We start from the raw sequence: 143,279 nt of genomic DNA, 5'->3' as shown, positions 1-143,279 counted from the left end.
GATCTGTCTCAGTTGTGCATCAGACTAACTGGACTAGAGATGAGAATTCAGACTGAACCTGCTCTCCAACAGCAAATGAAATCCTTCCTCCAGGTAAGTGCTTCCTGTAAAATACGTGTCAAACTCATTTCGCGGAGGGCCGAGTGTCTGTGGGTTTTTGCTCCTCCCTTGTACTTGATTGATTAATTAAGGTCACTAATTAGTAAAGAACTCCCCTCACTTGGTTGTCTAGGTCGTAATTGAAAGGATAAACCTAAAACCTGCAGACGCTAGGCCCTCCATGGAATGAGTTTGACACCCCTGTAAAATAATGAATAATATCTCAAAATAAGACCGCAGGACTGCCACTTCAATGTTTCAGAAAGGACCTTAAATTGCAAGTAAATTGATGGTAATTTGGACCAACAATCATAAATTGTGAAAGGTGATTTGCAAGACTTTTGTTGTGGTCTGTTGTCAGAGTGCTGAGGGGAGGCTGGAGGAGGCAGAGGTGGAGGTGGAGGCTCTACTGCAGGCCCAACAGGACCTGATGGACTTCTTCTGTGAGGATGATGTCACGTTCAAGCTGGAGGAGGCCTGCAGCATCTTTTACTCCTTCAACATTCGCTTTCAGAAAGCTGTAGAGGTCAGCACCTAAGCAGCATCTGTTGGTGTTTAACCATATTTTCACTTCTCCCATTGATATGAATGAATATTTGTTTGCTACAATAATGTGTGCTGGTTGGCAAGACCTCCATTGACACACTTTTATTTGCCCTAAATGATTCTGTTCATTCCAATTTGATAACTCTTCTGATTGTGTTTCAGGAGAATGCAAAGAGGGAGCTTCAGGAACAGAAGCGAGCAGAGAGGGAGAGGGAGAGGATGGAGAGGGACCGGAACAGGACGGTGAGACGTCGCTCCATAGCCACCTGTTCAGCCCTGGAGGTGGGACTCGGGGACACCCAGGAAGAAGACCTGGAGAGCACCCTGGAGAGGAGCCTCTACCACACCTGGCAGAGCCGGCACAACGTGCGAAGCCCAGACAGCCGACTACGTGCCATGAGTCCAACCTTACACAACTTACTGGAGAACATCAATGATGATGATACTACAGAATCATGTGACACACCACCACCAACCCTTGCCCACTCACCACCACCACCCCAGACAAAGCCTCAGCAGATTGTGTCTGCTCCCCCCTCTGACCCCACAAACAGTATGTCAGCCCAGCCTGCCCAGGAGACCACCCCTCCGGTAGACAGACCACAGTCACCTCTGGAGAGTGCCCATCTGCTGAGACGTGTAGCATCCAAAGTGGTGACCCAGCAGGGCAGTCTACAAGAAGTGTCTGCCCCAGACAAACAGCATGACACAGCCTCTGCCCAACTCACCACCAAGGGACAGTCACAGAAGCCTGGGGAATGGGAGCGTCTGTATCCATGCAAGGGAGACACAGTAGTGTGTCACACTCTTGTGACTGGCCTATGCTCCTATAAGAACCTGACCCCAACACAGCCCTGCGAGGAGCCCATGGAAGGATCCCACTGCTGCTTACGGTTGAGGGACAAGCAGGAGCAGGACAGAGCGGCATCACCCCAGATCCACAGAGCGGCAGCACCCCAGGTCCAGGGGGACAACGTGCAGGACAAAAAGGTGCGCACACCAGCTTCTGGGCTGCAGAGAACTATGCCCAGGAGTAGGGCTTCCACACCCTCCGCAAGCCCCACTTCCACCCTTTCCTCTACTGCCTCTGCCATCCCCACTCCCACAGCCTCGGCCATCCCCAAAATGCAAGGCAGGTCAGAGGCAGCCTCCACATGGTCCTCACGTCTCCCTCTCAGGAACTCAATGCGTTCCCCAACTCCAATCACCTCCAGAGATCATAATGAGGTCAGACCGGAAGGGATTGTTAGGGAAAAAATGCAATTTCTGAATGAGCAGACAAAAAAAAAGCATCCACTTCGTCGACTACTAGAAAAAGCCAAACCAAAGGAGAAAGAGAGAGAGAAGGAGAAGATAAAGAAGGAGGAAAGTGAGATGGAAAGGGAAAAGAAGAGGGAAAGGGACAAATTAAGGGAGCGTGAGAAGGAGAGGGAGGGAGTGAAAGAGGAGAGGGAAAGTGAGAAGGTAAAGCAGAAGGAAAAGGAGAAGGAGAATAAAAGAGCGAAAGAGATGGAGAAGGTCAAGGAGAAAGAGAAGGAGAAGGAGAGGAAGATGGCAAAGGAGAAGGAGCAGATGAAAACTAAGCAAAAGGGACGGGAGAAGGAAGTCAAAGTGGAGCCAGTGATGGAGTCAGCTCTGTGTGTGTCCAAGCCGCTGCGCCTGCACCCTGACTGTCATACCTCTCTGCCTCGCCGTGTCTTTCAGAGCTCTGTGACCACCAGTGCCAAGGTCATACGCTGTGCTGTCATTGCTGCTGTGGCTGTGAATAAGGACAGGAGCAGCCAGTCCACAGTCCCAAAGACTGCAGTTACAAAGCTACCTGGCCCCAGGTCAAAGCTCCCAACTCCACTATCCATGTGGAAGTGAGTCTGCCCACACCCACCCAGTCTGTGACCCAAACATACATTAAAAACCCTCAGATCTGATATGGAGAGATGCCAATAGGGAATCAAGAATAGTACCTTTATTTTTAATATCACACCTCATTGGCTTTAGCTAAGTAAATGATTTAGTACTGAAAATGTGATAAATATTATAAGGTAGGTAATAAAATAACTCAATGGGTCCTCTCAATTTACCTGGAATAACGAAAGTAGGCAAAGGAAAGGAAAAAGAATGTATGGATATGGTGGTATACAGGAAGTTGTACTTAGGGATATTCAACAAGATGCTTGAATATGGAGTGATAGCGAGAGAGTGGGCGAAGAGGGGATAAACAGAGAAGGATCTGGTCAGGAATAAGACCCACTTTTATGAGTTTTGAAGTTCTCCATATTTCAATTGAGAGATGGAGTGGTGCGGTGCTTGTAGGTGACTGCATCATTGAAGATGCATTGAGAGTTTATTTACATTTCTTACCATGCATTTCTGTGTCCCAACTGTACACAAAACAATAAAACCACAAAAATGTTATTTTGTCAGTGATCTTTCAGTTGTGTTTCAATTCAATTCAGTGTGGCTTTTGTTAAATAATTGTGACCAACTCACTCCTCCACTGTACACAGACTGTACTGTAGCAGCTAGCGACTACAACAACCAGAATAAAATACTATTTGGGCAAGAATCCCCGGATGAAATACTTCTGATACAACGACGAAAGGCGGGCGCCCCCATTATTTAAAAAAAACAAAAACAAATGTGCAATGCACTTTCCGAACTGTGAAATGCAGCAATACGCAACGAAGCGTCTCGCCTGCCGGAAAACCACACGAAGAAGAAGGAGAAGGAGACGGAGAAGGAGGAGGAGGAGGAGGAGGGCGCGAGTGCGAGTCAAGAAGCGGTGGGGCAATTTATCAAGATAACCTGACTTTCAGCTCAGTTAGCCAATGGGACATTTCAACATCCATACTAATTTCACTGTGAGTTGTTTTCTTAATTGAACCCGGTTAAAGATTATTTCCAAGAAGGTATTCGTGTTCTCGGCCAATTTTACAACCTAAATTGACGTTAGCTTGTAGCTATGGCTAGCTTGCGCTAACCCTAGCTAGCTAAAGTTCAAAGCTAGCTACGGAAACACAAGCGCGTGCTAAGTGGCTAACTAGATAGAACTTTGAGCCAACTAGCGTTAGCAATCGCCGTTTTCCTGGCGGATAACTAGCTAACTAAAACCCTGGGCTGTACTGCATGTACACACACGTTTTATTTTCATTCAATTATACTAGTATGTTTGTGTACTTAGCCAAGTAACTAGTTAGTGCAACTTTCTTCTAGTTAACGATAAATAAAGTTAGCTAGCTGTTAACGAGCTAAATAAGTCAGTTAGCTAACTTAGCAGAAGTTGCGAGCTAATGTTTTGCTATCAGTTTGCGTAATGCATTTCACGTTAGCTAAATTATTTATAATGTTGTTATATGTTTTGACTTGTGTATTGGTAAGCACTGTCTGCCTCTGTCTATCAAGGACCAAATTGAAAATAAGTGTTGCAAAACACGTTCATGTGTGTTATCCTCTGAAATCACTGACTACTCAATCTGTCTACTTTGAACAATTTATGATCAGCATTTCATGGTCATATTTCTCCCCTTTCCTGACTATCTCTCTCATTGCCCCGTGTTTCAGGCACCCTAGTCGCCAGTGTGGATGTGGGAAGCATGCAGACCATAAAGTGTGTGGTGGTGGGCGACGGTGCTGTTGGTAAGACTTGTCTTCTCATCTCCTACACGACAAACGCCTTCCCAGAGGAGTACATCCCCACCGTATTCGACAACTACAGTGCCCAGATAAGTGTGGACGGCCGCGCCATCAGCCTCAACCTGTGGGACACGGCAGGCCAGGAGGAGTACGACCGCCTGCGCACGCTCTCCTACCCCCAGACCAACGTCTTCATCATCTGCTTCTCCATCGGCAGCCCCTCCTCTCATGCCAATGTACGACATAAGTGGCACCCAGAGGTATCCCATCACTGCCCCGGAGTTCCAGTGCTGCTGGTGGGCACCAAGAAGGATCTGCGTGGAGATGCAGAGGCGGTGAAGAAGTTGAAGGAGCACGGCCTGGCCCCCACAAACCAACAGCAGGGCAACGCCTTAGCCAAGCAGATCGGCGCTGTCAAATACCTGGAGTGCTCAGCTCTGATGCAAGACGGTGTGAGGGAGGTGTTTGAAGAGGCCGTGCGAGCTGTGCTCTACCCCGTTACCAAGAAAAATGGCAAGAAGTGTGTTCTGTTATAACTATGTGCCTAGACTGTAGGGGGACTGGGGGAAGAGACTCACACGATTGGTGCTGCCATTTTGGCTCCCAATAGGCCTTCCACGTTCTAACCCTCACCACTGTTGGCTTTGCCTGGCTTCTATATTAATTGATTGTTTGTCAAGAGGTCCTCTCCACTAAGATGTGGTTTTAATTGATGCCACCAACCTTCCTATGGATTTTTTGTATCTCTGAAATCAAAACCACAGCGAAGATGCTAAGGGATTTCAATGGTGCCTTCTCAGCCACTTGCTGCCTTGTGTCCTCACCAGCTGCATGTTTAAGAAGATTACACATGATTTGACCCCTCTTTGCTTTTCTCCTTCATCAGGCCAGTCTTGTAATGTGTTGGACCTTTTCTGTTAACCTTGGCCTTGTTTTCATCTGATGTGATTCATAGGAATGTTGTGTGTGTCAATCAGTAGCCACTGTTAAACATTATGTTCATCCCTCTGTGCCATTACAGTAATAGTTGTAGTGTCCCACACCTTTGCTCTTATTGCAATAGGGTTGTCAATAAGAGAGACGGTTTGCCTCTAACATGGTTCATAAGCCAGGGTCGCAGGATATCTACCGAACTAGCCTTGCTGGAATGAGACAAGCAAGGGTGTATGTATGACACTGTTCTAATCAGTGTGCCTGTGTTCAGGGTGACAGTCTGTCTCCTATTGCTCTTTCACTTACTTGCACTCCTTCTCTCGCTTACTCTGTAAAACCATGAGCTTGCCATTCCACACAATGCTTTATTGTCAAAACAAAGTCCTGATTGTGTCAGAGTGAATACAGATTTGGGTGTCTGCTAAGTAAACAGATGTCCTAAAGATTAATCTTATATTTGTATCGCTGGTGGGACAAGTCAGGAAGCAATAATTTGATGAGTGATCACTGAGACCCCCCCCTCCCCAACCCCCTCCCCAAAAAGTCTAACTTCTCAGTCAATTGACCTGCTTATGAGTAATAATCTTTATTTTTTGTCTGAAGTCAAACAGAAACCACAAGTAGAATGTATTTTATGTTCTATTGTAACTGACATCTGTGCTGAATAATGCTACACATTAGGATGTCATAAAAAAAATCCTGTACCGTTTAGCGTTACTGCCCTCATTGAGGTACGTACATGTGTTGAAGGTACCACATATCAGCAGTAATGCTGCTCATTCATGGCTAACTGTTAACTTATCTAAGTGTAATGGCAAGTATGTATGTATAATACTGCAACAGGAGCTGCAATCCTAACAGTTACTTATGTTGCATGGGCATGCTAGTTGGAGAGTGGAAGGTATGGGCCTACATGTTTACCCAAACCACTCTAGCAGGATTGTTTTCAGTGCCTGGTGGTATTATTGGTATGAATGGTTCTGTCGTTTGCCTCGTCCCTTTGTGATGTCATATGGGACCTGTAATGAGTTGATGTGCAGCTTCTGTACTTAAGGGCCACAGGGTCAGCTGGTTTTTCCCATCTGACAGCAGCACTGAATTGAATTTGAAGTATTGCATTTTAGGTATAATTCATAGTAAATATGCTGACTGAACAATACATGTGGTGGAAACCTGCAGAGTCTGTAGCACTTGAGAAGTAAAGTTGCACTTCCTCTGTGTGGAAATCTTTGCCTTCTGAAACAGATGGAATGAATTCCCCCCCAACACTGACTGATAACAGATGGGTTCTGGTGGAATGTAATAGTTTTTTTAAACAGGTAACCTGCTATGACATGTACATCTAATTGCCAAAATAAAGGAAACACTTGAGTAAATGAGGAGTAAAAGTACAGTCGGGGTCAAAAGTTTTGAGAATGACACAAATACTAATTTTCACGAAGTCTACTGCCTCAGTTTTGATGATGGCAATTTGCATATACTCCAGAATGTCATGAAGAGTGATCAGATGAATTGCAATTAATTGCAAAGTCCCTCTTTGCCATGAAAATGAACTTAATCCCCCCCAAAAAACATTTCTACTGCATTTCAGCCCTGCCACAAAAGGACCAGCTGCCATCATGTCAGTGATTCTCTCGTTAACACAGGTGAGAGTGTTGACGAGGACAAGGCTGGAGATCACTCTGTCATGCTGATTGAGTTAGAATAACAGACTGGAAGCTTTGAAAGGAGGGTGGTGCTTGAAATCATTGTTCTTCCTCTGTTAACCATGGTTACCTGCAAGGAAACATGTGCCGTCATCATTGCTTTGCACAAAAAGGGCTTCACAGGCAAGGATATTGCTGCTAGTAAGATTGCACCTAAATCAACCATTTATCGGATCATCAAGAACTTCAAGGAGAGAGGTTAAATTGTTGTGAAGAAGGCGTCAGGGCTCCCAAGAAAGTCCAGCAAGCGCCAGGACCGTCTCCTAAAGTTGATTCAGCTGCGGGATCGGGGCACCACCAGTGCAGAGCTTGCTCAGGAATGGCAGCAGGCAGATGTGAGTGCATCTGCACGCACAGTGAGGCAAATACTTTTGGAGGATGTCCTGGTGTCAAGAAGGGCAGCAAAGAAGCCACTTCTCTCCAGGAAAAACATCAGGGACAGATTTATATTCTGCAAAAGGTACAGGGATTGGACTGCTGAGGACTGGGGTAAAGTCATTTTCTCTGATGAATCCCCTTTCCGATTGTTTGGGGCATCCGGAAAACACCTTGTCCGGAGAAGACAAGGTGAGCGCTACCATCAGTCCTGTATTATGCCAACAGTAAAGCATCCTGAGACCATTCATGTGTGGGGTTGCTTCTCAGCCAAGGGAGTGGGCTCACTCACAATTTTGCCTAATGAATAAAGAATGGTACCAACACATCCTCCGAGAGCAACTTCTCCCAACCATCCAAGAACAGTTTGGTGACGACCAATGCCTTTTCCAGCATGATGGAGCACCTTGCCATAAGGCAAAAGTGATAACTAAGTGGCTTGAGAAAAAACAAAACCTCAATGTTGGGTCCATGGCCAGGAAACTCCCCAGACCTTAATCCCATTGAGAACTTGTGGTCGATCCTCAAGAGGCGGGTGGATAAACAAAAACCCACAAATTCTGACAAACTCCAAGCATTGATTATGCAAGAATGGGCTGCCATCAGTCAGGATGTGGCCCAGAAGTTAATTGACAGCATGCCAGGGTGGATTGCAGAGGTCTTGAAAAAGAAGGGTCAACATTGCAAATATTGACTCTTTGCATAAACTTAACGTAATTGTCAATAAAAGCCTTTGACACTTATGGAATGCTTGTAATTATACTTCAGTATACCATAGTAACATCTGACAAAAATATCTCATAACACTGAAGCAGCGAACTTTGTGAAGACCAATACTTGTGTCATTCTCAAAACCTTTGACCACGACTGTATATTGAAAGCAGGCGCTTCCACACAGGTGTGGTTCCTGATTTAATTAATCAATAAACATCCCATCATGCTTTGGGTCATGTGTAAAAATGCCCAGTTGCCCATTATTTTGGCTACCAGGGCTAGAAGAAGAGATCTCTGTTACTTTGAAAGAGGGGTCTCAAAGGAGGAGAGGGGATTTAAAGGATGTGTGTGTGTCAGTCACCAGATCTCAACCCAATTAGAGATACTGGAGCGGTGCCTGAGACCGCATTTTCTACCACCATCAACGAAACACCAAATTATGGAATTTGTCATGGAAGAATGGTGTCCAATAGATTTCCAGACACTTGTATGAATTGAATTGAAGCTGTTCTGGCGACAGGTGGTGGCCCAACGCCCTATTTAGACACTTTATGTTGGTGTTTCCTTTATTTAGGCAGTTACCTGTATAACAGGTTATAAAGGTTAAATTAAGAAGTGCAATTTTGTTTTGTATTTTTTAAGTAGGCCTACATATTCCCTTATGTCTTTGGCGCTCAATGCCATTCTGTACTGCAGACTAAAGAGGCTTGGTTGTGGTATTTATGATCCAAAAGAGACATTTTGGCATTCATTTTATAGTCCATTTAATTCCAGATACAAGTGTCATGGTCTTTACCTTTATGTGTAAAGACTCAACTTGATTATATATTTTTGATTTAATCCTTTTTTACAATGAGAAGTCAATGTGTAGTTACAAAGAATCACATGCATTACCTTTACAAAGAATTACTTTGATAAGATGTTTACCCATTTTACATTTACATTTTAGTCATTTAGCAGACGCTCTTATCCAGAGCGACTTACATTTTCTTAAAATTATATAAGCTTAGTAATAAAAGGCAATGTAAAAGAGTGGGCACCAATTTCTTCAATCTATTGATGTGTTGTCAGAGCAGTTGCATCAAGGAAACATCACCTGGTAATAAAACTACTTGCATAGAAATAAAATAAAAAATTGCTCTCATACTTACAAATCACTGAAATGCTCGGTCCTGTATGGTACAGTGAACCCAAACCATAGATTTGGCATTACCCAGATTTGCCCTGCTGCACACAGCCATCGTTTGAATTGGTTGCTGTTTGTCTATCAGTGTACAGATTGACTTCATGAAAAGGCACATTCTAGCATTAGGTACTGCCAAAAACTCAAGTTTGGCCTTTTTAAAATCTATTTTACCTGAAAGGGATGACTTAGCATAGAAGTGCCTCAAATGAGTGTGCGGTTTTTTACTCAAGCACTGTGGAACTTGATTTGTGAGTTAATGTCATTTTAACTGCAACCAAACCCAATAAATACCAAATAAATGCAAATGTTTACATTTGTGTGTATTTCATCTTTGTTCTGTTGTATACAGTGTGTTCAGAAAGTTTTTTTTGTCACTGGCCTACACACAATACCCCATAATGTCAAAGTGGAATTATGTCTTTAGAAATGTGTACAAATTAATTAAAAATGAAAGGTTGAAATCTCTTGAGTCAATAAGTATTCTACCCCTTTGTTATGACAAGCCTAAATAAGTTCAGGAGTAAAGATTTGCTTAATAAGTTGAATAATAAATTGCACAGACTCACTCTGTGTGCAATAATAGTGTTTAACATGATTTTTGAATGACTACCTCATCTCTGTACCCCACACATACAATTATCTGTAAGATCCCTCAGTCGAGCAGTGAATTTCAAACACAGATTCAACCACAAAGACCAGGGAGGACCAGAAGGGCACCTATTGGTAGATGAATAAAAATGCTTACATTGCACAAAAAGCAGACATTGAATATCCCTTTAAGCATGGTGAAGTTATTAATGACACTTTGGATGGTATATCAATACACCCAGTCACTACAAAGATACAGGCGTACTTCCTAACTCAGATGCCGGAGAGGAAGGAAACCCCTCAGGGGTTTCACCATGAGGCCAATGGTGACTTTAAAACAGTTACAGAGTTTAATGGCTGTGATAGGAGAAAACTGAGGATGGATGAACAACATTGTAGTTGCTCCACAATACTAACCTAATTGACAGAGTGAAAAGAAGGAAGCCTGTACAGAAATATGCATCCTGTTGAAACAAGGCACTAAAGTAATACTGCAAAACATATGGCAAAGCAATTAACTTTTTGTCCTGAATACGAAGTGTTATGTTTGGGGCATATCCAATACAACACATTACTGAGTACCACTCTCCATATTTTCAAGCAAAGTGGTGGCTGCATCATGTAATGGGTATGCTTGTAATCGTTTTTTCAGGATAAAAAATAAATGGAATGGAGCTAAGCACAGGCAAAATCCTAGAGGAAAACCTGGTTCAGTCTGATTTCCACCAGACACAGAGATTAATTCACCTTTCAGCAGGACAATAGCCTAAAACACAAGGCCAAATCTAGAGTTGCTTACCAAGAAGGCAGTGAATGTTCCTGAGTGGCCGCATTACAGTTTTGACTTAAATCTACTTGAAAATCTATGGCCTGAAAATGGTTATCTAGCAATGATCAACAACCAATTTGACAGAGCTTGAAGAATTTTGAAAAGGAAAATGGGCAAATGTTGCACAATCCAGGTGTGGAAAGCTATTAGAGACGTACCAAGAAAGACTCACAGCTCTAATCGCTGCCAAAGGTGCTTCTACAAAGAATTGACTCAAGGGTGTGAATACTTATGTAAATGACATATTTCAATCAATCAATCAATTTTATTTTATATAGCCCTTCTTACATCAGCTAATATCTCGAAGTGCTGTACAGAAACCCAGCCTAAAACCCCAAACAGCTAGTAATGCAGGTGTAGAAGCACGGTGGCTAGGAAAAACTCCCTAGAAAGGCGATTTCTGTATTACATTGTCAATACATTTGGAAAAATTTGACAGAGCCAGCAAGGGGAAGTCACCATAAAAAGAAAAAAATAACACTTTCAATATAGTCTGTGACATTTTCAATATAGTCTGTGATTTTGTTTTACAGTTTGCTCAAAGCCCACAACAAAAGACAGAGAGAGCAACTGCAGCGCATTCTCATTGAACAATCTTACATCCTCCCTTGCTGCGCCACCACTGTACTGCAGGTAGCCTAGCGGTTAAGAGGTTGGGCCATTAACTGAAAGGTTGCTGGTCGAATCTCCTAGCTGACTAGGTGAAAACTATGTGGATGTGCACTTGAGCAAGGCACTTAACCCTAAGTGCTCCTGTAAGTCACTCTGGATAAGAGTGTTTGCTAAATGAAAAAAATGTACACAAACATCTCATTGTCACTTTACTTGGTGAGATGGGCATGGCTGACTGGGCTCTTGCCCTGGTGGTTGGCACACAGATGCTTAGTGGGAACAATAGGACAAATGTTGCAAGACACTGTCATAAAGGCAGTGACACCTCAAGCCAAGGATATTTGCTGTCTTTCTCAGACCAGTGAGCTTGGTTACTTCTTAAGGGCTAGGAGTCAGGTCAGGTCACATAAGGTAACAACTTGTTACATCAGGTAACAACAACACTAGTCTTGGTCACATCACGTATGTCAGTGTTCTACTGCACTTTTTTCACACAGTCAGTGGCTTGCATTGAACGGCCCTGTACAAAAATAATGAAATACACTATCCTGTAGGTGGCGACAAATCACGCGCCAAGGTGAAAACAACTGCTGGAGGACCATCCTTTATGGGGCGGAAATGAATTATACGCACGCGCATTGAACAATCTCACCAGTGTTGGTTGGTGTTGTCTGCATTGACTACATTTAAAAACAAATGAAACCATTACATTTTCTTTCGAAATAACGGTTCTGTGAATTACTTTAGACTACGTGCAAGTGTTCTCACCATTTTCCCGCGTGTTGATAATGGCGTAGTGAAAGGACATCGCATAGGGTGTTATGGCTAACGTTAGCTTGCTACGCTAGCTGCAGTTTGGGTCCGAGGATATTATCAAGCTGCCCTCAACCCGAGGCCAACTGGTCTTCCTAACTGAGTAAAGTAAAAGTAGCGCAAGGTAAGATTAAACCCTCAACAGACCTTTTTTTTGTTGCATGCATACAACTCCTGTCTGTCATTCCGTCCCATTTGTTGTGATCATGCATGCATGGATGTCATTGCCACCCCCTTTAACTGTTTTCCATCTCTCCTGACAAGTAAGGACTAAATAAACAATGTAAGAGAGAATCGACGAATCTCAGATTGATATGAATAATTGAAAAGTACATTTCTCTCTCAGGATGTCGGACTCAGACAGTGATGAAGACCAAGACCGCCCCTTCTCTCTCACTGGCTTCCTCTTCGGGAACATTAATGAAGATGGTCAGCTGGAGGGAGACAGCGTGCTGGACACTGTGAGTGACTATTTTGTAACAAGAGGAAAGCACTCTGCATAGTGTGCAAAAAAAAACACAACTGTTTTGAATGCATACACTAAAGCAGGAATGGGCAACGTAATGGGGGGGCACCAAAAATCAGAACTCATCATGAGGGGCAGCATTGGCTCACGGGTCTGCATACCCACACCCATACCCACATATGCAGTCAGAGCCGGCCCTAGTCTTTTGGGGACCCGGAGTAGAGATGTGACAAATAGAAAAAAATGATTAACTTTTAAACTGACATTTAAAAAAATCTGTTTTCGATTAAAAGGCTTTCAATCTTTTGATACAATTCCATGTGAATTCACAATGCAGCTGTGCTGCTGCCAGCAACGGTTTGGGTCTCACGGTGCATCCCTTTCAGATGGTTAAGCATTGCACCTGTACTACCATTACTGTACCTCAAATCCACCTCACAAAGTTTGTATTTCCTTCTCATTTATCTTGTCAAAGTATTGCCATACAGGACTTCACTACTGTCGCTTGCCTTTCTCTGCCATTTTTCAGACGGTTAACGACGATGACATAGTAGTGGAGAGTCGACTCCAAAATAATTGATTCCTCGACTCCAGGTGTTGACTCCCATTTCTTAGTGTCAAGATTCCAGTCCGCTAGGAATCGACTCCTAAGATTCAGTATTTTTGGAACGGAAGAGACCAGTGCTTGACTTGAGCAGGAGCTCATCGGAGCTGAGTACTGGTACCTCACATTTTCTACTGCTTTAGCTCACGTTCCTCTTATTTATTTAATCTTAGCCCAAAAGTATTGTGGAGCACCTGCATCTAAATGTAAACAGTACCGGCGCACAAAATGAGCACCTGCACCTATTTCAGTCCAAGGTAAGCACTGGAGGAGACTAATTAGTTGCCGTACTTCCGAGAACACAAACACTTGCATCTTTCATAGTGCGCTAGCGGGGGCTGAAGAGAGAGGGGAGGGGCACAGTATGGGCAGGTCGGCCACCAGGCATACAGTCAGAACCATGCACTAGGCCAATCTATTGGCAATCAATAGCTACAGTGGGGGAAAAAAGTATTTAGTCAGCCACCAATTGTGCAAGTTCTCCCACTTAAAAAGATGAGAGAGGCCTGTAATTTTCATCATAGGTACACGTCAACTATGACAGACAAATTGAGAATTTTTTTCTCCAGAAAATCACTTTGTAGGATTTTTTATGAATTTATTTGCAAATTATGGTGGAAAATAAGTATTTGGTCACCTACAAACAAGCAAGATTTCTGGCTCTCACAGACCTGTAACTTCTTCTTTAAGAGGCTCCTCTGTCCTCCACTCGTTACCTGTATTAATGGCACCTGTTTGAACTTGTTATCAGTATAAAAGACACCTGTCCACAACCTCAAACAGTCACACTCCAAACTCCACTATGGCCAAGACCAAAGAGCTGTCAAAGGACACCAGAAACAAAATTGTAGACCTGCACCAGGCTGGGAAGACTGAATCTGCAATAGGTAAGCAGCTTGGTTTGAAGAAATCAACTGTGGGAGCAATTATTAGGAAATGGAAGACATACAAGACCACTGATAATCTCCCTCGATCTGGGGCTCCACGCAAGATCTCACCCCGTGGGGTCAAAATGATCACAAGAACGGTGAGCAAAAATCCCAGAACCACACGGGGGGACCTAGTGAATGACCTGCAGAGAGCTGGGACCAAAGTAACAAAGCCTACCATCAGTAACACACTACGCCGCCAGGGACTCAAATCCTGCAGTGCCAGACGTGTCCCCCTGCTTAAGCCAGTACATGTCCAGGCCCGTCTGAAGTTTGCTAGAGTGCATTTGGATGATCCAGAAGAGGATTGAGAGAATGTCATATGGTCAGATGAAACCAAAATATAATTTTTTGGTAAAAACTCAACTCGTCTTGTTTGGAGGACAAAGAATGCTGAGTTGCATCCAAAGAACACCATACCTACTGTGAAGCATGGGGGTGGAAACATCATGCTTTGGGGCTGTTTTTCTGCAAAGGTACCAGGACGACTGATCCGTGTAAAGGAAAGAATGAATGGGGCCATGTATCGTGAGATTTTGAGTGAAAACCTCCTTCCATCAGCAAGGGCATTGAAGATGAAACGTGGCTGGGTCTTTCAGCATGACAATGATCCCAAACACACCGCCCGGGCAACGAAGGAGTGGCTTCGTAAGAAGCATTTCAAGGTCCTGGAGTGGCCTAGCCAGTCTCCAGATCTCAACCCCATAGAAAATCTTTGGAGGGAGTTGAAAGTCTGTGTTACCCAGCGACAGCCCCAAAACATCACTGCTCTAGAGGAGATCTGCATGGAGGAATGGGCCAAAATACCAGCAACAGTGTGTGAAAACCTTGTGAAGACTTACAGAAAAGTTTGACCTGTGTCATTGCCAACAAAGGGTATATAACAAAGTATTGAGAAACTTTTGTTATTGACCAAATACTTATTTTCCACCATAATTAGCAAATAAATTCATAAAAAAATTTTTTTCTCATTTTGTCTGTCATAGTTGACTTGTACCTATGATGAAAATAACAGGCCTCTCTCATCTTTTTAAGTGGGAGAACTTGCACAATTGGTGGCTGACTAAATACTTTTTTTCCCCACTGTATATCTCGCAATGGAATGCTGTATTTCGCAATTTCTTGGCTTGCAATGTCTTGCAACTTCAGTAAAGCAGGGCCTATCATCAATGAATAGGCTAGGATATTGAGATGAGCGAGATGCGACACTTCGCTCTCACACAGTCACACACAGTATCTGTGCATGTGCACGGGTTTGCTTCACACTGTTCACAGCTTGGTAGCCAGGGAATCAAAACAGCAGAGAAGTTGAGCGTCACGCTTCAAAGCTCTTAGTTGTTGCGGAAATTGACCCACTATGCGGTTTACTTTCTGCATCTACGAAAAATCTTTCTTAAAGTTAATCAATCAAATTTCAATCAAATTGATTTATAAAGCCCTTTTTATATCAGCAGATGTCACAAAGTGCTTATACAGAAACCCAGCCTAAAATCCCCATAGAGCAAGCAATGCAGATGTAAAAGCATGGTGGTTAGGGAAAAACTCCCTAGAAACGCAGGAACCTAGGAAGAAACCTAGAGAGGAACAAGCTCTAAGGGGTGGCCAGTCCTTCTGGCTGTGCCGGTTGGAGATTATAAGAGTACATGGCCATTAAGTACAGATCGTTCTTCAAGATGTTCAAACGTTCATAGATGACCAGCAGGGTCAAATAATAATCAGTGGTTGTAGAGGGTGCAACAGGTCAGCACCTCAGGAGTAAATTTCAGTTGGCTTTTCATAGCTGAGCATTCAGAGGTCGCGACAGCAGGTGCGGTAGAGAGGGAGGGAGAGAGAGAGAGGGTCGAAAACAGCATGTCCAGTGAACAGGCCAGGGTTCCATAGCCACAGGCAAAACAGCAGAAACTGGTTGAGCAGCACGACCAGGTGGACTGGGGACAGGGACAGCCAAGAGTCTTCAGGCTAGGTAGTCCTGAGTCATGGTCCTAGGGCTCAGGTCCTCTGGGAGGGGAGAGAGGGAAAGATCCCAATTTCGTAAAGAAAAAATATGTTCACACCCCTAGCCCTAAGCGACATTTGTGAGCAAACACATTTGAGCTTCCCCCCTCTTGACAGTGGAGAGAACAAATTGAAGTTTTAGAGTTAGTTTTTCATGCATTCTGCTAGTGTTGCACGGTATACCGAAACTTCTGTACTTTTTCGATACTAGAACATAAAAACGGTTCGGTACTCACATTTGTATTACTTTCTATACTGATATGATGAGTTTATCTGGTATCAAGTAATTCAGGATGCACGAAAATATTTAACACTTAGATGGAGAGTTGATACAATATGTATTTAATAGATATGGTACCGGGTTCGTATAACAAACGGCACATGCTTTACCTCTTGTCATCCGAACTCCTCAACAAAGAAAACCTTTCAGTTTATATAGCCCTTCAATCATTTCTTCAACAACTTCTGGTAACCATCAGTTGGCACTCCCCACTCTGATGGTATCACCTTGTACCCAAGTCAGTATATTCCATCTATCAATCATTCTAAGATAAACACGAGTAAGCTCCCTCGACATACTAGAATCCTTAGCATTCAGACTCTAACATATTTAACTTTGTTCCTACAACACTGTGAAAAGACGTCATATCATATACTTCTGTCAAAATGTGTCTCACATATCAACTCTATCAGCGCAGCCGATGTCCCCTTATAGCGCAAGACGCACACTGTGCCTGCTCCACTTACTCATTGCTAGCCTGCACTGGGAGTCTGGGATGCATCATGTTAGCTCCCCACTCATGCAGCACAGAAGTTAACACAGTTGAATAATGTAACACGGCATGTAAAAATGTCGAAACTGTTATTACTGTTTACAAAACAATGTCCATACAGATGAGAACACTTACCAATGCAACATGATACCGCCGGTAGCTTCCAGCTTTGTAGTTTAACTTTCCTTGCTAGCTTACAGCTGAAGCGAACATCAATTCACTACCCTAGTACTTTGTTTGTGATAATACAGTGAGGGAAAAAAGTATTTGATCCCCTGCTGATTTTGTACGTTTGCCCACTGACAAAGACATGATCAGTCTATAATTTTAATGGTAGGTTTATTTGAACAGTGAGAGACAGAATAACAACAAAAGAATCCAGAAAAACGCATGTCAAAAATGTTATAAATTGATTTGCATTTTAATGAGGGAAATAAGTATTTGACCCCTCTGCAAAACATGACTTAGTACTTGGTGGCAAAACCCTTGTTGGCAATCACAGAGGTCAGACGTTTCTTGTAGTTGGCCACCAGGTTTGCACACATCTCAGGAGGGATTTGTCCCACTCCTCTTTGCAGATCTTCTCCAAGTCATTAAGGTTTCGAGGCTGACGTTTGGCAACTCAAACCTTCAGCTCCCTCCACAGATTTTCTATGGAATTAAGGTCTGGAGACTGGCTAGGCCACTCCAGGACCTTAATGTACTTCTTCTTGAGCCAATCCTTTGTTGCCTTGACCGTGTGTTTTGGGTCATTGTCATGCGGAATACCCATCCACGACCCATTTTCAATGCCCTGGCTGAGGGAAGGAGGTTCTCACCCAAGATTTGACGGTACATGGCCCCGTCCATCGCCCCTTTGATGCGGTGAAGTTGTCCTGTCCCCTTAGCAGAAAAACACTCCCAAAGCATAATGTTTACACCTCCATGTTTGACGGTGGGGGTGGTGTTCTTGGGGTCATAGGCAGCATTCCTCCTTCTCCAAACACGGCGAATTGAGTTGATGCCAAAGAGCTCGATTTTGGTCTCATCTGACCACAACACTTTCACCCAGTTCTCCTCTGAATCATTCAGATGTTCATTGGCAAACTTCAGACGGGCCTGTGCTGTATATGTGCTTTCTTGAGCAGGGGGACCTTACAGGCGCTGCAGGATTTCATCCTTCACGGCGTAGTGTGTTACCAATTGTTTTCTTGGTGGCTATGGTCCCAGCTGCCTTGAGATCATTGACCAGATCCTCCCGTGTAGTTCTGGGCTGATTCCTCACCGTTCTCATGATCATTGCAACTCCACGAGGTGAGATCTTGCATGGAGCCCCAGGCCGAGGGAGATTGACAGTTATTTTGTGTTTCTTCCATTCGCGAATAATCGCACCAACTGTTGTCACCTTCTCACCAAGCTGCTTGGCGATGGTCTTGTAGCCCATTCCAGCCTTGTGTAGGTCTACAATCTTGTCCCTGACATCCTTGGAGAGCTCTTTGGTCTTGGCCATGGTGGAGAGTTTGGAATCTGATTGATTGATTGCTTCTGTGGACAGGTGTCTTTTATACAGGTAACAAGCTGAGATTAGGAGCAGTCCCTTTAACAGTGTGCTCCTAATCTCAGCTCGTTACCTGTATAAAAGACACCTGGGAGCCAGAAATCTTTCTGATTGAGAGGGGGTCAAATACTTATTTCCCCTCATTAAAATGCAAATCAATTTATAACATTTTTGACATGCGTTTTTCTGGATTTTGTTGTTGTTATTCTGTTTAAATAAACCTACCATTAAAATTATAGACTGATAATTTCTTTGTCAGTGGGCAAACATACAAAATCAGCAGGGGATCAAATACTTTTTTCCCTCACTGTATGCAAACCATAATGCAAAATATGCTGATTTCACAGCTGATTGCAACCAAAAACTTTATTCATTCACTTAATCTGTCTCTCTGTCACATCGTTCCATCAGCCAAAGGTTATCTATTTCCTCAACGAACAGTCAGTATTTGTGAATAGGGCTCTGACAGGTCGCACCCCTCTTGCCTCCTGAATGACATTACTGGTTAAAGAGACAGCGCATACTTTTATAAAATAAGCTTTCTATGCTAATGTTGTTGATCAGTACAATAAAATAAGTCCCACATGAAAGAGAAACAGATTGTTTGTCATCTGTATCCCCGTGAAATCAGCCAAAACAAGCTCAATAACTCAATGCATGCACACACTCCTATTGGATATGCATTCATCTGTATGGTGGATAGGCTAGGCTACATCTTGATTTACCCAGTTTATCAATACAGATTTACCATTCAAATAAATTATTACTATTATGTTATGAAGTTAGATTGGTAAAAATAAAGTCCAATTGATTGTATAATTGATTCATCAATGCATACATGGCTACATCGCAAACAGAGAGCGCAAGTGAAGAGGGAATTATGGCTCTAGGCAGAAGCTTTGCTTTGGCGTTTCTGATTTTATTCTACAATTCAAATATGGAGATTATCCCAAACTCCCGTTACACCTACACCGAATGTCGTGGATGGAAATCTTCGCTTTCATAGTGTGAACTTCAGCCATGAACAACTTTACCGGCACCTGATATCACCTTTCCTATGGGAACAGCTGAGCCGCGAGGGGAATGTACACAGGAAACGCTGCAGCGCAGCTGAGACTGGTGTCAACCCCAACAAGCTGCTTGTTACTTTCAGTCTGCTACTCTGTGGCGATGTACACCCCTGTCCTGGCCCAAACACCACAAAGCAAGCTAAACAACTATCCCCAAAATATTTATATTTTATTCAACTTTGTTCAATTGTATTCTTCATACTATAAAATAATTTAAAATAATGCCACGGAATTCTAAGCAAATCTTGTCTGCTAAATGTACTAGTGTAGCCCACAGCCATTTGGCATAGCCACATCAGGACCTAACATAAGGACAACTCAGAGTATGCTATTCTGTTCTTCTATCATGCTTCTTTAGACCTGTCTAAAATAAATAATGGATTTATTGTGAAGGTGTAGGCTATATTACATGGATTTATTCGACTTTCTAAAATGTAGATGTTTTAAAGGTCTGCATCAGTGGCTTGTAGGCTGTGTGTGGAAGCCAGGAGATGTTGAATGTGTTTATGTTAATTAACGGTCAATTACCGTGAGACCGACAGTTATTTGCTTGACAATCACCTGCTGACGAAATTTCATGACTGCCACAGCCCTAGCTCCGATGACACAAATTCGAATCAAATTGCGGTCAAGGAAATGGATCACTTCCGAGATCTTAGAACTCATGAGGAAAAGGGATTGCTACCTGGCCAAATTCAAAAGGACAAATCTACAACAAGATTATGATGCTTATATTAACTGTAGAAACCAGGCAAAATACAAAATGGATAAGGCCAAATCCCAACATTACATAGACGCTGTTAATGACAACTTACATCAGCCTCGTAAACTGTGGAACATTGGCTCAAAAACTCCCCAGAAGGTAAAATCCTGTAGTATTGACCTGGAAATTGATGATGTTTTATGCTATGACCAGGCAAAGGTTGCAAATTATTTTAACACATTTTTATCACTTTAGCCTCAAGAAGTTACCAACCTGCCCTGGACACTATGGCCAGTCTTTCATTAACAACTTTTACCATAGCAAACGTATCACAAATTATTTTTTGGAGCTGTGCATGGTAACAGAGGACAACGTTTCCAATCTACTATGCTTAATGAGCACAAACAAAGCAACTGGGCTGGATAACCTTCCTGCAAGATTAATAAATGATAGTGCTTGTGTCACTGCTAAAATGATAACGCATATTGTAAACCTTTCTATTAGTAGGGGTACATTTCCCAATGATCTCAAAACAGTCAGGGTGGTTCCGCTCCACAAGAAGAGCAGTAAAACAAATGTAGGAAACTACAGGCCTGTGTCGATCCTCAGCACCTTATCCAAAGTTGTTGAGAGATTCGTTTTTTAATCAACTTGAGGGATACCTGCTCAAGCACAAACTTCTTTATAAACTCCAATCTGGCTTTAGAACAGCTCATTCCACTGATACTTGCCTTATCCACCTTTTTGACCACATCAAGCAGGAAAGTGAGAAGGCGAACTATACAGGTATGGTCATGTTAGACTTGCAGAAAGCCTTTGACACTGGACCATGATATTCTCCTGATGAAACTGAAATGCATGGGTCTAAATGATGTAGCAGTGAATTGGTATAGGTCTTTTCTGACCAACAGAACACAAGCGTGTCATGTTGGTGATGTTCTGTCAGAGGCCAAAGAAATATCCTGTGGAGTACTGCAGGGATACATTTTAGGGCCTCCCTTATTTCCTATATACATCAATGATATGCCAGATACAGTAAAGTGCAAACTCCTGCTTTATGCTGATGACTCAGCCCTACTGGTATCAGGGAAGGATACAGTTTACATAGAGGAGACCTTGAGTAAGGAATTTCATCATTGGTTGACTGACAACAAATTGTCGCTACATTTGGGAAAAACTGAGTAGATTTTGTTTGGAACAAAACGTAGATTGCTTAGGGCTGACAAGATAAAGGAAAACTGTGCAGGCAAGGAGATTGAATCTAAAACAAGTAACTTATCTTGGTGTATGCTTAGATCAGTTCCTTTCTGGAGACCTGATTGCTGCTAAAATTATTTCTAAAATGGCGAACAAATTGAAATGTTTATATCGTAACACTAGATATTTTAACATCAAAGTTAAAAAAACTCCTTGTCTCAACCTTGATATAGTGTCATTTTAATTATGCCTGCTCTTCTTGGTATAGTGGGCTATCAAAACATCTGAAAAAGAGAATGCAGGCCATGCAAACTAATGTTATCAGGTATACAGTGCATTCGTAAAGTATTCAGACGCCTTGACTTTTTCCACATTTTGTTAAGTTACAGCCTTATTCTAAAATGGAGTAAATTACATTGCTATGAGACTCAAAATTGAGCTCAGGTGCATCCTGTTTCCATTGATCATCCTTGAGATGTTTCTACAACTTGATTGGAGTCCACCTGTGGTCAATTCAATTGATTGGACATGATTTGGAAAGGCACACACCTGTCTATATAAGGTCCCACAGTTGACAGTGCATGTCAGAGCAAAAACCAAGCCATGAGGTCAAAGGAATTGTCCGTTGAGCTCCGAGACAGGATTGTGTCGAGGCACAGATCTGGGGAAGGGTACCAAACAATGTCTGCAGCATTGAAGGTCCCCAAGAACACAGAGGCCTCCATCATTCTTAAATGGAAGAAGTTTGGAACCAACAAGACGCCTGGCCAAACTGAGCAATTGGGGGAGAAGGGCCTTGTTCAGGGAGGTGACCATGAACCCAATGGTCACTCTGACAGAGCTCCAGAGTTCCTCTGTGGAGATGGGAGAACCTTCCAGAAGGACAACCATCTCTGCAGCACTCCACCAATCAGGCCTTTATGGTAGAGTGGCCAGACGGAAGCCACTCCTCAGTAAAAGGCACATGACAGCCCGCTTGGAGTTTGCCAAAAGGCACCTAAAGACTCTCAGACCATAAGAAACTAGATTTTCTGGTCTGATGAAACCAAGATTGAACTCTTTGGCCTGAATGCCAAGAGTCACGTCTGGAGGAAACCTGGCACCATCCCTACGGGGAAGCATGAGTACAGGACATCACAAGGCTTCTTCTGACTGTTCTATCTGTCGTAGTCCATGTGGTGTCAAACGACATCAGGAGGGCTAGCTCGGAACATCTGAAAATGTATTTTGAAGAACTGATTTTAGCATTAAAAGACTCCAAAATACAGCCAATCAATTCAGGTCCAGTACATTCGTTTTGCCGCGGGTGTGAAAGATTCAGCAGGCTACTGGCATTACACATCTGGCTAAAAGATTACTGTAGCTCTGTTGGAATCACTTTTATAGATAACTTTGACACCTTCTGGTTGAGAGAATGCCAAGCGTGTGCAAAGCTGTCATCAAGGCAAAGGGTGGCTATTTGAAGAATCTCAAATATAAAATATATTTTGATTCGTTTAACACTTTTTTTGGTTACTACATGTTATTTCAAAGTTGTGATGTCTTCACTATTATTCTACAATGTAGAAAATAGTAAAAATAAAGAAAAACCCTTGAATGAGTAGGTGTTCCTAGGGGCGTTGGCAGACACAATGTAAGTAACTTAATTATGTCCCCCTAATTGGCCTGAAAACCTCTGTAGGATCAACAGCTATTGTATGCTAGTAGGAAGACCACTGTGTGCCGCTCACCCTGCACTATCAGCTACAATATAAATAACATGAGCTAGTCTACTTCTGATAAGCTTCCCAGTAAAGCATTAAAAACAATCAAGCAACCCAGAAAAGTGCTAAAAATAGCCCATATTAACATATGCAGCCTGAGAAACAAGGTTCATGAAGTCAATAACTTGCCTGTAACAGATGACATTCATATTCTGACTATCTCTGAAACTCACTTAGAAAATACCTTTGATACAGTGGTAGCGATACATGGTTATAACATCTACCGAAAAGACAGAAATGCCAACGGGGCGGTGTTGCGGTCTATATTCAGAACCACATTCCTGTAAAGCTTAGAGACGATCTCATGTTAAATACTGTTGAAGTAATATGGCTACAGGTTCATCTGCCTCACCTCAAGCCCATTCTTGTGGGAAGCTGCTATAGACCACAAAGTGCTAACAGTCAGTATCTGGATAATATGTGTGAAATGCTTGATAATGTATGTGATATCAACAGAGAAGTATATTTTCTGGGTGATTTAAATATTGACTGGCTCTCATCAAGCTGCCCACTCAAGAAAAAACGTCAATTGTAACCAGTGCCTACAACCTGGTTCAGGTTATCAGTCAACCTACCAGGGTAGTTAAAACAGCACAGGAATGAAATCTTCAACATGTATTGATCACATCTTTACTAATGCTTGCTTTAAAGCAGTATCCAAATCCATAGGATGTAGTGATCACAATATAGTAGCCATATCTAGGGAAACCAAAGTTCCAAAGGCTGGGCCTAATATAGTGTATAAGAGCTCATACAATAAGTTTAGTAGTGATTCATATGTTGATGATGTAAATAATATTTGCTGGTCTGTGGTGTGTAATGAGGAGCAACCAGATGCTGCACTTGACACATTTATGAAATTGCTTATTCCAGTTACTAATAAGCCCATTAAGAAAATGACTGTAAAAACGGTTAAATCCCCTTGGCTTGATGAGGAATTGGATAAATGTAATGGTTGAGATGGATGAGGTAAAAGGTATGGAAAATAAGTCTGGCAGCCAAACTGATTGGCAAACGTACTGCAAATGTAAGAAATCATGTGACTAAACTAAATAAAAAAATTTAAATAAACAATGGTATGAAACAAAGATAAATTATATAACGAATGATAGTAATAAGCTTTGGAGCACCTTAAATTACATTTTGGGAAAAAAGGCAAACTCGGCTCCATCATTCATTGAATCAGATGGCTCATTCATCACAAAACTCACTGAAATTGCCAACTACTTTAATGACTTTTTCATTGGCAAGATAAGCAAACTTAGGTATGACATGCCAGCAACAAATGCTGACACTACACATTCAAGTATATCTGACCAAATTATGAAATACAAGGTTTGTACTTTTGAATTATGTAAAGTCAGTGTGGAAGAGGTGAAAAAAGTATTGTTGTCTATCAACAATGACAAGCCACCGGGGTCTGACAATCTGGATGGAAAATTACTGAGGATAATAGCGGACGATATTGCCTCTCCTATTTGCCACATCTTCAATTTAAGCTACTAGAAAGTGTGTGCCCTCAGGCCTTTAGGGAAGCAAAAGTCGTTCTGCTACCCAATAATACACTGCTAAAAAAAATAAAGGGAACACTTAAACAACACAATGTACAGTGGGGAAAAAAAGTATTTAGTCAGCCACCAATTGTGCAAGTTCTCCCACTTAAAAAGATGAGAGAGGCCTGTAATTTTCATCATAGGTACACGTCAACTATGACAGACAAATTGAGGGAAAAAAATCCAGAAAATCACATTGTAGGATTTTTAATGAATTTATTTGCAAATTATGGTGGAAAATAAGTATTTGGTCACCTACAAACAAGTAAGATTTCTGGCTCTCACAGACCTGTAACTTCTTCTTTAAGAGGCTCCTCTGTCCTCCACTCGTTACCTGTATTAATGGCACCTGTTTGAACTTGTTATCAGTATAAAAGACACCTGTCCACAACCTCAAACAGTCACACTCCAAACTCCACTATGGCCAAGACCAAAGAGCTGTCAAAGGACACCAGAAACAAAATTGTAGACCTGCACCAGGCTGGGAAGACTGAATCTGCAATAGGTAAGCAGGTTGGTTTGAAGAAATCAACTGTGGGAGCAGTTATTAGGAAATGGAAGACATACAAGACCACTGATAATCTCCCTCGATCTGGGGCTCCACGCAAGATCTCACCCCGTGGGGTCAAAATGATCACAAGAACGATGAGCAAAAATCCCAGAACCACACGGGGGGACCTACTGAATGACCTGCAGAGAGCTGGGACCAAAGTAACAAAGCCTACCATCAGTAACACACTACGCCGCCAGGGACTCAAATCCTGCAGTGCCAGACGTGTCCCCCTGCTTAAGCCAGTACATGTCCAGGCCCGTCTGAAGTTTGCTAGAGTGCATTTGGATGATCCAGAAGAGGATTGGGAGAATGTCATATGGTCAGATGAAACCAAAATATAACTTTTTGGTAAAAACTCAACTCGTTGTGTTTGGAGGACAAAGAATGCTGAGTTGCATCCAAAGAACACCATACCTACTGTGAAGCATGGGGGTGGAAAAATCATGCTTTGGGGCTGTTTTTCTGCAAAGGGACCAGGACGACTGATCCGTGTAAAGGAAAGAATGAATGGGGCCATGTATCGTGAGATTTTGAGTGAAAACCTCCTTCCATCAGCAAGGGCATTGAAGATGAAACGTGGCTGGGTCTTTCAGCATGACAATGATCCCAAACATACAACCCGGGCAACGAAGGAGTGGCTTCGTAAGAAGCATTTCAAGGTCCTGGAGTGGCCTAGCCAGTCTCCAGATCTCAACCCCATAGAAAATCTTTGGAGGGAGTTGAAAGTCCGTGTTGCCCAGCGACAGCCCCAAAACATCACTGCTCTAGAGGAGATCTGCATAGAGGAATGGGCCAAAATACCAGCAACAGTGTGTGAAAACCTTGTGAAGACTTACAGAAAACTTTTGACCTGTGTCATTGCCAACAAAGGGTATATAACAAAGTATTGAGAAACTTTTGTTATTGACCAAATACTTATTTTCCACCATAATTTGCAAATCAATTCATAAAAAATCCTACAATGTGATTTTCAGGATTTTCTTTCCTCATTTTGTCTGTCATAGTTGACGTGTACCTATGATGAAAATTACAGGCCTCTCTCATCTTTTTAAGTGGGAGAACTTGCACAATTGGTGGCTGACTAAATACTTTTTTTCCCCCACTGTACATTTCATGCAATTCTACTCAATTTGCCATGGGGCGGAGAGAAAAATGTGCAGTTTTACATTGAATTTCCTGCAATTCTACACATTTTGCCTACAGTGGATTTTGCCCTGACTTATGCCATGTTAATATGATATCTGATTGTGAAAACAAAATCAATGAGGGCCCCCCGGTCGGTAATTCGACCATGATTACTATAAGTTTAGATAGATGGCTAGACTAACTTACCAATCTAAAAAGAAATGTACGACATGGGCTAATTAAGTGACTGTCAGTGACTGACATAAAAAGAGAAACTGCTGATGCACAACCAAATTTTTAAATTGCACCTTGTGTATTCTTCTATTCTAACGCTCAACAGTAAGTTGAGACCCCGACTGAGTTCCCCATCCCTGCGCAAAGTGTGCCTAACAACAGGACTGAGATGTCAATTTGCTGATTATAGGTTTACACTATATATACAAAAGTATGTGGACACCCGATCAAAATATCTGAAGGAAGTTTGTTCTGAAGTGTCTGTCCTATATCTGAGAGATACAGTATGTTGATCACTTGTCCACTGTCTTTGGTGCAATGTTACTTTTATAAACAGTCTTTATAAACACCTGGTATATTCCAATACACTTTGGCATATCAAATGCTGTGGTTGTTTGACAATGGTATTTCCCTCCACACCCCAGGAATCCAAAAAGCACCTGGCTGGCCTGGGCTCCCTGGGACTGGGCAACCTCATCACAGAGATCACTGCTAGTGAGGAAGATGATCCTGACGAGGACAGAGACACAGGTGGCACAGACGCAGAGGGTAAGAGGAAGGGCATGGAGTAAGGCTGTGGGTGGGGTAGTTCCTAGCCCTACAGAGCTCACTGTCATGTACAGTGCCTTCAGAAAGTAATCATACCCCTTGACTTATTCCACATTCTGTTGTGTTACAGCCTGAATTCAAAAAGGATTACATTGATTTTTCTCTCTCTCACCATCTACACACAATACCCCATAATGACAAAGTGAAAACCTGTTTTTAGAAATGTTGCTAATTTATTGAAAATTAAATACATAAATATCTAATTTACATAAGTATTTACACCCCTGAGTCAATACTTTGTAGAACCAACTTTGGCAGCAATTACAACTGTGAGCCTTTCTGTGTAAGTCTCTCTTAAGCGCTTTCCACACCTGGATTGTGCAACATTTGCCCATTTATTATTTCCAGAATTCTTCAAGCTCTGTCATTGGTTGTTGATCATTGCTGGATAAACATTTTCAGATCTTGCCATAGATTTTTAAGTACTTTTAAGTCAAAACTGTACCTCGGCCACTCACTGTCTTCTTTGTAAGCAACTGCAGTGTAGATTTGGCCTTCTGTTTTAGGTTATTGTCCTGCTGAAAGGTGAATTAATCTCCCAGTGTCTGGTGGAAAGCAGACTGAACCAGGTTTTCCTCTAGGATTCCGTTCCATTTCTATTTTATCCAATCCTTAACGATAACAAGCATACCCATAACATGATGCAGCCACCACTATGCTTGGAAATATGGAGAGTGGTACTCAGTAATGTGTTGTGTTGGATTTGCCTCGAACATAACTTTTTGTCCTGAATACAGTGTTAATTGCTTTGCCACATTTTTTGCAGTATTACTTTAGTTCCTTGTTGTACAGGCTTCCTTCTTTTCACTCTGTCAATTAGGTTAGTATTATGGAGTAACTACAATGTTGTTGATCCATCCTTAGTTTTCTCCTATCACAGCCATTCAAATCTGTAACTGTTTTAAAGTCACCATTGGCCTCATGGTGAAATCCCTGAGTGGTTTCCATCCTCTCCGGCAACTGAGTTAGGAAGTACGCCTGTATCTTTGTAGTGACTGGGTGTATTGATACACCATCAAAAGTGTAATTAATAACTTCACCATGCCCAAATGGGATATTCAATGTCATTCAAAAATCATGTTAAACACTATTATTGCACACAGAGTGAGTCCATGCAACCTATTATATTACTTGTTAAGCACATTTCTTACTCCTGAACCTTAGGCTTGGCATAACAAAGGATTTGAATACTTATTGACTTTCATTTTTACACAACAAAATGTGGAAAAAGTCTAGGAGTCTGAATATTTTCTGAAGGCACTGTGTACAGGATTACAGGTAATAACAGTAAGTACAGTTATTTTAACAGTAACCTTCTGTCTTAGGGCATTACATTGGAGAAGCGTTCAAGTTAGGTACGCAGCAAATTACTATCTCTTTTAGCAGCATGTGTGCCGTGTTGGAAGGTATCCATAATCGGTAAACGGTTCTGATTGAAACGTCATCGCTTGCATCGCCAAGCAGGTCCAGGAAATAATAAAATCAAAGTGTTAGATGCTACCAACCTCCTTCCATAATCAAAACCAAACAAGGATGTCAATGCTTGTGCGCACATGCTCCATTCTACTTCCTGTCTGCGGCAGCATGGTGCCCATATTGCGAGGCTGATTAGCTAGGACAAGCAGCTGTGAAACACAGACAGGTGTGCCCGCAAAGTGAGAGCACAACATGGAATCCATGTTTGGTTTTGATTTGGAAGAGGGAGGTGGCGTCTAGAAATAGGATTTCATTATTTCTTGGGCACTGCTCGGCAATGCAAACGACAACCTCCTAATCAGAACCGTCTACCGATTACGGATCTACATGTGAAAAGTGTCGCCAAACGGGCTCAGGCACGGGGTGGCAAATAACTTGCAAGGTGGGTATATGTTGCAAGACCAGACCGGAGTTCCACTTAGGTCAAAACTGGGCTAGGGTAGTTCCGTGGCTGGGAACTGTCATGTAACTGGCTCAACATGAACAGTCAATATGCTCCTTAGTTGTGTTTGTAAGTTGTATGTCTGTAAATGCTGTGATAAATGAGTGACGGTTTCATGTCCTGTTTCTTATGCAGGCTGGGTGAAGAACGATGCAGATGCAGTTGATTATTCTGACATCAACGAGGTGGCTGAAGATGAGACTAAGAAGTATCGTCAGGCCATGGGCAGCCTGCAGCCTACCAGGAGGACAGGTGCAGTAATACCCATGCAACTATTCACATACACTGCATATACAAAACATTAAGAACACCTGCTCTTACGTATGTATATACTATACACAGACCTCTAGGAGTGCTTGTATCCTAGTTTACCAGAACAGATCAATTAAGCTTATTTCATTTCCACCCTCGTCATCAGAGACTTTGCACAGCCGGTAACTGGACACTCTCTCTCTCTCTCTGTCTCTCTGTCTCAGATGATGAGGATGACTATGATGCAGATTGTGAGGATATTGATGCCAAGCTTATGCCCCCTCCACCTCCTCCAAGTCTCCCCACGCCTGGTGGCAAGAAAGACGACTCCTCTCCCACGGCTGCAAGTGGTAAGGATCGGATAAGGAAGGGCCAAAGGGTGGCGGTCAACTGTAATTTATTTTGTCTTTGATCAATCCAGTGCCGGTGAAAAGATACTTTGTACTTCTCCTGTACAAGTATAATTCTTCATAATCTGTTAAAAAGTAAACATGGATATTGATGTATTTAATGTAAAAAATACAGGCTAGTAAGTTAACACTCATCAAAGGGGCTCTAACCCCAGTGTATGCTATTGTGTTTGTCCACAGTCGGGGATGAAGGAGACGGGATCATCTTGCCCTCCATCATCGCTCCTTCCTCTCTGGTAGACAAAGTGGACTTCAGCAGTTCCTCAGACTCTGAGTCGGAGACAGACCGGCCCTCTACAGGCCCTGGGTCTGGGGGTCCTCCAGCCTGCCTCAGCCTGCCCCTGGCTGGCATCATGCAGAAGGATGCTGCCAAAGCCCTGCCTGGCGTCACACAGCTCTTCCCAGAGTTCAGGCCTGGAAGGGTGAGCTGTCCTTTTTGGTAACACTATATAGTACACCACATAACAGAGAGTTGTGATTGGATGATTAATACCTTTCAAAATGAATACCTATCCACTCCTCTGAACCCCTCCAGGTGCTGCGGTTCCTTCGACTGTTTGGCCCTGGGAAGAACATGCCGTCGGTGTGGCGGAGCGCACGGAGGAAGAGGAAGAGGAAGCACCGCGACCCTCAGCCAGGGACACCCCCACCAGAGGGCGCTGAGCCCATGGAGCAGCAGGGACCAGAGAAGAAGTCTGGCTGGGATTATGAGTACGCCCCACCTCCACCCCCAGAACAGTGCCTGTCTGACGACGAGGTCAGTGTGCAACAACCATGGTCTTAGTCAAAGATGTGTAGAACTGTGAAAACTTGTTTGAAATCCCTGTGAAACTGTGTGGTTATTTACCGGTACAGTTTTTCACAGCTAATTTATGAGAGCTTACTAGGTTAAGTAATATGATTCAGTGTCAATATAATTATTTATGGGATCTTTCTCCTTAGAAAAGGAAATGGACAAAAGTGATTACTCTAAAAGATAATCTTCAATAATTAATTCCTGGTCCCTCTTTGCTCCCCCCAGATCACCATGATGGCCCCAATAGAGTCCAAGTTCTCCCAGACCTCTGGAGACGGGGACAAGGTGGCAGAGTCCAGGCCCAAGGTGGCAGAGTGGCGCTACGGTCCGGCCCAGCTCTGGTACGACATGATGGGGGTCCCTGACGATGGCAGTGGCTTCTACTACGGCTTCAAACTGAAGGAGAAGGAGGACGATGAGCAGGAGAAACGGGAGAGGCCAGAACCACCACCACCTTTACAACTTCCCAAAGAGGTTAGCAACCCATACCCATACCCATAGGATTAGATCATGGGGTTCCTTAAAGGAGCATTCAGCAGTTGAAACAATAACAAAGCGCCCTCCCACCACTGTTTTGGTAAAAAGCTGAGGGATGGGGCTGGAGAAATGTAACCACTCTTGATAGTTTTAACCATGTTGTGAGGCTATACAGTGTTTGTTTACAAGCACATTACTCTGTTTACAAACATTGGAGTAAAACAATCGTATATGTTGGGTTCTGGTGGAGTACGACTGTTGAACTAAGCTAATGAGGCATTTAGAAGTTATATTCTTCAAGAATCAATTGGTGCATATCATTCATTTATAAGTCCAAAAATGGATGTAGCAACTGCAGATTGCCCCTTTTAAGAATCAATCACCCATTTTCTATCTACAACTCTAAGTTAGAAGAGAGCAGATTTTGCTGCGAAGAGACAGAATCATTACATCATTTGTTTTGGTGCTTTCCATATGTAGCTTGTTTTTGGTCGCAGGTTCAGGAATGGCTGATGAATTGCAACAATTGCCTGGAGCTAACTCTACAAATAGCAGTGCTGGGTGATTTTAAAAAGTCATAGTCAATCGATCAATAATGTAATAATACTCTAAGCAAATATATTTATCTTTCATTTACAATCTGTAGAAACTATGAGAATAGTAAGGTTCAGAACTTTTGTGAAACATCACAGTACAGTTGAAAAGTATATGGCAAATGGTTATCAAAACTGGATGGTGTTCAGAGATGGAGTGGAGCTGAAGGATGGGACTAAAAATAACAATAACTAATGTAAAATATATAAACCAGGCCTGCTATTCATAGCAGACTTTGAAAAGGCATTTGAAGTACGACTGGGGTTTATATATAAATGCCTGGTGCATTTCAATTTTGGAGAATCTCTTATAAAATGGGTTAAAATCATGTATAGTAACCCTAGGTGTAAAATAGTAAATAATGGCTATTTCTCTGAACGTTTTAAACTGTCAAGAGGAGTGAAACAAGGTTGTCCACTCTCGGCATATCTATTTATTATGGCCATCGAAATATTAGCTATTAAAATCAGATCCAACAATAATATCAAGGGATTAGAAATCCAGGGCTTAAAAACAAAGGTGTCATTGTACACTGATGATTCATGTTTACTTTTAAATCCACAACTTACATTTTACATTTTTACATTTTAGTCATTTAGCAGACGCTCTTATCCAGAGCGACTTACAGGAGCAATTAGGGTTAAGTGCCTTGCTTAAGGGCACATCGACAGATTTTTCACCTAGTCGGCTCGGGGATTAGAACCAGCGACCTTTCGGTTACTGGCACAACGCTCTTACCCACTAAGCTACCTCCCTCCACAGCCTCATAGAGGATCTAGATACATTTTCTAACCTCTCTGGATTACAACCAAATTATGATAAATGTACTATATTACATATTGGATCACTAAAAAATAAAATAAAATTACATGACCATGTAGTTTACCAATAAAATGGTCTGATGGTGATGTGGATATGCTCGGAATACATATCCCAAATAAAATAAATGATCTCACTCCAATACATTTTAATAGAAAGTTAGCAAAAATAGATAAGATCTTGCTAACATGGAAAGGTAAATACCTGTCAATTTGTGGAACAATCACCCTGATGAACTCTTTAGTATTATCCCAATTTACCTATTTGCTTATGGTCTTGCCTATGCCTAGCGAACAGTTTTAAAAATTATATGAGAAAAAAAGATTCAATTTTATTTGGAACGGCAAGCCAGACAAAATTAAACGGGCCTATTTATATAATATATACATTTATATATATTTATATAATATGAATTCGGAGGACAGAAATTCTTAAATATTAAAGCATTAGACCTATCACTAAAAGCTTCAGTCATACAAATGTTATACTTAAATCCGAACTGGTTCTCTAGCAAATTAGTAAGATTGTCTCACCCTATGTTCAAGAATGGCCTTTTTCCCTTTATTCAGATTACAACCTCTCACTTTCAGTTATTTGAAAAGGAAAGCATCTCCCATATATCACTATTTCTAAAACAAGCCATAGAAAGCTGGTTGCAATTTCAATTTAATCCTCCAGAAACGACAGAACAAATAATGCAACAAATATTGTGGTTAAACTCAAATATACAAATTGATTAAAAAGCATTATTTTTTGAAAAAATGTTTACAAAAGGTATAATCTTCGTAAATGATATCATAGGTAGGAAAACAAAATTACAACCAAATAATTGCAGCATTACCGCAAAAATGGAAGGGGGAAAAGTAAGGAACTTGTCTGTCGGCCTTGCATTAAAGAACATAATTGGTTAAAGAAAATTCTGATACATAAAAAATGTATACCAGTTTCATTTAAGGACCAAAGGATTGACAGCCATCCCATATAGATTGCAAAATAGTTGGGAAGAGATTTTTGACGTACTGATTCCATGGCATAGTGTTTATGAACTGATACGCAAAATGACCCCGATTTCAAAACGTAGAATTTTTCTATTTAAATTATTATATAAAAATGTTGCTACCAATAGAATGTTATTTATATGGGGGATACAATCTTCCCAGCTCTGCAGATTTTGCTGCGAAGAGACATAATCATTAGATCATTTGTTTTGGTTCTGTCCATTTGTAGCTTGTTTTTGGTCCAGGAATGGCTAAAGGATTGCAATATTTATCTGGAGCTAACCCTGCAGATAGCACTACTGGGTGATCTGAAAAGTCATAGTCAATCGATCAATAATATAATAATACTTTTAGCAAAAATGTTTACTTTCAATTTACAATCTGTAGAAACAATGAGAATAGAAGGGTTCAGAACTTTTGTAAAACATCACAGTACAGTTGAAAAATATATGGCAAATAGAAATCCAATATGGATGGTGTTAAGCGGTAGATGGGTGGTGTTGAATGGAGTTGAAGGATGGGACTAATAACAACAACTAATAACAACAAGATAACTAATGTAAAGCATACTGTGTCCATAATAAGTATATAGGTTGAGAGCTTTTGTGAAAGAGCACAGTTAGAAAGATATACAGTGGGGAAAAAAAGTATTTAGTCAGCCACCAATTGTGCAAGTTCTCCCACTTAAAAAGATGAGAGAGGCCTGTAATTTTCATCATAGGTACACGTCAACTATGACAGACAAAATGAAAATCCAGAAAATCACATTGTAGGATTTTTAATGAATTTATTTGCAAATTATGGTGGAAAATAAGTATTTGGTCAATAACAAAAGTTTCTCAATACTTTGTTATATACCCTTTGTTGGCAATGACACAGGTCAAACGTTTTCTGTAAGTCTTCACAAGGTTTTCACACACTTGCTGGTATTTTGGCCCATTCCTCCATGCAGATCTCCTCTAGAGCAGTGATGTTTTGGGGCTGTCGCTGGGCAACACGGACTTTCAACTCCCTCCAAAGATTTTCTATGGGGTTGAGATCTGGAGACTGGCTAGGCCACTCCAGGACCTTGAAATGCTTCTTACGAAGCCACTCCTTCGTTGCCCGGGCGGTGTGTTTGGGATCATTGTCATGTTGAAAGACCCAGCCACGTTTCATCTTCAATGCCCTTGCTGATGGAAGGAGGTTTTCACTCAGAATCTCACGATACATGGCCCCATTCATTCTTTCCTTTACACGGATCAGTCGTCCTGGTCCCTTTGCAGAAAAACAGCCCCAAAGCATGATTTTTCCACCCCCATGCTTCACAGTAGGTATGGTGTTCTTTGGATGCAACTCAGCATTCTTTGAGTTTTTACCAAAAAGTTATATTTTGGTTTCATCTGACCATATGACATTCTCCCAATCCTCTTCTGGATCATCCAAATGCACTCTAGCAAACTTCAGACAGGCCTGGACATGTACTGGCTTAAGCAGGGGGACACGTCTGGCACTGCAGGATTTGAGTGCCTGGCGGCGTAGTGTGTTACTGATGGTAGGCATTGTTACTTTGGTCCCAGCTCTCTGCAGGTCATTCACGAGGTCCCCCCGTGTGGTTCTGGGATTTTTGCTCACCGTTCTTGTGATCATTTTGACCCCACGGGGTAAGATCTTGCGTGGAGCCCCAGATCGACGGAGATTATCAGTGGTCTTGTATGTCTTCCATTTCCTAATAATTGCTCCCACAGTTGATTTCTTCAAACCAAGCTGCTTACCTATTGCAGATTCAGTCTTCCTAGCCTGGTGCAGGTCTACAATTTTGTTTCTGGTGTCCTTTGACAGCTCTTTGGTCTTGGCCATAGTGGAGTTTGGAGTGTGACTGTTTGAGGTTGTGGACAGGTGTCTTTTATACTGATAACAAGTTCAAACAGGTGCCATTAATACAGGTAACGAGTGGAGGACAGAGGAGCCTCTTAAAGAAGAAGTTACAGGCCTCTCTCATCTTTTTAAGTGGGAGAACTTGCACAATTGGTGGCTGACTAAATACTTTTCTTCCCCACTGTATGTATATATATACAGTGGGGAGAACAAGTATTTGATACACTGCCGATTTTGCAGGTTTTCCTACTTACAAAGCATGTAGAGGTCTGTAATTTTTTATCATAGGTACACTTCAGCTGTGAGAGACCAGAAAATCACATTGTATGATTTTTAAGTAATTAATTTGCATTTTATTGCATGACATAAGTATTTGATCACCTACCAACCAGTAAGAATTCCGGCTCTCACAGACCTGTTAGTTTTTCTTTAAGAAGCCCTCCTGTTCTCCACTCATTACCTGTATTAACTGCACCTGTTTGAACTCGTTACCTGTATAAAAGACACCTGTCCACACACTCAATCAAACAGACTCCAACCTCTCCACAATGGCCAAGACCAGAGAGCTGTGTAAGGACATCAGGGATAAAATTGTAGACCTGCACAAGGCTGGGATGGGCTACAGGACAATAGGCAAGCAGCTTGGTGAGAAGGCAACAACTGTTGGCGCAATTATTAGAAAATGGAAGAAGTTCAAGATGACGGTCAATCACCCTCGGTCTGGGGCTCCATGCAAGATCTCACCTCGTGGGGCATCAATGATCATGAGGAAGGTGAGGGATCAGCCTAGAACTACACGGCAGGACCTGGTCAATGACCTGAAGAGAGCTGGGACCACAGTCTCAAAGAAAACCATTAGTAACACACTACGCCTTCATGGATTAAAATCCTGCAGCGCACGCAAGGTCCCCCTGCTCAAGCCAGCGCATGTCCAGGCCCATCTGAAGTTTGCCAATGACCATCTGGATGATCCAGTGGAGGAATGGGAGAAGGTCATGTGGTCTGATGAGACAAAAATAGAGCTTTTTGGTCTAAACTCCACTCGCCGTGTTTGGAGGAAGAAGAAAGATGAGTACAACCCCAAGAACACCATCCCAACCGTGAAGCATGGAGGTGGAAACATCATTCTTTGGGGATGCTTTTCTGCAAAGGGGACAGGACGACTGCACCGTACTGAGGGGAGGATGGATGGGGCCATGTATCGCGAGATCTTGGCCAACAACCTCCTTCCCTCAGTAAGAGCATTGAAGATGGGTCGTGGCTGGGTCTTCCAGCATGACAACGACCCGAAACACACAGCCAGGGCAACTAAGGAGTGGCTCCGTAAGAAGCATCTCAAGGTCCTGGAGTGGCCTAGCCAGTCTCCAGACCTGAATCCAATAGAACATCTTTGGAGGGAGCTGAAAGTCCGTATTGCCCAGCGACAGCCCCGAAACCTAAAGGATCTGGAGAAGATCTGTATGGAGGAGTGGGCCAAAATCCCTGCTGCAGTGTGTGCAAACCTGGTCAAGACCTACAGGAAACGTATGATCTCTGTAATTGCAAACAAAGGTTTCTGTATCAAATATTAAGTTCTGCTTTTCTGATGTATCAAATACTTATGTCATGCAATAAAATGCAAATTAATTACTTAAAAATCATACAATGTGATTTTCTGGATTTTTGTTTTAGATTCCATCTCTCACAGTTGAAGTGTACCTATGATAAATATTACAGACCTCTATCTATATATATATATATATATATATATATATATATATATATATATATATATATATATATATATCCCAAAAAATATATGGGGTTTGGAAATGATGCAGACAATTACATTGATGGAAGCTGCAATATTAAAGCTGATCCCAAATTTTTTTTATAAATAATAAAAATGATTTAGAAGAGAACAGACAACATGTTTTAAAGACTTATTATGTTTTTTGTGTGTGTTTCTGTGTATTTTTCTGTCTAGGAGGGCAGTGGTGACGAAAAGGACGAACAGGCCCTGGAGAACGAGCTCTTTCTGATGGTCACCCAGCTTCAGTGGGAGGACGACATCATCTGGAATGGAGAGGATGTGAAACACAAGGGCACTAAGACCCAGCGGGCCAGTCTGGCAGGGTGGCTGCCTTCCAGCATGACCCGTAACGCCAATGCCTACAACGCACAGCAGGGTAAGAGACCCACCTGCTCCAGTAACAATTAACACAGACTGACCTGCATAATGGCGATTCCTACCTCATTGAAATCCTATCACCAAAGCATAAACCCCAAATGTCCAGGGGATTTAGGACAAAAGTGGCAAATATAAACTGTTATAATTGTTGTGTATTTGTCTGCTTTGGGTTACCTAGGTATTCATGATGTCTATCTACACTCTACAGGTCTGAGTAGGAGTAACTCTCAGCTGGTGCCCCCCACTCCTCCACCCATGCCCAAAGCCCCCTCCATCGGCTCTGGCTCCAAGAGGGACAAACACCACCACGACCATCATGGTACTATGAGGCTATTTTACCTGGCATCTGTTGTAGAGTGTAATTGACTTTTAGAATGATGAATAATGTGATATTACAACATATTCCTACTTATCTCCGTTAATTGACATTTTAAAAGTACCACTAAAGCAGGGTTCTCCAACAGGTCGATCTCGAGCTACCAGTAGCTCGCAGCCCACCTATGAGTAGCTCGCCAAACAATTCTGATAGTACATGCAATTTTCACGTGTTCCACCGCAAACTGTCATAAACAAATCTCACAAAGTATCAGACACCGCAAGCTCCCAGCAACTATCTAATCAACGTGACATTGATATTATCCCAAGGCCTGAACTCGTGGTTAGCCTTTATTGGCTTAAAAAGACAAACCTAACACAATATCTGCTAATTAATTTCCAGCAATATTGTCCCTGTCTGTGTGTGTGGTACGCACGTTTGTCTATCACTCCGTGTGTAGCCAGTTGATGTGTTAACCGTCTTATGGGTTGACAGAAATACTTTCCCCAAAACCTTCTCAATTAAATGTTAACTGCAAAGTAGGCTTACCTGGAAGAAGTATATTATCATGAGTAAGTATATACAGTGCATTCAGATCCCTTGACTTTTTCCACATTTTGTCACGTTACAGCCTTATTCTAAAATTGATTAAATTCATTTTTTCCCTCATCAATCTACACAGAATATCCCATAATGACAAAGCGAAAACAGATTTTTAGAAATGTATGCAAATGTATTAAAAATAAAAAACTGAAATACCTTATTTACATAAGTATTCAGACCCTTTGCTATGAGACTCGAAATTGAGCTCAGATGCATCCTGTTTTCATTGATAATCCTTAAGATGTTTCTACAACTTGATTGGAGTCACCTGTGGTAAATTCAATTGATTGGACATTATTTGGAAAGGCACACACCTGTTTAAATAAGGTCCCACATTTGACAGTGCATGTCAGAGCAAAAACTAAGCCATGAGGTCGAAGGAATTGTCCGTAGAGCTCCGAGACAGGATTGTGTCGAGGGAAGGTTTCTGGGAAAGGGTTCCAAAATTATTCTGCAGCATTGAAGGTCTCCAAGAACAGTGGCCTCCATCATTCTTAAATGGAAGAAGTTTGAGTGGCCAGAGGGAAGCCACTCCTCAGTAAAAGGCACATGACAGCCCGCTTTGAGTTTGCCAAAAGGCACTTAAAGGACTCTCAGACCATGAGAAACAAGATTCTCTGGTCTGATGAAACCAAGACTGAACTCTTTGGCCTGAATGCCAAGCGTCACGTCTGGAGGAAACCTGGCACCATCCCTACGGTGAAGCATGGTGGTGGCAGTATCATGCTGTGGGGATGTTTTTCTGCGGCAGGGACTGGGAGACTAGTCAGGGTTGAGGGAAAGATGAACGGAGCAAAGTATAGAGCGATCCTTGATGAAAACCTGATCCAGGGCGCTCAGGACCTCAGACTGGGGCGAAGGTTTACCTTCCATCAGGACAACGACCCTTAGCACATAGCCAAGACAACGCAGGAGTGGCTTCAGGACAAGCCTCTGAATGTCCTTGAGTGGCTCAGCCAGAGCCCGGACTTGAACCCGATCTAACATCTCTGTAGAGACCTAAAAATAGCTGTGCAGCGACGCTCCCCATCCAACCTGACAGAGCTTGAGAGGATCTGCAGAGAAGAATGGGAGAAGCCCCCCAAATACAAGCGTGCCAAGCTTGTAGCGTCATACCCAAGAAGACTCAAGGCTGTAATCGCTGCCAAAGGTGCATCAACAAAGTACTGAGTAAAGGGTCTGAAAACTTATGTAAATGTGATATTTCAGTTTTTATTTTATTTTAGAAATGTGCATACATTTCTGAAAACCTCTTCTTGCTTTGTCATTATGGGGTATTATGTGTAGATTGATGAGGGGGGAAAAAAACAATTTAATCCATTTTAGAATAAGGCTGTAACATAACAAAATGTGGAAAAAGTAAAGGGGTTTGAATACTTTCCGAATGCACTGTAATTTGTATATATACTGAAAAAATATATAAACGCAACATGTAAAGTGTTGGACCCATGTTTCATGAGCTGAAATAAAAGATCCCAGAAATGTTCCATTCGCACAAAAAGCTTATTTCTCTAAAATGTTGTGTACAAATTTGTTTACATCCCTGTGAGTGATACTTTATTATTTGCCAAGATAATCTATCCACCTGACAGGTGTTGCATTTCAAGAAGCGGATTAAACAGCATGATCATTAATTACACAGATGCACCTTGTGCTGGGGACAATAAAAGGCCACTAAGATGTGCAGTTGTGTCACACAACACAATGCCACAGATGTCTGAAGTTTTGAGGGAGCGTGCAATTGGCATACTGACTGCAGGAATGTCCACCAGATCTGTTGCCAGAGAATGTAATGTTAATTTCTCTACCATAAGCCGCCTCCAACGTCGTTTTAGAGAATTTGGCAGTACGTCCAACCGGCCTCACAACCGCAGACCACGTGTATGGCATTATTTGGGCGAGCAGTTTGCTGATGTCAACATTGTGAACAGAGTACCCCATGGTGCCGGTGGGGTTATGGTATGGGCAGGCATAAGCTACGGACAACGAACACAATTGCATTTTATCGATTGCAATTTGAACGCACAGAGATACCGTCATGCGATCCTGAGGCCTATTGTCATGCCATTCATCCTCCACCATCACCTCATGTTTCAGCATGATAATGCATGGCTCCATGTCGCAAGGATCTGTACACAATTCCTGGAAGCTGAAAATGTCCCTGTTCTTCCATGGCCTGCATACTCACCAGACATGTCACCCATTGAGCATGTTTGGGATGCTCTGGACCGACATGTACGACAGCGTGTTCCAGTTCCCGCCAATATCCAGCATCTTCGCACAGCCATTTGAAGAGGAGTGAGACAACAAAATCTTTGAAATTGTTGCATGTTGCGTTTTATATTTTCGTTCAGTATATTATTTCTTAGTTGCAAACTTTGCCATAAAATGAGCAGCAGCAATAGGCTACAGAACCATCGCTAGACTGGCACATTACATGGCACATTCCTCACTCGCTAGATGTGGAATTAAAGGGCCAGATGTACAATTAAAGGGGAATTACACACCAAAAACAATAATTCTTCAAGACCTAAAGAAAAAGGTATTTTGATGTGATTTAAACATTGATATGGACTCAGAACATTCAATTCAATTGTTTCTCTTTTAACAATTGTAATTTTGAGAGTGAAAAACAAAACGATTCTAAAACCAGGAGCAATCTAACTGAGAACATCATTTGGGAAAATATAAAACACATTTTGTAGGGGCCCCTTTAGTTTTTTATGAACCATTATTTAACCAGGGGAAGAGTTGCAGGGGAGAGGAGAAGATAATAATGTGCCTATTTGAAAGCTAGAAAACAATGAGTAGCTTGTGACAAGTAGCTCTCATGCTAGAAAAGGTTGGAGACCACTGCACTAAAGAGAGAGAGTAAATCTATCACTGCTGTTTTCCTATTGCTTTCCACAGCCTCTCATGAAGACGATGCCCCTTGGTTCTCCATCTTCCCCATTGACAATGAGGAACTGGTGTATGGGCGCTGGGAGGACAACATCATCTGGGATGACCAGGCCATGGATCGGATGCTCTCACCCCCTGTCCTCACCCTAGACCCCAACGATGAGAACATAATTTTAGGTACTGCCCCTTTCTTAGTGAACTGTGTGTACACTGTTTTTCAGTCAGTTTCAACAAGTTATGAAATATCTTGATGGTCTCTGTAACCTATTGAATGCTTTGATCTATCCACTAATCTCTAAACTTGGCCTCTTGCAGAAATCCCAGATGAGAAGGAGTCTGAGCATATGTCCCACTCCCCGTCTAAGGAGAACAAGAAGGAGTCAGCACTGAAGAAGAGTCGCATCCTGTTGGGGAAGACTGGGGTCATAAAGGATGAGCCTCAACAGGTACTACAGGACTGGACCAGGGAACATAACATAGATTTGCCATTCAACAGGGACTGCAGTCCCTGAACTAACCTGTTGTAACTCCATCTCGGTTTTGTCTGCTGCCTACAGAACATGTCCCAGCCTGAGGTGAAGGACCCATGGAACCTGTCCAATGATGAGTTCTATTACCCTAAGCAGCAAGGCCTGAGGGGCACCTTCGGTGGCAACATCATTCAGGTGGGCACTAGATTCTCTCCTGTGAGCTCTGTTCCTATACAGGTTGATTAGCAGTTAAAGAGGATAATGTTAAAGATGCACTATGCAGACATTGCTCTGCCATTTCCTGGTTGCTAAAATTCTAATAGTTTGTGACAAAACAAGCAGTCAATGTGTAGAGAATCATTGTACCATCTAAACCGCTGTGAAATATATTTTCCATAACCAAAAATTCTGTTTGAAGCTGGTGTACAAAACCGAAAGTAAAAGACGCAAAAACTAAACTTAGGAACGGGAAGCATAGAAATATCCCACATAGAACAGATCTACCGCTTTTACATTTACATTTTAGTCATTTAGCAGACGCTCTTATCCAGAGCGACTTACATCAGCAATTAGGGTTAAGTGCCTTGCTTAAGGGCACATCGACAGATTTTTCACCTAGTCGGCTCAGGGATTAGAACCAGCGACCTTTCGGTTACTGGCACAACGCTCTTACCCACTAAGCTACCTGCCGCCCTAGCTTTAAATGAGAATGAGAAATCTATAACTCACATTTCTATGTGAATTTGGTCGAGTCGCCCAAAAAGGTACATATTGTAGCTTTAACCCCCTAAGGTTGATGTCCACGCCCCTGCGGAAATCTAATTAGCATAATAATAAAAATATTTGCATTGGATGCGTCTCAATCCTATTGCGCTTATGTCGCACTTCCGCATCTGCGGTGAAAGGTAACAGCGCTAGAGCGGTGTTTATCAGACCATGAGACGTCACGAACGGTTTGGCCTACACAAGACTCATCTGAAGGTCCCCCAGTACCAGTTGAAAAAATTTATGGAAGTATATATGGAGACTGTTTAGTGCCAAAACTAAGGGGTTAAGTACATGTACAAAAAAGAGAGAGATATACAGTATCTCTCAGATATAGAACAGACACTTCAGAACAAACTTTTTAGATGTTGTTCCATTTTAGTGTTGTTCCATGTAGTGAATCTGTTATTCTGTGCGGTTGTATAGGCTAATAGCAGTAAGGCCGAATAATTTGTTCTATTTTTTAAATATACTTCAAGGGGTGTTACATTTCAAAATTAAATAGCAAAATGATCCTTGGTATGACCTTCTTAAAATAAGTCCATATAGCTTAAATTATAGACTGATCATGTCTTTGTCAGTGGGCAAATGTACAAAATCAGCAGGGGATCAAATACTTTTTTCCCTCACTGTATCTGTTGTTGCATGTAGTGAATCTGTTATTCAATGTGTTTGAATGGGCTAATAGCAGTAAGGCCCCAACATTTTTTAAATTTTTTATACTTCCATACAAATTTCCACCGGTCTAATGTCCAATGCTCGTGTTTCTTGGCCCAAGCAGGTGTCTTCTTCTTATTGGTGTCCTTTAATAGTGGTTTCTTTGCAGCAATTCGACCATGAAGGCCTGATTCACACAGTCCCCTCTGAACAGTTGATGTTGAGATGTGTCTGTGACTTGAACTCAGTGAAGCATTTATTTGGTCTGCAATTTCTGAGGCTGATAACTCTAATGAACTTATCCTCTGCAGCAGAGGTAACTCTGGGTCTTCCATTCCTGTGGCAGTCCTCATGAGAGCCAGTTTCATCATAGCGCTTGATGGTTTTTGCAACTGCACTTGAAGAAACTTTCAAAGTTGAAATGTTCCGAATTGACTGACCTTCATGTCTTAAAGTAATGATGGACTGTCGTTTCTCTTTGCTTATTTGAGCTGTTCTTGCCATAATATGGACTTGGTCTTTTACCAAATAAAGCTATCTTCTGTATCCCCCCCTACCTTGTCACAACACAACTGATTGGCTCAAACGCATTAAGAAGGAAAGAAATTCCACAAATTAACTTTTAAGAAGGCACACCTGTTAATTGAAATGCATTCCAGGTGACTACCTAATGAAGCTGTTTGAGAGAATGCCAAGAGTGTACAAAGCTGTCATCAAGGCAAAGGGTGGCTATTTAAACTATTAAATATATTTTGATTTGATTAACACTTTTTTGGTTACTACATGATTCCATATGTGTTTTGATATCTTCACTAAATTCTACAAAGTAAAAAATAGTACTAATAAAGAAAAACCCTTGAATGAGTGTCCAAACTTTTGACTGGTAGTGTATGTAACATTTCCTTGTCTATCCTTCTCTCCAGCACTCCATCCCTGCAGTGGAGCTGAGGCAGCCGTTCTTCCCTACTCACATGGGACCCATGAAGCTGCGTGGGTTCCACCGGCCCTCTCTGAAGAAGTACTCATTCGGGACATTGTCCCAGCCAGGACCCCATGCAGCACAGCCCCTACTCAAACAGATCAAGAAGAAGGCCAAGGTGAGACCCCAGCACTCACCTCATTCACCTCCATCTTTCTCTCCGTCTTGACACAGGTCGTCAAGAATGCGTCTGTCTTTCTGTCTGTGTTGATAACCTTGTTTGTGTGATTTGTGTTAAATATCCCTTTCTGTGCCCGTAGATGCGAGAGCAGGAGCGCCAGGCTTCCGGTGGAGGTGACATGTTCTTCATGCGGACAGCTCAGGATCTGACGGGGAAAGACGGAGACCTGATTCTGGCAGAGTACAGCGAGGAATACCCTCCGCTCATCATGCAAGTTGGCATGGCAACCAAGATCAAGAACTACTACAAGAGAGTGAGTTACTGCAGTATTCTTTCAATGACCAGTTCCCTTGTATCAACTTTGTTTAGCATTTACTAAAAGCTGAACCACCTCAGTGGTTCTTTTCCTTCCTCTATTGATATGAGTTGTGTTTTGTGAACATGTGAAAAAAAATGCATTTTTAAATCTAATAAACTTGAAACATGGCTGTTTTCCCTCAGAAACCAGGGAAGGACCCTGGAGCTCCAGACTGTAAGTACGGAGAGACGGTGTACTGCCACACCTCACCTTTCCTGGGCTCCCTGCACCCCGGACAGCTGCTGCCGGTCAGTACCACAGTCATTACAGTCAGTCGCATGACAATTCATTGACGTTTGAAAAATAATTTACTGTGAATGTGAATAGCCTGATGCATAGAAAGAGAACATTTAGAGACCTAATTGCAAATCTGTGTCTGTCTTTCTTTTAGGCTTTTGAGAACAACCTTTTCCGTGCCCCCATCTACCTCCACAAGATGCCAGAGACAGATTTCCTGGTGCTGCGTACACGGCAGGGCTACTTCATTAGAGAGCTGGTGGACATCTTTGTGGTCGGCCAGCAGTGTCCCCTCTATGAGGTCCCTGGACCCAACTCCAAACGAGCCAACACCCATATCAGAGACTTCCTGCAGGTATACCTTACGATACACACACACACGCATTATGACATCTGCAAGTCCACACACACATTGTCAAATGAGTTGTTCCACAAAATAAGTCCCTTTAGGTAAACAAACAAACAATAGGTTTATTTTACCAAATGTTAACATTATGTCATGACGAGCACATGTTCAACTTAATAAAAAACATGTTTTCCCATCTCAAGAGGTTAAATAAAAACAATACTATAGTAAGTGCCTATTAAGTGCCAAATAAAGTAACGGGGTTGACCGTAACAGGGTTGACGATTTCATCTTAAATCACCATAAATGTTGTGACAGGGGGAATGGAATCTTGTTGTTTGCAACAGGGAGGGACAAAATAATGCAACATTTCTATCTAATGGTAACAGGGTTGACGTGTTATGCTCGACCCACTCAGTTTTCTACCACAAAACACCAGAAAATGGAGTAGAAACAGCTTACCTGCTTTAAACTATGATTTGACTATTAAATGTTCAATGTTTATTTTGAACAAAATATTTTAAAATGAATAGTTTCACCATATTAAATTAGAGTTCAGTTCACATAACAGTGTTGACCTGAAAATGAGGGCCAGATTTTCTTTTAACCTTAAAATGTATCGCTAATAACATTAAATAAATAATAATCTGAAATGACTTTGTGAAAGCAAAAACATAATTAGGACTTTACAATGATGGTGAAATGTTGGGGTTAAGTGGGTTAAAATGTTCCTAGTCACAGAGGGTGCTCAGAGGGACGTCAAAAAGCTGAATTTTGGCACTTTAGCACAGAGGGTGCACAGAGGGACTTCAAAATGCTGAATTTAGGATTTTCCATGCTGTATTTTGAATTTTCCATGCTGTTTATATTAAAGGGCACTTCATTTAATATAACAGGCTTTTAAAATCCAATATTGGTGCACAATTTCTACTTCAAATATCAAAGGGACGCAAAAGGGACTCATTTCATGGAACGTCCCACATACTAGAGAAAGCACACTTACAGAATGCATGCTTGCCTACACTCATGTCTCCTCCGCTCTTCTGTGCAGGTGTTTATCTATCGGTTGTTCTGGAAGAGTAAAGATCGTCCTAGGAGAATCCGCATGGAGGACATAAAGAAAGCTTTCCCCTCACATTCAGAAAGCAGCATCCGCAAACGCCTCAAACTCTGTGCTGACTTTAAGCGTACAGGTAGAAACAGCAAACCCTGCCATGAGCCAATACAACCGTATAGCCTCATGTTTGTCAATAGTACAGAATGACACACTGTCCTTCATTGTTTGCCCTCACAAAGATGAATAAGTAATGCAGAAAGGTCAATATGCCTCGTGAACGTTGTTACTCACAACTGTCCATCAATCCTGATTTCATGTTAACGTTTCTACTCCCGTGTGATCTCAGGGAAGTGTTGAGGTGTAAGAGAGAGTGTTTAGCTGTGTGAGCTCAGAGATGGTGTGCCTTACTTTGACAGACAGGCGCCAGGAAAGAGAGAGGTCAGCATATTATGGCTATGGAGTTTACTGTGGAGGTAAGGTGTGGTCTGAGGAAAGCATCAATAAGGACCCATAGGTTTGCAGGGTCCTTTGCTAATATCTGCTGTTCTGCTCCTGCAACACCTCCGCTTTTAAGCCTAAAAGATGCTTCAGTTGAATGAAATGACGGTACATTTGATGCAGCAGGGAAGCTTTCTAGTCAAAAATATCCAAAGGTTATAAGGTCTTTGGAGAGGGGGAATTGGCCATGCAAAATGCATCCATGAATTTTACAAAGCTGTAAGTTGGGCAGTAAAGGTGGACTAAAGAGAACGTGGGTAATACTTGTAATATGATTGAAGCTCATTTGCCCTGTCCCTGTCCCCAGGGATGGACTCTAACTGGTGGGTGCTGAAGCCTGACTTCAGGCTGCCTACTGAGGAGGAGATCAGGGCCATGGTGTCTCCAGAGCAGTGCTGTGCCTACTACAGCATGCTGGTGGCAGAGCAGAGACTGAAGGTAAGACTGACAGGCTCTTTGTATAGGTACCAGCTGTGATACCAATTATCTTTACGGCGCTGTGTGAACTATACCATAACTTCTCTCTCTCCTCCAGGATGCTGGATATGGTGAAAAGTCCTTCTTCGCCCCAGAGGAAGAAAATGAGGAAGACTTCCAGATGAAGATTGATGATGAGGTTCAGCTCTACTGCTTCCTTTTCATGAAACATGGATTTTGATGCTCCATTGATGTTGGAAAAAATGATGATCCATGATTTCACCAGTATTCTTTGTGGTCCACCTTAGGTCCGCACAGCCCCTTGGAACACGACGCGAGCCTTCATCGCTGCCATGAAGGGGAAGTGTCTGCTGGAGGTCATGGGGGTGGCCGACCCCACAGGCTGTGGTGAGGGATTCTCTTACGTCAAAGTGCCCAACAAGCCCACTCAACAAAAGGTACTTCCCCTCGCTCTTACTCCCATTGCTCTGAAACACTTCTGCCAGATCAGGGGCCCCTAATTCCATTAATGCGTTCACAGCCTTTCTGACAAAAATATTTTCTGTTCTAACCATTCAACGAACCATTCAACGGTTGTTTGGTGATTATTACTAAAGCTAAAGGTTATTTTGTTATTTGTCATGTTTAGGCCCAGGACGACCGGGAGCCACAACCCGCTAAGAAGACTGTGACAGGGACAGACGCTGATCTGAGAAGACTATCACTAAAAAACGCCAAGCAGCTGCTGCGCAAGTTTGGTGTTCCAGAGGAAGAGGTAATCATGTAGTAATAACACAGTAATAACATAATAATAATAATAATTTGGGAGTTGCTCATATTTTGTTGGTTAAGGGCTTGTAATTAAGCATTTCACGGTAAGGTCTACACCTGTTGTATTCGGTGCATGTGACAAATAAGATTTGATATGATATTTGTCCTGTTACACACAAGTGTGTAATGGAAATGCGTTTTTTTGCATATCCCAACTCCCCCTGAGACACTCGCAGGGGTTGTGGTCACGGCCAGGGTCACCATTGTACAGTGCCCCTGGAGCAATTAGAGTTAAGTGCCTTGCTCAAGGGCACAGCAACAGATTTCAAACCAGCAACCTAACTTCGAGGCTACCTGCCGCCATATTATATGAATGTATTAATTCCCTAATTTCATCCACCAACCTAAGTATGAAGGCTAGATCAATCTCTTAAACCTGTGTTTCTGTGTGTGTTTCAGATAAAGAAGCTGTCTCGTTGGGAGGTGATTGATGTGGTGAGGACCATGTCCACAGAGCAGGCGCGCTCTGGCGAGGGGCCCATGAGCAAGTTTGCCCGCGGGTCCCGCTTCTCTGTAGCCGAACACCAGGAACGCTACAAGGAGGAGTGCCAGAGGATATTTGACCTGCAGAACAAGTGAGGCCCTCCCCTTTTCCAAATAACCATAATTCACCACCCATGTCCTATAGGGATGCTGTAGTTGTACAGTATCTGATGTTCTACCTTCTCGGCCTCCCCCCCCTCCCCCAGAGTATTGGATTCTACCGAGGTCCTGTCCACAGATACAGACAGCAGCTCAGCAGAAGACAGTGACTTTGAGGAGATGGGGAAGAACATTGAAAACATGCTGCAGAACAAGAAAACCAGCTCCCAGCTGTCCAGAGAGAGGGAGGAGCAGGAGAGGAAGGAGCTGCAGAGGATGCTGATGGGAGAGGAGAGCGACCGCGACCACAAGGGACGCAAAGCACGCAAGGGCTTCTGTAAGTGGTGTGTTTGTGCATATGTGTTTCAGGAGTGTGTATGTCAGGGTTTATGCTAGGAAAATGTGACCAGGAAGATTTAAATTTACCGGCAATTTGAGAATTTTACTGGACCCATATGCAATGGGTGCATAACTCATTAAGGCGTCCACCCACAGTGCTCAGAGTGACTGAAATCACATTTAGATTATGGTAATGAATCTTAACAGAACATTGCAACTCATGTAATGAAGCAGCCAATAAACCGTCATTTTCAGACATTCGCGGGAAAACACTATTCTAAACAGCGCACCTGGGAAAACACCATTCTTAACAGCGCACCTGGGAAAACACCATTCTTAACAGCGCACCTGGGAAAACACCATTCTTCACAGCGCACCTGATAGCGGTTCCATATGTGACAGAGATGAAAATCTCTGTTAGAAACTTAAAAAGAGGGGTTGCTAATATGACTAGGATTGTGCCTTTGGCTTCTGGACAATGAAAGAAAGTTGATATGAAAACCAATAGAACAGGAGAGAAATGACATAGAGGTGGGTCCAATAGGGAAGTAAATGGAAATACATTTCCCAAAATTATATAGTTACTCCTGTCTATACGGAAATAAATAAAATCATTCAAAATACTTCACAAGAAAGCATGACTTAGCCACAGAGGAATCGAGGATCATTAGCTTCTTAAGTTTTTTTTGCTGTGGATTGTTTCAAATCACAAGCTTGTAGGCCTGTGCCTATTTGGGCAGCGCCGGTGGCAATAGGCCTAACTGATTATTGAGTTGCGGCTGTCAGTTTAAAACATCTAAAATATGTGTGAAGATAATGTGTTTTGAGTATAATTTCAAATGTTTAGACAAGAAGAAGGGAGGGGTGTGTGAGGCGAAGGTAGAGGCGAGTCTCTCCAGAATGGCTCAGCTGTCTCCTGCCAATTATTGCGCATTCATTGTTTCATTGTGTGAATTGTTTGCCCTTTGATTATTTTATTTTTTTAATCAATTCCCCATTACATATGTCACCAGCAGTAAAATTACCAATAATCCCCATCATTTGGTTACATACATTTCTCTTAATGCATGTATTAATTACAGCCATTTACCGTTTTCATTCTCGGAGTGGACATGTTGTTTGCAGAGTTCACACCTGCTACACGTGAGTAACACGTTTTGGTTTATTTCATGGAGTCCTCCATGTGAGCAATGAACATGTGTCAGGTTTCTCTGTCCTGATAATGTTGAGGGAGAGCGCGCCTGAGCGCACACAGAAGTACCTGGCCTGCTGTGCAGAAATGTAGGAAAGTGGGTTTTTTTTTTTACATCCATTGCAAATGATAATACACAGAGTGTACAAAACATTAAGAACACCTTCCTAATATTGAGTTGCACCCCTTTTTGCCCTCAGAACAGCCTCAATTCGTCAGGGCATGGACTCTACAAGGTGCCGATAGCGTTCCACATTGTTATTGGCCCATTTTGACGCCAATGCTTCCCACGGTTGTCAAGTTGGCTGGATGTCCTTTGGGGGGTGGACCATTCTTGATACACACAATTTGTTGAGCATGAAAAACCCAGCAGCGTTGCAGTTCTTGACACACTCAAACCGGTGCGCCTGGCATCTACTACCATACCTGTGGAGGCTCCTCAGAGGAGGAAGGGGAAGAGTGAATTTCATAAAAATATCATTTTTAGATAAAACTATATTAAATATATTCACGTCACCAAATACAGTTGAAGTCGGAAGTTTACATACACCTTAGCCAAATACATTTAAACTCAGTTTTTCACAATTGCTGACATTTAATCCTAGTAAAAATTCCCTGTCTTAGGTCAATTAGGATCAGCACTTTATTTTAAGAATGTGAAATGTCAGAATAATAGTAGAGAGAATGATTTATTTCAGCTTTTATTTCTTTCATCACATTCCCAGTGGGTCAGAAGTTTACATACACTCAATTAGTATTTGGTGGCATTGCCTTTAAATTGTTTAACTTGGGTCAAACGTTTCGGGTAGCCTTCCACAAGCTTCCCACAATAAGTTGGGTGAATTTTGGTTCATTCCTCCTGACAGAGCTGTCCATTTGGAAGACCCATTTGCGACCAAGCTTTAACTTCCTGACTGATGTCTTGAGATGTTGCTTCAATATATCCACATAATTTTCCTTCCTCATGATGCCATCTATTTTGTGAAGTGCACCAGTCCCAACTGCAGCAAAGCACCCCCACAGCATGATGCTGCCACCCCTATGCTTCGTGGTTGCGATGGTGTTCTTTGGCTTGCAAGACCCCCCTTTTTCCTCCAAACATAACGATGGTCATTATGGCCAAACAGTTATATTTTTGTTTCATTAGACCAGAGGACATTTCTCCAAAAAGTACGATCTTTGTCCCCATGTGCAGTTGCAAACCGTAGTCTGGCTTTTTTATGGCGGTTTTGGAGCAGTGGCTTCTTCCTTGCTGAGCAGCCTTTCAGGTTATACAGGTCGATATAGGACTCGTTTTACTGTGGATATAGATACTTTTGTACCTGTTTCCTCCAGCATCTTCACAAGGTCCTTTGCTGTTGTTCTGGGATTGATTTGCACTTTTCCCACCAAAGTAGGTTCATCTCTAGGAGACAGAACGCGTCTCCTTCCTGAGCGGTATGACGGCTGCTTGGTCCCATGGTGTTTGTACTTGCGTACTATTGTTTGTACAGATGAACGTGGTACCTTCAGGTGTTTGGAAATTGCTCCCAAGGATGAACCAGACTTGTGGAGGTCTACAATATTTTTTCTGAGGTCTTGGCTGATTTCTTTTGATTCTCCCATGATGTCAAGCAAAGAGGTATTGCGTTTGAAGGTAGGCCGTGAAATACATCCACAGGTACACCTCCAATTGACTCAAAATATGTCAATTAGCCTATCAGAAGCTTCTACAGCCATGACATCATTTTCTGGAATTTTCCAAACTGTTTAAAGGCACAGTCAACTTAGTGTATGTAAACTTCTGACCCACTGGAATTGTGATACAGTGAATTATAAGTGAAATAATCTGTCTGTAAACAATTGTTGGAAAAATTACTTGTGTCATGCACAAAGTAGATGTACTAACCGACTTGCCAAAACTATAGTTTGTTAACAAGAAATGTGTGGAGTGGTTGAAAAACAAGTTTTAATGACTCCAACCTAAGTGTATATAAACTTCCGACTTCAACTGTAACTGATTTAAAACACATTGTTTTGCATTGAAGGTCTACAGTAGCCTCAACAGAAGTCTGTAGGGTAGCACCATGGTGTAGCCGGAGGACAGCTAGTTTCCGTCCTCTGGGCCCTCTCCTCTTCTCTCTATACACCAAGTCACTCGGCTCCGTCATATCCTCACATGGTCTCTCCTATCATTGCTATGCAGATGACACTCAACTACTTTTCTCCTTCCCCCCCTTCTGACACCCAGGTGGCGACACGCATCTCTGCGTGCCTGGCAGATATCTCAACTTGGATGTCTGCCCACCACCTCAATCTCAACCTCGACATGACGGAACTGCTCTTCTTCCCGGGGAAGGCCTGCCCGCTCAAAGACCTCTTCATCACGGTTGACAGTGTCGCCCTCACAGAGGGCAAAGAACCTTTGCGTGACCCTGGACAACTCCCTGTCGTTCTCTGCAAACATCAAAGCAGTGACCAGCTCCTGCAGGTTCATGCTCTACAACATCTGTAGAGTACGACCCTACCACACACAGGAAGCGCCGCAGGTCCTAATCCAGGCACTTGTCCTCTCCCATCTGGACTCAAGGTTTTCAACCTTTCCAAGTTCTATGTCACCCCGCTCCTCCACACACTCCACTGGCTTCCAGTCGAAGCTCGCATCCACTACAAGACCATGGTGCTTACCTGTGGAACAGTAAGAGGAACTGCCCCTTCCTACATTCAGGCGATGCTCAAACCCAACACCCCAACCTAAGCGCTCCGTTCTGCCACCTCAGGTCTCTTGGCCCTCCCACCCCTACGGGAGGGCAGCTCCCGCTCAGCCCAGTCCAAGCTCTTCTCTGTCCTGGCACCCCAATGGTGGAACCAGCTTCCCCCTGAAGCTAGAACAGCAGAGTCCCTGCCCATCTTCCAAAAACATCTGAAACCCTACCTTCAAACAGTATCTTAAATAATCCTCCTCCTCACCTTTAAATGTAAATGTAAATACAAAACCTAGGAGGCTCGTGGTTCTCACCCCCTTCCATAGACTTACACAGTAATTATGACAGGTCGGAGGACGTCCTCCGGAAGTTATCAGAGCTCTTGCAGCATGAACTGACTTGTTGTCCATCCAGTCAAAGGATCAGAGAATGGATCTAGTACTGAAAGTATAAGCTATAGCTAGATAGCACTGCAGTGCATTACATGTGGTGAGTAGTTGACTTAAAGAGAGAGAAAGACAATAGTTGAACAGTTTTTAACAAATTAATTTATTGAAAAATGAAGGAGAAGCAAGAGAGAGGGAGAGCGAGAGCTAGCTATATTTCTATTTTTTTCACTTAGCTAGCGAATGCTGCTAAATAGTTTAGCCTACTCAAACACCCGGCTCAAACAGAGAGGGATGCTATGTTACCTAGCTGGCTATGGCTATCCAACACTGGAAGTCTTCCAAGTCAAGGTAAGCTTTTGGTTTTATTAATTTATTCCCACCGGGGCCCGCTGGTATAACTGCTAAACTGCTTGCTGACTTTACACTGTACTGCATGATTGTAGCGGGTTTACTAACGCGTTAGTCCTAATAGCTATGTTGACTTGACGTTAGCTAATATGGTGACAACGATGTAGGCTGTGTGTAGCTGTGAGCGGTTATGATATGAAGGTTTGGCCTGGAAAGGTTTTTTTGCCTGGTCACAGACAGCTGATGTGTTGTACGCTGGAGTCCACAAGCGAAGGGAAAAGGTGAGAGGAGGAGAGTGTGTAGATGTGAGAAGGAATTATCCAATGATCAAAGGGATCATGCTGTTTGTATGTGGCTGCTAATAAAGTGAACTGCCGATTCTGTTGAAAAACATTTCTTAAGGAAGCAAACGAAACAAAACGGGGATAATCATACCTGAATTTGTCCAATAGAAACTCTCCAATACACTTTTGGTGTAATGATTACACCCTAGATCAGCTAGATGCAGGCAAGGTTGTGTAAGGCGGTATTGATTGTGTCAATATCTATCACCTTGATTACTCAAATTTTTTCGACCTTTGCAGCTACGTTGTAAACTTCCATTCATAGGCTAGGTTGTAGCAACCTCATGATGGGTATAGGGAAGATTTGAGTATCATGTAGTAGCCTAAACCTATCGATTTTACATCGAGCTGGGTGAATGGAATATAAATGACATTCATCCAATATGCTATAATAGAAATAAGACCATGCTCATAAAAAAAGAAATATTATCCTCCCTCATCTTAAACGGCACCGACCGCCACTGTACCATACCCCATTCAAAGGCACTTAAATATTTTGTCTTGCCCATTCACCCTCTGAATGGCACACATACACAATCAAGGCTTAAAAATCCTTCTTTAATCTGTCTCCTCCCCTTCATCTACACTGATTTGAAGTGGATTTAACAAGTGACATCAATAAGGGATCATAGCTTTCACCTGGATTCCTGGTCAGTCTATGTCATGGAAAGAGCAAATGTCCTTAATGTTTTGTACACTCAGTCTATATTAAAACTATATAGTTCCTCACAGTAAGCTATTTAAGACATACCTCATAATATGAAATAAAGCATTCCAGTTTCGAACAATTAAGTATGTTTTCAAAATGCATACTGTCTCCAGCTCACATTGTAAAGTGGTGGGTGACGCGCTGATAGACTGTTTCCTGCAGTTGAATGGTGAATGGGAGGCGCGCTTCAATTACCAGTTGAGAAATAAAAATAGTAGCTCTCTTTAATCGTGCACCAAAACGGTTTTTAACACGCAATTGCGTTTAGAACTGTTGCACAATGAATGGTTTTATAAAATCAGGTTTTACTCCAGCAGTAAGTGAGGAGCTGCAGGAGAAATCCCCCTCAAAATAGTCTCTGTATGCTGTGATAGTTGTTGGATAAATAAGATACATGATGACAAACGAAAATACACACAGGCCAATTTAATTCCACTAAATTATGCAAATTCACTTATAGACCCCATACGCATGATGGTCAAATGTTTTTCCATCAATTAATAAAAAGCATTCTTTTGCAATGCGATTTTTTTTATTTATCGGCTTTTCATTTTTGGGGGGTGCCAAAAGCCGGCAACTGCTGGCTAACGGAAACCCTGGTGTGTTTGTGTAACTTATCTCTCTCTCTGTGTGTCCCTGCAGCCAGTGCCTTGTCCTCGGGCTCCCATAAAGATGACGACACCTCCTCAGTCACCAGCCTGAACTCGTCCGCTACGGGACGGCGGCTCAAAATCTACCGCACCTTCAGGGACGAGGACGGCAAGGAGTATGTCCGCTGTGAGACAGTCCGCAAACCCTCCGTCATAGACGCCTACACCAGGATCAGAACCACCAAGGATGATGAGTTCATGTGAGTCCGTCCGTCTGTGTAGTGTGTGTGTGTGTGTGTGTGTGTGTGTGTGTGTGTGTGTGTGTGTGTGTGTGTGTGCGCCCTGTGTGTATGTGTGTGCGCATGCGGTCTGTGTGTCTGCGCCGTGTGTGTGTGTGTCCAACCTGTCACTAAGTCTCTGTCTGCCTGTCTCTGTCTGCCTCTACAGAAGAAAGTTTGCTGTGTTTGACGAGCAACACAGAGAGGAGATGAGGAAGGAGCGGAGAAGGATCCAGGAACAGCTGAGGAGGCTGAAGAGGAACCAGGAGAAGGACAGGTTCAAGGGCCCCCCGGAGAAGAAGCCGAAGAAGGTCAAGGAGAGGCCAGACCTCAAGGTAAAAGTAAGCTTGCCAGCCCATAATGATTCAACTCCAAGACTATCCTCCCCGCTTTTCCATAACCTGCTGTCTGTTTTCCTGCTGATCTGCGCTGTTTCTAAAATAGGATAATTCGATTCAAGATAAACCTTCCTCACTGTTTTCACACTTTTCTTAATATATATTATATTGCTTATAATAAGCATGATAATGTAGTGTTTGCATGTGATGTGGCACTTATTGTGCCATGTGATGCAGTGAGCTGCAGTTTCCATTCCTATACAGCGTGTTTGTCCGATTGTTAACTACATCTCTTTTTCTTCCTCCCCCTTGCCCTAGCTGAAGTGCGGAGCATGCGGTGCCATCGGGCACATGCGAACCAACAAGTTCTGCCCGCTATACTATCAGACCAACGCCCCGCCCTCCAACCCGGTTGCCATGACAGAGGAGCAGGAGGAGGAGCTGGAGAAGACTGTCATCCACAACGACAACGAGGAACTCATCAAGGTGGAGGGAACCAAGATCGTCCTGGGCAAGCAGCTTATCGAGAGGTACCACATAGACAGACAGACTAGACATTCAGGAGAAAAGGAGACTTAAACGTAAATATTTCCATGTTACTAGAGTGACAGAAGTCTTTTTACTCTTATATTGAGTTGGTAATGCCAGCTTCAAACCACCAAAAGATATTGCACAGCTAATTGAGCTTCTGTAGATCTTTCCATTATGTGCTGTACGTCTGTCTAAATAACCACGTTTCAATCCAACCACTTTATGCAGATTAATTACCTGACGCAACTGGGCTGATGGAAACAGGAAATGCCAGTACAATTTTATAAATGCTGACAAACTATTTGTTCGTTCGACATGGTGGGATATTTTTGTGTCTATAAAATTAATTAGCAAGAAATATTTATATAATAACCATCATATCGAAGTAAACTTGGAGTCAGGCGGTGGATGATATGTTGTGTGGTCCTCCCACTACGACTCGGGAAACCATGCAGTTTATTAGGCTACAGATGAAATAAGTTATGATGAACCTCACAAGGCGGTGAATGTGCAAGGTGATGAGCTTGATGCTCCTTTCCAATAAATATTGAGGGTCTTATTCTGGTGACATGATAATCAATGCTTGGCTGTCGTTTGACAAATACAAATAATATCGTTCTTATCCATAATAATCTCATCATGTAGACTAACCTACCCACACTGTATCTGCCAGCTGTTGGCTAGAGCGCACATGCCAAGACCAGAGTAGGCACATTTGCTATAGAACGCAACAGTTTTTGAGAGAAAACCATCAGTAGAGTTGAAAATGCGACGGAAACCCATTTAACTTGTATTTTTTATTCGGTACATGGGAATTTAACCGCAAAAGGTATTTTTATGTGCGCTACGTCATCACGCACAGCCTTTTATCTGCAAAAAGTAAGTTTGATGGAAACGCATCTCTGGTGGGAAAATGCGCATATTGGTTTATGAAGATTTTAGAATATTCGCATGGAAATCTGTCGCAAATTGGACGGAAACCTAGCTAAAGTTTGTGATATATCGCGTTGTGCTGCTGTGTAAAGGACCACGTTGTCTCCTCTTCCAGTGCTGATGAGGTGCGTAGGAAATCCCTGGTGCTGAAGTTCCCCAAACAGCATCTTCCCCTCAAGAAGAAGAGACGTGTGGGGACCACTGTACACTGTGACTACCTCAATGTGAGCCTGACAGTTGTTGCATATGACTATTCTGTTCAAGCAGGCTCTAGAAAATCTTTAACACTGTGATTGTTGTTTTGTTGTAACTTGTCGTCCTCTCACAGAGGCCCCACAAATCCATCCACCGCCGACGTACTGACCCCATGGTCACCCTTTCCTCAGTCCTGGAGAGCGTCATCAACGACATGCGGGATCACCCTAATGTAAGATACGCACATACATTCACACAATTCACTGCTTACAGACAGACAGACTGACTGCCTACATTCCTCTGACCATTTTATAGGCTTTCTCTCTCTCTCTCTCTCTCTCACCTCTCTTTCTCTCTCTATCTCTCTCTCTCTCTCTCCCTCTTCTCTCTTTCTCTCTCCCCTCTCTCTCTCTCCTCTTCTCTCTTTCTCTCTCCCCTCTTTCTCTCTCTCTCTCTCTCTCTCTCTCTCTCTTTCTCTCTCCTCTCTCTCTCTCTCTCTCTCCCTCTCTCTCTCTCCCCTCTCTTTCTCTCTCTCCCCTCTCTTTCTCTCTCTCCCCTCTCTCTCTCGCTCTCTCTCTCCCCCCTCTCTCTCTCTCCCCTCTCTTTCTCTCTCACACACAAACACACTCACACACACAATTGTAATGTCTTTACCTCTTGTTACAGACATACCCCTTCCACACACCGGTCAATGCCAAGGTGGTGAAGGACTACTATAAGGTCATCCCTCGTCCCATGGATCTACAGACGCTACGGGAGAATGTGCGCAAGCGTGTGTACCCCTCCCGGGAGGAGTTCAGAGAGAACGTGGAGCTCATCGTCAAGAACAGCGCCACATACAATGGTACAACTTTAAAATACATGAAGCCTTAGAGAATGACTGTAATATTTGACTCTGTCCGACCATTATGTAAATCTTATTGAGACTGTAATTGTTGTTGTGTATTCAGGTGCCAAGCATCCAATAACCCAGGTGGCGCAGACTATGCTGGACCTTTGTGATGAGAAACTGAAAGAGGTACGTGTGAACGCTGATGGATTCCTGGATGGGTGCCATTTTGGACACCGCCCAATGTCTGCTGCTGTGTTTGCAGAAGGAGGGTGAAAATGTTCAGCAACTCTTGGAAGACAATGGAAGTGGCCTTCAGTACTTGTTTATTATTGAACCGATAAATTCCTTTGTCTTGTGCAGAAGGAAGACCGGCTGGTGAGACTGGAGAAAGCCATCAATCCCCTGCTGGACGATGACGACCAGGTGGCCTTCTCCTTCATCTTGGACAACATCGTCACTCAGAAGATGATGGCCGTGCCTGACGTGAGTGGAGCTCCACACAATCATCAGGGTTTCTACTTTCTTTCGGACGCTTCGGATGTCACTGAGAGAATATCTGCTATGAGTATTTTCTCTGTGACTAAGTCATTTTACTGAGCAGTCTTTTCTTTGCCCTAAACAAATGCCTAACGTTTAGAGCGTTGGGCCAGAAACCCAAAGGTTGCTGGTTTGAATACCCGAGCCGACAAGGTGACAAATATGTAGATGTGCCCTTGAGCAAGGCACTTAACCTTAATTTGCTTTATGGGTGCCGTACTTCTATGGCTGACCCTTTAAAAACACATTTCACTGCACCTATCCGGTGTATGTGACAATAAAATAAATAAATAAAATGTATTAAAATATTGACAATTGTGGCAATACTTCAATCAAGCACTCAGTGATGATGTTCTAACTGTCCTTACTCTGCCTGTATCCCCTCTTCAGTCTTGGCCGTTCCACCATCCAGTCAACAAGAAGTTTGTTCCAGATTACTACAAAGTGATAGTCCAACCCATGGACCTGGAGAATGTCCGCAAGGTGAGTTAGTTAGGGGAAGTAGACTTCGGTGTGAGCTTTGAGGAAAACCACAACAAAGACACCTTTTGGATCCTCCCATGCCAAGATGGATCTAACCTACACTACCAGTCAAAAGTTTTAGAACACCTACTCATTCAAGGCCTTTTCTTTATTTTTACAATTTTCTACATTATAGAATAATAGTGAAGACATCAAAACTATGAAATAACACATGTGGAATCATGTAGTAACCAAAGAAGTGTTAAACAAATCCAAATCAATTTTATATTTGAGGTTCTTCAAATAGCCACCCTTTGCCTTGATGACAGCTTTGCACACTCTTGGCATTCTCTCAACCAGCTTCATGAGGTAGTCACCTGGAATGCGTTTCAATTAACAGTTGTGCCTTCTTAAAAGTTAATTTGTGGAATTTCTTTCCTTAATGCGTTTGAGCCAATAAGTTGTGTTGTGACAAGGTAGGGTTGGTATACAGAAGTAAGCCCTATTTGGGAATAGTATCTCTGTTCTGAAGCTGTTCTGAGGTCAAAAGTGGGGGTGCAACTCAATATTAGGAAGGTGTTCTTAATGTTTTGTACACTCAGTGTATATGTAATATACAGAATATATTACAGAATGCAGTAGATGGTAATATAGTGTAATATAATCATTTATGTTATTTAAAAGTCTCTCTGTGTGATGTGGTCCAACAGAACATATCCAAACACAAGTACCAGAACCGGGATGTGTTCCTGTTTGACGTCAGCCTGGTCCACACCAACAGTGTCAAGTACAACGGTCCAGACAGTCCTTACACCAAGACGGCCCTGGAGATAGTCAACGTGTGCAAGCAGACCCTGGCAGAGGTGTGTGTATGAAACAGCAGGACAGGGACATAATGAAACTCTTTATACTTTATGACTTCATTATGTTTCCTCCAACCACGATCATTTGACTGTTGCTTGATATATCCCTAGTATGATGAGCACTTGACCCAGCTGGAGAAGGACATCTCCACAGCTAAAGAGGCTGCTCTGGATGCAGCAGACCTGGATAGCCTGGACCCCATGACTCCTGGAACCTACACACCACAGGTAGCAATGTTCCTGTCCCATGTGTGGCCCAGAAACAAGCCAGATGCCACCAATGGGCCCTTAAATCCCCATCACCCCCAGTCACCAAATAAAGTACCTAAACTCAACCCTCACATGCTCCAGAGTTGGGGAATGTAACTCCTCTCCAAGGACCTACTTTTTAACCTCTGTCTGCTGTAGTCTCTCCCTCCATATTACATAGCCTCTTCACATTCTAGTCTTTCTCTGCTTTGTAGTTCCTCTTTAGCACTGTTGTATGTGTCTGCAATTTAGTAGTTGTTTCTATAGCCTCTGTATATCTTAGTCTCTATACTATCCTTCCTACCCTGTGGTTATCTCTTCTCCTCCCTCTTTCCTGTGTGTTTGTGTGTGTGTGTGTGTGTGTTTGTGTGTGTGTGTGTGTGTGTGTGTGGTGGGCAGCCTGCCAATGTGTTTGACAGCAGTGCCTCTGTGAGCCTGCACAGAGAGACCAGACTGTTCTCTGAGGTTAAGGCATCTCTAATGGCTGTTCCAGAGAAGAGGGGGTTAGGGAAGGTACGGAGAGAGATCCTCCAGGAGTGTAACGGGCGTCTGTCTCATCCAGGGATCACCTCTCCTTTAACCACCCTCTCGCCTCCCATCCCCCCGTTCCTTCTTGCACAATCACCTGGTCGTCCCCTTCTAGTTCTTCCCTCTCCATTCCCACAATGTGGATCCTGACTGGTGCATGCTCATCCTAACGTAGAGCCATTCCAAGATCCCTTTCTGCATTTTATTCCTAAGACAAAGATGCTTCCTCCCCATAACTCATTTGGTTCATTTGTCTGCCTGTTTCACTTGTGTGTTACTTTTGCTCCTAATTGTGACTGCTTGTAATACTAGCGTTCTGTTTGCCCTGACAATTATCTCTTTTCAGCCATCATCTCTATTGCTTCACAAGTCATCACTCTGTCTTTCCCCAGAACTATCCCTCCTGTCTCCGTCAGTGTTGCTTAACTTCTCTGTGTGTCTCTAGGGTCGTCATAGAAGACTAGGAGAGGAGGAGTCGGACGTGGACATCGAGGGCTTCGAGGAGGAGTATGACGGCAAGCCCAAGACACCAACTCCTGTAAGACTCAGATCATGGAGTCATCATGGGGTTTAGAGTGGATGGATTTGGAGACTGTTTGTAGTTCAGTCAAACTAGTCATTTTAATGATAATGACCTGTTCCCCAGGCTGAGGATGGTGAGGGAGACCTGGAGTATGAGGAGGATGAAGAGGAGATGCTGTTGCCGCCGCCCCGCAGACGACTGCAGGGCCACGAGGATGATGATTATGATGAGGATGAAGGCTCCAGTCGGCCAACCCAGGCCAGTGTGCTGTACCAGGACCTGCTCATGTCAGACGGAGAGGATGACGCCAGCGAAGAGGAGGGAGACAACCCGTTCTCCTGTGAGTCACACTGGGGTGGAGGTTATCATAGGATGGAGTGAGATTATGAATAGAGATTCAATTAACATTAAGTTCATCAAGGTTAATTAAAACCTACATCCTATGATTTGGGGATATCTGTAGGACACTACAGACAGTATGTGATATCTGAGGTTCTAATGGTGTATCCTGTCCTGTCCCGCCCCAGCGATCCACCTGTCGGAGAGTGGCAGTGACTCAGACAGAGAGGTGGAGGTGCGTCCCCCGCCCCCTCCCAGACCCCACCAAGAGACGGCCCGCATGGGCCTGGAGCAGGACGACAGCATGATGTCATACGGGGAAGAGGTGCCGGATGAGACCCACCTGGAGGACAGTAATGTCAGGTACAGCATAGAGCCAGCAACCACCATGGCCGACACATTATGTACATGGTGGATTTACATCGTTGTTTGGATCTTGGGCCCTATTAACCCATACTTTACCCCTCCCTCTCTTTATCTCCCCCTTTCCCATAGTTATGGGAGCTATGAGGAGCCGGAGGGTCAGACCCAGACCCAGACCTCCAGCATGGGCAATGGAGAGGGATATGGCATGAGTGAGGAAGAGGAGGAAGATGAGGAAGAGGCAGCTCGGAGGAGAGGTCCCAGTGTGCTGTCCCAGGTGCAGCTGAGTGAGGATGAGGACAGCGAAGAGTTCAGGTCCATTGGGGGTGACAGTGACATGGACTCAGACAACTAGAGAAGTGTTCCACCGCACACACACACACTTAAAGACGCAAATGCGCTCTACAATCATTATAACAGACAGATCCACATCCATACATGTGAGCTCAGGCTCACTGAATGAATACACCTTAAACTTGCAGGCTGAATTACATGCATGTACTGTCATAACTTTATCTCATGTCAGTCAATCCCCCAATGATAGTTCAGACTGTTTGCTGTCCAGTCATTACCACACCTATGAAGTCTCTATGATAAACTCCTCTGTGAGCTCAATATTGTACAAAATGTTCAATCAAACTGAAGTGAGCTTGTTTATCTATAATGGCAGGATTAAATTGGAGTTGATGCTTTAAATCAATGTTTTCTACTGGTTATGCTCTTTTCAGTGTACCGACACATGTATATATTTTTTTACAATTATGTACCTTGAATAAAGTTGTATTTTATGGTTGTGCAGAACTTTGGCCAAAATGTAGATATTTGAATAGTCAGCTTTGACAATTGTTTGTTTTCAGTGCCAGGTCTCATCTCAACCTTTTGTCTTGAGACACTGGGTTAAGTGATCGAAAAATACTGTTATTCCCCATTAAAGTTTATGATTGCATCCTGGATTTTCAGGCATTTTAGATGTTTCCAGCACTGTTATTAGGAAACTCTCAAACTTCCAAGGAGATCCTAAATAAAAACCAGATATGATGCCATCATCTTTCCATTGTTTGTTTTTGGGGATAAATGTTAGCGGTATCTGATATAACCACGTTGAAGTTGTCCTTTTGTGTTATGCTGTCTTGCTTATCGAAAGTAAGAGGCACTGTTCAATACCAGTCTGCAGTAACACATTAACAAGAATATGTCATTTTATTAGAGAAGTCTATAGAGTGTTCTATCATCAAGGTGCTTCCTCTTTCCCTGCTTTTTTTATCCTGCCATACCTTACAGGCTTTCCCTCGTTCATATCTTAGTCAGGACAGTGATCATACAAGCTGAACATGAACTCTGCTCCACCGTAAACTCATGATTATTGTAGGGAGTCACGTATATAACGTGTCAAGTATAAAATAGTACAGTACGTGTGTGAAGATCCCGTGTAGCTCAGTTGGTAGAGCATGGCGCTTGCAACGCCAGGGTTGTGGGTTCGTTTTCCACTGGGGGCCAGGAAGAAAAATGTATGCACTCACTAATCGCTCTGGATAAGAGCGTCTGCTAAATGACTAAAATGTAAGATGAAGGGCTATAGTGTGCTGTGTTTAATATTTCTGCTCCCTGTCACAGTTATTGGACAAACGACACCAGATCGTGAGAAGCAATTATTTTCTGTTGAAATCTGTAAAGAAAGCCTTTCTTTTAGTATGAGTAGGATATGTATTACTGTATCATTGACTCAGATGACATCTCTAAAATGAACATGTAAATATACTGTAGGTTGTCCTGCTGCTTTTTGAGTTTTCTGGGGGGGGAGTAGGTTAGGCCCTCTGTTTGAAGATAGTGCTTTTTATCAAATTGTGTCTTCATTTTCTCATGATATTGCTGGGCCAAATCACTGGATCATGTTTCAGTTACATGTTTTATTTTTACATCCAGAAAGTTGTGGAACAGTAGATGACTTTGGAGTGTGCACGGGAACTGCATATGAATGCAATGCTGAGAAAAGCAAATGCTACTGTAAGGACAAGAAACCTTTCTGTGTGTATGTTTCAGCACTTCCCACACTTGACTCTATAGCTTTATCCTCAATATTTGTTTCTTTTGGAATTCAGATATTTTCAATTCTTATATAAATATTTTAGTAACCTCTGCCCTGTGTAGCTCAGTTGGTAGAGCATGGCGCTTGCAAAGCCAGGGTTGTGGGTTCGTTTCCCACGGGGGGCCAGTATGAAAAATGTATGCACTCACTAACTGTAAGTCGCTCTGGATAAGAACGTCTGCTAAATGACTAAAATGTAAACGTAAATGCTATGCTGTTCTTTTCAGATGTAACAACTATATAGACAAGTAGTACATAGGGGAGAAGTTTGACTTTGAGTGGACCATATTAAAACGCATTAAGGAAAGAAATTCCACAAATTAACTTTTAAGAAGGCACACCTGTTAATTGAAATGCATTCCAGGTGACTACCTCATGAAGCTGGTTGAGAGAATGCCAAGAGTGTGCAAAGCTGTCATCAAGGCAAAGGGTGGCTATTTGAAGAACCTCAAATATAAAATAGATTTGGATTTGTTTAACTTTTTTGGTTACTACATGATTCCATATGTGTTATTTCATAGTTTTGATGTCTTCACTATTATTCTACAATGTAGAAATTTTTAAAAAAAAATAAAAAATTGAGAAAAAGCCTTGAATGAGTAGGTGTTCTAAAACTTTTGACTGGTAGTGTAGGTTAGATCCATCTTGGCATGGGAGGATCCAAAAGGAGTCTTTGTTGTGGTTTTCCTCATCTTTACTAGGACTGGCCCTGGCTGTTATTGTTGGTGTGACAGTCCAGTGTGTATATTACTTAAGGAAACCAGCAAAGGAACAAAAGGATTGGACTACGGGGGGAGAGGGGGAGAGGGTTTGTACAAGATAGAGTTCAGAGGCTCAATATTTCCATGTGTTTTGCACAGTGTTGGGCATTAACTAAATAGATTAATATTTGTCCACAGTCTTGTTTCAGGATTGAAATGACTACTCATCATGTCTTTATAATGTCATTTACACTTTTTTCAGTTACACAAACAATGCAATGTCACCGACAACATATGATGAAAATAACCAAGATGACTTGTTCTCCAACACAGTGTTTGCCTCAGACATGCTGGTGAGTAGCTTGAGTTCCTTTACTCTTCAAGGTATTAGATCAACCTAAGACCAAATGGTATTTCCAATGGTGATGTCACATCCAGAGATCCTGCTAAGTTAGGGATTCCTTATCTCCCAGTAGTGATACAGTTTGTGAATCATTCACCTTAGATAAAGTCAACTTGTCTTATTTCTGAAGAATTGGCCAAAGCCCCACAGTCTCCAGCCCACCCATGGCCAACTTACAGAACCGCCCTTACAGGTTAGCTGTCTGAACACAATTCAACATGGCACTGGTTTTCACTTTCATTATGGGGGCCCTTATTATAGTGTCTGCAATGTTATAATGTGCTTTTATTGAAATGTTGATCTCTACTCTCTTAGCCCTCAACCAAACGGCATGCTGCCCACTTTAGATAGATCGTCTTTGACCAACCCTACAAGCCCTACAGGTAAACCCTTGTAAAACTGTCAAATAGAATGTATCCAAAATTCATGCTAAGAAAATAATGTAGGAATTATTATTTTTGAAGCTTGTTTTGCTAAATAAACCCCAAAAATCTGGAATTATTATGTGTTCCTCTTTTCACAATAAAAAATATTATTGTTTACTAAAGTATTCTCTATATTCTCTAAGCCCTTCACCAAACAGTATGCGGCCCTCTTCAGATAGATCATCTTTGGCCATCCCTCCAAGCCAGCCATACAAGTAAGAACCTTGGTGTTGTTTGTTTTCGGTCTGATACTTTGTTCAATGGCAGTGATGTCATACCCGTTCTGTCGGTATAACCATGTTCTGGGTGGTGGACTAAAAATGGAAACAAAATTAGAGATGACAACAAGACAACGCCCCCTCAACAGATTATGAGTAGTCACCCAGTGATTTGAGGAGCAAGAGTCATGATGACTCTTATCCATATCCATATCCATTATGGTATTTTCTCTGTCATTGATGAAAGGGAAAATACCATGAGTATGCTACCCACTTTAGATAGATCATCTTTATCCAACCCTGAAAGCCAGCCATACAAGTAAGCCTCTGTCTTTTGATTTGTGTGTTTTCAATCTGATACAGTTCTTTGTTCCATGACAAGTTATGATTGTGTGCCCTACATTATTATGATTGTTTTGATATGGTTTGTCTGCTCCAGGAAGTTGACTAGTTTTCTGGTTTCAGCTATGCTACAGGTATGACCCAGCCCCTGGGTAACCCCTATCCCAAGTCTCCATCGCCAAGGAACCCGTATGAAGAGAGAGCGCCACCTCCAGACCGTTATGATGACCAGCACATGAGACCAACACAGCCCCCACCAGGACACAACGGCATGATGGTGAGGGTTTGATTACTCCTACTGAACAGTATGATGAATTCAACTGATCAACTGGACAAGCAAACTGCAGGGCGAAACTGTGGCTAAAACATTTGGTTTTAATCTTAGCCTAAAGGTCCATATTAGTTAGACCAGGCTGATATAGAAAAGCAGCATTTTGACATGAGATCATTGCACTGTGTTTTGACATGAGATCTGTTTGTATCTTCCAGAGAGAAGGCATGTCTGGGTATCCTGCACCAAGTTCACCCGCTCCACTCTACTCAGCACCGGAGTACAACCCCAGTTCCCAGTTTCCCCGAGCCCAGAAAGGGAGACTCTACTGAGGACAAACAGGGGTGACCCTGGCCTGAACTAGGAAGAAAGTGGAGCGCCACCAATTTCACTATCACAATTTAAAAATTTCAACTCGTATATCATTTAAAGTGAGTGAAAAATGTAAACATTCAAGGACTTTGTCAACTTAAATTTAACGTCCAAAAAATGTATTGTGGCTGGCTGCTAGGTTTTATGAGTAATCCCCATTGATTGATTATGACATTTGCTTATATTGTTTGCTGTTTTTAGGTTCATTGTTTGATCATTTTGTTACTAATAAAGGCTATTATTCCTAGATTCAATCCGTAGCGTGGTTCCGCACTATAGCGCAATTTAAATTTAAAGGCAATGTTCCCATGTTCGCAGAGAATGCATTCACTGTAAACGCTGCATATGTCGGCTCAATCGGAAATTGCAATTGCTATAATGCGTATCTCCACACTACGGATTTAATCTAGGCCTAAGTAATAGGGTTGGGGTCAATTCCAATTTAATTTGAAATTCCAATTCAATTCTTGAATTCACTCATGAAGTGGAGAATTTAAGTTGAATTCAATTCAAATTTCAACAATCTTCAAGTTTTGGAATTGGAATTAAACTCTTTGAATTGTTTGTAAAAAATGTAGTCTTTGGAATTTAATTTAATTGGAATTCAATATTTGTATATATTTCCGAGTTAGTATCACTGCAGGATTTGTTTTAAATCATTTAAACTTGTATTTATATATTTAAATCAAATCAAATTGTATTTGTCACATGCGCAGAATACAACTGGTGTATACCTTACAGTGAAATGCTTACTTACAAGCCCTTAACCAACAATGCAGTTTTAAGAAAAATAAGTGTTATGTAAAAAATAGATAAGTAAAACAATTTAAATAAATTAAAGAGCAGCAGTAAAATAACAGTAGCGAGGCTATATACAGGTGGTACCGGTACAGAGTCGATGTGCAGGGTCACAGGTTAGTCGAGGTAATTGAGGTAATATGTACATGTGGGTAGAGGTAAAGTGACTGCATAGATAATAAACAAAGAGTAGCAGCAGCGTAAAAAGAGGAAGGGGGCAACAACAATGCAAATAGTCCGGATAGTCATTTGATTAGCTGTTCAGGAGTCTTATGGCTTGGGGGTAGAAGCTGTTAAGAAGCCTTTTGGACCTATACTTGGCGCTCCGGTACCGCTTGCCGTGCGGTAGCAGGGGGAACAGTCTATGACTAGGGTGGCTGGTCTTTGGCAATTTTTAGGGCCTTCCTCTGACCGCCTGGTATAGAGGTCCTGGATGGCAGGAAGCTTGGCCCCATTGATGTACTGGGCCGTACGCACTACCCTCTGTAGTGCCTCGCGGTCGGAGGCAGAGCAGTTGCCATACCAGGCGGTGATGCAACCAGTCCGGATGCTCTTGATGGTGCAGCTGTATAACTTTTTGAGCATCTGAGGACCCATGCCAAATCTTTTCAGTCTCCTGAGGGGGAATAGGTGTTGTCATGCCCTCTTCACGACTGTCTTGGTGTGTTTGGACCATGATAGTTTGTTGGTGATGTGGACACCAAGGAACTTTAAGCTCTCGACCCGCTCCACTACAGCCCCATTGATGTGAATGGGGCCGTGCTCGGTCCTCCTTTTCCTGTAGTCCACAATCATCTCCTTTGTCTTGATCACGTTGAGGGAGAGGTTGTTGTCCTGGCACCACACGGCCAGCTCTCTGACCTCCTCCCTACAGGCTGTCTCATCATTGTCGGTGATCAGGACTACCACTGTTTTGTCGTTGGCAAACTTAATGATGGTGTTGGAGTCATGCTTGGCCATGATCCCTGAGGGGCCCCTGTGTTGAGGATCAGCGTGGCAGATGTGTTGTTACCTACTCTTACCACCTGGGGGCGGCCTGTCAGGAAGTCCAGGATCCAGTTGCAGAGGGAGGTGTTTAGTCCCAGGGTCCTTAGCTTAGTGATGAGCTTTGAGGGCACTATGGTGCTGAACGCTGAGCTGTAGTCAATGAATAGCATTCTCACGTAGGTGTTCCTTTTGTCCAGGTGAGAAAGGGCAGTGTGGAGTGCAATAGAGATTGCATCATCTGTGGATCTGTTGGGGTGGTATGCAAATTGGAGTGGGTCTAGGGTTTCTGGGATAATGGTGTTGATGTGAGCCATGACCAGCCTTTCAAAGCACTTCATGGCTACAGATGTGAGTGCTACGGGTCGGTCGTCATTTAGGCAGGTTACCTTAGTGTTCTTGGGCACAGGGACTATGGTGGTATGCTTGAAACATGTTGGTATTACAGACTCAGTCAGGGACAGGTTGAAAATGTCAGTGAATACACTTGCCAGTTGGTCAGCGCATGCTCGGAGTACACGTCCTGGTAATCCGTCTGGCCCTGCGGCCTTGTGAATGTTGACCTGTTTAAAGGTCTTACTCACATCGGCTACGGAGAGCGTGATCACACAGTCGTCCGGAACATTATAGCTATGCTGTCTGACAGTGACATAATCAGCCTGAAAGCCTGAAGGAATTACATTTGAATTTGGATTTGTGGAATTGTTGTGGATCGAACATTGGAATTGAGAGGAATTGAATAGTCTCTAAATTCAAAGACTGACCTGGAATTTGAATTGAATTAAATGGAATTTACAGGGAGAGGGAATTTTATTAGAATGTAATTTGTGGAATTAACCCCAACACTGATAAGTAATAACCTTTTAAGGCTATTCTGATTTGTTACCATTTTTTGGTCATGAGGGTTATCTGCCAGTGGTTCCCAAACTGTGGGTCGGTAACAGGGGAGAACAACTGCCCCCTCTCATTGAAGCCACGGAAGTTCAAGGCTGACCGCGGTACTGCAGGCATTGTTAGCAGAAAACAGGATCCCCCCATTATAGTAAATCGTAAATCGCACACAGAAGAAGTTATAAGGATAATTTAGTTGCTAATGACAGCCTGCAGTACCCCGGTCGGCCTTCAACTTGTGTTACTCAAGGAGAGGTTGCAGCACTGAGCTAGCCTGCAATGTCACTTCCTGGAGTACCTCACACTGTGCATGATAGGTCTCCATGAGACGCCTAAAATCCGGAAATGAGTTACCTCTGGTTCGTTCTGATGTGGAAAATGAATGGGGAAAGAATAGGATTTTGAAATAAACATTGAAAATAAGGTCTGAGGTTTACACAGATTAGGAGATTTTATACGTTTTGTTATTCCAAAACCCTCCAAAAACACCATTTATTTCCACATAGGCTTTGTCCAACAAACCATGGCGGAGTTAGTACCTACAAAAATACAATTTTGTAGGCACTAACTAAATGGAAAAACGCTTTGTATAAACTTAAACGACTAAAACCAAATCGAAAGTATGTAGAAAAGATAATGGAGCTATAAATCTTTTAATAATGCCCTATAATCTGTCAAATCTGAGAATTTACAATCAACTAATTAAAAGCTAGATAATCAGGCACCCATTGATTTTATGTTTGAGAATAAGAACATGGCATTAGCCATGTCAAAATGTGTAGAATTGCCAGAAATTAGCTTAACTGAAAATTCTCTGCTCCTTGGAAAAATTTATAGAATTGCAACCTTTTATTTCAGCTCCATGGTAAAATGTATAGAATTGCAACCTTTTATTTCAGCTCCATGGTAAAATGTGTAGAATTGCTGGAAATTAGCTTTTAAACTGCACAATCTTCTCTCTGCTGCCAAGATGATATTCTTTGTTTGTTTTTTCACCGCTCAACCCTTATGGTGGGTTGCGAAGCAAAAAAGTTTGGGAACCCCTGATTTATACAATTGGACTTACCATGGTAATAGTCATGCAAAATCAATTAAAGATAGTCTTTCAAAAAGAACATTTATTTTCTACAAGTCAGATATTAATAATTTTAAATCAATAAACAAAATACAATCATGATTTCACCTCTAGGTCAATCATGGGATGACTTGGTGTCGCCCTTATTGTAAGATGCAAAGCACTGTCATCTTAACACAAATGGTACATTCTTTGTTACTGAATGATGGCAAAAAGAGTGAATGAAAGTAATAGGTTGAGGTGAACAATTGATCAGGAGATGTTTTTATTTACTAAAGAAGCTCCTAACATTTCAGTTGACAGACATGAGATTAGATAACACTGATTTGGATCTGATACATGAGACATTCCTGATAGTAAACATGTTATTGGCTTTGAGCAACATGAAAAATTAAAACCCCTGATTGTTTGACAAGCGATTATTTCAAAGCACAATGGACAAATACGAGTAAAAAGCTGGGTCGTCCACATCCTTTCCATGCTTTTGAATACAGAGAAAACTGATGCAGATGACTGTTTACATTTGAAATAATAACTGGGTCTTTAAATGCATGTTTTTCACAATTTATTGCTAGCAGTAGCATTACTAAAAATCATACAAGACTTGTCAGAGAACGGTTACCCCAAGGTCAAAAGTGAGAATACAGTCAACCGTCAAACACTGCATTAGTTAAAATCAAATTAAAGCATTATCTTACCACTGATACTGCATACACCAAGTGGTGTGCTATTCAAACAATCCAGGCATCAGATAAGCATACTACTGAGAAAATATGTGCTTTCAGTAATGTTCTGATTCAGGATTTACCTGACTTGAGGTTTGTTTGAATATCACCCCAGGTTTGAGTACTAATGGTGATGGGAGGACAAGTTAATAAATTACTAATGCAGTTGTAAGAAAATGTGACAATTGTCATCCTTTATCACATTGAAACCATTTTATTTCCCTGCTCTATAGTGAGTGAGAATAGGATTGTTCTGAATAGTGGAAAGGGTGTGTGAAGAAGCACTCTACATTAAAACATCCTTGTGATGACGCGCAATGTGCTGGCTCTTTTCAGAGGGCCTACGGAAGCCTTTAGTGCAGTAGTCACAGCGGTGGGGATAGTCCTTAGTGTGGATGGATATGACGTGCCGTTTGAAACCTGAAGCGTCCGAGGAGCTGTACTCACAGTACTGGCACTGGTACACTTTACGCCCACTGTGGGTCTTCATGTGCTTCTTCAGTTCCAGCTGATGCCTGAAGCCCCGTCGGCAGCGCTTGCACTTGAAGGGCAAGTCTTTGGTGTGGACGGACAGGATGTGGCGACTGAGTATGAAGGGGTCTGGGGTCTTGAAGTCACAGTGGCGGCATTGGTGCAGCCTGGCACCTTTGTGAGTCTCTGTGTGTTTTTTCAGCTCCGAGGGCCGGTGGAAGCCCTTCTCACACACGTCACACTTGTGAGGGAAGTCCTTTGTGTGCACGGAGATGATGTGGCGCTTCAGGTCGCTGGAGTTGGTGCTCTTGTGCTCGCAGTGCGGACACTGGTGCGTCTTGTGGCCCTGGAAGATCTCCATGTGCTTCTCCAGCTCCCGCTCGTCAGGGAAGGCCTGGGGACAGTGGCCACACTTGAAGGGCAGCTCCGCTCCGTGCTTGCTCTTTATGTGGGTCTTCAGGTTAGACTGGTCGGCACAGCGGAACTCACAGTGCTGGCAGTGGTAGGGCTTCTCACCCGTGTGGGTCCTCATGTGCTTTTTGAGCTCAGAGGGGTGGCGGAAACCTTTAGCACACTCCACACACACATGGGCAAAGCTCTTGCTGTGGACAGCCAGCATGTGGCGGTTGAGCAGGCCCTGCTCGGCTGTCTCATAGTCACAGTACTTACAGTGGTGCAGCTTGGGCTCCTGGTCACGTAGGATGAGCTTATTGGAGCTGAGGGGGCTCTCCACACAGTAACGCCGCGTGACCTCAGTGAACTCTGGGACCCGGTCACTCTTCACTATGAGCTTGTGGCCCTCCAGGTGGTTGTGGAAGTTGACCTTCTTGTTGGTGGTGAAATCGCAGTCTGTGCACTGGTATTTCTTCTTGAAGATGTGGTCCGGGTGGTTCTTCATGTGGATCTTCAGGAAGCCTCGCGATCTGAACTTCTTCCCGCAGATGTGGCAGGGGTACACAGTCAGAGGCTGGCCATCTGGACCAATGATCACAGCTGAGGAAAAGTGTGGAAGCAAAAAATAACAAGAATTGTTAGGCCTACATCTAAAAAATAAAAGTATAATCTTACAATATTATGCAAGCTTTTAGAAAATGCTTCAATGAACATAGAAGCCCATACCTGTCTGACACTGACGTGTCTCTCCCTTTTTCTTTTTCTTGATCTTCTGTTTGAGAGCTCTACTTGTACTCAGGCTGTCACTGATCTTCAGGTAATGTGTCCCTGTGTTGTTCTTGTTCTCCAGCCTGGAGTCCAGACTGTTACCTAGAGAAGATTATTTTGAGCCTATGTCCATACAACATCCACCAACTCAACACACTTAAAAATCGTGACGTGAACAAAATCTAAATGTATAATACTATCTTACGCCATACTGAATGAATGTCTCTGAAAAACATGTGTCTATGGAGAAAAGGAGTAGGCTTTACCATAAGCTGCAGCCCAGGCTACGGTGCCAAAGTTCTTATTGTGGCTGGGGTCGTCCAGTGAGTCCTGGATGGCAGGGGCATCCTCCTCTCCCACTATCACCTCCATGTACACCTCATCTGCCATCTCAGTGCAGTCTGCTCACAGACAAGGAAAACTCAGTCACTTCATTTAACACTACCACCATCTATTGGGACAAAAAGAATAAGGCAGCCATATCGTTTAATATGTTGTGCTGTATAAGGGATTGGAGGAAAGGCTGCTAATTCAGGTGACTCACTGATCTCTGAATCCTCCTGGGACGGGTCTTTCACTGCCATGTAGACCATCTTCTCTCGAGACAGCTTGCCAATGCCCCCAGTCTCCAGCATTGCATGACTGTTGTGTAAGTCACTTTCAGCTACAATCTCTGTGCCACCTGCACTCACAGTAAATGTATGAAGTCAGGGAAACTGAACAGAGGTGTAACTTTCAGAAAGCCAAATAATAGCAATGTAAGAGTCCTTACCTATGTCAACATCATCATCAGCCTCTGCCTTGAAGATGTAGACTTTGATGCACTCAGAGTCGTAATCGCCCTCTTTGGAGCCATCCTCCTCAGGCATCACCTCAGAACCCATCTTCAGGGGCGTGTCCTCCATGTCCAACTTCTCCCCACCATCGTCCACTGCACAAACAATAGCACAGTCATCATTATACATGATCAGATTCATCCTATTATTAGAGTCAAAAGTTGTGTTGGAGCAGTCTAGTAGTACCAAGAAAAGAAGACGTATGTGTCTTACAGGAGATCATCAGGTAGTCCTCGGAGACACACCCTCCAGCCTCGTCGTCCTGCTCCTGGATGGTGACTGCAGATTCTTCTATCTCCTCCTGCTCCTCTATATACGTCTCTGAGTTGCAGTTCGAGACCATGACCTCCTCAGTGACAATCTCAAACACCTGGTCAGGTACCCTGTCAGATTCCTCTACGAGATCTGATGTCAGTACATGGTGATGGTGGTCAGAATCCAGCACTTCCTCAATGGCCACCTCGGCCCCCAGGACCGACTCAGTCATGATTATGCCGTCAGGCTCGTCGCTGCAGCAGATGTCTGGCCCCTCTACAACCTCTGACCCTAGGTCATGCTCAAACGTGATGCCCTCCTCGTCAGTCACCACGTCTGACACCAGCACCGCCTCTGGCACAGACACCACAATGTGGTCACCGTCAATGTGGGCCATGCCACCCATACCTGCCACTGGGGAAGTCAGGAAGAACTGTTACTCTTATCAGTTTGAGCACACACAGACAAAAATCAAATAAACAAAAGGCCATGGAGTATTAGTTCTCTGCATTGATAGAGTGGACATACCAAAATCCTGCATTATCATTGTGTGTGGCATCTTTGAGTCCTGCATCTGAAAGTTCAAGACCCCTCCACCGTGGTCCATTCTCTTTTTCTCTTGTCTGCTACAAACACAAATTAGGAAGATTTTTTTTTGTTTTCTTACTAGCTCTGACTTTGCTGGTAGCTACTTTGAGGAAAAATGTACTTACTATGACTGTGATATGTGGTTGTCCAACCTAGCTATCTTAAGATGAATGCACTAACTGTAAGTCGCTCTGGATAACAGCGTCTGCTAAATGACGTAAATGTAATGTAAATGATTAAGTTGATCTAATTTTATCAGATAAAGTAGGACCTCAATGCATAACTCATTACAAATGTGTCAACACATTGATTCAATTAAATAATCAGACTGATCTTCATCAATGCTGAATAAACATTAACATTGAATACTGCATTGTTGGGTTTGGAGCTTGCAAGAAAGGCATTTCACTGTACTTGTCCATGTGACATTAAAACTTTAACAAAATGTTAATGACAGTATTTCAGCACTAACATTTGATTCTGAGCTCTCAAACCATCAGGGAAGTGTTATGCTTTTTTAATCAGCCAGGGAGGAGAAACACCTGAAATAGAGAAAAGAAAAACACATAACAGATCCATCAGCTTCAATTATTTTATCTATCCTGAAATATAATTGTTGTAATGGAAATAAAACAGACAGCTATAATGCTTTATTACTTATAAGAATATGCCTTTATAATGTCTTAGTATCAGGAGACATTATGGTTTGGGGTCGGCTGGTAGCCTAGCGTTTAGGCCAGTAACCGAAAGGTCGCTGGTTAGAATCCCCGAGCCAACTTGGTGAAAAATCTGTCAATATGCCCTTGAGCAAGGCACTTAACCCTAATTGCTCCTGTAAGTCGCTCTGGAAAACAGTGTCTGCTAAATTACTAAATGTAAAAATTAGAGGGTAAACTATTGGATAAATGCAGAAGTAATGTGGTTGATGATGCATTGATAAATCTAATGGGAAGCAAAAAGCTAACAGGTGATACTCCTTGGTTTGGATAAATTGAGTAGTGTTATAACTGGTGTGACAAGTAAAGGGACACGTCTGGCACCAAAAAAAAAAACATGCCTCCAGGACTAATTTGTACTCTGGGTGACAGTAATGAATCAATGCCACTTTGTAACCACTCTAGCATAGATATTGCACCTTGTTCTATCTGTGGCTGTGGTTACAGTGACAGATACGGGAAAGTGTCCAATGTGGCTGGCTAGACATTCACACGCACTGTTTTCGCCCAGTGCAGTAGTTGGTTGACCGTAGAGCGCGCGCAGACGCATTAAATATGGCGGCTTCTGTTTACATTATGGACACAGAACCCCGACAACAAAGGCGCTTGAGTGCGCACGGTGAATCTAGCAAAAATAATTGATATGCATGAATGCGATGCTAAATGATAAACATGAATCTATGCTAAATATTTAATGAAATCCAAGCTATGCGCTTGTTTCAAGACTCCAACAACAAGCGTGCAAGACTGACGCTCTGCGACATCCTGACCGCAATGCATATTTTCTGCTCTCATTGTTGGGCTAAATTAGCGAGCTAACTAGCTAGCAATAGCATTCCCAGCAATTGCAATCGATATCATTAGTAAAATAAACGCAGTAAACCCACCATACTTTAGAAAGTGTGCAATGGAAGATGGCACAAATGAATATAGTCTTGCAAAAGTCACAATATATTTCCGAGCTAGCTAGCTATGTTGTTAGTTAGCACAGCTAGTTAGCTATCGACGGCTAGCTAGCCACCATTGTTGTTGTTTTTTCGACTGGGGTGGAGGCCCATAGGCCTTCGTGACAAGGCCCCATCGTCATATTGCATTACATGTAATATATACTTACCAAACCAAGTCACTACTGTCTTTTTTAAATTCCACTTTTCGGCCTCGAACAGTATTTCCGCAGTCTTATTATGAAATTAGGTAATATTTCTCAGGGTGCGAATGCAAGGCCTGTAAAACATTCTAGATCCTGAAGGCTGTTTTTCAGGCCTGGACCAATCACGTAGCTCGCTGTTAGCTCGGAAGGGTGGGGGCGGTGGGGAAGTAGGGGACAAACTGCACTCTGTCTTCAACAGTTTATTCCAAAACTGCTGTCCCGTTTCTTACAATTTAACATACCTAATAATATAATAATTGTAAGGAATAGAAACATTCAATTAATATTTGTCTGCATGTACTAACTAACAGGTGGAGCAGTAGTGAATACCACAACTGATCACTTTGCAACAAATTGCCAGATCTAACTGAAGTTGGAGCTCCTATAAAAAAAAAAACTAAATAGGGCTTAATACTGTAACTGTCCTCAAAGTGTTAAATTATGATAGTTTAAACTGAAACATGTTGTGGTATAACTTGTAGTATGCAGAATTCGATGGTGTTTACAACCGAGGCCTGTGTGATACTCTGCAGTGACAATTAATGTAATAATGATAACTGTATCAGTTCTAAGTATGTGGATTTGTGTGTCAATTCCCAAATTTGAATCAAATTAAGATTAATTTCATTGGCGATCGTTTGGAATTTAGCATTGAGCAGCACCTTGCATTTACAGCTGAGAAAGGATGGATAAGGTGTCCAATTCCAGTGGAAGGGATTGTGAAGCCACACAAAATAAACCAGTACTGCATGATTGGCAGAAGAAACCGATAACTAAATACAAATACACAGAAACCAAACCTACTGTTTAATGTGCTTTAATACATTAAGTGGAGTTATTTTGAGTGAGAGTATGTTACAGATTACTGAGGAATTACAGAGAAACGTTGAGTACACCTTTTTACCTATGGGCATTGGCAGGCTGCCCCAGTCTGCCCCAAGCCAGGGTAGTGGACCTCTCAGGGGAGGCATAGACACGACCATGACTTGACAGGTACCCTCCAACTGAAAAGTCCTTACTGGGACAGGGGATCCTCAAACCAGAGGGGCTGAAGGACTGGACTCTCGGCAGCCCTCTAATAGACGAGGCCTGAAATGATTCTCTCAGGGACTGCCGTGCTGCTCCAGTAGCAGGGTCACTGGAGCTCAAGATTTTGGCAGAAACAGATGAAGATCGGCCACCACTCCTAAGCTTGACTGAAGACTCACCTAGGAGGCAATCACAAGTTTGGAAATGTTATGGACTAAACATGTCTGTCTGAAATAAAGCCAAGTAAAAAAATTAAAAAGGCAGCTCCAAGTGTTCAATTGGGTTGAGATCTGAACCCGTATCCACAAAGCATCTCAGAAAAGTTCCTAGGAATCCTGTTAAAACCTGTTTTAAGACAAAGTAAGTTTTAGGATGATGGTAGCCCTTTCCTGCAGTCAATGACCAAAGGTGCCCTCTTTGGCCTCATGGGTGGAATGTATATATTTTTCATAATTTCATCATTAATAAAGATTATTTCCAAAAACCAGATGAAAATCCGGTGTTTCTATGTCAAACAGTTTTGTTATATTTCAGTCTTCTGTGATCTATATAAAGTGTAATATTGGGATGCAAACTCCACATTGAATACATTTTAACTATATCTGACATGGTACAGGTGTCTTCTTTTTTTAAACCCATAACCATGTGTGTGAGGTGTATACTTTTGTTTCAAAATAGATGTGTTTAAGACTACCAAAGAATCACTCTGTGTGAACCTGATTTAGCCACTGCAGTAAAAGGTTAGACACTGCTTAGACAAACTCTGAGCCAGGAGTAAAACCAACTCATAAAAGTTTATCTCAGCTGGTAATCAAGACAGTTTGAGGTACCGCAAAGGAAAGCTAGTGATGGCGCTCATTGACATGTTGCAAATTATAACTAATCGCGATGAGGCATCGCTAGCTGTGAACTCTATAGCACGCTTCACACAACCACTGTGAATGTGACTGTACAGTGCATTTGGAAAGTATTCAGACCCGTTTTCTTTTTCCACATTTTGTTACGTAACAGCCTTATTCCAAAATGGATTAAATTGTCCCCCCTCATAACTGCTACACAATACCCCATAATGACTAAGCAAAAAAAAGGTTTTTTGAATTTTTTGCAAATGAACTTAAAACAAAAAACTGAAATATCACATTTAGATAAGTATTCAGACCCTTTACTCAGTACTTTGTTGAAACACCTTAGGCAACGATTACAGCCTCGATTACTCCTGCAATGTCTTGGCTGTGTGCTAAGAGTCATTGTCCTGTAAGAAAGTGAACCTTCGCCCCCAGACTGAGGTCCTGAGCGCTCTGGAGCAGGTTTTCATCAAGGATTTCTCTGTACTTTGCTCCATTCATCTTTCTCTCAATCCTCACTAGTCTCCCAGTCCCTGCAGCTGAAAAACATCCGCACAGCATGATGCTGCCACCACCATGCTTCACCGTAGGGATGGTGCCAGGTTTCCTCCAGACTCTTGGCATTCAGGCTAAAGAGTTCAATATTGGTTTCATCAGACCAGATAATCTTGTTTCTCATGGTCTGAGAGTTCTTTAGGTGCCTTTTGGCAAACTCCAAACAGGCTGTCGTGCCTTTTACTGAGGAGTGGCTTCCGTCTGGCCACTCTACCATAAAGGCCTGATTGGTGGAGTGCTGCAGAGATGGCTGTCCTTCTGGAAGGTTCTCCCATCTCCACAGAGGAACTCTGGAGCTCTGTCAGAGTGACCATCTGGTTCTTGGTCACCTGCCTGACCAAGGCCCTTCTCCCCAGAATGCTCAGTTTGGCCAGGTGGCCAGCTCTAGGAAGAGTCTTGGTGGTTCCAAACTTCTTCCATTTAAGAATGATGGGGGCCACTGTGTTCTTGGGGACCTTCAATGCTGCAGACATTTTTTGGTACCCTTCCCCAGATCTGTGCCTCGACACAATCCTGTCTCAGAGCTCTACGGACAATTCCTTCGACTTCATGGCTTGGTTTTTGCTCTGACATGCACTGTCCACTGTGGGACCTTATATAGACAGGTGTGTGCCTTTCCAAATCATGTCCAATCAATTGAATTTACCACAGGTGGACTCCAATCAAGTTGTAGAAACAGCTCAAGGATGATCAATGGAAACAGGATGCACCTGAGCTCAAATTTGAGTCTCATCGCAAAGGATCTGAATACTTATGTAAATATGGTATGTTTTAAATTTTTAATACATTTACAAACATTTCTAAAAACCTATTTTCGCTTTGTCATTATGGGTATTGTGTGTAGATTGATGAGGAAAAAAATTCAATCAATTTTAGAATAAGGCTGTAATGTAACAAAATGTGGAAAAAGTAAAGAGGCCTGAATACTTTATGGTAGAGTGGCCAGAGGGAAGCCACTCCTCAGTAAAAGGCACGTGACAGCCCGCTTTGAGTTTGCCAAAAGGCACTTAAAGGACTCTCAGACCATGAGAAACAAGATTCTCTGGTCTGATGAAACCAAGAATGAACTCTTTGGCCTGAATGCCAAGCGTCACGTCTGGAGGAAACCTGGCATCATCCCTACGGTGAAGCATGGTGGTGGCAGTATCATGCTGTGGGGATGTTTTTCAGCCGCAGGGACTGGGAGACTAGTCAGGATCGAGGGAAAGATGAACGGAGCAAAGTACAGAGAGATCCTTGATGAAAACCTGCTCCATAGCACTCAGGACCTCAGACTGGAGCGAAGGTTCACCTTCCAATAGGACAACGACCCTAAGCACACAGCCAAGACAACGCAGGAGTGGCTTCGGGAAAGTCTCTGAATGTCCTTGAGTGGCACAGCCAGTGCCAGGACTTGAACCCGATCGAACATCTCTGGAGAGACCTGAAAATAGCTGTGCAGCGACGCTCCCCATCCAACCTGACAGAGCTTGAGAGGATCTGTAGAGAAGAATGGGAGAACTCCCCAAATACAGGTGTGCCAAGCTTGTAGCATCATACCCAAGAAGACTAGAGGCTGTAATCGCTGCCAAAGGTGCTACAACAAAGTACTGAGTAAAGAGTCTACAAATATGGTCTTTTTTTTGCTTTCTTGAGTAAGGCAGCTCCAAAAAGCAGATGTTTCAGCCTAGCTCAGGGATTTCTGTGGTGGTGGGGCAGCCAGCGGAAAATACGGAGCGTAGGGGTTGGTAATGTTCTCTCGTTTCGCCGTGATTGGCTCAGTGTTCTGTCACTCATGGGGACACTACGTCAATGTAAAAGCTACAGGGAGAGCTTGAAAATTCAAGGTCATTGGCCACAGATAAAATTACGTCAAATCAAGTGATATCTACCGTAGCTTTGATTGGACTGATCATGTAAACATCATACTTTCAAAATCTTAGCTAGCAAGCTAGACAAGCAGTCATCATCATGAATCAAGTCAACAATCTACTGGCAAATCCTTTTCATATGAAGATAAATAATAGATAAAACTATCGATGCTTTTTGGCAATTGGACATAAACATTACACAACAAGTTGGAAATCGCAAATTCAACAATGAGTGGTTTGGAAAGCGATCACTAGCCTGCTTTTCATTGGAGTGGGTGGGTGGTCCAAGTCTGGGTTTAAGGGTATATTTTCCTAGCTTAAAAGGATAAACATTCAACACCATGGGCCAGAAAAGGTTGAATACATTGGCCATGCTGTCAATCCAGCATGACTTGTGCCACATTCAAAACAACTGGAAACTCTGAACTGGGAATTCTCAGACTTCAGTGAGTTGAAGACAACTGGGAACTCTGAAAAAAACGAGCTCGGACTGGGAAAATACGTTTTGAACGGTCATCCAACTCGGTATTCCAAGTTGGGAATTCGGGCCTCTTTCTAGAGCTCCGACCTGAAGATCACTGACATCATGATTCAACCTTGTTTTTGTCTGAGTTCCCAGTTGTCTTGAAAGCACCATAAAGCCAGACTTTGATGACAAAGTTTGATGACAAATTTTGCCCACAAGGACCACCGCGCAACCTTCCTGTTCAAGTGAGCACAGCACAACAAGGTGAGTCCAAACATGTATTGTATGCTGCTGCATAAATTATGTAATATGCCAGGGAGATATGTATACTGTAGCTAAGAAAGTAATCCTAAGTGTATGTTGTGTAGTAAGCTGTTAGTAGCCCATGTGCCTCACCCTAATAATTTGGTCCCTTTCCCCCTCATAACTTACATTTACATTTTAGTCATTTAGCAGACGCTCTTATCCAGAGCGACTTACAGTTAGTGAATACATATTTTTTTATACTGGCCCCCCGTGGGAATCGAACCCACAACCCTGGCGTTGCAAACGCCATGCTCTATCAACTGAGCTACATCCCGGCCGGCCATTCCCTCCCCTACCCTGGACGACGCTGGGCCAATTGTGCGCCGCCCATGAGTCTCCCGGTCGCGGCCGGCTGCGACAGAGCCTGGATTCGAACCAGGATCTCTAGTGACACAGTTAGCACTGCGATGCAGTGCCTTAGACCACTGCGCCACTCAGGAGTACTTAGCCTACTGTTCTAACTTGGTGGTGCACATGTAGCCTATAGCCTGTTTTAGAGAAATGTAATCATCTAATATTGTAAGAGCTTTCATTGTCTGCTTATATGCCCCCTTTATTTATTCTACGGTTCTGACTTGGTGTACAGAGAGAATACTGTAAGAACGGCCCATGTTCTGAATTCTGTCGCTGTACATTTCTAAAGTGCTGAAAAAATAACGTCCGTCCTAGCTCGCTCATGAATCTCTCAATCGAAATTACGGATTGCCTCTTATCCGTTCGTCGTCCCCTTATGCCATAGTTTGTACATCTCAATTGTCAGTAGAAACCACATTTGTTTAAGCAAGTCAGCCTTATCAGCAGTTTTTTTAAAGGCAGTAAATGAGGCTGAATGAACTGTTTCGCTGCCAGACAAGGCTCCGTTGATAGCCAGGTGTAGCGGTGGTAAGGATTCACTCCATGATGCTGAAAAGAAAGCTCTGCTGTTGGGACAGCTTCATGTAGGGCCCACCAAGAGTTACATGCTAAAATCGCCACTGAATGTAGGTCTAGATTATTTATGCAGGGCTCTACACTGACCTTTTTTACAAGGAGCACATGTGCACCTAAGTTGAAAAATGTAGGCCCACACAAAGTAATGTAGGAGAACATTGAAAAATATTTGAGATATTAAATCTAGAATATTGGTGCTCCTAAATAAAAATGTAAGGTCGCACAATAAAATATTTAGCCACATATGCGAGCAAAATGGTCACACTGTAGAGCCCTGATTTATTGGTTCATCATATAGAAATATCAAAACATTCTTTCAACAACTCCAAAGCAATTGCCTGTCTATGGCACAGGAACCACTGACTCACTGCCTTTTTCTATTTTCAAGACACCTGTTGGTACCTCTTAACTGGTTAGGACAGCTCATGAGGTATCCTAAATATAAAGTAAATGTATCTATTCTCAGGATTTACGACCAATTTTGTACTTCGAGACGCTTTGTGGATGCGGGCCCTGGTGAGTGAGTGAGTGAGAGACAGACACACACACACACACTTTAAACCCCCTGTGCTCCTTTGAGACCCCTCTTTCAAAGTCACTGAGATCTCTTCTTCTAGCCAAAATAATGGGCAACTGAGCATTTTTAGACATGACCCTAAGCATGATGGTGTGTTTTAATTGCTTAATTAACTCAGGAACCACACCTGTGCTTTGTATCCCTCATTTACTCAAGTGTTTCCTTTATTTTGGCAGTTACCTGTACAGTGGGGGAAAAAAGTATTTAGTCAGCCACCAATTGTGCAAGTTCTCCCACTTAAAAAGATGAGAGAGGCCTGTAATTTTCATCATAGGTACACGTCAACTATGACAGACAAATTGAGAAAAAAATATCCAGAAAATCACATTGTAGGATTTTTAATGAATTTATTTGCAAATTATGGTGGAAAATAAGTATTTGGTCACCTACAAACAAGCAAGATTTCTGGCTCTCACAGACCTGTAACTTCTTCTTTAAGAGGCTCCTCTGTCCTCCACTTGTTACCTGTATTAATGGCACCTGTTTGAACTTGTTATCAGTATAAAAGACACCTGTCCACAACCTCAAACAGTCACACTCCAAACTCCATTATGGCCAAGACCAAATAGCTGTCAAAGGACACCAGAAACAAAATTGTAGACCTGCACCAGGTTGGGAAGACTGAATCTGCAATAGGTAAGCAGCTTGGTTTGAAGAAATCAACTGTGGGAGCAATTATTAGGAAATGGAAGACATACAAGACCACTGATAATCTCCCTCGATCTGGGGCTCCACGCAAGATCTCACCCCGTGGGGTCAAAATGATCACAAGAACGGTGAGCAAAAATCCCAGAACCACACGGGGGGACCTAGTGAATTACCTGCAGAGAGCTGGGACCAAAGTAATAAAGCCTACCATCAGTAACACACTACGCCGCCAGGGACTCAAATCCTGCAGTGCCAGACGTGTCCCCCTGCTTAAGCCAGTACATGTCCAGGCCTGTCTGAAGTTTGCTAGAGTGCATTTGGATGATCCAGAAGAGGATTGGGAGAATGTCATATGGTCAGATGAAACCAAAATAGAACTTTTTGGTAAAAACTAAACTCGTCGTGTTTGGAGGACAAAGAATGCTGAGTTGCATCCAAAGAACACCATACCTACTGTGAAGCATGGGGGTGGAAACATCATGCTTTGGGGCTGTTTTTCTGCAAAGGGACCAGGACGACTGATCCGTGTAAAGGAAAGAATGAATGGGGCCATGTATCGTGAGATTTTGAGTGAAAACCTCCTTCCATCAGCAAGGGCATTGAAGATGAAACGTGGCTGGGTCTTTCAGCATGACAATGATCCTAAACACACCGCCCAGGCAACGAAGGAGTGGCTTCGTAAGAAGCATTTCAAGGTCCTGGAGTGGCCTAGCCAGTCTCCAGATCTCAACCCCATAGAAAATCTTTGGAGGGAGTTGAAAGTCTGTGTTGCCCAGCGACAGCCCCAAAACATCACTGCTCTAGAGGAGGTCTGCATGGAGGAATGGGCCAAAATACCAGCAACAGTGTGTGAAAACCTTGTGAAGACTTACAGAAAACGTTTGACCTGTGTCATTGCCAACAAAGGGTATATAACAAAGTATTGAGAAACTTTTGTTATTGACCAAATACTTATTTTCCACCATAATTAGCAAATAAATTCATTAAAAATCCTACAATGTGATTTTCTGGATTTAAATTTTTTTTTTTGTCTGTCATAGTTGACGTGTACCTATGATGAAAATTACAGGCCTCTCATCTTTTTAAGTGGGAGAACTTGCACAATTGGTGGCTGACTAAAATACTTTTTTCCCCCACTGTATATGCTTGCTGAGATGCAACCTAAGATACATTGTGGCGGGCAAGGTTTAGTCATATCCAAGCCCTACTAAAATGCCAACCCACCTGGTGGAGACCTGGTTGAACCTGCCACAGGGAAGGTGAGGCGGGAGGTGGGGTGGTCTGTGAGGAGCTGGCCATTGGCCTCCAGGTTGCGGCTGGTCCTGACTGCCTGGAGAGAGCGGAGGCTGGTGCGAGGAGGAGTTGAATCCAGGTTGTACATGTTGCTTCTCAGCCCCTCTACAACAACATACTGGGTTAACTCCCACACACTTAGCAGATCATGATAAACTGGTAGTAGTAAAGAATATTCTATGTGACATCACACCACAAGTCAATATGTAAATTTGTGTGTCAAAAGGGATTTTCCATGTTGCCTGTTACAGGTGCTCTTTTTACCTCTGCTCTTTGCGAGCTTAAGCAGCTTAGATTGAGTGGTGGCCTGACTGGGAGGCCTTGGCAGCTGGCTGCTGTAACCAGGCTGGGCTATGGCACTGGGTGACTGGCCCAATGGGGAACGCCGGTAGTGGGGCAGCTGGCTGGGAGGAGGTGTGTATGCGACTGTGTCCTCCAGGCTATACTTGTCAAACTCCAGATCACTGTAGCTATAATTAGAAGGTGACAGCATGGATGCACCAGGACTCCTGAATGGTGTGGCGGCAGCAGGGATGGAGGCATAGTCCTGTCGTAAACCTTGGGACAAGGAAAACACTGTCAAACACCCTGTCCACAAGTAAAGTAATTATGCATAGTATGTACACTGAACAAAAATATAAACGCAACACGTAAAATGTTGGTCCCATGTTTCATGAGCTGAAATAAAAGATCCCAGAAATGTTCCATACGCACAAAAAGCTTATTTCTCTCAAATGTTATGCACAAATTTGTTTACATCCCTGTTAGTGAGCATTTTTTTCTTTGCCAAGATAATCCATCCACCTGAAAGGTGTGGCATATCAAGAAGCTGATTAAACAGCATGGTCATTACACAGGTGCACCTTGTGCTGGGGACAAAAGGCCACTCTAAGATGTGCAGTTTTGTCACACAACACAATGCCACAGATGCCTCAAGTTGAGGGAGCATGCAATCGGCATGCTGACTGCTTTAGAGAATTTGGCAGTACTTGCAACCAGCCTCACAACAGCAGACCACGTGTATGGCATTGTGTGGGCGAGCAGTTGGCTGATGTCAACATTATGAACAGAGTGCCCCATGGTGGCGGTGGGGTTATGGTATGGGCAGGCATAAGCTACGGCCAAAAAACACAATTGCATTTAATTGATGCAAATCTGAATGCACAGAGATACCGTGACAAGATCCTGAGGCCCATTGTTGTGCCATTAATCTGCCGCCATTACCTCATGTTTCAGCATGATAATGCAATCAACTCTATGCGATGGAGATGTGTCACGCTGCATGAAACAAAAGGTGGTCACACCAGATACGGACTGGTTTTCTGATCCACGCCCCTACCTTTATTTGTTAAGGTATATGTGACCAACATATGTATATCTCTATTCCCAGTCATATGAAATCCATAGATTAGGGCCTAATTTATTTATTTCAATTGACTGATTTCCATATATGAACTGTACCTCAGTAAAATCGTTGAAATATTTGCATGTTGCGTATTTTTGTTCAGTATATGAATCAAAACTAGAGGGTTTCCACACTCACTCGCTTCCTGCATGCGAGCCATGATCTGGACATCAGTAAGGTCCTGCAGCCTGTAACCCATGGTGATGGAGTCATCTGAGAAACTCGGCTCATTCTCGTCCATTGAGGGTGGTAAAATAGCATCATTGTCATCTGAAATACCAAGGCAATACAGACACTGAGTAAATACAACCAGGACAATCTGGAATTTTAGTTGGTGGGAGATACAGAGCATTCGGAAAGTATTCAGACCCCTTGACATTTTCCACATTTTGTTACGTTACAGCCTTATTCTAAAATTGATTAAATTATTTTTTTTCCTCATCAATCTATAATAATAATAATAATATGCCATTTAGCAGACGCTTTTATCCAAAGCGACTTACAGTCATGCGTGCATACATTTTTTTTTGTGTATGGGTGGTCCCGGGGATCGAACCCACTACCTTGGCGTTACAAGCGCCGTGCAAGCGCCGTGCTCTACCAGCTGAGCTACAGAGGACCAATCTACACACAATACCCTATAATGTCAAATCAAAAACAGGTTTTTAGAAATGTTTGCACATTTATTAAAAATAAAAAACAGAAATACCTTATTTACATAAGTAATCACACACTTTGCTATGAGACTCGAAATTGAGCTCAGGTGCATCCTGTTTCCATTGATCATCCTTGAGATGTTTCTACAACTTGATTGGAGTCCACTTGTGGTAAATTAAATTGATTGGACATGATTTGGAAAGGCACACACCTGTCTATATAAGGTCCCACAGTGGACAGTGCATCTCAGAGCAAAAACCAAACCATGAGGTCGAAGGAATTGTCCGTAGAGCTCCGAGACAGGATTGTGTCGAGGCACAGATCTGGGGAAGGGTACCAAAACATTTCTGCAGCATTGAAGGTCCCCAAGAACACAGTGGCCTCCATCATTAAATGGAGGAAGTTTGGAACCACCAAGACTCTTCCTAGAGCTGGCCGCCCGGCTAAGCTGAGCAATTGGGGGAGAAGGGCCTTGGTCAGGGAGGTGACCAAGAACCAGATGGTCACTCTGACAGAGCTCCAGAGTTCCTCTGTGGAGATGGGAGAACCTTCCAGAAGGACAACCATCTCTGCAGCACTCCACCAATCAGGCCTTTATGGTAGAGTGGCCAGACGGAAGCCACTCCTCGGACCACGAGAAACAAGATGCTCTGGTCTGATGAAACCAGGATTGAACTCTTTGGCCTGAATGCCAAGCGTCACGTCTGGAGGAAACCTGGCACCATCCCTACGGTGAAGCATTATGTTTTTCAGCAGCAGCGACTGGGAGACTAGTCAGGATCGAGGGAAAGATGAACGGAGCAAAGTACAGAGAGATTCTTGATGAAAACCTGCTCCAGAGCTCTCAGGACCTCAGACTGGGGCGAAGGTTCACCTTCCAACAGGACACCGACCCTAAGCACACAGCCAAGACAACGCAGGAGTGGCTTCAAGACAAGTCTCTGAATGCCCTTGAGTGGCCCAACCAGAGCCCGGACTTGAACCCGATCTAACATGTCTGGAGAGACCTGAAAATAGCTGTGCAGCGACGCTCCCCATCCAACCTGACAGAGCTTGAGTGGATCTGCAGAGAAGAATGGGAGAAACTCCCCAAATACAGGTGTGCCAAGCTTATAGCATCATTCCCAAGAAGACTCAAGGCTGTAATCACTGCCAAAGGTGCTTCAACAAAGTACTGAGTAAAGGGTCTGAATACTTATGTAAATGTATTTTCAGTTTTTCTATTTTTTATAAATGTGCACAAATTTCTAAAAACCTGTTTTTGCTTTGTCATTATGGGGTATTGTGTGTAGACTGATGAGGAAAAATAACAATTGTATATATTTTAGAATAAGGCTATAACGTAACAAAATGTGGAAAAAGTCAAGAGGTCTGAATACTTTCCGAATGCACTGTATATCACTACATGTACAGGCACCCTGGGAGAGAACAGTTTTACGAATTGGGAATTGTTTTCTCCAGATCGCACCCTACCTGAGCTGTTAGGTTTGTTGGTTTGTTGACTTCTGTCAGTTGATCTGTGGTACCGAGGGGAAGGTGAGCCCATGCAGAGATAGCCAGTGTCAGGGAAGGCTACAGGATGTCTGTGAGAGCGACTGCTAAAGAAACTCCTCCATCTCGTCTCTACGGGAAAGAATAGGGAAATGAAATGAATAGCTACCTGTTCAAGATGATAAAGCATTATGGCCACTTTTAGTCTGTGTCCATTTGTGTGAGAGAGATTGTAATGTACTGTGCAGTACTTACTTTGGTCCAGGATATTAATTAGTGTGCGACATGCCACCTCTGTTTCAGGGCTGGGGTTGTCCAGGACCTGTCTGCACCACTTTAGAGGGGACTCATCGCTTCCCTCAGCAGATGCCCGTTTCTTGGGTGACTCATATAACCTAATAACGAATGAGAGTTTTATTGGATTCTGCTTAAGCACTCTGAATTATAATTAAGCAACTGAGGTATTACAAAAGGTGGTTTGCAAAGGCATGGACAAAAATGTTGCCTAAAATATTGAAGTTGCAAATTCTTGACACTATACACAGTTTAGTTTTATCAACAAGTTGTGCAGGTACCTACCAGCTTACTTCATTCTCCACCTCACAGCCCTCCTCTAGGTCCAGGAGGTCCACCAGCTCCAGAGAAGACTGCTCTGCTCTCTTCTCTGTGTCCCTCCTGTCCACCAGCTCCTCTGACCCCAAGCATCCCTGCCTGTGTGTCTCCTCCAATATGTCACTGTGGGGCAAGTGTGCATAACAGCCATCATAGACGTGTCCATCCTGCCCCACTAGTGTATCTCTGGGGCTTTCAAGAGGAGGTGGAGATATACCATCCCCACCGTTGACATCTGCTGGTTCAGGGTCCAGCAAATCACAGCAATTTTGACTTTCCTCCAGCGAAGAGGGACAGCTGATAAGCACACCAGAGAGAGCCTGGTTGTTGGTGTTGATATTTCTTCGCCTCTCACTTAGAGATTCATTTTGAATTTCCAGTCTCCGCACTAATTCATGTAACTTTCGCACTTCTACCAGCTCCAGTGCAGCAATGTCCTGCTCCATCCCGGTGTCTGGCCTCAACTGCTCTCCAATTCTGCAGTGTTCTTCACTTTTCACTGACTGAACAACAGCACTACATGGCTACACTGAAAAATAAAAAGCTACCGCTGAATTATACACTAAATTCAGAACGCAAATCAAACATTTCTCTCAAAGTGACATCAAGTAAACGCGATATTATCAATGTCCAAAGTAGCTCTCAAAATGTAGAGCCACTGTATACTTCCACTACACTCTGTACTGACCCAGATTTGCAGCAGAAGAAACTCAACAGCTTGGATGGCTTTAAAGCAGTGTCAGGGTCTTATGTGGATTAAAGAGTCGGACAAGCTGCCTCTGAGAAAGCCAAAGCACATCAGAGGATCAGATTTGGTTACACCTGCAGTCATAAGTGATGAGTAACGTTAATGACTTGCTAGCAATCACACAGAAGTCAGATCACACACGAGTCACTCATCAATCTTGTCCTCGGCCATAATAAACCCCTAAATTCCTAACGTTACTTGACCTGCCTGTAGCAGATCCGATTGTGTTGACCTCTAATAAAACCGCCCACTACTAGTCTAGACATTTTGAAATGACCAAGTCAAGGATATAAAATGGAGTTAACCATCTTGATTTATTCATATAGCTTGCTTATCTACTACATCTCAACATACCCTACAAGACTGAAAATACTAACTAGCGCACAAATTTAGCTACAGTAGCTAGATACAGTAACGTCAATGTAAAAAAAGTTAGCTAGCTAGCTATATATAAAGTTCTGGTTTAATTCATATCTAGCTAGCTAATGCTCGTATTCTAACAAAAATTGCTACACGTTATATATATACAATCGGATACATGGCTCCATTAGTACAAACAATGTGTTTTTGTTTGATAGCGATTATTTGATACTACCCACCACAAGAAAAGTCCCACAATCATGTTGTTGCCTGGCTGGCAGGCTGGCTGCTGTTGATAACGGTAACCAACGGCCGAAGAAGCTCCCCTCCCTCCCCCAGCGTTCCATTTATTTAAAACATTTTAGTTCGCCTTTATTTAACCAGGTAGGCCAGTTGAGAACAAGTTCTCATTTACAACAGCGACCTCGTCAAGATAAAGCAAAGCAGTGCGATAAAAACAACAACGACACAGAGTTACATATGGGCTCAACAAAACGTACAGTCAATAACACAATAGAAAATCTATAGTGTGCAAATGTAGTAAGGTATGGAGGTAAGGCAATAAATAGGCCATAGTACAAAATAATTACAATTTAGTATTAACACTGGAGTGATAGATGTGCTGTAGATGATGTGCAAATAGAGATACTGGGGTGCAAATTAGCAAAATAAATAACAATATCGGGATGAGGTAGTTGGGTGGGCTAATTACAGGTGCAGATGTATTTATTCTGTTAGCAGCGCCAGGTTAGCTTAATACCTACTGCTGTGGACACCTTGCTTCACTCATTATTTGGTAGAAGGCATGCAGTGTTTTTGTGTGATGCATCTATTCCAAATAAAATTGTTTTATTATACATCAAGGGAATACAACTCATACATATGAACGTAACAGGAACTTTAGACTGAGCCCTCTGCTGACTGCCAAGTTCCCCACGTTACTTTGAATTGCATAGATAAACACAAAACAAATGTTAAACTATTCAAAGTTCCAGATATAATTTTATTGTTCCAAGTTCATAACCCAATACATTCATTTCTAGTCTCGATGTTGTGGAGAAGGCAGGAAAGCTCATGGAAACAATATTAAATCCTGCACATTTTCCACTTAAGGCAACAGGGATCTTCAAATCAATCAAGAGGTGTTAGAGTAGGTTCTGTTTTAAAGAGCGCTATAATCTCAGCTAAAATCAGACACATTTACACACATTGGTGTAAAACAGTAAAATCATACAGATTCGATTCTGGGGTATAATGGGCTTGGTGTGGATTGCTCTTACCGAGTATTGAAGCAGCTACAGCCGTGTTTGAGAGTTATAGGACTGACTGACAATACTTTATACTCGAAAAAAAATATATATATTGTTGAAGCAGGCCTTACACATGGGCAGGCTTTGAGCTACACAAGCCATTGTTTTCGAAATAGAAGAGGACTGAACTGAAGGGCGAGTGCCCTTAGGATTCCCGAGTTTTAGCGTGGAAGTTAAAATAATTGAAACTTTCCAATACCTCTACGCAAAACCACATGGGCTAGTAAAGCTCAAATAATGTGTCCGCTACATTAGAGGCTCCATCCATGCATTACATGCCCTATTGCTTGATGAATAAAATATGGCAGATGTTCATGACATTGAATCACATTAATTAGGTAGAGGTAAATACCAAAATAAAAGGAAACGCTTGAGTAAATGAGGGATACAAAGCATATTGAAAGCAGCTGCGGTTTCTGAGTTAATTACGCAATTAAAACAGCCCATCATGCTTAGGGTCATGTATAAAAATGCCCCGTTGCCCATTATTTTGGCTACCATGAGAAGAGATCTCAGTGACTTTGAAAGAGGGGTCTCAAAGGAGCATAAAGGGTGTGTCCGTCACTAGATCTCAACCCAAATTGAACACCTATGGGAGATTGTGGAGCAGCGCCTGAGACAGTGTTTTTCACCACCATCAATAAAACACACAATTATGGAATTTCTCGTGGAAGAATGGTGTCGCATTCCTCTAATAGAGTTCCAGGCACTAGTAGAATCTATGCCAAGGTACGTTGAAGCTGTTCTAGCGGCTCATGGTGCCCCAACGCCCGATTAAGACACTATGTTGGTGTTTCCTTTATTTTGGCAGTTACCTGTATGTGTGCAAGTAATGCGTTTATTACAATTACATAAAATCATGCAACTAAATATTAAAATCATGGTATCAACACGCCAAGGCATAGAATTAAGGACACTTGGAATTGTGAACTGCAAACGGGTCCTACAATATTGCGTAAAAAACAAAAGCTTATTTAGCATAAAAACAACTAAAGCCTATCTAAAGTGAGGATGTAAACGGTACACAATGCTTTGCTGTTGAACTGTGCAAAAGCAGAGTTATCAGTACAATGATCTCAAAATTAAAACATTATCTAGGAAATGCAAGTGGGTAGCCCAAATCTGCCTTGTATTGAAAAAATTGATCAGTAAGATAAAATAACAAGCTCATTAAACATAACTTGCCATATTGGAGTGAACATTTCTCTCAAAATGGCTGTCAGCAGCAATGTAAACTAAAGCTTCTCAATCTTGTAATAGACTATGCCTATATGAAACAACCTGGCATATTATTACGCCAATTAACTCAAATCTGGCATTTGGTCAAAGGTCAAACCAGTTGATAGCCAGTGCACTGTAACAGAATATTGGCAAGGAGCTTCTTTTAATTGACCCCACGGTATTTCCTAACTACTTCCATCCTTTCTCTTGACACAGGGATTAAATGGATGGGCTGAGATGATGGTGGTGCTCCAGACATCCCTCCTTTGGTACAGGTTTCCTGTGAAAGCAGGGTGGTGGTGCTGATGGGATGTTACAAGGGAACATGGCTGAATAGATACGACACTGACTCGCCGTTGTGTGTCCGGCGAATAGCCTCAGCTAGAATCATGGAGATGTCAATAACCTGAAGGGATGAGTGGGGGAGAAAAATGTATGAATCAAATTATCACCCAGACTTATTTCCTCCACAGATAAAAACTTCAAACCACAAAGAAAGCAATTGGTTAACTAAATAACACCACCAGTAGCTCAGTGTTTCTGCTATAGTTATTTAGCTGTGGTGCTCACGGCAAAAAAAAATTAAAACATTTTTGGACCAAGTCACACTTTGAAGATCCAGGATCAGTCCACATTTACTTCCTCTGCAAACAAAATGAGTAATTAATAGAAAATTCAGACAACCCCATAGTAGAATAGTTTATACATTGTCTGCATGTTCTTGTGTGTTCTATGCGAGATCAATATTCCTTGTGGCCCATTCAAGTTAGGAGTACCATAGGGAGGGAAACATGCATTCTGACAAGCAGTCAATGCACAACAATTCTTGCAATCGTGGGGAAAACAGCAGTTTTAATGGCCTTTGTTAAAAAGAGGGAGATCCTATCTTTCTATTCCTACTTATTTATTTCAACTCCTAAATATGAACATGTACCATTTTAAACCCTGCATTTTTAGCAGTGGCATGGTTAAGCATTTTACCACTCCACAATCTGCTGTTAGTGCATATGGGAGAGTGGGGCTAAATGGAACACGGGTCAATTGTAGGTTTACTTGGGGTAAACCGGCATCATAACTCAAAATAAGTCAGATTACATTTTTGGTTGCGTAGTGGCAACTGGGGGAGGGGGGGGGTCCTTTTAAAAATTCACCAGAACTGAGCTTCAGTCCTTCATAAATATTATATAACCCCTTCTACAAATTCTTCAAGAGGAAACACTGCAGTAACTATACTCACAGATTTGGAAATGTTCAGCACAGTAAGGAGTTAGACAATGCAATAAACAGTAAGAATCAATCAAACAGAAATGTAAGTAGTCCAGGCAACATGCTGAGCCATTGAAATTAAAATTGTTGACAGCCTGCTGCTTAGGTAATCATTGGGCATTGTTTGGACAAAGTTTGAAAGGTTTTCATGGGGTGGAGGGAGGTTGGTATGTGTGCTCTGTAAAGGTGTCATGTGATCTGTTATTTGTGAAAGAAAAACATTTGTTAAAACAACAACTCAACTTATATATTTTTTAAAATAATGGAATGTTTTTGTTTCAATTCCCCAGATCTAAACTCTGCAACAAATCAGGTGCTGAGCCCCTGTGATGAGGTGGGGATTCTAACCTGTATTTTTGAACAGTGTTTCATCTTATCCTCCTGAGGGATGGTATTCGTGACTACCACAGCCTCAAAACAGGCATTGTTGATGCGGGTGATAGCAGGGCCTGAAAAGATCCCATGGGTCAGGATGGCATAGACCTTCGTGGCTCCAGCAGAGAGCAGCCTGAATATTCAGAAACAAAACATTTGGTTGAATCTCCACATTTTGTTTGTATACAACTTTGCTATCCATACATTTTCCTTTTCAGAGACTTCCTTAAACAGATGTAACAGCTCCGGTCTGTATTTGCTGTACATTTAAAGATTGAATATTCAGTCTCTGCTCTGTAAAGATGTATGCAGCTTAAACACAGTAGCGACTCACTTATCTGCAGCGTGGCAGATGGTGCCGCAGGTGTCTGCCATGTCGTCAACCAAGATGGCCACTCTGTCCTTCACGTCCCCCACCAGGACCATGCGGTCCACCTCGTTAGCCTTCTTTCGCTCTTTGTGGATTAGGGCGAAGTCCACATTCAGCCTGTCTGCTATAGAGGTGACCCTGCAAAGGCAATCCACAGATTGGTGAGGTTATGGTACTACAGGTGATGTCAATCATTCCAAAGTTACATCTATAGGAGGAAGGGAATATATAGTAAGACACAGGTTTATGATTCTATGATTAATCCCAAATACAAACTCTGTAATGACAGTATCAAAATGACTTTCCTATTACAACGGAATTGTTGTAATCGGCTGAATGAGGTGAACGTGACGAATCCCTTGAAAATAATGAATTGAGCAACAATCATCCTTTCAACAATGCTAATATTCCTAACAACTCAAATCTGTCCTTTTGACCCTTTGTATTGATGAAGCATCTACAGGCCCATTGGCCTCCTCCAATCTACCTTTTGGCTCCTCCGGCATCAGGAGACACAATGGTGCAATTCTTCCACTCATTGATGTTCTCTTTGATCCATTTCAGCACAGCTGGCTCCGCGTATAGATTGTCCACGGGGATATCAAAGAACCCCTACAGAGGCATACAGCGAGCAAACCCATGATAAGATACAGGATCACTAGTCAGTGTCTTCAAGGCCTTACTTGCAACAGCCTTTTGGAGAAACTTTCATGTGGCTCACTATTGACAGTATGTTGTTAAGAAACAAAACCGATGCACGCACCTCTTCGGGGCAAGATGGGGTTGACATGTAAACTATATTTTGTCTCCAAATGTTTATTAAAAACAAATACATTTGCAAAATAAGCACCTATACAGTTTATGGTTACAAAATAAGTCTCAAATACATCGTAACAGTTATTTAGAAAATGTGTCATATAGACGTGGCATAAGTCAAAACAAGACATGGTATCAAGAACAAGATACTAGTGCGAAGAAATTAACCGAATGAGGGTTTTTTCGGTTATTAAACTAATTGACTAACATCGGTTCAATTACACTGAACAAAAATTATAAACATGTTAAGTGTTGTTCCCATGTTTCATGAGCTGAAATAAAAGATCCCAGAAATGTTCCATACACGCATAAAGCTTATTTTTCTTCAATTCTGTGACCAAATTTGTTTACATCCCTGTTAGTGAGCATTTCTCCTTTGCCAAGATAATAAATCCACCTGACAAGTGTGGCATATCAAGAAGCTGATTAAACAGCATGATCATTACACAGGTGCACCTTGTGCTGGGGACAATAAAAGGCCACTAAAATGTGCAGTTGTGTCACAACACAATGCCACAGTTGTCTCAAGTTGAGGGAGCGTGCAATTGGCATGCTGACTGCAGGAATGTCCACCAGAGCGGTTGCCAGATAATTTCATGTTAATTTCTCTACCATAAGCCGCCTCTCCAATGTCGTTGGAGAATTTGGCAGTACATCCAACCGGCTTCACAACCGCAGACCACGTGTAACCACGCCAGCCCAGGACCTCCACATCCAACTTCTTCACCTGCGGATCATCTGAGACAATCCACCCGGACAGCTGATGAAACTGTGGGTTTGCACAACCAAATAATTTCTGCACAAACTGTCAGAAGCAGTCTCAGGGAAGCTCATCTGCATGCTCGTAGTCCTCACCAGGTCTTGACCTGACTGCAGTTCGGCATCGTAACTGACTTCAGAGGGCAAATGCTCACCTTTGATGGCCATCGGCACGCTGGAGAAGTGTGCTCTTCGCAGATGAATGCGGGTTTCAACTGTACTGGGCAGATGGCAGACAGCATGTGTAGCGTCGGTTTGCTGATGTCAACGTTGTGAGTGCCCAATGGTGGCAGTGGGGTGATGGTATGGGCAGGCATAAGCTACGGACAACGAATAATTGCATTTTATTGATGGCAATTTGAATGCACAGAGATACCGTCACGAGATTCTGAGGCCCATTGTCGTGCCATTCATCCGCCGCCATCACCTCATGTTTCAGCATGATAATGCACGGCCCCATGTCGCAAGGATCTGTACACAATTCCTGGAAGCTGAAAATGTCCCAGTTCTTCCATGGCCTGCATACTCACCAGACATGTCACCCATTGAGCATGTTTGGAATCGTCTGGATCGACGTGTACGACAGCGTGTTCCAGTTCCCGCCAATATCCAGCAACTTCGCACAGCCATTGACGAGGAGTCTGACAACATTCACTGGCCACAATCAACAGCCTGATCAACTCTATGCGAAGGAGATGTGTCACGCTGCATGAGGCAAATATGGTGGTCACACCAGATCCTGACTGATTTTCTGAGCCAAACCCCTACTTTTTTTTTTTTTAAAGGTATCTGTGACCAACAGATGCATATCTGTATTCCCAGTCATGTGAAATCCATAGATTAGGGCCTAATTTATTTATTTTAATTGACTGATTTCCTCATATCAACTGTAACTAAGTAAAATCTTTGAAATTGTTGCATGTTACATTTATATTTTTGTTCAACGTACTTGAATCCCATTTAGTTCGGGCGGGTTTTGTGAGCCCAACGTGCCATTTATCTAGAAAGAAATCAAATCATTCATGAGAGAAATGAAGTCAAGAACTATATGGGACGCTGGGCTGAAGGAAGTTGTAGTTTTCATTAAGCAAATATTCAACCTAGTTCAGCGCCAAAACGTGGTAGTTAACTACAATGACCATAAGCCTGTTATTTTCCGGCTCGGACACAGATGGATACACTGACGCCTGCTACGTTAGGTTAGATACACCCAGACCACAACGACGAGGGGGATAGAGTTCGTGAAAGTATGCCTTATCTACTTTGAAGAACTAGTAAAATGATTATCAGACAGCTCTGTAGCATACTTAGGCCGGTTAGCCTAGCTAAATAGGATGACTAAAGACAGTATAGTATGGGGAGAACAGAGTATTAGATGGTTGTCTGTCTGGCTGCTACTGCCTGAGCAGAGATGATGACTTTAAGGAATTAAAAAATGATATGTGGACCTGACAAGACAATGGAATATTTTCAATGTTTTGGCAATTGAATGTTCACCATTTTTTACTTTTCCATTAAAAAGCTCTAATCATTTTAATGTCATTATTTCATAATGCATTTAACGTAAAAATAATAATATTGAAACAGAAAACCATGATTATTTTGTAATAATCGAACCAAAACCAAAACAGACTTCAAAAAGCACTTAACGCTCAGCACTACAAGATACAACTATCTGAAACCAGCCACCTAGGATTCCCCACATGGCAGCTTCTTGTAATTGTTGCTAGCCATCTGATCGTTCAGAATCATAACACAGCCTTCTACCCCTGCGATGCACGTGCATCATTTGTGACGTTGTCAGGCAACCCGTTTATAGTACGCAACACAAGTATCGTATAGCCTAATCAATCATTTGTACATCTTAGTTGTGTATCCTACACTAGTGACTGCAATATAGATGGAACGAGCCAAATAATGTGCCAGAAGGCTCACCTGTATCTGCGAGGCGTGCAGGTCCATGGTGATTATGTGATCGGCTCCTGACACTGACAACATGTTGGCCACCAGCTTTGCAGAGATGGGCGCCCGACTCTGTTCAGAAAAACATTGTTCATCTCTATAATCATACAATGCATGCAGAAGAAGGCCCATTGAGACAATGCAATTTAAAAAATAACAGAGGGAGACCCATCTCTTTTCTGAATTAGCTTTGTCAGTTATATTCTAAATCAACCAAATTGGTTTGCCCAATATGGCATTTTTGAGAAGCAGTCAAATATATGATGACATCAAAGCAAATGGACTGACTGACTATAGATGGTGTGAAGTGTGTTGGTGCTGTGAACAGAACAAACTATTTTAAAAGTTTCCCTCACCCCCACCTTGTCCTTCTTGTCTTGTCTTGCATATGGGAAACAGGGGATGACAGCCGTGACTCGTGAGGCAGAGGCAATCTTACAGGCATTGATCATGATGAGGAGCTCCATTAAGTTATCATTAATCTCACCACAACCACTCTGGACAATGTAGACATCCTCTCCTCTGACACTCTCCCCAATCTCCACGCTGCAGGATCAAGTCATACAGTGTCAGACAGTAGCTATACATGGTGACAGGACCATAACAGGTAGAGAACATGAAGAGAAGACATTTACATTTACATTTTAGTCATTTAGCAGACGCTCTTATCCAGAGCGACTTACAGGAGCAATTAGGGTTAAGTGCCTTGCTCAAGGGCACATCGACAGTTCACCTAGTCGGCTCGGGGATTAGAACCAGCGACCTTTCGGTTACTGGCACAACGCTCTTACCCACTAAGCTACCTGCCGCCCCATTCTGTTAATGTACATAATCATGGCATCATGGGCTTCCAGGTCAATAGACTAAACAACACTCAATGAATGATCCATATATTCACACTAGGGCTGTACCCAACTAAAAAAAATGTTGTTAGTCGACCAAGAGTTGTCTGTTAGAAATTTTAAAAACATCTCTCTCTCTGTATTTGATCCCCTGCTGATTTTGTACGTTTGCCCACTGACAAAGAAATTCAGTCTATAATTTTAATGCTGAGAGACAGAATATCAACAAAATCCACAAAAACGCATGTAAAAAATCTTATGAATTGATTTGCATTTTAATGAGGGAAATAAGTACTTGACCCCTCTGCAAAACATGACTTCGTACTTGGTGGCAAAACCCTTGTTGGCAATCAGAGGTCAGACGTTTATTGTAGTTGGCCACCAGGTTTGCACACATCTCAGGAGGGATTTTGTTCCACTCCTCTTTGCAGATCTTCTCCAAGTCATTAAGGTTTCGAGGCTGACGTTTGGCAACTCGAACCTTCAGCTCCCTCCACAGATTTTCTATGGGATTAAGGTCTGGAGACTGGCTAGGCCACTCCAGGACCTTAATGTGCTTATTCTTGGAGCCACTCCTTTGTTGCCTTGGCCGTGTGTTTTGGGTCATTGTCATGCTGGAATACCCATCCACGACCCATTCTCAATACCCTGGCTGAGGGAAGGAGGTTCTCACCCAAGATTTGACGGTACATGGTCCCGTCCATCGTCCCTTTGATGCGGTGAAGTTGTCCTGTCCCCTTAGCAGAAAAACACCCCCAAAGCATAATGTTTCCACCTCCATGTTTGACAGTGGGGATGGTGTTCTTGGGGTCATAGGCAGCATTCCTCCTCCTCCAAACACGGCGAATTGAGTTGATGCCAAAGAGCTCGATTTTGGTCTCATCTGACCACAACCCTTTCACCCAGTTCTCCTCTGAATCATTCAGATGTTCATTGGCAAACTTCAGACGGGCATGTATATGTGCTTTCTTGAGCAGGGGGACCTTGCGGGCGCTGCAGGATTTCAGTCCTTCACGGCGTAGTGTGTTACCAATTGTTTTCTTGGTGACTATGGTCCCAGCTGCCTTGAGATCATTGACAAGATCCTCCCGTGTAGTTCTGGGCTGATTCCTCACCGTTCTCATGATCATTGCAACTCCACGAGGTGAGATCTTGCATGGAGCCCCAGGCCGAGGGAGATTGACAGTTATTTTGTGTTTCTTCCATTTGCGAATAATCGCACCAACTGTTGTCACCTTCTCACCAAGCTGCTTGGCGATGGTCTTGTAGCCCATTCCAGCCTTGTGTAGGTCTACAATCTTGTCCCTGACATCCTTGGGAGAGCTCTTTTGTCTTGGCCATGGTGGAGAGTTTGGAATCTGATTGATTGATTGCTTCTGTGGACAGGTGTCTTTTATACAGGTAACAAGCTGAGATTAGGAGCACTCCCTTTAATCTTTCTGATTGAGAGGGGGTCAAATACTTATTTCCCCTCATTAAAATGCAAATCAATTTATAAGATTTTTGACATGCGTTTTTCTGGATTTTTGTTGTTGTTATTCTGTCTCTCACTGTTCAAATAAACGTACCATTAAAATTATAGACTGATCATTTCTTTGTCAGTGGGCAAACATACAAAATCTCTCAAAAGTCCCCTGGAATGGCTGCTCAGTCGTTCACACGCAGACTCTGATAGCCACCTGTCTTGTGTATTGTAGCATTAAAATCTTAAATACTTCTTATCAAAGCTACTTCCTTATTTTCTGTCAGGTATCAAACATAACTAAATATCTATCGGCTGGAGTGGTGTAAAGCTCGCTGCCATTGGACTCTGGAGCAGTGGAAACGCGTTCTCTGGAGTGATGAATCACGCTTCACCATCTGGTAGTCCGATGGACGAATCTGGGTTTAGCGGATGCCAGGAGAACGCCACCTGCCCCAACTGTAAACTTTGGTGGAGGAGGAATAATGGTCTGGGACTGTTTTACATGGTTCCGGCTAGGCCCCTTAGTTCCAGTGAAGAGAAATCTTAACGCTACAGCATACAATTACATTCTAGACGATTCTGTGCTTCCAACTTTGTGGCAACAGTTTGGTGAAGGCCCTTTCCTGTTTTAGCATGACAATGCCCCCGTGCACAAAGCGAGGTCCATACATAAATGGTTTGTCGAGATCGGTGTGGAAGAACTTGACTGGCCTGCACAGATCCCTGACCTCAACCCCATCGAACACCTTTGGGATTAATTGGAATGCCGACTGCGAGCCAGGCCTTATCGCCCAACATCCATTCCCGACCCCACTAATGCTCGTGGCTGAATGGAAGCAAGTCCCGTAGCAATGTTCCAACATCTAGTTGAATGCTTTCCCAGAAGAGTGAAGGCTGTAATAGCAGCAAAGAGGGGACCAACTCCATATTAATGCCCATGATTTTGGAATGGGATGTTCGACGACCAGGTGTCCATATACTTTTGGTGATGTAGTGCATCTAGCGACAACCAGTCTGCCCATGCGATGCTGCTAACACAGTAGGCGTAAAAAAAAACAGAACCCCTGGTCTGATAGCAACTGAACGCGATACACAACAGCCGGAATTGGCATTTAGCCACTAGCATGGTGGTGGAAAACAGTGTTTCATAAGGAGGGTACGCATATCCCCCCCGCCATTAAATTAAGTTGAAGATATTGAAGCCTATGCAGCCGAAATGGAGAATGTTTTAGGTACAAACCGGTCCACAAGGGATACGAATGTATTGCCGGCTGCATACAATGCATTAGGACGGTAAGATGACATGACACAATTAGGGCTGACCCCAAATAGTCAACTGGTCGATAGGCTGTTGGTCGACCAATATTCTTTTGGGTTGAGCAGTAGCACACACACACAGTGCATTCGGAAAGTATTCAGACCCCTTGACTTTTTTCACATTTTGTTACAGCCTTATTCTAATGGATTAAATTGTTTGTCCCCCCCTCATCAATCTAACACAATGACAAAGCGAAAACAGGTTATACATTTTTGCAAATGTATTTATTAAAACTAAAAAAACAAATACCCTTTTTACATAAGTATTCAGACCCTTTGCGATGAGATTAGAAATTGAGCTCATTCAATTGATTGGACAGGATTTGGAAAGGCACACACCTGTCTATACAAGGTTCCACAGTTGACAGTGCATGTCAGATCAAAAACCAAGCCATGACGTCGAAGGAATTGTCCGTAGAGCCCCCGAGACAAGATCGTGTCGAGGGACAGATCTGGGGAAGGGTACCAAAAAATATCTGCAGCATTGAAGGTACCCAAGAACACAGTGGCCTCCGTCATTCTTAAATGGAAGAAGTTTGGAACCACCAAGACACTTCCTAGAGCTGGCCGCCCGGCCAAACTGAGCAATCGGGGGAGAAGGGCCGGTCAGGGAGGTGACCAAGAACCCAATGGTCACTGACAGAGCTCCTCTGTGGAGGAAGAGTGACAGTGAGCTTAAAGTATCAGACAAGCTCGATGCATATAGTTGATTTTTATTTTATTTTAAACACATAGGGTGTATCTATATATGGAAAAATACATTTTTAAAATGTCGACCAGACGGATTTCGGTCGACCTAAAAAAAAATGTTTGTCGGGGACAGCCCTAAACTCAATATCACCATCTGCCGGCCTTTGGACAAGGGTGCAATTGCGGCCTGCAATTCGGGGCGTTCCTGCATGTGAGCATTCCTGCATCTGCAGGAACCCCTCTTTATACTTTTATTGGTCAATTTTTTAACTAGGACTCCAGTACACAGGCGGAAGCGCTCCAGTACAGTAGGTGGCGGTAATGCACCATAACGTTGGATGCCAACTGCTGATATACCCCACAGAAGAGGTGGGGCGCCAACGCAGTTAGCTAGGACTCCGGTACACAGCAGGCGGGATAGGTAGCTAGCTAGCTTTGGTCCTGCCGTACATACCTACACGTACGCTACGGTCACAAGACGCAGGCCTCCTTATTGTCCCTGGAATTTCTAAGCAAACAGCTGGTGGCAGGACTTTCTCCTATAGAGCTCCATTTTTATGGAATGGTCCGCCTATCCATGTGAGAGACGCAGACTCTGTCTCGACCTTTAAGTCTTTACTGAAGACTCATCTCTTCAGTAGGTCCTATGATTGAGTGTAGTCTGGCCCAGGGGTGCGAAGGTGAACGGAAAGGCACTGGAGCACAAACCACCCTTGCTGTCTCTGCCTGGCCGGTTCCTGTCTCTCCATTGGGATTCTCTGCCTCTGACCCTATTATGGGGGCTGAGTCACTGGCTTACTGGTGCTTTCCATGCCGTCCATAGGAGGGGTGCATCACTTGAGTGGGTTGAGTCACAGACGTGATCTTCCTGTCCGGTTTGTCGCTCCCTCGGGCTCGTCAGTGAGGAGACCGCTATACTCAGCCTTGTCTCAGGGTAGTAGGTTGGTGGTCTGTTGATATCCCTCTGGTGGTGTGGGGGCTGTGCTTTGGCAAAGTGGGTGGGGTTATATCCTGCCTGGTTGGCCCTGTCCGGGGGTATCGTCGGACGGTGCCACAGTGTCTCCCAACCCCCCCCGTCTCAGCCTCCAGTATCTATGCTGAAATAGTCTATGTGCCGGGGGGCTAGGGTCAGTCTTATGTCTGGTGTTATTCTCCTGTCTTATCCGGTGTCCTGTGTGAATATAAGTATGCTCCCTCTAATTCTCCCTCTCTCTCCCTCCCATCCCAGAGGACCTGAGCCCTAGGACCATGCCTCAGGACTACCTGGCCTGATGAATCATTGCTGTCCCCAGTCCACCTGGTCGTGCTGCTGCTACAGTTTCCACTCAGGAACCCTGACCTGTTCACCAGACATGCTACCTTGTCCCAGACCTGCTGTTTTCAACTCTCTCTCTCTACTGCACCTGCTATTTCAACCTCTAAATGCCCGGCTATGAAAAGCCAAGTGACATTTACTCCTGATGTACTGACCTGTTGCAACCTCTACAACCACTGTGATTATTATTTGACCCTGCTGGTCATCTATGAACGTTTGAACATCTTGGAGAAAAATCTGGCCTTAATGGCCATGTACTGTTATAATCTCCACCCGGCACAGCCAGAAGGGGACTGTCCACCCCTCAGAGCCTGGTTCCCCTCTAGGTTTCTGCCTTTCTAGGGAGTTTTTACTAGCCACCATGCTTCTACATCTGCATTGCTTGCTGTTTGGGTTTTAGGCTGGGTTTCGGTATAGCACTTTGTGACATCTGCAGATGTAAAAAGGGCTTTATAAATAACATTTGATTGATTGACACCGGTAGACAGTGTCCTTCGCCCCCGCCTGTCTAGTACTGTTTTCCCGCAGTTCTGTTATCGACGGCAAGTGTTCGGCAAGCGGGAGCGAAGGTACATAGCAGGCGGGATATGTAGTTAGCACACGGGTAGACAGCGTACTTCACCCCCGCCTGTCTGGCACTGCTTTCCCGCAGTTATGTTAACGATAACGACGGCGAGGGCAGGTGTACAGCAGGCGTTAGTGAAGGACACTGGGTGATAGCTAGCAGGCTAGGACTCCGGTAAACAGCAGGCGGGATAGGTAGCTAGCTAACTATAACATCAGTAGACCATGTCTGTCGTCCCTGCCTGTCGGGCATTGCTTTCCCGCAGTTCTGTTAACAGCAGGTGTTCAGCAGGCGGGAGCAAAAGGAACTGTGTGCTAGCTAGCTACGAGGTATCTGGTACATAGTTACGGCAGACAGGGTCCTTCGCCCCCCAAAAAATATGCAGGAATGCCCATATGCAGGAACTCCCCTGGCCACAATCACACACAATTGTGCCTTTGTGCTAGGTCTCATGAGTCATAATTATGGCTAAACCACGCCGATTTCTGCAAACAATTATTAAAATCGGATTTTAAACCAAACTGCTAACCTTATGCCTAACCATTTTTTTACATTTTAGTCATTTAGCAGACGCTCTTATCCAGAGCGACTTACAGGAGCAATTAGGGTTAAGTGCCTTGCTCAAGGGCACATCGACAGATTTTTCACCTAGTCGGCTCGGGGATTAGAACGAGCGACCTTTCGGTTACTGGCACAAAGCTCTTAACCACTAAGCTACCTGCCGCCCCTAACCCTGAACTTAAATTAAGAACCCCATTTTTGGTTTTGGCTGTGGTAACCAGTGACAACCTGCAAGTTGTTGTTGCTTCCCGCTTCACCATCATTGTTCCCACGGGGGGCCAGTATGAAAAATGTATGCACTCACTAATTGTAGGTCGCTCTGGATAAGAGCGTCTGCTAAATGACTAAAATATCAAATTGTTTTGCTCTAACATGCTGAGTGCTCATTGGCAGTAGTACTTGTCCAATCGCGTCGTAGCACTGCTCATACTACAAGATGCACGACAAACATTTCGGACATGTCAGAAACTTATCGGAACATCATCCGACAAGGGTCTGCAGAACGGAACAGCCACCACCGGCATCAGTTTGTCCTTCACCCTTTGAAACTACGCGAGTCCCGACGTACTGATCCTAGTCGAAGTTCATACATAGGATTTCACCCCGATCATGAAAATTAGTCTGGGACTGCAAAAACGTAGCGAAATCGTGTTGTGTATGCCCGGTATTACAATACAGTCCACATGGATTTTGGGAGTTGCCGTTCTAACGTTAAGCCTCCTGCCCTTACCCTGTCTCATTTTAAGGTCTACATAAAGTTGCCAACAAAGCTAGGTAATGCTAGTTAGCTAGCTATATTAGTAGTTGAACACGTTTGCGGTAAGCTAATTTAGTTAGCTAACTAGCAACAACAACGACCACACTCACTCGCGCTTTCAATCGGCCATGTGGGCTAACTTCAGCTAGCTAACGCGTTCCTGTACCTAGCTAACAACCAAAGCAACATTCCCAGGCAGAACATTCACACATTGGTAAAATAACGCTTACTAGCCAGTAGGTATTGTTTAAACACTTTTAACCTACCATGTCTCCTGGTTGCTGAATTTCTTGGTCACAACCTTCCCCAGCTCAAGTCCCAGTCGGTCGGCAATTTTTTGGCCAAGGTCCGGATGAGAGCTGCCACTGAATATCTTTATGTTAGGCATTTTGGAGGAATCCGAATTAAGTAACCAAACACCCTCACATAAATACACGGCTAACACGCAAACCAAGTTTAGCTTCTCTTTAGCTAACCCACCAACAGCAGACAAGACTCGAACTTGCGATGGTGACTCCTTTTTTCTGTGCTGTGGGTTGGTTGGGCTGCCACGCGAGAATGAGTGGGGTCGTTGTCGCACGTCTTCTTCGGTTTCTTTCTTCTTATTTAAAATGTTATTGTCGGATCGCAACCAACTGTACTGGAGTGTGAGGCCGAACTCCTTCCTCTTCTTCTTCGATGGGATTTACCGGCGGTTGGCATCCAATGTCAATGGTGCATTACCGCCACCAGCTGGACAGGATATTGAATGAAAATAAAAAATAAAACATTGCGTGAAAGGGGGGAAAATTACATCATACGAAATACCAAATTAGACACGTCAAATAACAAAACCCATCCCACTTCTTCAGTCACAGTCCACTCCAAAATACATAATTACACAGGCTCAGGGGCCTGTGATGGCGGAACATTCACCGACAGGATTTCTTGCACGGCCTCGGGTGTGAAATCACGAAGACCCATAAAAGGTACAGCTGCATTCACAATGATTCCAATGTTCTTAGACTTCTTCTCCGCATGTGCTGTAGAGTTTATGACCACTGCAATAAATAATACAATGTCCACATTTTTAACGTGTAGCATTTCACTATCCCTCGGTTGATGAGAAACCTTCACTGCTCGTGGTGGCTCTACTACCATTGTTTCTTCCCCGCCACTCGTTCCTTCCAATCTTCTTACCGCCTCCAAATAGGAGACACGCTGGACGCTCCTTACCCTTAACACCTCATTCTCCTTCACCCTAACAGGGCACTCCAAGAATTCAGGCGCATGTTCACCTCCACAGTTGCAGCGTTTCACTTCATCTGGCATACGATACTCTTCCCTTCTGTACACACTTGACACGTGACCAAATCTTTTACATTTATGACACTGAAAGGGTTTGTGCACAAAAGCTCTTACAGGGTATCTCATGAATCCTAACTTTATATGAGAAGGGAGTGACTCTTTATCAAAGAACAATAGCATGGATGAAATTAATTTATTTTCTCCATCCACCATACAGGTCAGTCGACCTGCACCAACCACTCCATCTACAGTACCAGTCTAAAGTTTGGACACACCTACTCATTCAAGGGTTTTTCTTTATTTTTACTATTTTCTACATTGTAGAATAAGAGTGAAGACATCAAAACTATGAAATAACACATATGGAATCATGTAGTAACCAAAAAAGTGTTAAACAAATCCAAATATATTTTATGTTTTAGATTCTTCAAAGTAGCCACCATTTGCCTTTGCACACTCTTGGCATTCTCTCAACCAGCTTCACCTGGAATGCTTTTCCAACAGTCTTGAAGGAGTTCCCACAGATGCTGAGCACTTGTTGGCTGCTTTTCCATCACTCTGCGGTCCATCTCATCCCAAACCATCTCAATTGGGTTGAGGTTGGGTGATTGTGGAGGCCAGGTCATCTGATGCAGCTCTCCATCACTCTCCTTCTTGGTCAAATATCCCTTACATAGCCTGGAGGTGTGTTGGGTCATTGTCCTGTTGAAAAACAAATGATAGTCCCACTAAGCGCAACCAGATGGGATGGCCTATCGCTGCAGAATGCTGTAGTAGTCATGCTGGTTAAGTGTGCCTTGAATTCTAAATAAATCACCAACAGCGTCACCAGCAAAGCACCCCCACACCATCACACCTCCTCCTCTATGCCTCACGGTGGGAACCATACATGCGGAGATCATCCGTTCACCTACTCTGCGTCTCACAAAGACACAGCGGTTGGAACCAAAAATCTCAAATTTGGACTCATCAGACCAAAGGACAGATTTCCACCGGTCTAATGTCCATTGCTCGTGTTTCTTGGCCCAAGCAAGTCTCTTCTTCTTATTGGTGTCCTTTAGTAGTGGTTTCTTTGCAGCAATTCGACCATGAATAAACCATTTTTTAAAATGAAGGCTTGATTCACGCAGTCTCCTCTGAACAGTTGATGTTGAGATGTGTCTGTTACTTGAACTCTGTGAAGCATTTATTTGGGCTGCAATTTCCGAGGCTGGTAACTCTAATGAACTTATCCTCTGCAGCAGAGGTAACTCTGGGTCTTCCTTTCCTGTGGCAGTCCTCATGAGAGCCAGTTTTATCGTAGCGCTTGATGGTTTTTGCAACTGCACTTGAAGAAACTTTCAAAGTTCTTGAAATGTTCCTGATTGACTAACCTTCATGTCTTAAAGTAATGATGGACTGTCGTTTCTCTTTGCTTATTTGAGCTGTTCTTGCCATAATATGGACTTGGTCTTTTACCAAATAGGGATATCTTCTGTATACCAACCCTACCTTGTCACAACACAACTGATTGGCTCAAACGCATTAAGAAGGAAAGAAATTCCACAAATTAACTTTTAAGAAGGCACACCTGTTAATTGAAATGCATTCCAGGTGACTACCTCATGAAGCTGGTTGAGAGAATGCCAAGAGTGTGCAAAGCTGTCATCAAGGCAAAGGGTGGCTACTTTGAAGAATCTCAAATATACAATATATTTAGATTTGTTTAACACTTTTTTGGTTACTACATGATTCCATGTGTGTTATTTCATAGTTTTGATGTCTTCACTATTATTCTACAATGTAGAAAATAGTAAAAAATAAAGAAAAACCTAGAATGAGTAGGTGTGTCCAAACTTTTGACTGGTACTGTATGTCTTCAATTATATCCTCTGCCTTTACTTCTTGCACCACCCCAGAAATAACACCCTTGATAGGCGCCCTGCTGCGAAAAATCCATACAGGAAACATTCCACTCCAATATCTTTTTGAGTCTTAAAGAACGCTTCTTCTGATCCGCAGACACACACATAAAAAAAAGACCCCTTCTTGTGACTCTCCCCCACTCCACACTTTCCTCCAACACATTCCAGATTTTCCTTGAGACATTAAACAGATTTCCCAGGTAGCGTTGATCCAAAACCCTCACTCTGACTAAAACCAATCAAGTGGTTTCCTATTTTCCTCCACAGCTTTACTTCTCCTTTCCCTTTTTCTTCGCCATTGTAACCCACTCATTCTCGCTCTCTGTGCTATTATCTTCACCCGACTCACTAGCAGTTTCAAACCAAACCTCAGTTAATGCCATCTTCCCACTTTCTATCGTGCGGCCGCCCTATTAATCTATTTTTCTTATCTAGCCCTGTGTTTTCTGCCTACTGTTCTGGAGTGTGAATTCATTACACTCTGTGACACAAAACGTGAAGGGAAAAAGGACAGGGAAAAGGGAAGAAAAATGTGCCCTACCAGCTAACCAGCTAACCATACACCCATTAAAACCTCACCACTATTCCACTACTTGGCCCTATCTTGTTCAACACACTGTGGTATCCCGGGAGGTCTACCCTGCCACATCCTAGTTTGACTTTGTCAGGTAAAGACTCTGCATCAAAACTCAGCAGGACAGACAGTGTCTTCTCTGTTTCACCATACTCTCCACCAGGTCTGTGTCGCTCACACGTGTGTCAAATTCTTTGACAAACCACATGAGTGTACAATCTGACTGGATAGGAAGGTTACGGGCTAGTTCTCCGCTCTGGTTCAGTTGTGGGCGGTGATGGACAGTACAGTGTAGGCTACTGTCTATGGTAGTACATTGCAGAAATAAATAAAGATATAAGCATTGTATTGAAGGCCAAGCATTTGTTTCACCTGTCCAGATCAGTGTTGATGAAGACAAGAGATAGACAACCCCTCTCAATGTGAAGCCCTTGGCCTAGTAGTGCATTGATCTGCATAGGCCAAAATGTTGTCAGAAGCTGGTTACATTTAATAAACATTCTGTTGTGTTCCTCTCAGTGGTAGACAACTAGACATTCTTACTCCTCTCACTCAATTACTGAGCATTCTGACCTTGGGTTTGCCTGTTACCATAAACAATAGATAAACAACCGAATATTTAACATTTGGTTAGATTTTTTTTTTGCAGTCAACATTCACACACATTCCTATTTAGCTGTTATTCAATTCAAATGTGTGCAGCAGTGGATAAGCAAAGTATATGAACATACCTATGGTGCAATGTATAATCCATGCTAACCATGTGTTACAAGGCCTAGCAATGCACCAGGATAGTCTGAACTATTCCTCATAAAGAAAAAAGGATTGAATGCTGCCATCTGCTGGAGTACAAGCTCTACTGGTTGTGCTTTCGAGGTGCCTGACTACTAACATAGGCAAAGTTTATGCAAAAAAATATTTACAGTATTGTCTGGCCTACTTATTTACACAGCTATTCCAAACGAAACACTTTTCACTAAAACTTGGTGATAATTAGGCCACAAGCTTGACCGGTTAAACCAAGGCTTCTAGAATGTAGAGTAAATAAATTGTAGTCTGTCTAAACAAGTGCCTATTCATCAAAGCAATATCTGAAAAATAATATATATATGAAGTAACATGTTTAGCATTTTGTGGAGTCCTGGGAATGTATCTATTTGCAGACAGACTACACAGACTACAAGTAAAATGTAATGTCAACACTTCTTGAAGTCTTCCATGCAACATAAGGACTGTATACATTTTCAGAAAGAGGTCAATACAGTCCCTTTAGAGAAGAAAATGGAGACCTCATCTGAAAGCAGCAATCAAAAGCTCATTTTTATTTTATATTTATTCCATAAACATTATTACAAAACTCAGCAAGTTACCAATATTACATTGTCACCATACAGGCTTGTTCACAAATATTTAAACCTTTGCAACAGTTACAACAAAACAAAATGATACTAGAATGATTTATAAAACAGCAATAAAATCACAAATATGTCTTTATTTCAGTTTTTCTTTTTCTTTTATCATACTTTTTACACTATAGCACTACACTCCCACAACAAGATTGGTCTGATTACAAAACTTCCGACAAAATGTTACAGCTTTTTTCCCCAGTGTTTTCCCCTCTCCTTTTATAAATTTTTTTGTCATGTTTGTTATTTTGGTTTTTCAAACCAAAGGCATGTCATTATACATCCCTTTCACTGCCTGTAAAGGCGAAAAAAGGGTATCCACATTTACAAATACTTCACAGCACTTTCTAAGAAAAATATACACTTAGAAAATATTTTACAAATTGGCACACTGAAAAATATACAAGATTCATCAAGAGTTATTTTGGAATCCCTCTGGCAACAACTCTGACAATATTTATAAAGCTAAATATTCTTTTCAACAAAAACGGCAAAACATAATTCTAATTAATGTCAAAATCATGGCAGAATTACATCAAACATAACAGTATCTTATACATTCATAAATAGGGCACAGAGGATTTCTTCATCCTTTTTTCAGTTACCTGTAAGTTCATTTGCTTTCAAGCACCTTTCAGAGGCAGCTCAACAGTGGTACATCATATAAAACTCTTGTTGGAGAGGAAGTCAAATACATTCAATGAACAATGGGCAGGGATGCTATAAGGCAGGCTACTCCACACCAGCTGGTGGTGACACCTCTCCTGATCCCCCGTCTCAATGGCTAGCCTGGCAACTTGGAGAAGATGGAGGGGAAGGGGGGTTTCGAGAGACAAAGGTCTTCACAATAAATATCGATCTCTGATGGATAGTATCAATTTATGTCAATTGAAATAAATTGTAGAAATCTAATACAGAGCTCCATGTTGGTGCAGTGGTAGGTGAATCCATGAGATTGCATGAGATTACATGAAGCAGTGTACTAATCTTGAGTATAGTACAAATTCAAACCTCAAGATTGAACTAACCTGTTAGAGCATAAAGATTTCTTATTGACACAGTGCTACTTTTTAGTTGCTGAAACAGCTTATGGCATTTTCCTCAGCTTTCTACAGGACCTATTTAATCCCCTTCTCTGTATCGCCATGCTGGCTGTTGATTTTGAGTTCAGATGGCAATCATTTCAAAGGAATGTATGAAAGAAAAGACAGTCGTTTGCATTTTGGTAAAAGGTGTATCACTGTCAGCTGCAGGTGCTTGGCAAATGGAATGGATCCCAAGTGTAAGATCTCTAGAATGTCGACCGGCCACCAAAGTCCAGAACCCCCACCCCCCAACCCTAACAAAAAGAACATGAAACAGCAAATATACATATAGATAGAAAATATTTATACAGGTACTTGTTCAACGTTTGGCACATTAATTCCATTTTCAACAATTATAATTATCGTCATATTCTGCAAATAGTGCATATGTCTCTGTACAATAGCATTAACAAATTGCAATTCTGGGTACTTACTCCACTTACCCTCCCACCTCCTCTCCCCAAACCATGGCAAAAAGCCAATGACAAATAATGCCATTTCAAGATATTAAGAAAATTAGGACAGTATGAGAAAGTCATCTTATCGTTAATACAAAAATGTCCATTTTTTATTCTGAAAAGTCTGGTTCCCAGCAGAACAGCAATACAGTTCTCCTACACCAGTAAAACATCCACAAATGGAATGGCTGGGTGATATCAGTAATGATAGGACACTTTTATTGTACCCTTGTGACTAACTCTACTCCACTCTCTCTTCGTACACTGAAGGCAACCATTGACTGAATGTAAGGACGGACAACTTTTGAACTGTAATTTTAAACATTTGTGGAGAGCCACAGACTGAATTTGGACATTGTTAAGGTGGGGCAAGCTGTTCCGCTGAAATGGAGAATTGAAAAAACAAAGCAAACCATTAAGTATCACAAATATGACTTTCAAAACAGTTTCAAGGCAATTTTTCTTATTATACAAAAGTCAAACCTAAAGTAACAATAAACAAAACAAACTAAAGACCAAGAAAGGTGAATCAAGCAGCAGTGTAAGAAACAAAATGCAGCCACAGTAGTTCGAAATCCCAGTCAAGCTAGAGACAATCAATCACATAATAGGTAGTTTCACAGGAACAAATAAAAGCTCACATGCAAGTTATTTCAGGGTAAAAGAAGGAGGTGGGGTAGTCAGGGTTAATGTCTTTGCCATGCAACACTTGGATTTAAGTCAAAAAGGGAGAGCAGTAAGGGAACCCAGGGAACTTAGCAAGAGGCGGGAGGAAATAGAGTGAGGGGGACGTATTTTGCAGCCACTGTTACAAAATATTACCTCAGTTTCTCATAAGAGGCCATCAGAGCTGCGTTCTTGCCCGAGTCCCGCTTCCCTGTATTGTTTTCGTCTCGAGCAAATTTTGCACTGGTTTTGTGACGGTACATTTTTTTGTGTGCGGGCCCACAGATGCCAGGTATACCGAGGCTGGACTTGTTGAACATGTTGCAGTCTACAGTGAGAGGGGGGAAGAAGGGGTTTGAAGGAATGAACTTGGCCTGGTTTTTGGCACCCCTGCCAGTTGCCTTCCTGCCCCTTCCTGTCCCAGGGGAGGTGGCATAACCACCCTTTTTCCTGACGTCAGCTGTTGTTCCCGCCAGGATTTTGAGTGTCTTAGTTTTAAGGCTGTTGGCCTCTGGAGGCTGACAGAGTCCAGACATGGGGTCCCACAGTGGCTCGATGGACACCTTCATAAACCTCTCGACCTCTGCCATCCCAGAGACTATGTTGGACAGGATGTTGGAGGGCTCCTCAAACTCTCGCTGGTCATCATCCACAGCACTGTTGTTGTTGTTACCGTCTGCCCAGCCCCCACCGTGCTCCACCAGTAAAGGCCAGTCTTCTGACAGTCCAGCAAGACCTTCACTTTCTTCACCTTTCGCCTTTGCCTTTGCCTTTGCATCAAGCAGGGCTTTTAGCTTTTTGGATGAACGAGAATTCTGTCTAGGGGCTTTGTTCTTCTCTGTCTTGGGAGCCCTTGGAGCCTTGGTTTTCTGTTTACTTGTTGTTTTCCTTTTTGACTTGGGACCTTTAGTTCGGCCTCCAATGGATTCAGCCTGCTCATCAAAGACGTCCGTGCCGTCAATCTTATCATCTAAGCCTGTGCCGTCATTGTCATTGAAAGTATGGAACTGGAACTGATGATTGTTTATCGCTCTACCATCATGATTATGTTGTGGCAGGACATTACAGTCCCACTTAGTCCCATCAGGTGTAGCTGAGAGAGTAATGTCTCCTGTCTCTCCTTGAAACTCACTGGCCTTTCCTAGGCTTTCCCTCATTTCTGGACCCATCACCTGTGGGGAGAGATTTGGTGTGTCGGGTGGCGACATCTCTGACAACGACGAGTGCCTAAACTTATCGGGGGTGAAGTTGGAGATGTCCAGTAGGTCTGTGGATTCCCTAAGGGGAGTGATTTCATCAGTACTTTGCTGGATCACCAGTTTGGGACTACAGTGGGCCAAGAAGTTGTCGTTCACATCCTCGTCACTCTCCTTCTCACAGGACTTGTGACTCATAGAGCTGTAGTTGCTGGAGGTGGCAGACAGTGAACCCATAGAGTCATAGCTGGCCAGCCTGCTGTTGTCTGTGTTTAGAGCGACTCTATGGAACTGCACCTGTTCCTCTTCAGCTGACCGGCTGACCTGTAGGGTTGAGTCTGGTCCTGGTGGCTCTTCAGGTAAATGTGCCTTATCATTCAGCAGTCTGTTGCCATCTACATTGACTTGACTATATCCTGACAATGGCAAGTTGTTTGTCATTGGCAAAGGCATGGTGCTGGAAAAGCCAGCAGATTCAGGTGGAATGTCAGGTGTAAATGGTAGCGGTTCACCTCCAGACTGCCATGATATGTGAGTGAAGTTTGGTTCCATCTGATTGGAGTTAGAGGGGGATTGTTGGAGCTCGGACTCTGAGGGAGGGGATAGAACACAGCTCTGGGCCAGCTGTAGGTTAGTGAAGGGATTCTCCTCCTGGTAGAGGCCATGGGGAAACTGTTGTCGGGGATTCTGCTGCTGCTGCTGGGAGTAATATGACAGTCCAGTGTTACTGGATGAGTCAGAGGCATCTAGTAATGTCTGCAGGTAGCCTCCGGGGATGACAGGTAGACCACTATTCACATTTACAGGATGGGTCATTGTGCTGGAAGAGGAGCAGGGTGCTGGTGTAAAAGTGGACTTTTCAGTGGGGTCGACACTGACAGTGGAGTCATCACAAAGCTGTGGGCTGCCTGCTTTGGAATAAACAATGTCAGTTTTCTGATTTGGGGATAGTGGGGCAACCTTTCGTAGGTGTATCACAGTTTTACCATCCTCCTGCTGAGCCTCTGTAATGTTTTTCGACCTCAGTCTGGCCTCGCTTTTAAATTTCCTTATTTTCAAAATCTTATTTCCAAGTCTTTTTCCCTCCCTCTCTAGCGATCTACTTTTTCCTGTCACACTGCCTTGGTCTAATCTTGCAGCACAGTCGGAGGTCGTTGTTGTTATTGATGCCATATCTATACAGGCAGCCTGATCCTCAGCTGCTCGCACCTCTTGCTTGTGATCGGCGTGGTTTGGCGAGAGCTCTACAGTGTGAATTCTTTGAATCCGGACTCTATTTGCAATCCTGTATTTTCGTTTTGTCAGGCTAGAATTAAGGGAACGCCTGCAGCCATTCGGAAATCTGTTTTTATCACCAGCAGCCAGCCTGCGCTGCTCCTGCATTTCCTGGCGCCTCTTTTGCCAGTAGTCTTTCAGAGGGGCCATTCTCTGGTACTTATGAACTAAGTCCTTACTTAAGCTTACTGTTGTCTCTGATGTGTCAATTTTGCCAAGCTTTACTAACATGTGCTTCTCCCCTTTAAATCGGTTTATGATGATGTATTTGATTATCACCGGACGCTCTTTTCGTGAGGATTTTCTCCTCTTCTTTGGACACCAGTCGTCATCCTCCTCTTTTTTTGGACCCACCGGCTGCTTCTCTTTTTTCTCTGTGTTCCTCTCACTCTCAATAGAATCCACGTCATACAGATAGTCGTCGCTGTATCTGACTTTCCTCTTGGACCTCAGCCCATAGCTCAGCTGGCTAGAGGAGCTGGAGTTCTCCCTGGAGAGGAAGCAGTATTTCCGTTTGGTCTGGCAGGTGTCAAGGGAGGATCCAGTACAGGAGCTGTCATCACTGTACTCTCCAGAGTCCTCTGTGGAGTTGTTGAAGTCAAACAGGTAGCTGCTCTCTGGACTGACATTTGGCATCACTTCAGCAGAGCTGCTGCTGTTGTTTTTGTCAACCCTTTCTCCAGTCACCCAGACTTCAACCTTCTCTCCATTCACCTGCGGCCCTTCAGCTTCCTTCTTCACTGCTCCCTCGCCCTCCTTTTTGGCCACGACGCTCGGGAAGAAGTTGAACTGGGTTTCCTCCTGAATGGTATTGGTCTTCTCTCGGACGTTGTCCTGGAAGGACTCGTAACGTATCTTCAGCGAGCACACGTCGCTGCCCAGGGTGGAGTCCTCATCATCAAACATATAGTTGTCTACGTCCTCTTCTGAGAAGAGGTTGACAGAGAGCTCATTCTTAGAGCAGAGGTCCAGCAGCTCGATCTTACTCTCGCTAATAAAGGACTCAAAGCAGCCCCAGTCCTGGCTGGAGTTGGCCAGCAGAGCCTCCTCACCATTGCACTTATCCAGGAGCAGGCCTTCGTAGATACTCTTTGACGTGGCATCCTCCGAGTCACTGTCCTCCGCTGACTTCTCTTCATCTGTCTTCTCCTCCCCCCTGACCTTGTGCTCTGGGTAGCTGAGGAGCTGGTCGGAGAGCAGCTGATCCCCGTAGCGGATACCATCCCCAGAACTCATGCACTGCATGGCCATGTCAGGACAGGAGACAGGACAGGGGTCGTAGTCCCGGCCCAGGCCCAGCCCTGGCTCAAGCTCTGTAGCGTCCTTGGTCTCAATGAAGCAGCCCAGGCAGGTGCGGCTCTGTGGCATGAGGCAGTCCCCCCCAGACAGGGCCGAGACACTCCCTGTCTCCATCATGGTGAAGGCAGCCTTGTCACTACAGTCCTCTGGAAGAGCCCAGTGACTCACTAACTTGGTGGAGCAGGAGGAGGTGAGGGAGATGGCGTGGGTGGAGGAGGAGTCATCAGTGGTAGTGGTGGTGGTGCTGGGCTCAGGGGTCTCTGTTGGGCTGAGAGGTGAGGATGGGCTCAGTGAGGTCCTCTCACTCCCAGGGCCTCCTTTTGGTGGATTGGCTTTAGGAGGGGTACTGGCGCTGTCTGGCTTCAGAGAACTGTCCTGGTTGTGTGATTCTGTAGAGTGGAACAGAGAGATATTATCAGATATCAACTAATTCACTTGTGAACTCACTGATGGACAATGTGAGAGTACTTTAACGTACTGTATTTCCTATATAAGATGACATTTTAATATACTATACTATTTCCTTTCTTTAATTCTTTTTCATTTTCAGCTCAATGTACACAGTGTACAAAACATTAGGAACACCTTCCTAATATTGAGTTGCACCCCCTTTTGCCCTCAGAACAGCCTCAATTTGTCGGGGCATGGACTCTACAAGGTGTCGAAAGCGTTCCACAGGGTCACTGGCCATGTTGACTCCAATGCTTCCGACAGCTGTGTCAAGTTGGCTGGATGTCCTTTTGGGCGGTGGACCATTCTTGATACACACGGGAAACTGTTGAGCGTGAAAAACCCAGCAGCGTTGCAGTTCTTGACACACTCAAACCAGTGCACCTGGCACCTACTACCATACCCTGTTCAAAGGCACTTAAATATTTTTCCTTGCCCATTCACCCTCTGAATGGGACACATACACAATCCATGTCTCAATTGTCTCAAGGCTTAAAAATCATTCTTTAACCTGTCTCCTCCCCTTCATCTACACTAATTGAAGTGGATTTAACAAGTGACATCAATAAGAGATCATAGTTTTCCCTTGGATTCACCTGGTCAGTCTATGTAATGGAAAGAGCAGGTGTTCCTAATGTTTTGTACACTCAGTGTATGTTCCTAGCCTCTCTTACAGTTGGTAAAATGCACAGGTCATGTTTTTTCAAACAGGCTGCACAAAGTAATAATTCTGTACAAAGACGTGGCATAATAGAGCTAATTCAAACTGAAAAGGGGAATTCAGCTTTTTCTTGAAAAAAATGAACTGATCATCATTAATCACCATCATTGTGTTTCTTGTGCTCTATCATTTGTGATAAGAATGCATTGAGAATAAAAGCCATAATAGAAAGTAATCATGGGACAAATTTAGTGGAAATATAGAAATCATTAGCCTATTTTTTCAATCTTAAATAAGGCCTCTGCCTTTTCTTTTACTCTGATTGAACATCTTTATGTTGATGTATTTATAGGATGCATGGAAGGAATGACAAAGGTAATAACCTTTTCCCCTCCTCTGTGTGAGTGGTCTTTACCCTTTGACATTCAGGGTCATTAAGGATGGGAGTGTCATGGGAAAAAGGATGATAAGTACTTTCAGAAGTAAAAAATTGAGGAAAACATTCCACACATTCATTAGACCATTCAGAGGCAGAAAAGGTTAAGTTCACTAAATATCAAGGCTGTGGCTTCTTGCCTTTCAGTTCTGTGAAGGTCACAGCCAAAATAAATAGCAGAGGAGGTGAAAACAATGCGTACTGTAGCATCTTGTTCCATATAAGGACTATGTGCCTTCATTGTAACCAGCAAGGACATAATATACTGTGATAATGTAGCAGCATTCCCTCTGTTCCTTCATAAAAACACATTTTTAAAATGCTATAACATACAGTACTATATGATCCAATATAGCTACACCTGTGGAGAAGAATTAGATCTTGTTGTGTCCCTTCGTTTTTTAAATTCAAGTAGGCCTAATGTGTTTCTAGCAAAGCAACATACAAATGTCTTTACCATTCTCATCCTCTTTGTTGATCTGTTCCAGGTTTGAAGCCAGCACAGCAAAGTTGGGTTCTTGAAAAACATCCATCAATTTAGCGTGTTTCTTGTTGTCCCTTACATTATTACCAATATCCAACCTGCAGAGGAAGAACACAGGACACATGAAAACACTGGTGCTGACCAAAGGAAAAGGCGTATTATGTCATCATAATAATATATACTGCCACGCAAATCTTTGTTGACTATCGTCTTTGCAACTACAACATACAACAGGCTTTATTTATTTATAAGGATCCCCATTAGCTGCTGCATGAGCAGAAGTCCTGCTGGTGTAGTCTTCTGCGTATGGTAGACTTTGACACATCTACACCTGCATTCCTGAATGATTGATTTTCATTTCTGAGCCTTATGACGGCCAACTTCATTTGCATCGACACTGCTGTCTTCCTCATGTTGTCACACCCCAATAACAACCTCCAAAGGCAATAGCAACGTCTAGAATCATTACTATTCATCAACAGCTCTCCTGCATTCACTAACGACACAAATGAATACACCTGCCTAACGACACACATCTGTGAAGCCAATTTAACAAATACTTGTAGTACCTTAAAATGGGGGGACCATGTACAAAAGGTGCTGTCATTTCTAAACGGTTCATCCGATATGTATGAAAATACCCTCAAATTAAAGCTGACAGTCTGCACTTCACGCTCATTGTCATTGTATCCTTTCAAACTCAAAGTGCTAGAGTACAGAACCAAAATAACAAAACAATGGTCACTGTCCAATGAATTATGGTGCTCACTGTATGTCCCCATCTATGGGCTACCAAGGGATATTGTATTGGGCACCATTATAGGAGACTGCCTTATACTGTATCTAGTAGGCTTTTAAACACCTGAGCCTCAGTCTGCATGCAAATTGCAGGCACATCCTCCTGGCCTTTTGTTGATCGCTTTAATCAAGTGTTTCTCAAGTCTCAAAACTCCTCAAAACATGCTTGCTGAATGAGAATTGTTCTAAGAAAATGTCAGAAGAAACAATAGTATAAAATCACACCAAAAAAAATCATATTTCTGTACCATATTACATTTTCCTTGCTCTCTAACTCTCTTGTTCACGCTCTCACACTCCCCGTCCTCCTCCCACTATCCCTTTTCTTGCAGCCAGGGAGAAAAAACAAATGTCCAGATTAATGGAGATGGAGAAGAAGCAATAAGAGGTTGCATAAAATTAGCCCTCTGTCCAACGATCATGTCCACTTTAACACATTATTAAGCCATGTTGTTTCTCCTGGAGGCAATTTGTGACAAAGGTTTGTGAGCCGCATGAAACAAGACTATCTGCCAGTGCAGTGCTGACTCACTGCCAGCTAGAACGATACTGTTAACCTGGCCTGGTTCTCTGTGTCATTAACCTGGGCCTCTGTCTGTGTTAACCTGGCCTTGGTTCTCGCTGTGTTTTAACCTGGACTTGGGTGTCTGCATTAACTTGGCCATATGTCTCTGTGTTAACTTGGCCATATGTCTATGTGTTAACCTGGCCATATGTTTGCGTGTTAACCTGGCCATGGGTCTCTGTGTTAACCTGGCCATCGGTCTGTGTTAACCTGGCCATCGGTCTATGTGTTAACCTGGCCATGGGTCTCTGTGTTAACCTGGCCATGGGTCTATGTGTTAACCTGGCCATCGGTCTATGTGTTAACCTGGTCTGGGTCTCTGTGTTAACCTGGCGGGTCTCTCTATATGTTTACCTGCCAATGGGTCTCCGTTTTATCCTGGCCTGGGTCTCTGTGTTAACCTGGCCAACCATGGGTCTCTGTTAAAGCTGAGATCCGCGTTAGGTGAAACAGCGCCACTGGCCGCCCCATGCGCATTTATTATTGTTTTGAGGAAATGAGCATCCAGCATTGTGGTAAAAAACAATCGTAGTACATACTCTGCTGTTCTATCGCAATGATGTGCAATGATGTCAGAGGAGAAGAAACAGTGTTCGTTGTTTAAAGTAACTTCTTTGTTGTTGTAATATTGTAAACAGACATGGCAGTTTTACCGCTATGGATTGCAGCTTCAACCTGGCCAACCATAGGTCACTGTGTTAACCTGGCTATGGGTCTATGTGTTAACCAGGCCATGGGTCTCTGTGTTAACCTGGCCATAGGTCTCTGTGTTAACCTGGCCATGGGTCTATGTGTTAACCAGGCCATGGGTCTCTGTGATAACCAGGCCATGGGTCTCTGTGATAACCTGGCTATGGGTCTCTGTGTTAACCTGGCCATGGGTCTCTGTGTTAACCTGGCCATGGGTCTCTGTGTTAACCTGGCCATGGGTCTCTGTGATAACCTGGCTATGGGTCTCTGTGTTAACCTGGCCATGGGTCTCTGTGATAACCTGGCCATGGGTCTCTGTGATAACCAGGCCATGGGTCTCTGTCTACCACTGTGCACTAATCTTACTGGGAAGACTCTAGTCTACACTAAGTTATCAGTATGAGTAATTGGTAAGCAGTTTGAAAATCTTAACATTAGAATTGTCTAATCTCAGCACTGCGTAGAGAGGGACCATTGGAAAGTAGTATAGGGTGAGAGTTTGCAGAGACATGAAAAATTATTCAGCGGGAGATGCTCAGCATCTTTTTACAACTAAAAACAACACCTGGCGGGCCCAAGATGACAAATGCGTGAAAGTATAACTGCCAGACTTGAATCCATTATTGGGGTAGCATCTGTGGTTATCAGACCCTTGTGAGGCACATTCAATTTATTTTTTTCAATTTCTGTATGCAGAGAAAAGGAAAACACATCCCATCATATGAAATGAAATGATGTTATTTCTAAGAGGCCCAGGTTATCAGAGCTCTCTCTCTACTCAGAGTGCGGGCCACTGGCCCAGAGGCTCTGAGGTGATTAAACAGAAGGGATCACTGCTAATGCAGGAGAATCACTTTCAGTCCACATTCACATCCACATCACCTGATCCATCTGCTGCAATCAGGGCTCAAAATGGGAGGATATGTGACACTGACATTGCTCTGAGTCTTTCTTCTCAGGAGGAACAACTGACTTCCAGGAGAAAACACTGAAATCACAATTTCATATGAAACAGAAATCAGCTTTTGAAGAAGACTGGCTGAAAGACGAGCCATATGGTGGTGCTGGGCTACAGCATAGCAAACATAACGTATGATTGACCAGTTTCACTTCAAATAATGAAACACTACAGTATGGGTTTGTAGTAGGGCATAGCAGTATACCATTGCAGAGGTATGGTGATGTTATAGCAAATGGTAAGTCTTCAACATTCAACTTTCAAAATCCACTGCACTGTATATTTTACTATATTACATCATACTGCACTCTGCATGCACTCATTCCTTTGTTTGAAGCCATATTGAGCAAAATTAGGAAAAACTGTGTATTCTTAGCTGCTGAGCAAGGGAATAAAAACACATCTCCTGAAGTGTTGCTTATTGGTTTAATTGACTTGAGGCCACATTCAGTACAGTAAGTATGTGAGGGGCTGTGGGTACCTAATAAGTAATGGTTGCATACTAGGGCTGGGAAATACCAGGGACCACCCGACACGATATTATCACCATACTTAGTTGCCGATACGATATGTATTGCAATTCTCACGATTCTACAGTATGTATTGCGATTCGATACTGTGATTTTATTACGATTCGATGTTCCAAACAAAAGTCAAGGGGTCTGAATAATTTCTGAATGCACTGTAAATAGCAAACAGGAGTGGGGACTTTTAAGAACCTATAATAATCCAACCTTCCATACAGATCAAGAGGATTATCAAGGCCAAGGGGGAGCTGCTGTATTTCATATCAAAGCAGCTAATATAAATCCTGATAAGAGAAGCTCTAATCCGTAAACCCATAATAGCACTTTATTGTGACTAGCCACAAGCAGCTTAGAAGAAAGGAGCAACCTTGTACTGTAAATACAGAGTAGAGAGGTAGGTTACAGAGGTGGAAAACCTGCGGTGGAAAATAGGAGGAACTGAAACTGGAGGTACTGAGGACGAAATTATGTTTTATTAATTTTATGACTTATTTATTAGTATTACCCCTACCAATACCATTACTTTGAGCATACAGACGACCATATCTGCCGGTGTCCCTTCTGTCTTGCATCATATCATGATTCATGTAATCAATTTTGCACAATGGATGGACTACCCGCGCAGACTCAAATTGACAGTCACACTTAGAGTACTACCTGTATATAGGGCCTACACATTTGTCTGTGAGAGTGGGTCTGTGTGTTTGTACACTGTATAGCACGCATAGCTGTAGGTGGGAGGTAGAAGTGATTCATAATTCTGGTGCTGGAGGGCATCCTGACAAAGCTTAACTCCAGAGTGCTAAGAGGCCAGTCTGGGAAGGCGCTGACTGACTGACTGATGCAACAATTGTTTTTTCACTGCAGGGAAATAACCCCATAATCCACCTCACATACTATTACACTGACAGCCGCCAGGGCAGCGCAGAGTGGGGATATGAAAGGCTTCCCAAGTGATTCCACTACCAAAGCATTAACATAAGAAAAATAAAACAGAATAGAATAGAACAAAACTCCACAGAGCTGGAGAGGAGGGAGCACCACCCACATACTGACTGACCAAGACTTCCCTGACTGAATACACTTGAGTACTGCGAACACAAAACATCAGCTACTTTATAACCGTCTAGTACGACCCCCTTGATCCCTCATTTTGCTGACTTGAAACACTTGGACACAACCGTTGTTTCTAGCTGTCATATCCTGAAACCTGAAACACCAGCCTCTCAATATAAGAGCTGACAACGGATCATTGCGATACATATTTTACAGAGAAAGAATATCCAGTGTTTCAGAAAAATCATTGCCTGTGCAGAGCTGTCGTGTAGTTGTAACAGTCCTCAACAAGTCACAAATACAATGCCCCACTGGAGACTGGGGTTAAATCCACCTACCTGTATCCCCTTCTGATTTCCAAAGTGTCTCAATAAAAGTGTCAAATACCCAATAAAAATACATTTAAAATAATAATCATTGCCCTTCCAATTTGTGTGAATTACTAAGGAACAGTAGCCAGATAATATATAACCTTGACCATTTTTACAGCTCTAACATTTCACGTAACAGCAAATTCTAAGGCCGGGGGCACTAATGCTACATTCGTAACAAAGTGGCAAGGTGGAAATTACCAGTTGGATGCATTCACATGCTTTAAATTCTTTGAAAAACGCTGATTGGCTAATGGCAAAGATGTGTCAACCATAAACTAAGCTATCATGCTTGTAAACAAATTATAGTGTTAAAAAACGAATGTAATGTTTTGTTGTTGCATTTAGCTGCCGAAAATTCTGTTATTGAGGTAATTTCTTAGTAAGTGACGTCAGAGGTCAGCATGTGGGAGAAGTCGGAGCTCAGGGATGTTTCCCACTAGTAATTAACAGTTGGAGGGGCGTTGAAGTGGATTTGTTTTATTTTTAAATGTATTGTATGTGGTAAATACCACCTTCCCACTTGGCTATGAACGCAAGGTTAGTGAACATACACTATATATACAAAGGTATGTGGACACCCCTTCAAATTACTGGATTCGGCTATTTCAGCCACACCTGTTGCTGACAGGTGTATAAAATTGAGCACACAGCCATTGACAAATATTGACAGTAGAATGGCCTTACTGAAGAGCTCAGAGACTTTCAACGTGGCACCGTCATAGGATGCCACCTTTCCAACAAGTCAGTTCGTCAAATTTCTGCTCTGCTAGAGCTGCCCCGGTCAACTGTAAGTGCTGTTACTGTGAAGTGAAAACGTCTAGGAGCAACAACGGCTCAGCCGTGAAGTGGTAGGCCTCACAAGCTCACAGAACGGGACCGCCGAGTGCTGATGCGTGTAGCGCATAAAAATCGTCTGTCCTCGGTTGCAACACTCACTACCGAGTTCCAAACTGCCTCTGGAAACAACGTCAGCACAAGAACTGTTCGTCTGGAGTTTCATGAAATGGGTTTCCATGGCCGAGTAGCTGCACACAAGCCTAAGATCACCATGCACAATGCCAAGCATCGGCTGGAGTGGTGTAAAGCTCGCCGCCATTGGACTCTGCCCCAATGCATAGTGCCAACTGTAAACTTTGGTGGAGGAGGAATAATGGTCTGGGGCTGTTTTTCATGGTTCGGGCTAGGCCCCTTAGATCCAGTGAAGGGAAATCTTAACCCTACAGCATAGAATGACATTCTAGACGATTCTGTTTTTCCAACTTTGTGGCAACAGTTTGGTGAAGGCCCTTTCCTGTTTCAGCATGACAATTTCCTGTGCACAAAGCGAAGTCCATACAGAAATGGTTTGTCGAGATCGGTGTGGAAGAACTTGACTGGCCTGCACAGAGCCCTGACCTCAACCCCATCGAACACCTTTGGGATGAATTGGAATGCCGACTGCGAGCCAGGCCTAATCGCCCAACATCAGTGCCCGACCTCACTAATGCTCTTGAGGCTGAATGGAAGCAAGTCCCCGCAGCAATGTTCCAACATCTAGTGGAAAGCCTTCCCAGAAGAGTGGAGGCTGTTATAGCAGCAAAGGAGGGACCAACTCCATATTACTGCCCATGATTTTGGAATGAGATGTTCGACGAGCATCTGTCCACATACTTTTGGTAATGTAGTGTACTTTCTCTGTCTGCTAGCTAGTGTATGCATGGTTTGACATCATATGTTCGGGCAAGTCCACAGTAAGAGTGACGCTGAGACTAAGATTTTTCACTTTAAAATGTATGCCAAATAAAAATCAATGATTGCGAAGTTAAACAAACCATACAACTCTATGCGCAATAACTACTTTTAACAATTTCTACTGAGCATTTTACAAAAACACATTTACTTCAAGAACAGTCTGTTACCAAACTTTGCATCTGCACCGTTCTTCAACGGTTCTGAAAAATATCCAATTACACTTGTGATTGTGTATTCTCCTGGGGAAATACCAAAGCTGCAACTGCAACTGACTCCAACCGAGAGATTCGCTGGATTCGAACTTGATAGAATTGTAGAGCTAATTCTGAGACATGAAATTATTTAAGAGCCCTCAAATGAATACTGGATAAAATATCCTGAGATATGTCAGAAAAGGAAGCAGAGAAACAAAGATTGCTTGGGAATGGGATGTAGGCTAGTTGACATGTTTTGGTGACAATTGAAGCCCATTTAAATCCTGACAGACTATATTTTGCTGGAAGTAAAGAATTGACTCTCTAATACACACCCCCGCCCCATCCAAGCATGGTGCACTAGACTTGGAACGCTTGCCAATTGCCTACCCAGCAGAAACAAAGCAACACGAAAAAATACATGAGAAGGTCTTAACAGTGCAGTCAAATGCATCCACCCTCAACTGTCAATTCACCCACTGACTTATGGAAGGAAAACACAGCACCGGGCATACAGTGCCTTGCAAAAAGTATTCATCCCCCTTGGCGTTTTTCCTATTTTGTTGCATTACAACCTGTAATTTAAATGGATTTTTATTTGGATTTCATGTAATGGACATACACAAAATAGTCAAAATTGGTGAAGTGGAATGAAAAAAATAACATATTTCAAATAATTCTAAAAAATAAATAACTAAAAAGTGGTGTGTGCATATGTATGAAGCCCCTTTGCTATGAAGCCCCTAAATAAGATCTGGTGCAACCAACTACCTTCAGAAGTCACAAAATTAGTTAGATTGCACACAGGTGGACTTTATTTAAGTGTCACATGATCTGTCACATGATCTCAGTATATATACACCTGTTCTGAAAGGCCCCAGAGTCTGCAACACCACTAAGCAAGGGGCACCACCAAGCAAGCAGCACCATGAAGACCAAGGAGCTCTCCAGACAGGTCAGGGACAAAGTTGTGGAGAAGTACAGATCAGGGTTGGGTTATAAAAAATATCAGAAACATTGAACATCCCACGGAGCACCATTAAATCCATTATTAAAAAATGGAAAGAATATGGCACCACAACAAACCTGCCAAGAGAGGGCCGCCCACCAAAACTCACAGACCAGGCAAGGAGGGCATTAATCAGAGAGGCAACAAAGAGACCAAAGATAACCCTGAAGGAGCTGCAAAGCTCCACAGCGGAGATTGGAGTATCTGTCCATAGGACCACTTTAAGCCGTAACACTCCACAGAGCTTTACAGAAGAGTGGCCAGAAAAAGCCATTGCTTAAAGAAAAAAATAAGCAAACACGTTTGGTGTTCACCAAAAGGCATGTGGGAGACTCCCCAAACATATGGAAGAAGGTACTGTGGTCAGATGAGACAAAAATTTAGCTTTTTAGCCATCAAGGAAAACGCTATGTCTGGCGCAAACCCAACACCTCTCATCACCCCGAGAACACCATCCCCACAGTGAAGCATGGTGGTGGCAGCATCATGCTGTGGGGATGTTTTTCATCGGCAGGGACTGGGAAACTGATCAGAATTGAAGGAATGATGGATGGCGCTAAATGCAGGGAAATTCTTGAGGGAAACTTGTTTCAGTCTTCCAGAGATTTGAGACTGGGACGGAGGTTCACCTTCCAGCAGGACAATGACCCTAAGCATACTGCTAAAGCAACACTTGAGTGGTTTAAGGGGAAACATTTAAATGTCTTGGAATGGCCTAGTCAAAGCCCAGACCTCAATCCAATTGAGAATCTGTGGTTTGACTTAAAGATTGCTGTACACCAGCGGAACCCATCCAACTTGAAGGAGCTGGAGCAGTTTTGCCTTGAAGAATGGGCAAGAATCCCAGTGGCTAGATGTGCCAAGCTTATAGAGACATACCCCAAGAGACTTGCAGCTGTAATTGCTGCAAAAGGTGGCTCTACAAAGTATTGACTTTGGGGGGGTGAATAGTTATGCACGCTCAAGTTTTCAGTTTTTTTGTCTTATTTGTTGTTTTTTTCACAATAAAAAAATATTTTGCATCTTCAAAGTGGTAGGCATGTTGTGTAAATCAAATGATACAACCCCCCCAAAAATCCATTTTAATTCCAGGTTGTAAGGCAACAAAATAGGAAAGATGCCAAGGGGGGTGAATACTTTCGCAAGCCACTGTACATTTGCAAACAAAATCAAATACATGCATTTCAGTTAATCCAATATACCCATTTCCCTCTGTTTAAAAAACTTCAAAACAAGGGGTCACTTTTGTACTAGACATTTTCTTTCAACACCCCATCAATTTTTAAATATTGCAGAGGATCATTTTATGAATGTATGGTGTGTTGAGATATGTTGAAATAAATTCCTCAAACTCATTCAAGTTATACTCCAAGATGATGATGGTCATCCTAATACAGTAGGTATTTTGGTCTCAATTCTAGCTCCACAAATAGCTCATGTATAGATATAGTATCTTAATTTGATCACTCTGTTTCACAAAATAATTGTCCTGCACATATACATTTACATAAATTCAATGAAAACCTGCAGTTCACTTTCTCTCAATATATCTCACACAAACTATAGCCTACTGTAACCTTTTACACCTGCGACAAAACTGGTCAAATTAAGATCCCATATCTGTATATGGCTATTTCAACTACCCATCCCCCTGTATGACCAGACAGCATTGCATCTATTCAAAACGTTCCACGTCTGGCAAGGACTGCTGTGGCAGACTGACTGCATATGGGACCCTAAGTGACAGATCGGGAACTCCACATGGCCGACCAGTCTAGAACAGAGCACAGTCATAGAGAACAAAAGAGAGGGACCACATCTAAAAACATCTCAGCAGCTCAGCTTGAAAGCACCTGCATGGTGGTCCACATGCATCTCACTTTAGGAGAATGAACACAAGGCATTTGTACATGACAAAGCAAGCTAAATGACCTAGATAACGTAGGGTTGGCTAAAAGTATAGAAGCATGTGCAGTGATGATTGGATGGATTGGCCAAAATATTGAAATCTGTAAGTATAATTTCATTATAGACCATCCTTATTCTGATATCAATAGTGATAGTGTGTAGGGAAGAGTTTAATAGCTATTACGAGTGACAGTCAGAGACCAAGCCCTGCAATACAGGGGAAACCTAGTCAGTTGCACAACTGACTGCATTCAAGATTTTTTCCACCTTGCCAGCTCGGGAATTCGAACCAGAGACCTTTCGGTTACTGGCCCACAGCTCTTAACCGCTAGGCTACCTGCCGCCCACATATGACTCGACCTCTTATGTAGAGTCATTTACAAGTATTGAGAAAGGATTTATGCTGAACAACACGTGGAATCTGGAACTACAAAGAGAGCCAGAAGAATGTCAATGTAATGTAGTCCTTGAGAGAACCCAACAAGAGGGGCCGAAGATTAGAGCAACAACAACCTTATAAACAAAATTATTTTGTTTTCAGCCATTAATTTTTCTCCATAAAACATAATGAGGCAAAGGTGACATAAGTAACATACTTCATTTAAATTGGCTGTAAAGCCTCTCATCTGGTTCAATAAGCAATTATAATGGCTACAGTTTGAGGCATGACTCATGATTCTGGATATTTCCAAGTGGAGTCACTGAGACAGACCAGGGCTTGAATCATAGCATCTATTATTTCTGCCTTTTAGATAATAATATACAGAGAACATATGGAGCAATACAGGTTATCCAAGGGTGCTAAATATATTTTTTGTTGTTGTAAATAACAAATATGTTCAACTAGCGAATCCACAAAATGTGCCGTCTTTTGTAGTCCAAGCCTCTTTGGCCCATTTGTGCTGCTGTATTAAGAGGCGAAAACTCGAGCTAATTGTGATTCAGCCTCTCCTCTCTCTGCACCCATACAACCCCCTCCACTTACACACACAGGCCACATCTCAAACAGAGTGGGGCGGGTAAGGAGGGTGGGGGGAGTGTGACAGGAAGGGGGGCAGGAGAAAAGAGAAGCAGAGGGGTTGCATGCCGATTGCACAATACAGCCCATATAGGAGATGTCCTGGGTAGAACTGGAGACGTGACAATAGAACATGTTTTCTCCCTCTTCCTTCAGGTGGGAACTGGGAAGGACTATAGATCCATGATAAGAGGAGGTTCTGCAGTAAACAAGAAGCTCTTCCTTATTACAGTCAATAACACCTCCAGCATAAGCAAACAACAAACCTACTACTACACATACTGTGGAACAGTGCCATTCGTTATCCCTCTGACCTGGCTGACCTGCCCTTCTTTCATTCTCCCACACATCAGCTTCCTCTTATGTTTCATTCCAAATCATGAAGCAGCTCGAAAAGACGAATGAGCAATTAGGTTATAGGTTATAGTATATTATTTAGGGCTTCATACATATTGTGTACATTTTGTGCATCATTGAAGAAATGTATTATATTCCTCCCACATTTTCGGTGTAAAAGAAACAAGCAAAAACAGAATTGCTGGTGACTTGCATAACTCTTTGTCCTCCGTTGTCACAACTTATTTGTCATCATGCGTATGATTATCATTTTATTATAGATCAAACCAGAGGACACAAGAAGGAAAAACATAGTGACTGTAACAAAGGCCCGCAGTTTCACGGGCCCCCCCACAAGGTCTGAGCAAGCCCCCCTGTAGCTAATCTAAAGCTATTTTGCCATTAGGCTGAGAGAAAATGTTGCCGCTTTAAAACTAGTTTCCTGCAATTCTACACATACTGCGATGGGGCAGAGAGAAACGTGCAGTTTTATAGCTAATCTCATGCTATTCTACACATTTTGCAATGGGACAGAGAGGGAAATGTGCAGTTTTCAATCAAATTTATTTATAAAGCCCTTTTTACATCAGCTGATTGCACAAAGTGCTTATACAGAAACCAACCTAAAACCCCAAAGAGCAAGCAATGCAGATGTAGAAGCACGGTGGCTAGGAAAAACTCCCTAGAAAGGCCGGTACTTAGGTAGGAACCTAGAGAGGAACCAGGCTCTGAAGGGTGGCCAGTCCTCTTCTGGCTGTGCCGGGTGGAGATTATAAGTGTACATGGCCATTAAGGCTAGATCGTTCTTCAAGATGTTCAAATGTTCAATGTTCAGGGGCAAATAATAATCACAGTGGTTGTAGAGGGTGCAACAGGTCAGCATCTCAGGAGTAAATGTCAGTTGGCTTTTCATAGCCGATCATTCAGAGGTCGAGACAGCAGGTGTGGTAGAGAGAGAGAGGCAGAGAACGCTCCCTTTTATTGGTAATCTCATGCTATTCTACAGGCTGAGAGAATTGTGCATTTTTAAAGCTGATTTCCTGCTATTCTACACATTTTGCCATGAGGCTGAGATAACATTTAGCAGTTTTACAGCTAATTTCCTGTAATTCTAAACATTTTTGCCATGGCTTATCACATGTTCATATCTAAACATTTTTGCCATGGCTTATGACATGTTCATATCCTATCTGGGTGGGGGGCACCTCCAGGTCGGGATGGGGGGTTGTGGGCTCCCAGAGCCCGTGCCCCCCCGCCTTGAGGGGGCTGCGCAGTACACCAGTGAGCAAAAGCTCAATCTGCTCATTAACATGCAAAGACCCCCATCCCAGGGCTTTTGAAATGAGTTTTTCCTTTTAGTCACAAATGTGATAACTTTTCCATTATGAAGCACAAAGACTTCATTCTGGGGTGCCTGATGCTGCAAATGATGGAAATAAAAACAACTCCACAGTGAGACATGTCTATCACAAATAAACTCTCCACTGTATCCAGTTTAGAGTGTATCATTAGTATGTAGTTGAGTGTTCTAATCATGTTTTCTGGAGGGCAGTGTGAAAAGGACTAATAGCTGAAAAGGACTAAAAGGCAATGTGAAAAGGACTTTAGCTAAAGTATAATTACTTTCATGTGAGATGAAAACGTATACTACTTTCTTTGACCCTTTATTGATCCTAGAAATTAACATGTACTGGTATGCAAATCAAGGCCTGTTGACACAGAGGGTTCATTTCCTTACAGAAGGGGTGTCAAACAATCCGTCCGCGGATGGTTTGAGTAAAAAATAAAATAAACTCAATTTACTTTTAAATTACTAAATTCATACAGTGTCTTGACTGTGTCCAGATCGCTAATAATCACCGAAATGGAAGCTATGAAACTATGAATAGAGGGTAAAAAAATTCACATTTTGTCAACGTTCAAGACCGAATGCAGCCCCCTGGGGAAAATGAATTTAACACCCCTGCTCTACAGTGTATCCTTCATAGTCCCTGTGATGTACCCATCCACTATGTATGAAGGTAACAGTGTATTCCTGGTCAGGAGAAAGTGAACAAAAGAGGAACCTCTCCATGTATGGGGGTTAGGATATGGAATTCGGACTAAAAAATCAGAAGGGAAATATTTTGAGATTATTTTGAGTTTACATGAGAGTAAAGGGGAGGAACACACACACAAATAAGATTGCACTAATGGCGTGTGCAGAAATTGCACACTGGTTCTGTGTTACTGTACCATTAATAATGTTTATTTAGCATACCAGTGCACCACAAAATCCAATAATTGAACAAATAAAAGCACTGAAATGATAATAAGCCATCTGGCTTGCTCTAGCATGTACCGTAAGTAACAAGGAAACAATTATATTTCAGATAGTGTTGTGTACAATACACAATTGGTTGACAGTGCTTTGGTTTGATTCCCATGTTCAATAACCAGAGAGATGAGTATGATGAAAAAACAATACAGAGGTCAGGTCACACTTCATTCATTTCAATTTGTGTCCTGAAACCGAATACTCCCACTTTATCTTCTGATATAATCATATTATAACATATTCAGCACCCAGTAGCTTAGATTATGTTTACATATGAAAATATTAGGATGAATTAAACATATTTGTTATAAGAGATTAAATATCATCCTAGACTCAAGGGTTAAGGCCTCAGGAGGAGATTTAACCTGAGACAAGTGGATAAACTGCCATTCTGGCCAATCCAATATACCGATGGACATACAGTACAGCTCTGGTGTGGATGTGTGACTGTGATCATATTGACGCCACATTTCAATCTCTGTACCACAGTAAATATATTATTGGGGAAAAAATGAGCAGGGGACCAGTTAACCACCAATCTGAGGTTAGCATGGGGTTAGTCAGGTTGCATGGGAGGACGCGTTGGTTTCTCCTGGACAAATACAAACAATTGAAGCATGGCGTGGTGACTCACAGCTCTAATGAAGCAGTGTATTGACTCACTAAATTCCCCCTCTGTCTGCGAGGCGTGCATCCCAGCTGCCCCTCTGAATACCAATTACCGTACCGATGGGCTACTCTGTCACTCAGCCCAAATGCCAGTGAGGAGCCAAGGAGCTGGTGTGCGTGTGTGTGTGTGTGTGTGTGTGTGTGTGCGTGTGTGTGTGTGTGTGTGTGTGTGTGTGTGTGAGAGAGAGAGAGACCCTGGGGGTCAAAAGCTCAGTAGATGCAGAGAGGAAAGAACAGAATGTGTGAAGCTCTTAGAGGTTTAGATTTTGATAACTGACAATAACTGAATTAGACGTCTAGGAGCAGCAACGGCTCAGCCGCGAAGTGGTAGACCACACAAGCTCACAGAATGGGACCGCAGAGTGCTGAAGCGCATAGCGCATACAAATCATCTATCCTCGGTTGCAACACTCACTACCGAGTTCCAAACTGCCTCCGGAAGCAATGTCAGCACAATAACTGTTACTCGGGAGCTTCATGAGATGGGTTTCCGTGGCCGAGCAGCTGCACATAAGCCTAAGATCACCATGCGCAATGCCAAGCGTCGGCTGGAGTGGTGTAAAGCTTGCCGCCGTTGGACTCTGGAGCAGTGAAAACCTGTTCTCTGGAGTGATGAATCACTCTTCACCATCTGCCAGGCCGACGGAAGAACCTGGGTTTGGCAGATCCCAATGCATAATGCCAACTGTAAAGTTTGGTGGAGGAGGAATAATGGTCTGGGGCTGTTTTTCATGGTTCGGGCACTTACTTCCAGTGAAGGGACATCTTAACGCTACAGCATACAATTACATTCTGTGGCAACAGTTTGGGGAAGGCCTTTTCCTGTTTCAGCAAGACAATGCCCCTGTGTACAAAGCGAGGTCCATACAGAAATGGTTTGTTGAGATCGGTGTGGAAGAACGTGACTGGCCTGCACAGAGCCCTGACCTCAACCCCATTGAACACCTTTGGGATGAATTGGAACGCCGACTGCGAGCCAGGCCTAATCACCCAACATCAGTGCCGACCTTGTGGCTGAATGGAAGCACGTCCCCGCAGCAATGTTCCAACATCTAGTGGAAATCCTTCGCAGAAGAGTGGAGGCTGTTATAGCAGCAAAGGGGGGACCAACTCCATATTAATGTTCATGATTTTGGAATGAGATGTTCGACGAGCAGGTGTCCACATACTTTTGGTCATGTCGTGTATAACTGTTGTTCAATATTGTAGCTCTTCTAATTCCCACCGTACGGTTTTGTGGGAGGTCTTTGTTTGATTTCTCTTGTCGTCGCCCCAAACCAAAATAAAGGAGTTGAATAAAGATAATAATAATAATAACTCTGAGCAGCCCAGGAGCAGGACAGTACAAAGCCTAGTAAACAGCCATTGATTTGAGCAGGGCAGGGCTGTTTACTAGGCTTTACACCGCTTCCCCTGACGGACAGGCCTGACAGCAGCTTCTTCAGCAAACTCCTTTTATTAAAAATGTGATTAATATTTATCCAGCATTAGAGCCTTGCTTAAGACTGAAACTAGACGGATTAGACGATCCCCCAGACAAGGAGTTATGGAAGAAGGGAAAACCAGCTGAAAGTAATTATTATTTTTCAAGCCTTAAAGATTTATCTGAATAATGGATGTATTGTGAACCATGGTTTGATTGTACTGTATGTCTATGAGGCTGGAGAAGGAAGACATTTGAGGAATATCAGTTCATTGTTATTAAAAGCGTTATCCAAATGTCACTGACAGAATTACAGAACATAAAGTTAAATGTCTCTACCGTCAATATCTTTGTGGGAGAAGTGATATTTGCATTTTGTTTATCATATGCTCAATGTAAGGTAAGTTTGAAAATAAGATTAATGTCTTGCCCTTAGGTGTTGCAGAACAACAATGAGTAAAATGTTTTATCCTTACCCCACTTAAAAAGGGTCATCAAACCTCTGACCTATGCACCGCTGAACCTTGACCTATGTATCAATACAACATGTCATTTAAAAAATTGTCTCTGAGAGACTGTAGAGTATGCTCATTTACTGAGAGGTTGACCTGAGAGGTTAACCAATATTCTGAGGTATCTGATTGTGAGACAGGACATAACAACTGCCATACCTCTGAAAACTTGGGCCCTATCAAAATAGACACGTAAAACCTTGCTGTTATTTTCATCTGGAACTTTTCTGATGACCAAGGTCATTAATGGCTGGCGGAACGACTCCTCCCCCTACACAGCTCTAGTGCATTAAACCGGAGGCTCCAGCTTCAAGCTGGAGAGGAAAACAAAAGCCTCCTGTTATTCCTCTGTGCTGATGCTTTCACCAGGACCTGTCTTTGCCAATGCTCTCTGAGTACATGGCCCTACAACGACGGCAACAGGGCCCCTTTGCAGAAAGACGTCTGACGGACAGCCTGACATTCTGCAGCAGCCCACAATGCCAACATGCACTCACCCTACAATATCAACACCTCCCCCCTCAATCTCCCTGTGAATCAAAGCCATTTGTCACATATTTGTTAATAATAGAACGTGCATGAGTCCTCAGCTAAGAGACATTGGTAATAGGTTATTTAGCAACCAAGGGTGGAGCTGAGAGAAAAAGCTATTTTTTAAAGGAAGAGATGGAACAACTGTCTTCACTGCTACTAACTCTCTAACGCTTGGAGGCCTTAGGGAATATACAACAAGTCACCGTTTTTTTTGTGTGTGTGCCATATTCATGCCCTATGGGTGTTTTGAGGGTTTTTCAATAAAGAAATACAGCAAGGGAGGGGCTACCCAAAAAGATAGATACAGACAAGAGTCTTCCAGGACCAGAGCAGTGGGGTTGGTGTTTGTATCTGCCTGCCTGTGAGAAGGATAGAGGTCAGGAGCATTGTGAATGTAACAGGCCCAGCATGGGCAGCTAAAGAGCTCAGCACTCAGCTCTGCTCTAATGTCTGTCTGTCTGTCCCACTAGAGAGGAAGCTCAGCTCAGCTCAGACTCTTTCCCTGCAGTCATGAAAGCAATCAAAAGGGGCTGAGCCACCCATCTCCCGGGGTTGTTACCTTTCTGTTAATTACAGCCCACTGCCTCCACTCCCTCTGACGCCGAGCAGCGCCGCAGTCACTGCAACGGTGCAGTACTGTGGGAGGGAGGGGGTGCTCTCTGAGGGAATGAATGACTGAAAACCGGGCACAATAGCATTTTAAATCAAATCAAATGTTATTTGTCACATGTGCCGAATGCAGAACAACAATGCAGAATAAGAAAATGCTAAATAAACTAAATGTTTAAAAAAGTAACACAATAAAATAACAAGGCTATATACAGGGGGTACCGGTACCGGTACCGAGTCAATGTGCGGTGGTACTTGCCCATTATTCAACAGGTTAAATCGTATGAAAACATGTATTTTCATGTTCTGTATGGTCATTTTAACAGGGCTGAAATTCAGGTTGATACCATACATACCGGCTCCTATATAGAAGACTAAAATGTGTTAATCAGTGTGACATCTGCCCAGGTATTGGTACAACCTTTCACCCAACCTCCCAGGCAGCCTCGCTCCTCCCCCTCTGGCACTACTTTCAGATAAACACAATGCAGTGCTGTGTGCAGCCCAGCCTTCAAGGACCTGCTCTCTCTCTGGCTGTGAACCTTGGGCTGCTGAAGTAAGGAAGACAAAACCCATAGAACTGAGGGACAGAGGATACATTATGGGATGGGAGCACCAGGAAAGGACAGAGGAATTGATGCATGGGAAAATGACCAGCATATTTCTTCAAAATGACTTTGAAACCTTATTGCATCAATGGAACGACCTGGGGCAACCCAACAACACCTTAGGACAGTAAAGGAAACGTACTAGGTCTGGCACTGGGATGGGTAGCCTTTAGCAGGAATCATGCTTGAGTTGATATACAGACCTAATCAAATTAAAGGATGTTCAGGGCCTATTATTGGGGACACTCTTGGCTAAATGAACAGGGTTAGTTTGGTCCTCTTATCTGATGTATTTTCCAAAACATGAAACCTTCAATTTCAAATTAACACTTGTGAATAATTAAGTCTGATAAACAATTCCCCAGCCCTTTCACAAAGGAATGTTGTTGAGTTAAAGAGAGTAGGAGACCTTTATCCAGGCATTATTCTGGAAAGAGGGTGAATCATCTAGTTGAGCTCTCTCCCCTCAATCCGGCAGAGAGCTTGATATATGTTATTGCCATCCATGTGAGAAGTAGGATAGATGAAACCTTACAATGATAATAATACTGTAATAAAAATGAATTCATTTGTGTGTCATTTTCGTACACACTAAGAGAGTGTATTTTCTGAGTGTGACAGGTCTGACCTTATGTCACATACATATGTGAACTGAAATTGAACACAGCATCTAACCACAGGGGAAGATGAAAAGCTGGGAACTCAATGCTGAAAATAAATGAATCTGGGAGCACAGAGCAATGGTCGATTTCATGCCAAGAGGAGCACATTATTCAGTGAAATGTTCAAGTTTAAGCACCTTGTTTACTGAACTAAGCACTGCCAAATACTGCAATGGTTGTCCAAGACCTGTACTGACAATTCCTGTGTGTGTGTGTCTGGTATGTATGTATGTGTGTGTGTGTGTGTGTGTGTGTGTGTGTGTGTGTGTGTGTGTGTGTGTGTGTGTGTGTGTGTGTGTGTGTGTGTGTGTGTGTGTGTGTGTGTGTGTGTGTGTGTCTGTGTGTTTTGGGGGATGGGATATGGGGTGCAGTTTGCAGGTGCTCTAATGCTCCAACGTAGGGTATCACTTTTAAACCATAAAATTTAAAGAATGATGCCTCTTAATTCATTTTATGACAATTGCTGTCCTTCTCAGTTTAAAAGTGAAGTAACTGTAATAAATTAAATACATTGTTAAAATACACAATCCCCAACAGATGAATGTTGATCTAATGTGATACATGAAATACCCGCCCCCTTTTATTTCGAATGCAGCCATATGAAGAAATTGCAGGCTACGTTTAATTTTCTTTATGCAAGTGTTACCCTGAACTGAAAAAGCATATTCGTTAATGTACAACATTTAACTTACCTCTATATTCACACGGGCTGCGCTTTTCCCGTCGCCAGCATTTCCACAGTTGTTTATTTGACAGATGGAAACAGTATCTTCTCCTCAATGCAGCAACCTCACCATGTTTTTCCCAAGCCCGGACTCCCTGTATCAGCAGGTGGACGCGCCTCCCTATGATGGAGACAGCGCGCCTCGGTCCCCCTACCACTCCATTTTATTCTACAGTCTTCTTTGTAATCCAGGAAATAAACAAAATATCTTGGCCATTCCATGTGTCATGTGTACGTCATGTTTTATAAAGCGCCATGGTCATGTTCATTTCCTATTAGGCTCCCTGGATTAATGTACACCGATACTGGATGCTGCTATTGTTATGCCATATCTTTTTTTCCAAGATGCACCCCGTCCCTGACAACGACGGCAGGCTCGTGTCAGTTTGCTCCCCCTCTTTTGCGACCTGCCATAAAGAGCGCGCCCACAAATTCCACTCGGGGCCGCGCTTCTCCATCGTTGACGCGCCCAGTTTAACGGTGCAGTTCGGTTCTCAGGGAAAATAGCTATTACGATGTCATCACACGAGTTGACACTTTCAATGACAGGCAGAGCTCTCTTCTCTTACAATTTATATTTAGCTTAACCTGGAGCCTAGTTTTTGGGCTTTATAAATTGGATGGATTATATTTATTATAGCTTTACGATTAATCCTAACATGTAAAGCGTGATTGCAGCCTGCAATTCGGGGCGTTCCTGCATGTGCAGCCCACTTCGAGCACACGATTCATGCCTGTGTGACACTTTTGATATTCTGGATTTCCCCTGATTGTCTGTGCAATTAAAATGTGGGTCAAAAGGGAAGTTAAAGTATTATCTGAGTTTTTGGGGGGCAAAGGACACTATGTGTAGCTAGCACACAGTGTCCTTCGCTCCCGCCTGCCAAACACCTGCCCTCTCTGTCGTTAACAGAACTGCGGGAAAGCAGTGGCCAACAGATAGGGGCGAAGGACACTGCCTACTGGTGTCCTAGCTAGCTACCATTTTCACCCCCGCCTCTTCTTCTGTGGGGTTTATCGGTGATTGGTCTCCAACATTATGGTGCATTGCCTACTGTACTGAAGTGCCCCCGCCTTCTGCCTGTGTACCAGAGTCCTTGCTTAAAAATGCACCAATTGAAGTATAAAGAGGGGTTCCTGCAGATGCAGAAATGCCCACATGCAGGTACTCCCCGAATTGTGGGCCGCAATTGCACCTTTCTCCGGGTGCAACTCCAGTCTTAGAGGGCCAGAGTCTGACAGTCATGGGACAGCAGTTGTCTGTACAATTAAGTGCCAGGGGAAACCAAAATACCCCTGGACTGGGCACCTTCAAGGAGCTGGGCATGTGAGTTAGAGATCTCCAACCTTGTAAGAGAATGGAATTTGGGGATAAATACAAATTGCAGGTCAGCTCTTTTTGTTCAGTGCTATATTCTTATTCACTCTCTGAGAATGTGCTGCTCCTAAAAATAATCCAAGGCAGGGCTGTCTTGGCATGGATCCATCTAGTTAAAGGCAAGGAGACAGGCTGATTTAACTACTCCTATTCTCAGAGATGCAGGAAAATCTGGTAAATTGGGGATGTGACCATTTTAATCTTTAAGTTCTTCTTCAACTCAGACGATAATCATTGTCGACCACCTAGACCTGCAATTATGATTATGTTTTGGAGAGGCTGCAGGATCCTCGAGTTATGTGACAAATGAAAAACACTTTGTTCACTTAAGAGCACTCCATACTAATCTAGCAACTAACCCTTCCTCTAGCTACCAACTTTTCATTTGAGCAGGTATCCTTGAGATATCACATGAATGCACCTGAGCTCTCCTCATCAATGGTGCCTGACACACTATAACCACATGATACATATTTTCTAGAAATAACACCAAGAGAACTGAACTGGCAGTTCTGAAACCTGCAGTGACATAGTTTGAGGAGAAAAACATATTGTGCAGAGAATGACATATCCCTTGTATCCCATTTTTAGACATGATTACAATACATTAATATACATTAGGAACACCTTCCTAATATTGAGTTGCATCCACAACCCCCTTTTTGCCCTCAGAACAGCCTCAATTCGTGGGGGCATGGACTCCACAAGGTGTCAAAAGCGTTCCACAGGGATGCTGGCCCATGTTTACTCCCACAGTTGTGTCAAGTTGGCTGGATGTCCTTTGGGTGATGGACCATTCTTGATACACACAGGAAACTGTTAATTGTGAAAAACCCAGCAGCGTTGCAGTTCTTGACACAAACCGGTGTGCCTGTCACCTACTACCATACCCCGTTCAAAGGCACTTAAATATTTTGTCTTGCCCATTCCCCCACAATGGCACACAAACACAATCAATGTCTCAATTGTCTCAAGGCTTAAAAATCCTTCTCTCCCCTTCATCTACAGTCGTGGTCAAAAATTTTGAGAATGACACAAATACTAATTTTCATAAAGTCTGCTGCCTCAGTTTTGATTATGGCAATTTGCATATACTCCAGAATGTCATGAAGAGTGATCAGATGAATTGCAATTAATTGCAAAGTCCCTCTTTGCCATGAAAATGAACTTAATCCCAAAAAAACATTTCCACTGCATTTCAGCTCTGCCACAAAAGGACCAGCTGCCATCATGTCAGTGATTCTCTCGTTAACACAGGTGAGAGTGTTGACGAGGACAAGGCTGGAGATCACTCTGTCATGCTGATTGAGTTAGAATAACAGACTGGAAGCTTTAAAAGGAGGGTGGTGCTTGAAATCATTGTTCTTCCTCTGTTAACCATGGTTACCTGCAAGGAAACACGTGCCGTCATCTTTGCTTTGCACAAAAAGGGCTTCACAGGCAAGGATATTGCTGCTAGTAAGATTGAACCTAAATCAACCATTTATCGGATCATCAAGAACTTCAAGGAGAGAGGTTCAATTGTTGTGAAGAAGGTGTCAGGGCACCCAAGAAAGTCCAGCAAGCGCCAGGACCGTCTCCTAAAGTTGATTCAGCTGCGGGATCGGGGCACCACCAGTGCAGAGCTTGCTCAGGAATGGCAGCAGGCAGGTGTGAGTGCATCTGCACGCACAGTGAGGCAAATACATTTGGAGGATGGCCTGGTGTCAAGAAGGGCAGCAAAGAAGCCACTTCTCTCCAGGAAAAACATCAGGGACAGACTGATATTCTGCAAAAGGTACAGGGATTGGACTGCTGAGGACTGGGGTAAAGTCATTTTCTCTGATGAATCCCCTTTCCGATTGTTTGGGGCATCCGGAAAACACCTTGTCCGGAGAAGACAAGGTGAGCGCTACCATCAGTCCGGTGTCATGCCAACAGTAAAGCATCCTGAGACCATTCATGTGTGGGGTTGCTTCTCAGCCAAGGGAGTGGGCTCACTCACATTTTTGCCTAAGAACACAGCCATGAATAAAGAATGGTACCAACACATCCTCCGAGAGCAACTTCTCCCAACCATCCAAGAACAGTTTGGTGACGACCAATGCCTTTTCCAGCATGATGGAGCACCTTGCCATAAGGCAAAAGTGATAACGAAGTGGCTCGGGGAACAAAACTTTGGGTCCATGGCCAGGAAACTCCCCAGACCTTAATCCCATTGAGAATTTGTGGTCAATCCTCAAGAGGCAGGTGGACAAACAAAACCCTACAAATTCTGACAAACTCCAAGCATTGATTATGCAAGAATGGGCTGCCATCAGTCAGGATGTGGCCCAGAAGTTAATTGACAGCATGCCAGGGCGGATTGCAGAGGTCTTTCAAAAGAAGGGTCAACACTGCAAATATTGACTCTTTGCATAAACTTAATGTAATTGTCAATAAAAAGCCTTTGACACTTATGGAATGCTTATAATTATACTTCAGTATACCATTGTAACATCTGACAAAAATATCTCATAACACTGAAGCAGCGAACTTTGTGAAGACCAATACTTGTGTCATTCTCAAAACGTTTGACCATGACTGTACACTGATTGAAGTGGATTTAACAAGTGACATCAATAAGGGATCATAGCTTTCACCTGGATTCAGCTGGTCAGCCTGTCTGTCTGTGTACAGCAGTACTTATATATACTAAACCTAAATATAAACGCAACATGTAAAGTGTTGGTCTAATGTTTCATGAGCTGAAATAAAAGATCCCAGAAATGTTCCATAGGCACAAAAAGCTTATTTCTCTCAATACTTTTGGAGCTCACATACAGTAAGGTAAAACATTTAATTGACTTAAGAGGCTTAATAAAGGCTAAATTCTGACTGTTGACAGAGAGACCTGAATTTCAGTTTGAAATCAATCCATCACTGAAATGTTATTAATAACAATGTCATAATTAATTTTAGTTGTCTGCTGCATAGCCTAGACACTGATATAATCAGTCTAGTTTGTCTAAGTAGGATACTCCTTATGAGATATCGTATGAGAGATATGGAGAACAAGATGGTCTAGCAGAACAGAAGCAATCCCTGCTGGCAGACTGGGAATTTGGGGTTACGGTCAACCTGCCCCCTAACCTTCTCCATATTTAATTTACTGAAAAGCACCACTCAAACATCTGCTATATTCTCTACCCCAGATGCTGCAGGTGCTCTCATTGTACCATGCCCTGAGTAGTGGCCTATCCCTGTTGGGAACTTTATTTAATACTGCCATACTGTTGTTATGATACTGTTTTGCCCAACTAAGTGTTGGTTCTCCCTTCCTCATTATCCCACAGAGTTACACAGACTGTGAGTGGGCGGCTGGCCCTTTACTGTGGCAGCTTTATACTGGGTCTTTAAACCGGCTCAGCACTGGGATGGGGGCACAACAAAGCCTTCACTGAGGGAGCAGTCGCTTCTGAGATTACAGATGCAGAGAAACGAATTAATGAGCAAGTAAAAATGTATGTATCATTGTATCTCAGGGATTACACATTTCTGACTGTCTATCG

At 43.0% G+C, this 143,279-nt stretch overlaps 7 protein-coding genes across 20 annotated transcripts in view; 3 read left to right on the top strand and 4 right to left on the bottom strand.

Annotated features, from left to right (window-relative positions):
- The window catches only part of LOC121578996 (inverted formin-2-like), a 6,602-nt gene extending 3,537 nt beyond the window's left edge, over window positions 1-3,065 (top strand). The window contains exons 10-12 of the mRNA XM_041893277.2: window positions 1-93; window positions 461-625; window positions 808-3,065. The exon at window positions 1-93 is cut by the window's left edge and continues 25 nt beyond it. Coding sequence (XP_041749211.2) covers window positions 1-93; window positions 461-625; window positions 808-2,511 — 1,962 coding nt within the window. The 3' untranslated portion in view covers window positions 2,512-3,065. The remainder of the gene's footprint in view (window positions 94-460; window positions 626-807) is intronic.
- A 298-nt stretch (window positions 3,066-3,363) lies between these two features.
- On the top strand, window positions 3,364-6,584 carry LOC121580000 (rho-related GTP-binding protein RhoG-like). The gene is made up of 2 exons (XM_041895067.2): window positions 3,364-3,503; window positions 4,204-6,584. Exon 2 carries the CDS (start codon window positions 4,236-4,238, stop codon window positions 4,809-4,811), a length of 576 nt encoding a protein of 191 aa, XP_041751001.1. The 5' UTR covers window positions 3,364-3,503; window positions 4,204-4,235; the 3' UTR covers window positions 4,812-6,584.
- Window positions 6,585-11,859: 5,275 nt separating this feature from the next.
- On the top strand, window positions 11,860-63,180 carry LOC121580001 (transcription initiation factor TFIID subunit 1-like). 6 transcript variants are annotated; one of them, XM_045224317.1, is made up of 41 exons: window positions 11,860-12,155; window positions 12,378-12,492; window positions 26,959-27,082; window positions 29,196-29,312; window positions 29,537-29,662; window positions 29,903-30,144; window positions 30,258-30,479; window positions 30,744-30,992; window positions 37,230-37,431; window positions 37,612-37,752; window positions 41,263-41,430; window positions 41,569-41,699; window positions 41,811-41,918; window positions 44,069-44,242; window positions 44,385-44,558; window positions 44,747-44,851; window positions 44,995-45,195; window positions 46,238-46,379; window positions 46,660-46,716; window positions 47,049-47,179; window positions 47,277-47,357; window positions 47,467-47,616; window positions 47,808-47,933; window positions 48,389-48,564; window positions 48,679-48,908; window positions 55,219-55,426; window positions 55,614-55,779; window positions 56,101-56,312; window positions 57,362-57,470; window positions 57,575-57,673; window positions 58,108-58,285; window positions 58,392-58,459; window positions 58,634-58,756; window positions 59,201-59,293; window positions 59,983-60,135; window positions 60,247-60,363; window positions 60,784-60,897; window positions 61,358-61,450; window positions 61,559-61,775; window positions 61,963-62,137; window positions 62,270-63,180. In XM_045224317.1, the coding sequence occupies exons 2-41, from the start codon at window positions 12,379-12,381 to the stop codon at window positions 62,490-62,492; spliced, it is 6,039 nt and encodes a 2,012-aa protein (XP_045080252.1). In that variant the 5' UTR covers window positions 11,860-12,155; window position 12,378; the 3' UTR covers window positions 62,493-63,180. The 6 variants fall into 6 exon arrangements, with proteins under 6 accessions (XP_045080252.1, XP_045080254.1, XP_045080253.1 ...); XM_045224319.1 differs by lacking the exon at window positions 46,660-46,716 and having other exon boundaries at window positions 37,642-37,752; window positions 55,614-55,785; XM_045224318.1 differs by lacking the exon at window positions 46,660-46,716 and having other exon boundaries at window positions 55,614-55,785.
- Window positions 63,181-70,951: 7,771 nt separating this feature from the next.
- Window positions 70,952-76,754, bottom strand: LOC121580003 (zinc finger protein 711). Of its 2 annotated transcripts, none has more exons than XM_041895069.2 (9): window positions 76,570-76,754; window positions 75,212-75,281; window positions 74,680-74,777; window positions 74,083-74,565; window positions 73,833-73,991; window positions 73,605-73,742; window positions 73,327-73,461; window positions 73,019-73,162; window positions 70,952-72,892 (listed from the first exon to the last, which is right to left on the bottom strand). In XM_041895069.2, exons 3-9 carry the CDS (start codon window positions 74,756-74,758, stop codon window positions 71,715-71,717), a joined length of 2,316 nt encoding a protein of 771 aa, XP_041751003.1. In that variant the 5' UTR covers window positions 74,759-74,777; window positions 75,212-75,281; window positions 76,570-76,754; the 3' UTR covers window positions 70,952-71,714. The 2 variants fall into 2 exon arrangements, with proteins under 2 accessions (XP_041751003.1, XP_041751005.1); XM_041895071.2 differs by having other exon boundaries at window positions 74,110-74,565; window positions 76,570-76,753.
- A 652-nt stretch (window positions 76,755-77,406) lies between these two features.
- Window positions 77,407-90,719, bottom strand: LOC121580004 (SLAIN motif-containing protein-like). 7 transcript variants are annotated; one of them, XM_041895073.2, is made up of 8 exons: window positions 90,617-90,719; window positions 89,237-90,048; window positions 88,913-89,052; window positions 88,640-88,789; window positions 86,648-86,779; window positions 85,369-85,662; window positions 85,036-85,209; window positions 77,407-77,813 (listed from the first exon to the last, which is right to left on the bottom strand). In XM_041895073.2, the coding sequence occupies exons 2-8, from the start codon at window positions 89,713-89,715 to the stop codon at window positions 77,506-77,508; spliced, it is 1,677 nt and encodes a 558-aa protein (XP_041751007.2). In that variant the 5' UTR covers window positions 89,716-90,048; window positions 90,617-90,719; the 3' UTR covers window positions 77,407-77,505. The 7 variants fall into 7 exon arrangements, with proteins under 7 accessions (XP_041751007.2, XP_041751011.1, XP_041751008.2 ...); XM_041895077.2 differs by having other exon boundaries at window positions 89,237-89,392; window positions 90,617-90,702; XM_041895074.2 differs by having other exon boundaries at window positions 89,237-90,091; window positions 90,617-90,687.
- A 640-nt stretch (window positions 90,720-91,359) lies between these two features.
- Window positions 91,360-107,290, bottom strand: LOC121580005 (ribose-phosphate pyrophosphokinase 1). Of its 2 annotated transcripts, none has more exons than XM_041895080.2 (7): window positions 106,235-107,290; window positions 98,819-99,002; window positions 98,430-98,528; window positions 95,407-95,531; window positions 94,884-95,057; window positions 94,523-94,682; window positions 91,360-93,314 (listed from the first exon to the last, which is right to left on the bottom strand). In XM_041895080.2, exons 1-7 carry the CDS (start codon window positions 106,354-106,356, stop codon window positions 93,222-93,224), a joined length of 957 nt encoding a protein of 318 aa, XP_041751014.1. In that variant the 5' UTR covers window positions 106,357-107,290; the 3' UTR covers window positions 91,360-93,221. The 2 variants fall into 2 exon arrangements, with proteins under 2 accessions (XP_041751014.1, XP_041751013.1); XM_041895079.2 differs by having other exon boundaries at window positions 98,813-99,002; window positions 106,235-107,289.
- A 3,738-nt stretch (window positions 107,291-111,028) lies between these two features.
- On the bottom strand, window positions 111,029-138,753 carry LOC121580006 (neurite extension and migration factor). The gene is made up of 4 exons (XM_041895081.2): window positions 138,340-138,753; window positions 119,123-119,247; window positions 113,505-117,507; window positions 111,029-113,063 (listed from the first exon to the last, which is right to left on the bottom strand). Exons 2-4 carry the CDS (start codon window positions 119,196-119,198, stop codon window positions 113,000-113,002), a joined length of 4,143 nt encoding a protein of 1,380 aa, XP_041751015.2. The 5' UTR covers window positions 119,199-119,247; window positions 138,340-138,753; the 3' UTR covers window positions 111,029-112,999.
- Window positions 138,754-143,279: the final 4,526 nt, after the last annotated feature.

This window comes from Coregonus clupeaformis, chromosome 13 (genome assembly GCF_020615455.1).
Source record: "Coregonus clupeaformis isolate EN_2021a chromosome 13, ASM2061545v1, whole genome shotgun sequence".
Taxonomy (NCBI): Eukaryota; Metazoa; Chordata; class Actinopteri; order Salmoniformes; family Salmonidae; genus Coregonus; species Coregonus clupeaformis.
The sequence above is the reverse complement of the archived record's forward strand: the minus strand, read 5'-3'. Positions and strand labels throughout refer to the sequence as shown.

What these genes read in the sequence shown, in the direction of transcription:
- LOC121580000 (XM_041895067.2), top strand. Translation starts at nt 4,236, where the DNA reads ATGCAGACCATAAAGTGTGTGGTGGTGGGCGACGGTGCTGTTGGTAAG.
- LOC121580001 (XM_045224317.1), top strand. Translation starts at nt 12,379, where the DNA reads ATGTCGGACTCAGACAGTGATGAAGACCAAGACCGCCCCTTCTCTCTC. An exon ending in CAGAGTTCAGGCCTGGAAGG is followed by an intron (nt 30,145 to 30,257) that starts GTGAGCTGTCCT and finishes GAACCCCTCCAG; the next exon opens with GTGCTGCGGTTCCTTCGACT. An exon ending in TACACTGTGACTACCTCAAT is followed by an intron (nt 57,471 to 57,574) that starts GTGAGCCTGACA and finishes GTCCTCTCACAG; the next exon opens with AGGCCCCACAAATCCATCCA.
- LOC121580003 (XM_041895069.2), bottom strand. Translation starts at nt 74,758, where the DNA reads ATGGACCACGGTGGAGGGGTCTTGAACTTTCAGATGCAGGACTCAAAG. An exon ending in AATGATAATGCAGGATTTTG is followed by an intron (nt 74,566 to 74,679) that starts GTATGTCCACTC and finishes TGACTTCCCCAG; the next exon opens with TGGCAGGTATGGGTGGCATG. An exon ending in TGATGATGATGTTGACATAG is followed by an intron (nt 73,743 to 73,832) that starts GTAAGGACTCTT and finishes CTGTGAGTGCAG; the next exon opens with GTGGCACAGAGATTGTAGCT.
- LOC121580004 (XM_041895073.2), bottom strand. Translation starts at nt 89,715, where the DNA reads ATGGAGCAGGACATTGCTGCACTGGAGCTGGTAGAAGTGCGAAAGTTA. An exon ending in GGCTCGCATGCAGGAAGCGA is followed by an intron (nt 85,663 to 86,647) that starts GTGAGTGTGGAA and finishes CCTTGTCCCAAG; the next exon opens with GTTTACGACAGGACTATGCC. An exon ending in TTCAACCAGGTCTCCACCAG is followed by an intron (nt 77,814 to 85,035) that starts GTGGGTTGGCAT and finishes ATTGCCTCCTAG; the next exon opens with GTGAGTCTTCAGTCAAGCTT.
- LOC121580005 (XM_041895079.2), bottom strand. Translation starts at nt 106,356, where the DNA reads ATGCCTAACATAAAGATATTCAGTGGCAGCTCTCATCCGGACCTTGGC. An exon ending in TTCAGCAACCAGGAGACATG is followed by an intron (nt 99,003 to 106,234) that starts GTAGGTTAAAAG and finishes TTGATCCTGCAG; the next exon opens with CGTGGAGATTGGGGAGAGTG. An exon ending in ACAAGAAGGACAAGGTGGGG is followed by an intron (nt 98,529 to 98,812) that starts GTGAGGGAAACT and finishes TTTTCTGAACAG; the next exon opens with AGTCGGGCGCCCATCTCTGC.
- LOC121580006 (XM_041895081.2), bottom strand. Translation starts at nt 119,198, where the DNA reads ATGGATGTTTTTCAAGAACCCAACTTTGCTGTGCTGGCTTCAAACCTG. An exon ending in CAACAAAGAGGATGAGAATG is followed by an intron (nt 117,508 to 119,122) that starts GTAAAGACATTT and finishes TCCACTCTACAG; the next exon opens with AATCACACAACCAGGACAGT. An exon ending in GCCTCTTATGAGAAACTGAG is followed by an intron (nt 113,064 to 113,504) that starts GTAATATTTTGT and finishes TCTCCATTTCAG; the next exon opens with CGGAACAGCTTGCCCCACCT.